Source organism: Hippichthys cyanospilos, chromosome 4 (genome assembly GCF_059441005.1).
Source record: "Hippichthys cyanospilos isolate Australia breed blue-spotted pipefish chromosome 4, RoL_Hcya_1.0, whole genome shotgun sequence".
Taxonomy (NCBI): Eukaryota; Metazoa; Chordata; class Actinopteri; order Syngnathiformes; family Syngnathidae; genus Hippichthys; species Hippichthys cyanospilos.
In genome coordinates, this window is record NC_142372.1 from 25,064,528 (window position 1) to 25,188,008 (window position 123,481).

At 40.3% G+C, this 123,481-nt stretch overlaps 3 protein-coding genes across 10 annotated transcripts in view; 1 reads left to right on the top strand and 2 right to left on the bottom strand.

The window, feature by feature from the left end:
• LOC148425141 (serine/threonine-protein kinase BRSK2-like) overlaps window positions 1–34,319 on the top strand; it is an 88,767-nt gene extending 54,448 nt beyond the window's left edge. Inside the window, exons 7-20 of one of the 7 annotated variants that reach the window (XM_088412727.1) lie at window positions 697–765; window positions 5,058–5,204; window positions 7,153–7,184; window positions 7,480–7,644; window positions 7,797–7,894; window positions 8,129–8,282; window positions 8,959–9,019; window positions 16,077–16,734; window positions 17,309–17,357; window positions 17,631–17,754; window positions 21,655–21,835; window positions 24,590–24,682; window positions 31,227–31,486; window positions 31,738–34,319. In XM_088412727.1, coding sequence (XP_088268853.1) covers window positions 697–765; window positions 5,058–5,204; window positions 7,153–7,184; window positions 7,480–7,644; window positions 7,797–7,894; window positions 8,129–8,282; window positions 8,959–9,019; window positions 16,077–16,734; window positions 17,309–17,357; window positions 17,631–17,754; window positions 21,655–21,835; window positions 24,590–24,682; window positions 31,227–31,450 — 2,055 coding nt within the window. In that variant the 3' untranslated portion in view covers window positions 31,451–31,486; window positions 31,738–34,319. Of the gene's footprint in view, window positions 1–696; window positions 766–5,057; window positions 5,205–7,152; window positions 7,185–7,479; window positions 7,645–7,796; window positions 7,895–8,128; window positions 8,283–8,958; window positions 9,020–16,076; window positions 16,735–17,308; window positions 17,358–17,630; window positions 17,755–21,654; window positions 21,836–24,589; window positions 24,683–31,226 lie in introns of all 7 variants that reach the window. The other 6 variants (XM_088412726.1, XM_088412731.1, XM_088412732.1 and 3 more) reach the window with 6 other exon arrangements.
• Window positions 34,320–38,424: 4,105 nt separating this feature from the next.
• On the bottom strand, window positions 38,425–71,595 carry LOC148425142 (USP6 N-terminal-like protein). Of its 2 annotated transcripts, XM_088413853.1 has the most exons (14): window positions 71,420–71,595; window positions 61,769–61,842; window positions 57,930–58,012; window positions 57,822–57,861; window positions 56,638–56,718; window positions 56,183–56,290; window positions 51,519–51,628; window positions 50,186–50,234; window positions 49,262–49,382; window positions 48,251–48,345; window positions 47,054–47,119; window positions 45,463–45,562; window positions 43,185–43,337; window positions 38,425–39,829 (listed from the first exon to the last, which is right to left on the bottom strand). In XM_088413853.1, exons 2-14 carry the CDS (start codon window positions 61,832–61,834, stop codon window positions 39,237–39,239), a joined length of 1,665 nt encoding a protein of 554 aa, XP_088269979.1. In that variant the 5' UTR covers window positions 61,835–61,842; window positions 71,420–71,595; the 3' UTR covers window positions 38,425–39,236. The 2 variants fall into 2 exon arrangements, with proteins under 2 accessions (XP_088269979.1, XP_088269980.1); XM_088413854.1 differs by lacking the exons at window positions 61,769–61,842; window positions 71,420–71,595 and adding an exon at window positions 56,892–56,944.
• Window positions 71,596–72,296: 701 nt separating this feature from the next.
• LOC148425143 (uncharacterized) lies at window positions 72,297–95,306 on the bottom strand. The gene is made up of 10 exons (XM_088413956.1): window positions 95,202–95,306; window positions 92,327–92,597; window positions 86,502–86,922; window positions 84,791–84,898; window positions 82,890–83,086; window positions 80,596–80,795; window positions 77,527–77,585; window positions 76,824–76,991; window positions 75,932–76,159; window positions 72,297–75,730 (listed from the first exon to the last, which is right to left on the bottom strand). Exons 2-10 carry the CDS (start codon window positions 92,588–92,590, stop codon window positions 75,588–75,590), a joined length of 1,788 nt encoding a protein of 595 aa, XP_088270082.1. The 5' UTR covers window positions 92,591–92,597; window positions 95,202–95,306; the 3' UTR covers window positions 72,297–75,587.
• Between the last annotated feature and the right edge of the window lie 28,175 nt (window positions 95,307–123,481).

A 123,481-nucleotide genomic window follows, 5' to 3' on the forward strand; every position in this document is an offset into this window, starting at 1 on the left:
GTTAAGGGTACGAGATTCATTTAAATTTTACATTCATGTTTAAGATATATACCAATAACGCTTTGAAAACTCTTGAAGTACATAGTAAAACCTGTGAGGGAAATTAAGGCTGATGCAAATAGTTACTTTTGACCAATTGCAAACATACTTCCAGAGTCATTAAAAGTAAAATACACAGCATCTGTCACGATTTTTTTCCCCATCCGTTGGTCCGCGGCCCAGTACCAGTCCGTGTATCCACTGGAATTCGGTCGCATGGGAAATAATGATCTTTTGGCACTGATTTAGTTTATCCTTTAACAGTTCGTTCAATTGTGCTTTGTTTGGCTTGATCTTTGTTTTTTTGACGCCGCCTCTGGCCGCTGTTGATATTACATTTTATAATGAGGACGGTGTGGCTTCACTTCAGAGCGATCACTGTCAGTGGCACACACGTCGCTCTGTCTCTCTGTGAAATCTAGCCCGTTGGTTTAATCAGTGTAATTTTTGTACATTTTGTTGCATAAAGAAATGGTCCACAGTCAAAATGTCAAGCGTTGACCGGTCTGTGGTAATTAAATGGTTGGGGACTCCTGCTTTACAGTATGTCAGCTTGTGTATGTTAGTGCCAAGATTTATAGTTTAGTGAACTGTCTCCAAATTTCGGCTACATTGTAATCCATTGCAATTTCTCCTTTCTCAATGTGCCTCTGCTAGGGCGAGAAGTATGATGGCCGAAAAGCAGATGCATGGAGCTGTGGAGTCATCCTGTTCGCACTTCTAGTGGTGAGTTTTTGTTTGTTTTTGTTTGTTTTTGTTTGTCCTACTGCTTTCGTACTGATTTTTTTGGAATCAAGTCTTCCATGCTCTGTTTGAAAAACAGTTTTACAAGAATATAAGACACAGCCGGATGCAGTATTGCAAAATGTTTTAACAATTACCGTATTTTTTGGACTATAAGCTGCAACTTTTTCCTGCGGCTAATAGTCCAGTGCCGCTTATCTGTGTTTTGTTTTGTTTTTTTTTTTTTGTTTTTTTTTTTGCTAGCCACCAGCAAGCAAATGTGTGTATCTATTTGAGGTTCATACTCTACTCTATCAAGTAGAACTGAAAAGATGTGAATCAATGGCTGTGTTTGAAACGAGTTTAAAATAGATATTATTAAAAAAAAAATATATATATATATATATATATATATATATATATATATATATATATATATAGATGTCTAAATTGATTAAAAGTGTATAAAATTCAGGTGGGAATCAGGTGGGAAAACCACTGCCATTTCACCTGGTAAATAATATATTAGGATGATATAATGTATCATGCAAACGTGCAAAACATTGCTCCCTGGTGGTTGGATGTATATATATGTTTATACACACACGCACACACCCACACATTCATATATATATATATATATATATATATATATATATATATATATATATATATATATATATATATAAATTGCACACAAATTCGCACTGTTATTAAGTTTATTGATATCCTTAGTGCTAGAAATTATTATTACAAACACGCAAATTACAGCCCTTCTTTAAAAGAATCCAGTGGGAGCCTGGCCGGCTGTAATTCTGGGATTTTAAAGGTCTAGTTGGAGTGCAATTTAATGAATCAAATAGCACGTCCACCATGAAAAGCAATCCTTGTGTTGTCATGGAAATTGTTAGTTAAATCCTTACAGATGGATCAGCTGAACTTTGAAAAAGAGGTTGCAGTGTGTAAGAGATGCTGTATATAGGTCATGAGTGGCAGTGATGATGAAGCAAGTATGTGACTCCAGCTGGGGAGATCACTTAGTGACGTCAATAAAACAAGCAGGACAGAAAGAGGCAGATGGCCACTAACACTAGTTGAATAATCAAAATGAAACGCATGAAGTTTGAGCCTTATGCAACATGCATCTCCCGCAGCTAAAATGTCATTTAAAGCAGTGGTCCCCAACCTTTGGATCACCACGGACCGGTCAACGCTTTTAGATTTATATTGCGGACGGGATCCACGGACAGTTGATCCACGGACCGGTACCAGTATGGACTGGTGGTTGTGGACCGCTGATTTAAAGCATTTGTGCAGCAATGTGAAAATAGCAAAATGCCGTAATTACCCTATCCTAAGCATATTGTTCGCTTTCAGCCGATGGTCTAAACAGACAAAAGGGGCGAAAGTGTCCTGAGCAGCAGTTGCTTGAATTCAAATGTACCCCCAAATTTCTCTAAAATCATGAAAATTCTTGCCTGTTTAGAACTTAAAAATAGAAAATGTATGCCTAATAAAGGCTGTTTTACCTGTTTTTTGCTAAAAGGGGCCGCTGTGCCCAGTAAAAGGTTAATGAAAATGTGAACAACAACAAATGACTCATTCGCTGTGTATAACCAGAATAAACTACTGTATTTTCCAAACTATAAGGCGTACTGGTATATAAGCTCCTGCAGCAAAATATGAGCAAAAAAATGTTTTTTTTGTCACGGATAAGCCGCACTAGACTATAAGCCGCAGGTAATAATATCAGATCTTTAAGCAAAAAGATGGTATATGAAGGTTATCATTTGTTTTAGTTGTTACATTTTTTTGTAATTGTCTGCCAACAGCAACATCCTCTCTTTAACAGACTGAACATGTCTGCATGTTTAGTCCCAAAATATTTATAGAAAATGGATGGATGGATGGATGGATGGATGGATGGATGGATGGATGGATGGATGGATGGATATCTGTTAGTTAAATAGCAGTTCAAAACTGAAATCTATATTTCAATTGCATTTTTTTGTCTCCCTTTGTTTGATAGTATATTTTAGTGAACACAACACATTCTACATAATTCATATACAATCATAAATACGTAAATAAAATCACATATACTGTGTACTGTAAATAAAATGTACACATCACAAATTTACCCAAAATTTTATACATTCTCTTAAAATTTAATTTAGACATATACATTTTTAATAATAAATTGTTTTAAATCTTTTTGAGCACAGCCATTGATCATATCTTTCCAGTTCTATTTGATAGTTGTTCCATAAATTGACACCTTGAACAGATACACACATTTGCTTGCTGGTGGCTAGCAAAAAAAAAATGAAATAAACCAAAAAAAAAAAAAAAAAAAAACAACTCGCAGATAACCGTACTGGACTATAAGGTACATGGCTCAAAACATGAGGAAAAAGTTGCTGCTTATAGTCCGAAAAATATGGTGTATATATATATATATATATATATATATATATATATATATATATATATATATATATACACAGTAATCTTTAAAATTTGTTACTAAAAGTTGAACCTCAAATAAATTTACTAAAAATTTGAGCTACATCTCAAAGAGAAAAAAAAAACATAAAAAATTACATCTATTTACATCCAAGTTATGTTATATAAATGGTCTTGGCATAGAGGATAAGATGAATCCATGCTGTGCTTCTTCTCGCTCTGTCTACTCATCTGGCAAATTGCGTAACCCATTGCTAGCATTTGAAAACTTTAGTTTTTCTTCACGCAATACTTTCCCTTTTAACTTAGTTATTATTACAACATTTTGTAGTCCTTGACCCTAACCAAGGTGGAGAGCATGCTCAGCTCACGATTTCTGAATTTGGCTGTTGAACTTTCTTTTACTGCTCCGCCAAGCATTGGGGAATCAAAATTTGGAGGACGACAGGCTCTACTATTCATTGCTGTCACAGCCTGGCTGCTCTGCCAGCTCATTCTCCCTCACCTACATGTCGAACTACAGTACATGCGATTAAAATACAGTCTAACCACCACAGTGCAATCATTAACCCACCCAGCATATAAGCCTCAAGCAGAATTGGGGCGAGGCCTCCTTGCCCAGAAGCAGGGTGGCACGACTGGCACAGATTACATTCAACTCAAGACTAGCAAGAAAACCTGCAAAATAGAGTGTAAATCCATATTTATCCTTAAATTATGGTGTGGTAGGTCTACAATAGTCGAAGTTATGATGATAAATGACAACCTGTGATGGAGTAAAGCTGAAATAACTGAATAACAACCTGTGATGGAGTAAAGCCGAAATAACCAACTAGTTATTAGTTAAGCGAATATAGAGCAGGATCACTGTCATTTCCTTGTTGGTGTTCGTTGAAAGTTATAGTAGTACATGGAATATGTGCAGGGGTGCACATCATTTTTTAGTGGGTTACTCACATGAGTAACAGGGCGTACTGTTTGGTCCTCACCTTTTCTGTCATTAATAAGTCACACAGTGACTTTGCATTATTCAAACCTGCATCCTCAAAAAAGTTCATAAGTCCAGTCAGTTGTGGTTTGCGCGGTTTGCTCAGGACCCCGTTTAATTAGCCCAAGGAATTCAGAGGTAACTTCTTCGTCACCATATAGTGACAACGTCAACGATCTCGTTCCCTCCCTCACGAGAATGTTATGATTGTTACGACAGCCTATCCAAGCCACTTCAGTAAACAACCAAATATTCTCAGAATAGGAAGTGTTGTGTGTATTGTGTGAATGGAGAGCGAGAGTTTGGTCGAGAAAGTGTGGAGGAGGCATGCATGTGCAGCGGAAGAGGAGATGTTGTGAGGAGGAAGAGAGACTAGTGAGTGCATGTAATAAAATGTCCACCCTGCCTCCCCGCCGTCCATTTTGTCGGCTGCGGACTCCAAGTCAAGACAACGTGTGAGAGCCGTCTACCCCGGAGGACAACCCCGACCCTAGAATTAGGACTTCCCCCGTTTCCCGTCTGCGGCCATGGGGACAGACGGAATGGGAATGGACAACGCTTGTGAAATAAAGAATGACTGAAAATGTTCAACCCTGTATCAAAATCACTGGTGTTGTCTGCTAGTTGAGGACATGAGCGGTAAATCTTGTACCACATTCAAGTGTGATTCAAGCCATGGCACATCTTGAAGCCACAAAAAAAAGTTCACATCGGGCTTGGTTCTCATTGGTGAAAGTTAGGGAGGGTACGCAAGTGATTTCTGTATGCATGCGTACCTGCGTACCACTTGTGTGCATGCCTGAATCAAGGTTAAGTCTAGTTTTCTGCTTTTGATCCTCAGGGCGCTTTGCCGTTTGATGATGATAACTTGAGAAATCTTTTGGAGAAGGTGAAACTGGGAGTTTTCCACATGCCTCACTTCATCCCTCCAGAATGCCAGAACCTTCTTCAAGGCATGATTGAAGTGGATGCTTCCAAGAGGCTGACAGTAAGCCATGCATGCAACTTCAACCTCCCATCTAACTGCTGGTCTGATGCAAATTAATAACGAACTTTCTAATCATAATAACAGACATTTTCATGCTTGACGTTTTTCAACCAACAGAAGGCCAAATTCAATAAAGGATTGTGCTGCTTTTGTGTCACGTAAACCGCTTAAAACTGAGTGAACAGATAGTGTTTAATTTACAAACCGGGTGCAGATGGTGTAATTTGATTCTTACCCAAGCAAAATGTGACTTGGTATAGAGCGGTGCTTCTCAAATAGTGGGGCGGTGATGCCGTGGGGGTGCGGATGATCCCAAGAAAAAGGCTTTGTTTTTTGTCATGTGGAATGTAATTGCAAAAAAAGTAATAATTTTCACTTGCTTCTTTTTTTCCATTTTAGACTAAGCTATAACCCCTATAAACACGATAAAAATAATTAACAGTTGAAAGTTGATTTATATTGTGATTTTCTGCTAATGTTAAAAAGGATACATGTGTAGGTATACTTAAACAATTTTTATCAATAATAGTCTTATTTATATTCAGTGCGTCGACTGGAGGGGCGCGAAAAGTTTTCTCTTTTCTAGGGGGGGCCTGGCAAAATATAGTTGAGAAACACTGGTACAGAGTAAGATCGCAGTCAAAAGACATATGCGTGCTTGACAATTTGTGTGATTTTGACTAAATTGTGTTGCGTTTGAATTGTTTTGGCATGAGTCCGACTCTAAATTGTATTGGAATTGGAAACTTGCGAGTGCAAGGTATTTAGAATTTAACTCTCGTTTGGACGACTTCAAGTCTTTGCATGGATCTTCAGTGCGTATCTTCGGTGCGGATGACCTGCAGATTGACTGACTTTGCCTGGTAGTTTGGCCGGACGTCATCTTAATTTGCATACCCAGATCCAAGAAAGCAAAGGATTACACCCACAAATCCAAAGGAGAGATTGATGAAAAGACGCGGTCGTGTTTCGCGAGGTCATAGTCGTGCAAATGAGAGTTGTATTCAAAATGCCTTGGACTCGCAAGTTTTCAATTCGTAAACCCAACACAAGTTAGAGTCGTACACATACGAAAGCAATTTAAACTCAACACAATTTGGAGTGGTACTCATACAAAAGCAATTTAAACTCAACACAATTTGGAGTTGTACTCATATGAATTGTTAAACACACATATGTCTTTTGACAGCGATCTTACTTCATATCTCGGAGGAACAGTGGTATATGTGTGAATGTAGATACATATATTTGGCGGAAAATTGTTGTTCTCTGTGCAAATGAGTCTCATTGATCAAGACCATATACATTGAAGAACAAATAAGTCTCATTGATGAAGAACATATCAGTCAGTAACACTTATGCAAAAGTAAGTTTTGGGGCAGTAAACAATATCACATTACGCGAGGGGACATTGTTAAACTGATTCATCGATTTTTTTTTTTTTTTTTGGCCGCTTATCCTCATTTGGTTTTCAGGCACGCTAGAGCCTATCCCAGTTGTCTCTGGGCAGTAGGTAGGGTACACCCTGAAGTGATTGCCAGCCGGTCATGTCACACAGAAAAAAAAAACCCAGCCATTCACACTTACAAACACATAAAAGGACAATTAGGAGCATCCAACACTGTATATTATATATTATATTTTGCTTTGTGCTCTGTTGATCCATACAAATAACATTAACTTGGACAAATAGCTTGTTCACACAGCTTCAGTTGTTGGGTCCAGTTATTAATTATAGTTTTGTCATCAGTGAAAAATATATTATTTAGTGACAAAGCTGCTGCATCATAGTAATGAGTAAGCACAAATATGAAAATACAATAATCATAAACACGTAGGTACAGTATTATTGCACTACATAAATACAAAAAAAAATGCAAAGTAATTCTAATAATTCAATTTCAGGGTTCATTTATTAATCCTTTTTGTTTGCTCTCTTGTGTTGCAGTTAGAGCAGATCCAGAAGCATACATGGTACCTGTAAGTAAACCAATCCTGCCAAAACCCAGTGAATGTATTGCTTTCTAATGTAGGTTCTACATCACGTTTAAGAACTTTTGATATTTTATATTACGTCGCTTACTGTTGTTATAAATGACCTAAAGCAGTTTCTCTACCCTACCACTGCATTTGAAAAAAAAATGTCGTTGCTCCCCAACATGTGCATCTTTATTAATAATGACAAGACAAGATGTTCCAGCCTAATGACTGAAACCAAAAGCACGTTTGGGTTGCACACAGTGAGTTGCGTTGTTTTGGGCGTGATGTGTTGTAGAGCTGGAAAAAACGAGCCTGAGCCCGAACAGCCCATCCCCAGGAAAGTGGCCATCAGAATGCTTGCTACAGTAGAAGATATCGACCCAGATGTCCTAGAGAGTATGCATTCTCTGGGCTGCTTCAGGGATAAGGACAAGCTGACCAAAGACCTACTTTCGGATGAGTAAGTGAGAAGTAGATGGACAACTTGCTTGGCATTGCAATATCTGATGCTGCAGACTTACAAATTCCTCTATTTTAATATACATAGTGTTTTTGGGAGCAACTGTCAAACCAGCATGTGCTTAGTACTTTGTCGTCTCTCTCCGTCTATAGTGACAATCAGGAAAAGATGATCTACTTCCTCCTCCTTGACCGCAAAGAGAGATATCCAAGCCATGAGGACCAGAACCTTCCTCCACGTAATGAGATCGGTAGGGTCATCCCGAAGCTGAAACACAATATTCATGGTCCAAGGACGTGCACTCATTCATTCAAAACGAAAGTAAATCAAACATCATCATCATCATTCAAAACATTATTATAAAACTACTTTATTTTCGGTTATTATACATTTTGAAGCTGTTAAACAATGTTTAGTAAAAGTTTGCTAACACATCACCAATAACTTACTTTCTCATTCACTTGTCGAACTGAATTCTGCTCAGCAGACCCTCCAAGGAAGCGTGTGGACTCTCCCATGCTGAGTCGTCACGGGAAGCGGAGACCGGAGAGGAAGTCGATGGAGGTGCTTAGTGTCACAGAGGGAGGATCACCCGTCCCAGTACGGCGAGCCATCGACATGGCAACTCATGGTCAAAGGTGGGAGCCTGAGCATTGAGTTAGGAGTTCTTTCTTAAAATTCACGCTTCACGTGAAAAGGAGACGCGCAGACTCTCACCGGCACACTACTTTATACTTGGAGCGGCTTTTCCCTGCGTCAGACGATATTTTCCCATATATTAGGTGGAAGTAAAAGGAGTCTACAGCATACCAACAACACTACTTTATAACAGTAACAGAGAATCCTAGTCGATTCAAAAAATCTCTCCCCAGCTTACATGCCCGCCAGGAGTTGTTTATGGTATTTAGGTCACGGTAGTGTTGTTTAGCTAAATCATAAAGGTGTTTGTACCGGTGAACTTCCATAAGCAATAGTTCGTCCATCACGTAAAGAATACGTGGTTGCCAAAATTACGTAATTTTGACGCTTAGAGCCCGCAGACGCCTCAAACATAAACCAACCTTCATGTGCCAGACTTTTTAAAATTAATTTTTATTTCACTTTTTGCAAAGGTAGTAGCTTGATAATGGTTAGAAAAAAAGGCATAGTGGGTAAATGCTGCTTGGTGCAATTGTACTATTTCTGGGTCTTAAAGGGTTAATCCTGATAATATTGTATATCTAATACATGTGTCATACTGTATATGCACTGTGTCTTAAATTTGTGAATGATTAATGACTGCAGACTTTTACTGTTTCATATGTATTTGTGCAGGTCACGATCAATCAGTGGAGCGTCCTCCGGACTGTCCATCAGTCCACTCAGCAGTCCAGGGGTAAGCGGCTGTCCGTTCATGCTACAGATTGGTTTCTTTCACTGCAGCCTCGTCGACTTGCTTCACTCCCATGGCATGGCGCGTACACACATGCATATATGCAGGCCACTTATCACAAGCTCATAAATGACACTTTCCTTCATCAACCCACTGTATGTGACAGGCCAGAATGAACCACCATAATTCTCCTTGTACAAGTTGAGTTAATTTTTTTTCTTCATTTTCAACTCCCATTTTAGGGGAGTCGACGTATACCTGCATAAATCAAAACCAGACCAATTTTCTCCACATATCTGTGGTTGGATATCATTAATTTAAATGTGAAATTAGTAATATCATGTCATTTACGAGGCTTCAATCATATATACCTCTAATTCGATATAGTATGCATCCGTTTTAGCCAGTTCGCACTTTCAAATGCATATTTGTCAAGCGCCGCCTAATTGCCTATTTGTTGTCAACAATGAGGCTGCGGCTGTGTAGATAATTGTTTCCGGTGGACTTTGACGCATTATTAAAAGGAAGAGATGGCTTTACTTGTCTCCTTCAGCCCTTGAACGTGTGCTTGAACAAGCCGGCATGGTTGTCGAGCGGTGGGGGGAGAAACAGCGAAGGGAAACCGGCCACACTCTGATCTCACAACTGTTGTCACTTAAGTAAAGAACGTCCCAAGTAAGATGATCAGCAAATCATCTCTGAAGACCTCCATTTCAAACAAATTGGACGGGTACAAAGATGACTACCCTTTAAAGAGTAACGAGGATGTTTGAACAAATGACAAGCAGGAATAATATAAATGGGAGGAGCTATTTGGCGTGTCAGTTAGTGACGATGATTTTTAGGGGCTTTCGACAAATTCATATTCATCTGTTTCAAAAAAGTAAAGCATTGAAATTTCAAATCGTTTCATTGTTACAACATTAGATTCAGCATTTGCGTCTACGTGAGTGCGCATATTGTCTTGCACTTGTCCCCGTTTCCGCCCCCTCCTTTCCCCCATAACCGCAACAGTATGTTATTCGACATACAATGAATAAATGTGTCTAAAAGTACAGTAATTCCGTCATTTTAATAACACACACGATGTGTTTGAATTGGACAGACATGATATTTGTAACCACTAAAGTCAGGGGTAGACTTATATTTGCATTTTTCTAAAATTCACCCAAATTGAAAAGGGGGGAGGGGGGGTCGTCTTCTGCAAGAAGTCAACTTGTTCACAGAGAAATATGGAACATGGAAGTCACTTCAGGTTTTTATGTCATTTGACAAAACACACATCATTGGTTAAGTAATGAAACAGTACTGTATAGCTTACCGCGTTCTGGGCCATGTTTTGTTCCATTTTTGATGCGCGGTTTGCACATAAAGACAGCATCTTTTTTCTCCCACAATTATCTTTTTATGCCTCTCTTTAGCATAATTGTTTTGTACTCAGTACTGTCTTTAACAACAGAGGTGGGCATTTTAATTTTCAATTGCTGGTCCATCATTTACAATTCCTCAGCACCATGGAGTCTCTCCCTTCTCCATCAGTACATCTTTATTTGAAGTTGATCCAAGTTCTAATCGTCGGTCTGTTGATATGTAAGCCAAATTTCCAGGCACTTCCGTCTTCACTTCTACCTGTGGTCTGGCTCTATGTAATCCAACTAGAATTTGCACCTTAAAAAATGCCTCAAGTAGCACTTTTAGTGAAGTGCGGGAAATCAGCAAGTGCACTTTGAATTACATTCAGTTCTTTGCATAGTGATGAGACGGTAAACTGCACGTAAAGGTGTTTGAACCAAACGTGCTCATGCAGGCATATGCAATAGTCAATAGTCACAACAGCCAAATCCACGTAAAAAGCAAGGTTTTCCTAAGTCTAATTTACTTGTTATTTCTGTTTTCTTTGCAATTCCTTGCAACTCATGCACTCGTTTGCATGTCCTGGCTAAGGGCCAAATAAGAGTGGTTGTCACCACTTTGCTTACAAAGATTGGTCTCATCTCATTTCTGAATTGTATTCAGTACTCATTTTACTTCTGGAAACTGTTGGGTCCCTGGGACTCGCAATACTAGAAAGCTATGGATCCCGGCAAAAACCTTTGCCGTCCGAAAAACTGTGCAGTAAAAAGAACAAAGTCTAAGGTTCATACTGCATTTAAGACATGAGCAAAAACCAACAGATATTAACAAATTTCACAGTAAAATTTCTTAAAATAATAGAATGAATTTACATGTAGCATCTGTTATCACCATCTTAATATTGCAACCACTGATATAACAATCCATTTTGGTCGAAAAATTGCGCTTCTTACTTTTACTTTTGTTCCTTTAGCTTCAACATGTCTGTTTTGTCCTTCATCTCAATCTTCCAAAGTGTTTAGTTTTCACTTTTTTTCTGGCTCATTGTTACCTTATTATGATGAAAATCCATAATATTTTGATATTAAAAAATTGATGCATCTGATAGATGCACATTAATTTGAAAGTATGCATCCCTGTCAAAAATGATGCGTCTTGGACGCTGGGATGCAGGCAGACGAGAGCACTGGTTTTTGTTCCTTGCTCCTGCGACCCAAAAGTTGATTTCTCGTCAAGAGCGGCACAGTTATTTAAAGCGTGCAGAGAGGTCCAAGGATTGAGCATTGAAAAGTTACCACCGGCTAACTTAAAGTGGAAATCTGTGGACGTCTTTGAGCTATTCGATGGTGACATAGTAAAACAATTTTGAGACGCCCACAGTCTATTTATGACAGTGACATGTGTCAAATAAAATGTAAAAAGTAAACTAACACAAAAAAATGAAGTCAAATTATGTCCATGTCATGAAAGCATGACTGTGGAATGCATAACAAACATTGAAGTCCTTGCCATGTTCAGCAAGCTTTAAGAATTGGAAGTATGTCATGTAAACATTGTACACTGCAATGCATTATTGACACTTTTTCTCTGAACACACCGTGCTGTGCAATAGCAAAGTGGATAACACTGCTGCACAATTATACTCACACTCATAGTGAAAAAAACTTCTTCATTCTTATTCTCGTACAGTATAGTCAATAATAAGATCTCTTGGGCCAAGTATGCTAAATTGCTACTGACAGTGTCTTATGCATCCATATGCATCCGTATTGACAAGAATAAGACAATTTCATCATTTGCCAGCGAAATTAGGGATTCGACAGGTGACAACTGATGATTACAACAATGGACGAAAATGATGGATGAAACACAACGCTCTGTTATTCTTATTCCATCGTTTCAAAAAGGTTTCTCTGCATTCAGCTGCCCACCTCTGCTAAACAATGGAACTCATTTCAAGCTTACCATTTTTTTCAGTTAACCATTATTTATTTTGAAAAAATAAACAGATTACTTTACTAATTGTATTTACTGTATGTGACAAGAAAGACTTGTAAAAAGAGTTCTCAACCGTCACCTTGCGAGCGGCTTCTTCCCTCATTGTTGTAAAGTCCAGACCCAAAGAAAAGTTGCTTTTTATCCCTAAAAATAACAATATTCTGAACTGCAAATGAGTAATTACAGATTTCTGTGTGTACTATTTTTGGATATAGTCTAAACACGTAAGAGGATGGTGTGTGAGGCAGAATTAGATGGACATGAACAAGAGTGTGAGTGTGATAGTACCATGTATTTATAGTCATTGGAGATCAGTGCAGTTTGATGACTCAGAGGAACAAATGTTTCCGTTACATGTTTTGTTTTGCCAATCAAAACTGACATGAGACATTTTACTTGTCATTCCAAGATTTGTGCCCCACCTTGATGACAAAGAAATAATGGGCCTATAGCAGCTTCACTTGGGTTTGACATTACTCTATTATGACTGTACAGCCTTTGTCTATAGGCTGAACAGCAGGGCAACTGGGTAAGGTTTTGTTTGGACGCGTGCGTCGATCAAATAATTTCAATAGTCTCTTGCGTTGCGTTGGATATGCCAATCCGTTTATTTTCGTCAACATTCCTTTCACAGCAGGGCAACTGGGTAAGGTTTTGTTTGGACGCGTGCGTCGATCAAATAATTTCAATAGTCTCTTGCGTTGCGTTGGATATGCCAATCCGTTTATTTTCGTCAACATTCCTTTCACAGCAGGGCAACTGGGTAAGGTTTTGTTTGGACGCGTGCGTCGATCAAATAATTTCAATAGTCTCTTGCGTTGCGTTGGATATGCCAATCCGTTTATTTTCGTCAACATTCCTTTCACAGCAGGGCAACTGGGTAAGGTTTTGTTTGGACGCGTGCGTCGATCAAATAATTTCAATAGTCTCTTGCGTTGCGTTGGATATGCCAATCCGTTTATTTTCGTCAACATTCCTTTCAATATCCTGATAAAACAATAATTCGAGTTACAAACCAAACTGAAAATCTACCTTAATGACCACGCATGGTCGAAAACTGTTTCCCTCTTGCCCTGTCGCACCTGAGTGCAATCACCAACCGACACGTATTTATGTAACCATGGCAACCATGGTTCCACCCACCATAATAGATTGGCATGTCTTCTGACAATTTGTTTAACTCTCTTAATATAAACAAATTCAAATACACAAAAAGCTTTTTGGCTCCAACAATGACCTTGGTTGTTTTTCTTTGTTCTTGTGTTTTTATCCAACTGACTCAGATATAGAAAGGTTTTCATGCTCATAATGAGATAGCAATCTAGCTTTACTATTTTCAGCATTTAATGATGAAATGTTTCTATTGAGGAGCATTATATATGTGAAAATGTTTTCAAAGATTCAAAAGGTAAAGAAACAATGTCATTGCCTTCACCATCTAAACACAATCCCCTATTCCAAAAAGCAACAGACATATTATGTGTTATTGAATATATTTGGAGGTTTTTTTGTTTTTGTTTTGTTTTGAGTTTTTTTTGTTTTTTGTTTTTTTTTACACTCACCCTTGTTTGCAACAAAGCTGCCATTGGCTTATTGGCGCACCAAATCACAAAATTTGTGCTTGTCAATTGAATGTGCTGATCTGTGTCTGTGACGCATGTGGACGTTACATTATTTAGGTCACCGATGCCGATTGGTTTATCCTACTTTCATTCACAGACATGAACATGTAGTCTGTGATACACCAATTGGTGGTAAAATGGTTGTCACACATTTAATCGAATGTTGCCACAAGAACAAACTGGATGCCATGTCAGAGTAGAACTGCTGCCGTTTGTTCAGCTGTGAATTTACACGATTTTGAGCAGGTGACCCATTCCACAGCCTTGTTTATCTTTATCACAAAAATGCATGTACTCTGCTATATTGGGTGAAGGATTAAGCTTTGTCAGCATTTAACTGGTTCTCTTGCTAGTAGTTTATGGATGCACCGATATATCTGGCTTGGATTTCTGTGTTGGACCTGAAGGGGGAACATTTTCAAACTTACCAATTGACTACCGTGTGAGGACCCCACAGATGAAATCTTAGAAACAAAACATAAAACAAAAATCGAATTAAGGCAATTTGCATGTCAGCTGTGTAAAAATGATAAAAGATTAAATTCCTGTTAAATTAGATTAGATTCCTGCCCCAAAAAAATGTGTTTAAAAAAAATATGAGGTTTAATTACTACTGTTGGGCAGTAATAATGCTCTATCGCGATATAAAGTGACACAATGCGCGTATTGCAATGCAACGTTCAGTTTCCAATATAGCGCGTATAGTTTTGAAACGCCTTATTTTCGTGATGTTTCGTTTTTTTGTTTTTGTTTTGTTTTTGTTTTTTTTAATCAGTCTGCTCCGGTGTGGCTTTTGTATCAGGATTTTTGTCATGAATTGTTCCAAGCGTTTCAAAAACACCACATTAAATGTTACAATCCATTACCTATCGAATGAGCCGATGTTCCAAAGCAAAAGTAGTGACTGAGGAAGAGGGTAAATAGCAGAAAAAGAAAACTTTATAATAAGAATATACTTTACCTTTAGTTTAGATTCTGTCGTAATCATATCTCGGGCTTCCCCACGGTGTTCAAGTCAGCTCCTGTGTGTGTTCTCGGAAAACACAATAATATCCACGCAGCCATATTAACAAGCTGTAGAATCCCAAATTGCATTTATTTCAAATGGGAATTTTGAGATTTCATGTTTTGTTATATTTCATTTTGTTGCTCTTATATGCTAAGTAATTTTCGTAATAAAAAAAAAAAAAAACCTGCACAGAAGCGACCATATCTTGAGTTCCACTGCGTTTGATAAATTATAACAATAGAATTCTCCTTGGTTTTGGTCGCTTTTTTATTCAGTGCAGTGACCTCAAAGATCTTTTTCCTTTACGGTTAAAGAGCACTGTCACCAGTATTTTATGCAGGCACGTGTGGCAAAGTCCTATCTCTGTATTCCTGCCACATCAGTGCCATCTGAAAGAGTATTCTCAAATGCCGGGGACATATTAACACAGTCAAGGGCATGCTCGAAATCAAAGAATGTTGACATGCGTTATTTAAAAACTAATGTTTCATGTGTGCTCATAGATGTCAATGATGTGTGGCTTCTGAAAAAGAAAAATAGAACTTGCCTATTCTCATCATTTCCTTCTGTTTTTTTTTCTGTCATTGTTAATATTTGTGCCGTAGATTTATTTGATCTTTTTACAAATATTGCTCAATATATCGCAATACGTATCGCAAATCGCCTTTGCTGTGTCGCAGTCTATCGCAATATACTTTTAAGATAAATACCCATCACTATTAATTAACTATAAATGTGTAACATTTTTAATTGTGCGTTTAAGGGACAGGAACTCAAGTCAGCTGTTTTGATCTCGGTGCATCTCTGCTATTAATGCATCATGAATGCGCCACTGCTGCCTCCTGGTTGGCTGATTCTCACTTTGCTAATCGCATGTTCTGTTTTTCTTTCTTTCTTGCACTCTACCACTTCCTGCCTGCTCCACTTCCAAACCCATCTGCCACACGCTTGTTTTTTGTTTTTTCCTGTGTTTAATTCGTGGGAATGAACTTTTATTGGGCCATGGCGATGCCTTGATTGCCACACTTTCTCTTGGCTGACTCTGTTGTCATATTTACCGACGCATGACAAATCACAGCCCAACCGGCGTTTTTTCATCCCACCCCAATCCCCAGACCTGTGTCAGTCCCCCAATTGCAGCCCCACCCGATCACTTGAAGCCCGCTTTAATGGGGTAGGGCCCCGCACGCCCAACTCCTTCCAGCCCAAGATGGGGTCTCCCCACATGCACCCTCGCACCCAGACCCTCCCCGCCAAGCCCAAAGTGTCTGCGAAACCTCTGCTGACGACCAGGTCCAACCCGCTCCCAAACACAGCCCAGACTACCTCCACCCTAAAGTCTGAGCCCTCCACACCCAGCCAACCTTTGACACCCTGCATCCCCAATAGCCCCCTTGTGAGGCGCCACTCCCCGCTTAGTGTCCCCCCAAAGCTCTCCATCCCACTTTCTCCCATGCCACCTATGTCACCCCTGCCCTACCACCACCTGCACCCTGACCACAATGGCAAATCTTTCCCCAACTCGCAGGTTACCCCCCATCCTTCCCCCAGAGGAAGCCCTCTCCCCACTCCCAAAGGCACCCCGGTGCACACACCAAAGGACAGCCCGACTGGCACACCTAGTCCAACACCTCCACCAAGCCCCTCGATCGGGGGCATGCCCTGGAGAACGCGCCTCAACTCTATCAAGAACAGCTTCCTGGGCTCACCTCGTTTCCATCGCAGGAAAATGCAAGGTAAAGTTGGAGATGTAGAGTGGATGGTTGGCATATTGAAGACTGGGTTACCATTTGTATCTGTGCGCCGTTAACACACCTTTCGTTGTCGTGCTCGTTCAGAGGTCATGAGTTTGAATCCAGGCTCTAGCCTTCCTGCGTTGAATCTGCACACACTTCTTGTTATTGCATGGAGTTTTTTGAGTAACCCACCCTCAGATTCCAAAACTTGCATTCTACAGTACAGTATAAGACGTCTAAATTGTCCTTAGGTGTGAATATAAATTGTTTATACACTGTATATGTTCCATGCCATTAGCAGGCGACCAGTTCAGGGTACATCACCCGTCAGCCGGGATGGTTTCCAACATACCTGCGGTCCGGATTAAATGAATATAGGCTTGTTGACAAAGGATAATTTCACTGATCTGTTGAGCATTTTAAACAATGCTACAGAACAATAGATGTTATCTCAAGGCACTTGGGTGAAAAACATTTAATTGTTTTATCAGAAAAAAAAAAAACTATTTAAGCATGAACACATACACACATGAAACTGATGAAGTGTGTACTGACAAAGTTCTTGCATGTGCAGTTCCCACACAGGAGGACATGTCCAGTCTCACACCGGACTCTTCTCCAGAGTGAGTAACATAGTAGAACACTATGATTCTCCAAAATGAACTCTAACTGTGGGTAGAGAGTGGGGTTTGTGGAGCTGATTACTTTAAATTAACTATTGGGTTGTCGGGTATTTGTTAAGTGACTTCTTTAGACAAGATGAAGCAAATCAAACTTACAGAATTGGTCACTGATTTTTTTTTTTCAAAATGTACTATTAATCACAGACGTGCACAGTTATTTATGACTCTGTTTTATGTTTAAGTTCTGATGTCATCTGTCTCATGTTTGTGCAGACTTGCAAAAAAGTCGTGGTTTGGTAACTTCATCAACCTGGAGAAGGAGGAACAGATCTTCATTGTGATCAAAGACAAACCTCTCAGCTCCATAAAGGCAGACATTGTCCATGCTTTCCTCTCTGTACGTTTATATGTCGTTTCTGTCTTGATACATACATTTTCTTGTAAAGTACGGGTATCAGAACTAGAGCAACATTTCACCTTTCATTAGCAGGAATCATAGTACATCTATCAAAGAGACATTTTAGAAGATGACACATTTAGTGTGAGAGGGCCCATATCAATAAAATCCTACTTTTTGGAGCGTTTAACCATGTTATTTATCACCCTAAACCAGGCATGTCCAAACCCGGTCCTCGAGGGCCACCTATCCTGCATCTTTTTGATGTTTCCGTTGTCCAATGCAGCTGATTCAAATGATCAGGTTTGTTGTCAGGCTTCCGCTGAGCTTGCTGATGAGATGATCATTTGAATCAGGTGTGGTAGGAGGACAGAAACATCCAAAACATAAGCCCTCGAGGACTGGGTTTGGACATGCCTGCCCTAAACAGACCCTAAAGTGTCATTTTCCTTCATTTGTTGCATTTCTAAGAATCCCTTGCTTATTCTGCGCTCTCAGCATTGTCCAACCAGATAAAAATGGCTTGTGAGAGGCAATTAGATGATAACAGGCCCCCGTACCACTGCTACGCCTCCGTACCACTGCTACACTGGCCTACCAGTGCAAGAGTAGATACGTATCTGAGAAGGCCTTTGTTTTCTATTAAGTTCAGGTACAGAGTTTTACTGTAGAAATTGTCCAAGTGGCGCAAATGTATCTTGTCAGCACACGGCCAAACAATCGATGTTGTCGTACTTTTACATAATTCACCTGCAGGCGGAATTGTTGTTATGAGTAGTGGGTTCTTGAGAAGACAGTTTTGATAGGAGGAACGGCTGTTACTCTGTGCCATCTCTTAACACATTTTTTGCTTTGTTGGCAATTCCAGTTTATTTCAACGTCAGTAATATGACTGTTTTTGGCTTCTTTATTCGGTCCGCCCCTGACTTATAATACTGATAGATACGATGTTAGCTTTGTTGTTGCTTCATCGTGGAGTACAGGTTTAGAATGGCACAACAGCCACGCAGTGAACAGGGCATCAGTCAAGAAACAATTCTCTTCCTGGTTAGAAATGTCGGTACCAAGCAAACTCATGTCATAAGAAATTAAATGATTGTCCCTTGCATAACATTTCATTTACATACATATATTTAACTGTGGAAAATTTAAAATCTCATGATATGGACCATTTAATCCACTACTCAGAGGTTGAACCAACATGGAATTCATTGTGCTGCCTATGAGCTGGCAAAAAAACAAGGCAATGCATAACTAAGTGGAACTTCCATACTTTCCACTTGATAAATCGCCCCAGAATAATAGTTGCACTAGAATTGAGTCACATTATTTTCGGGGAAATTTAATTTACAAAAATGTATTTCAAGTTGAATAGAGCTCGGATTTGAAGCCAAAATCTCTTTCAAGGCAGCAAACGAGTTCCTGGTGGATTTTTTTTTTTTCTGTTTGTAAATACAAAAAACCTTTTCTCTTATAACTTAAAAACTTTTAACTAGACTCTGAGTCCAAGCTTTAATTTTAATATTTACAAGTTGCACATGGTTTAAGTCACAGGAACAGCCAAACGGGGAAAAACAAAAGAAATGAAAAAATGTGGCCTATCGTTCAAAAAATACGGCATGTGGAATTCCCTAAAGATGAAAAAAAAAAACATTAATATAGGTACTAAGCTAACAATTGTCAGTGAGATCTGGACTCACATATTTGCAATAATTTTGCTAGTTTAGTCAACATTTCCCTGACACACTACCTGATTAAACCGTGTGCCATGGGCCGCTGGAGTGCACTCAATTAACCCCTTAACTGCCTCGGCGTTTTTGACAGCATTCAATTACTCTGTGTTGCATACATAGGATTACTACATAGGAGCTGAACTTACTGATGAATTTGTAGACATTTTTAATAGTACGTACTTGTACTGACATATTAAAGTTGGTGGCTCCTTTTAGATTCAAATGCTCCAAGCCAGTAATTAATTAGTATTAAGCAATATCTTAAGGACACTACTCACACTTTAAGATGTGTATGTAGACATGCTGAGATAAGATGGAAAAATATGAACATTATTAAATGGATATTATCTCCAAGTTTTTTTAGACATTCTTTTAAACGTAGTCTATTGGAGTATCAAAAAGCTGTTTCTCTACAACCTTGCGTCAGTTAATACCATAAACTTTCTTTTTAATACATTGAATACACTTTCAAATCCCTTAAACTATGTGAAGATTTTTCAAAGTTCTTTATTGACAAGAGCTTTGATGTTAGATCTACTCTATTGCCCTGCTTATCAGATTCTGCTGTCTCTATTATCTTTGTCTGTTATTTGAGTGTTTTGAGCAAGTGTCTCCTTCCTATCGTTCTTGTGACAGCATCCTTCAACTTTTGTAGGGACATTTTCCATATCATTGGGCTCTGTGTTTTAAATCTGTTAATGCATCTTTCATGAGTGGCTGGGTTCCAGCTGCATTTAAACATGCTGTGGCTCAGCCCTTCATCAAAAACCACAACCTTGACCCCACAGTCTTACCTAACTTTAGACCCATCTGATACTGCTCAACACCAGTAATATGTAAAACGGAGAGATCAAAAAGGTAATGTCAGAGGTGTGGTAATGGTAATGCCAGAAATTTGTGAGCTGTTTGTGACAGCATTTGTGACAACAAACGCATCCATCCAGAGGTTTGTACGAAAAGGACAACAGTCTTTTTTCTGAATAATTCATTAGCAAGTGTGCAGAACCTACACTGGATGATGTAAACCAATCTTTGAAAAGGAATGTAAAGGCCAGGCTGGAGTTTGCCTCCACAGAGTACAGAATAAAGCCTCAGCAACTCCGGGAGAACATTTTCCGGACTTACAAAGAACATTAAACAGGTTACCGAGCATTTAAATGTTGGGTATATACTTGGCGGACAGACTATGTAGATTATACTGTACATCTCTAATTTGTTACATTTGTTACGACGGGGCATGGCAAGTAGAGGTGAGGAAGGAGGGGAACCCAAAATTGCAGGAAACTGAGAGGAAATAGCTCAAAAAATGAAGGTTTAATAATTAAATAAGACAGGAACAACAAATAATCAAAACAAAAACTTTATGGAAATGCCTTTAGTTGGTACTTCAACGAGTAGATTTCGATTCTGGTTTCAAAAAAACGTGAGATACGTATGTTTCAGACCACTTAATCTCTTCGAGGTATATTGTCATGGGGGTGCGCGGCGGTTGTGGAGGCCGGGGTTGTTGCGGAGGAGGAGGACCCAAAAGCAGGAGGACGTTGAAATAGGGGCTTGATGCAATCCATATTTATTAAGGAACAGGAACAAAAGCGGGAGAAAACAGAACGGCAAAAACACGAACTAAGGGCGCAGGCAGGCTGGTTGAACAGAAAACAAAAACGACGGGCAGGCTAGCGGGAAAACACGGAGCAGATTTACGACGGGAGATGTGACCATGACATGACAAGACAGTATGACAATGATCCGACGCCGGCAGTAACGAAAAACCAGGTTTAAATACATACAACTCTAATCAGACAAACGCACGGCAGCTGGGCAAGGACAAACGGCAAAGGGAGCGGATTGGAGGACACGAGGGGCAGGTAACAGACAGGTGGACTAAATCAAAACCAACGCAGGGAGGCACGAGAGGAGCAGGAGCAGAAACATATATGAAAACATAACCCCTCAAAGTAAACCCACAACCCAAAATCCAACAAACCATGACATATATTTATAGTTCTAAAACACAATATGTGCCCTAGATTTTTACCACATATGTTCATGTCTTGCCATCAACATTGACACTGGACAACATCACTATGTCTTTCAATTTGACTTCTGTATCCGTTTTGTGCCATGCTTCTGCTTCACTAATGGAGAAATGGTCTGCTCACCTTCTCAGATACCCAGTCTGAGCCACAGTGTGATATCCCAGACCAGCTTTCGAGCTGAGTACAAGTCAACAGCTGGTCCAACAGTTTTTCAGAAGCCTGTGAAGTTCCAGGTAGACATCACCTACTCAGCGGGGACCTGTGCTACCAAGGAGAACTGCATCTACTCTGTCACCTTCACACTGCTCTCAGGTCAATTATGTGCGCACTGCGCCTCACTCTTTGGTTAGGCAGTGACTTTTCCTGACCGCATACCCAAAAACCTTTGCGCTCGTAAGAAGAAAAAATAATGAATGTTACTGAACATTATGGTTCAAAGTAGAGTGACCATGATATAAGTGTGCAATGAATATTAGCTTAGTTCAACATAAAGTGGCTCCACAATGTGACCCAGCACCGCCAACACGGGCCTATATAAAATGTACCGTATTTTCCGGACTATAAGACCCACTGGTATATAAGCCGCAGCAACAAAATATGAGCAAAAAAATGGATTTTTGTCATGGATAAGCCACACTGGACTATAAACCACAGATGCAAAAAGATAGTATATGAAGTTTATCATTTATTTTTGTTATTTAATTCTTTTGTAATTGTCTGCCAACAGCAACATCCTCTCTTTGACAGACTGAACATGCCCGCATGTTTAGTCCCAACATATTTATAGAAAATGGATGGCTGGATGGATATCTGTTAATTAAATAGCAGTTCAAAGTCAAAATCAATACTTCAATAGCATGTTTTTTGTCTCCCTTTGTTTGATAGTTTATTTTAGTGAACATAATAACACATTCTACTTAATTCATATACAATCATGAATACATCAATAAGATCACATATAGCCTACTGTGTACTGTATATAAAATTTACCCTGAATTTTATACATTCTCTTTTTAAATTTAGACATATACATTTTTTAATAATATATTGTTTTAAATCTTTTTGAGCACAGCCATTGATCATATCTTTCCAGTTCTATTTCACAGTTGTTCCATAAATTGACACCTTGAACACATTTGCTTGCTGGTGGCTAGCAAAAAAAAAAAAAAAAACGAACAAACCAAAAAAAAAAAAAACGATAAGCAGCACTGTACTATAAGCCGCTGGGCTCAAAACAAGTGTAAAAAGTCGCAGCCTATAGTCCAAAAAATACGGTTCATTTTCATGATGGCTTCATCAACATAGCATGACCCAACGAGTTACTCTCTAAATTGGGTAGCAAACTGATTTAACTCAGGGCCCACATGGGGGAAAATCTATTCTCGAGTGAGCCGAACTGTTAATATATGGTATATAACTTAAAACTCAAAAACAATTAGGCAATTATATGCATATCTTAGCCGGTCCCAATTCTAAGCAAATAGCTGCTTTCAACTTTAAATATATTGTGGTTTTTGCACGCATTTGCATACCTACCAATTTTCATCCCGAGATGTACCATGGTTTAAATGTGCAAGATTTACTGCTACTATCCCCAGCTAATTTTCAGTCATCCTTTATTTGACAAATATGAAAAGATCATGTGAATATAGCGCAAGATATTGCTAATGTAAGTGCTGGATTTAAAAGAGGTGTCCCGGGTGATGACGTGAGTGGTGGAGTAAGTGCTTGGCTGTTCCCCGTTGGTTTTTCCGCTCCCAAAGACAGTAAAGAGCTGGCTCATTTTGTGACATGGTTGCAGAAGTGTTTGGAACAGCTCATGCACGACACGCTACACTAACAAACAAGCTGCTCATACCTGTCAACCCCGAGGTGTACTGAAGCTTCTTACCAAAGTTGTAATTCACCCTTACAAATTTCTATATAATCTTACATAGAATTTGTAACGCGTGCGCAAAGTAAAAACAAAACAAAATATGGCATACAGAATGTTAGCAATTTATTCTTGTCAAGTACTGTTGCTCAAAAGTGCAGACCTCGTGCATATTAATGAACAAATATGACATAATTGGCAATCGATTCACCCCAATAGATCAGTATGTCTGGCCTCATACTTCGATTTTCCCACTGTAAGGTTCTTGATAGTGTACAATGGATAACATTATTGATTCCATACCATATTGCTACATTTAGTAACAACTTCTGTTATTTTTCTACTGATAACAGCAACAATCTCAAAGAATGAATTTCACTGTTCACTTACCATTCAGCGTTTATTAAAGCAATGTTGTGAATTGTGACTTACAGAGTTCACATTACAGGTTTACATTTCATAGCAATTTTTGTCTTGATGGGCTTTGCTTTCATTTTATTGTTAGTCTATTCATATAGAAGTCCATGCTCGATACTCATCCTCCTGTAAACATGAAAAACAATACCAATGTGTGTCCTGTACACACATAAAGTAAATCTGAACTCTGCATTTGACTCATCACTGCAAACACATTTTAAGTGGCATACAATGGAGCAGGAGGCTATTTACGTGCACAGGGAGCAGATCGCAGTCTGGTCCAGAATGACATCACACCTCTGTGTGTCCAAACAATGTTTGGGGTGATGAGCTTGAACAAAGGTCAGCACAAGTTATTTTGCTAGCAAGAGGAATGGTGCCTGTTAGGCTAAAGGCTTCCCATGTTTTGCAGGTCAGGTAAGTCAGAGAAAGGGATTTACATATCTACAAACTCCAGTCACTGTTCAATACAAATGATGTTGCACCATAAAAACGTTCTGTGTGTAGTTTTCCAGTGCCTATCAGAGTTTCCTCCCACAGTCCTTTCCAAAACCCCATATTTGATTTTAAAGTCTGTAATCAGCAGTCGGTAAAAAAGTTTAACGTGGTTGTCATGCGGATAGTGGTTTAAGAAATGTGTCCTTGCTTGAAAATAATAGAAGAAGATCACGTTCCAAATCTAGTCTGGTTAGATTCATCTCAAGGATGTCATGTTTCCCTCCCTGGGTGTCTCATTACATTTCAAGTGTTATAACAATATTTTGCTTGACCATCAGGTCCCAGTCGGCGTTTCAAGCGTGTGGTAGAGATCATTCAGGCACAGTTGCTCAGCTCCAATGACCAGTCAGGCATCCAACCCCAGATCTCTGGTAAGTTGTAAAACCTGACATCCATCCTAACTAACTTAAGCCCCAAAACCTTCCCTCAAAGCTCCCCCAGCCTCACTTCGGCATCTTGCCACTGATCACTGCCACACTCTGGTTTGACCCAGTCAGCTTGGCTCAGATTACCGCTTTTGCACACAACATCGCAACATGCATGTAGTCGCCACCATCCCTAACCTGGGCCACACACACTCACAAGACAGTCAGAAAATGAGTAAAAGTCAAAAATAACCACTATAATTATTCCTCAATGAGAGAAAAACACAATAGTTAAGCAAATTTGGATGACTGGCTCTAAATTTGTATTTTTTGAAGGGAAATCAAGAGTTTGCTTAACACTACGTTAAGGAATTATGGTATGAAATCATATGTTTTGAGAGGCCAATGTTTTGGGGGTAGTAGCCCTTCTACAGCCCAACGGCAGCTGGTATAGGCTCCAACACATCTGCGACCCACGGAGGAAAAGTGGTTAAGATAATGGCTGGCTGGATGGAAAAAAGTAAAAGTAACTGGAGGATTCCCCTTTCTGGGTTTATTGAGTTGATAATGGCCCTATCTAGTGGTCAGGCTAAATAACAGCACAGCCACATTTTGCAATCACACGTTCTGTGTGGTGTAGTGATGGGAATTCCGGCTCTTTTTAGAGAGCCGGTTCTGTTGGCTCGCTCGCTAAAAAGAGCCGCCTCTCGGCTCCCAAACGGCTCCTCAGTTTTTTTGTTGCTGAAATTTATTTACTACCAAAAATAATATAAAAATGTGTAAGACGAATTACTAATGTAAACAAATATACAGTATATCAAATATGTATTAATTATATGGCTTTATTTATATTCTTCTGAACAAACTCAACATGGAGCACAACGTGAAGTGATGCAAAAAAAAATATAAAGTACAAAAACAAAGACCCATTTCAAAACACGGTCAACAAAAAGTTGTGATCTCTTATTGTTTACACACACACAACACACACACACACACACACACACACACATATCCTGGGTCATCTCCAGGGCCTCCTCCTTGTGGGACATGCCCAGAACACTTCACCAGGGAGAGCTCTGGGAGGCGTCTTAAAAAGATGCCCAAACCACCTAAACTGGCTCCCCTCATCGCGGAAGAGCAGCGTTGAGTCCCTCCCAGATGGCCGAGCTTCTCTATCCTATCTCTAACTTAAGGGAGAGCTCAGACACTCAGCGAAGGAAACTCATTTTGGCCGCTTGTATCAGGGATCCCATTTTTTCAGTCACGACCCACTGCTCATGACCATAGGTGAAGTTAGGAACGTCGATCGACAGGTAACTTGAGAGCTTACACTTCCGGCTCACCTCTTTTTTTTTCCATGACAGACCGGTACAGCCGCTGCACCGATCCCCCTGTCGATCTCCCGTTCCATATTACCTTCACTCATAAACAAGACCCCAAGATACTTGAACTCCTCCACTTGGGGCAAGACATCATCCCCAGCCTCATTCGAAACCCAATATTTAAAATGACGGACAAACGCTTTATTGACACTAACCTCAGCTCTCAGATAGCGCTTGATGTCCAGTCCCTTCTTCAAGTAAATCTTTCAAGTGTGGTAAGTGTCTCAAATATCGTCGGAAAATACCTGAACACTGACTTAAACCCACACTGGCAGCTTGCTGGAGGCAGTCACAAGCACACCCAGAATGAGCTGCACAAATATTCGTGTGTTCACAACAGACTCACTTCTTAAAGTTTAGCGCAGCACATTGTTAGGCAAAGTACAAATAAACGCGTCTATTTTTATGTGTTTTCTGTCATAAGGGGCAAGATTATAGACTTGGGGCTATTATGCTAGCTTCAGAGTGAGTGTCATGTGTCTGTTTGCCTTTGAGTGGACAGACAGATAAACTACATTTCCCATGATTCTTATAACCCTGGTCCCAAAAATCTGTAACTCAAATTTGAATACTTTTGACGACAGGCTAGGTTATCTATGCTGGACGTCAAATTTTTGGTGGCTAACTGGCAGTAAACAGGAGAGGGACAATCTTATTTAGTTTGAGGCAGTTTGCTGGCCAAAGGAGAATCAGACTGAATCCACCGTAACTACCTAGCCAGCAACCACACAACTGAGACATTTTTCTCTAGTTAGACATTTTCTCTAGTAAGCATGACGATGATTACTACAAAGCATAGTCCTTGAAAACATAACTAGCAAGGAAACTGGAAAATGAATCAGATTAAAAGAACACTACTTCCCGTAATAACTGCAATACTTACGAACGCCTCTTGTTACCAAAAATTCAGCATCCGAAACGCATGGGCGGAAAAATATTGTCTCTAGTAACAAGAGAAAGTTCAATATACTAAAGGCGACATTGGCGACAAGAGACCAGCGCTCTCGCCAACATGACTGTAATGTAATCACAACTCGTGATGTCTACCGTATTTGTTACAGTTTGTGATGCATTTTTATAATTTAATAAGATGCCGGATTGCCCACAAACGAGACATTAGTTTTTTTTGCATTGATGTTTACTGTGGTCTTCTACTTTTCATCTGTACTCGTTTCATCCTCACATCCCACCAACGTTACGCCATCGACCTAACAAACATAAAATTGACATTAGCTATGGCTAACATTGTACATATTCACATAGAAACACAAATGTAACAAGCTACTTTGGGCTGTCACATCTGATGTTCGTTACCGCTTTGTGAGCACTTTAGCAATGACATCACACAGGAAGCACGTTGCATGACCCCAATAAATATTATTGCTCTTATGAACTTGTAAATGATTCCTGGATAACTCGAAATCTAAAATAAAAACATTCAAATGAAACATCCTAAAAAAAAGTGACTCTCTCTGCACTCATCACCAACACACCAGCACCATTTCCTGGCAAGCAAGGGAACTGCATTGTCAACTGCTACAATTAATATGACGTTACGAAATGATTTCAAAAACGAACTAATTGCGGAAGTAGAAGTACCCCTGTACATGTAAATTATACAGTAGACCCCTGTGTTACAGAGTCCCTGTCTTACGTTTATCTCATGTTGCGATGTGGAATACAGAGTTTTTTCGTCCCCTCTTTACGGTATTTCCTGGCTTTGTGACAAAAACAACTGTCATGACCCTAGGGGGTTGGCTGTATTTGTGTTGTTTTGCCTCCATCTGCTGGTGTTTTTAGGTAATTGCACTTATTTACTATTGCCGTCAAACTGCTTCCATGCAACGTGTCACTGCAACTCTGCTATTGGTCGGGGTCTCCTCACGGAGATGCTGGTCTACTCTTGGTCGGCCTCACTCGTTTCAAGATGGCGGAACTGTAAAGCTTTGTTCGATTGTGAGTGGTTACAAAACCGTATTTATAGTGCATTTTACTGCTTAATTTAAGTTGAATTGGTTAGCCATGGGTCTCAAGATTGCTAGTGATGTTAAATAGAGAAGTAAGAAGATGATTTATATGGAAACAATGCTGGAGATAATCAAGAAATACAAAGCTAGCCTAGCCTAGGCTACCCTTACGAGGGTATATGGGCATAAGAAGTGCCGCTCAAAGGTAAATAAATCCTTTCTATATTTTTTATTTAGGATGTTTTCTGATTGTGTACATATATAGATATATATATATATATATATATATATATATATATATATATATATATATATATATATATATATATATATATATATATATATATATATATATATATATATATATATACACACGTAGCACTTACTATACTATTTTGGTACCAATTTTTAATATGTATGTACAATTTTGAAGTTTTTACCTGGGGTTCTAAATGCATGAGCTATTTAACATAGGTTTGGATTGCCCGCCATACGGTGAATTCGTCTTACGAGCCCAACCGCATAATGGATTCATCTGGTAACACGGGGGCCCACTGTATTAAAAAATCAGAACAATTAATAAATAAAAGATAATGAAAAGACCATGCTTGTGTGTCTGCCCTACTATATGTGTACCTGTGCAAACCTTGCATGGTAATAAACTGTGTTGTACATTCCTAGTCATTAGCTTTCCATTTGAAGAATTTACCACAGTAAATGTTGATGTGTCCTGTATCATGGTCATTGTGTTTCTGGAGCTTAAGCATGGTAAGTTAATCACAACAGGGCGGCAAGATGGAGCGACATTTGTAGACTTACCTTAAGTAAATGTGCTTTATTTGTTGGTGCATGTATTGTCCTTTCTTGACTATCACTGCACTTACCAACAGCCTTTGTTGTAATGGATGGATGTTACTGTGATGGAAGTAAGATGGAGAGCTAAGGTGCCTTGGAAGGCTTCTACAGTGAAAGATAGATCTGTGACATGCTTGATAGAATGATACATCAAAGGCAGCTCAACATTATTTATATAGAGAGAACTTTAAGTCAAAGTCGTAGAGAATTATTGTCACATGTAAATAGATAGATAAATAGCCATGAATGCAACAAAGTGCTATACACAAGGGAACTTAAAACACATTATCAAAAGGCAAAATGTCCAGGAAATAGCATGGTTGCCGGATTGCTGAAAATGTAATCTTGCAATTACAATATATATGTGTATTTATATATATATATATATATATATATATATATATATATATATATATATATATATATATATATATAGAGAGAGAGAGAGAGAGAGAGAGAGAGAGAAATTTTTTGCAAGTTGGTGAGTAATTCGCACCCAGAAGCGTTTCTCTTTGTGCTCACTTCCTTTTACTTCATTAATTGTGCCTCTTAATGCTAATTCATACTGTCCAATTTGTAGGTACTTGTACAAATTTGAAAAAACAGCCATAATATATTTTACTTATAGGCAGTGTTGTTTGCCTCAGCGACTTTTTGGAAGCTTGCTGCGAAGAAATATTTTTCCCCGGGTCAGTTTCAAACAAATGATTTTACAGTACTTTTTATTTACTGAAAAGACAAACTTGAAGACAACAAGAGCCACAAACAAGCTGCAGTTAAAAGTGTGTCAATGAAGGCTTGGAAATTCACAAATGAGTGTCCATGGAATTCAGATGGGTCTATTTAGCCTTTTTGCTCAATGTCCAGAAATTTTGAAAATTTGAAGTAAGTGCATGACATTTCTGAACCTGGCATTTGCACCGGCTGAGTTGTGTGGTTCTTCTGTGTGCCACTGTCGTGTGTGGTCTTCCACGGTAGCAGTTAGCTCTCCATCTTAGCAGAAGAAAATGAGACTATCAATTTGACTCTTATGCATGCCTCTCCAGTGTTTTCACGTTCACATTTCACATCACACACAGCATATACTGCTCTATATTTTCCATTGTCTTCACTTCTTTTTTAGGGTACTGAACCTGATTCAACTGACTAACTAGTCAATCACTTTTTCTTCAAAAAAAAAACATTATGGTAACCACATGACACCAGTGAATGAAAAATGTCTTAGTTTTACCATATTTCTGGTACCAGTATACACAAATTGCACAAAATGCAAACAAATTACCTTGATTAAATCGATCATATAACTGAATTAGAAATGTCTTAATTTGAATATAAAACGTTATTTACCTGTCGATGCAAATGAGTATTTATCAATGCAAAACACTTGCATATGCTAACAAATATCGAAGGGAAAGGCTTGGCACAAACAAAAATGCTAACAAGCTAAACGCAAACAAGGCAGCACAATATAACATGCTGAAGATAGGAACTAGCATTAGCTACCTAGCATGTTATCCACAGTCACAAGTTGTTTGATGAACAAATAAACTAATTTTGGGCATATTATCATAAATGACAAAATTCTTCCCAAAAAATCGTGAGCCAGATTTCAGAGAGACGGAACAATGTGTGTGTCAACGACAGTAATTGTCGACAGCACCGTCCTTCCTCACTTCAAAGTGTAATATCGACAGCAGCCAGAGGTGGTGCTAAAAAAAGAAAAAGATCAAGGCAAACAAATTACAAATGGATAAACTAAACCAGTTCCAATTATTTCGGGTGTGGCCTAGAACCAATTGATCAATGGACCGTTAGCACGCGTGCACGCGAGTACAATTCTACTGCGCTCCAAAAGCAGCTTCTCCAAACCCTCTAATTACATGAAGGTTCCTGCCCTAGAAAGAAAAAAACATGGCCATAACCCAATGAACTTGTCCTTGTGTATGAGTAGTGCAGGGGTGGCAAAGCATTCTGTGTGTCAAGACATTCTGCAAGATATTTTGGAAATAACAAGTGACGTGATATCTGTGTGCGGTTAAGGTTGATCAGGCTGGCCAGGTCTGTCCTTCCCATAGCAAAACATTTCTTCATTGCAAGCAGTTGTATTGATTGTAGCAAATGTATAATCAAAATTTTGACAATTATTCTTTGTCGTATTCACAGTCTGTCAGCTCCAACAAAACCACACGTCCCTCCAAAACGTACAAGAGTCTCGTTTTCTCCAGCTCCAGTCTTCCTCTCATCCCTTCCCTGGTGTTAACCCCATTGCTCATATGTTTTTTGTTCTCTCTCTCTCGCTCTCTCTCTCTCTCTGTTTTTTCTTTTCTTTATCCATCTATTTAGGCAGCCCGTTGAGTAACTTCTTTGACGTAATTAAACAGCTTTTTTCAGACGACAAGATCACCCAAGCGTCCCACTCCCCCGGTGCCCCCGTGGAGCCTAGCTCCCCCAACAAGCATGTTACCGGCAGCGGGCCCCACCAGCCCCTACTCAAAGACTCTAAATGCCCCGCTGGTAAAGACAAAACAAAGACGGCCACCAACAACAGGACGCAAGAACAACCTTAAGGAGCAGTAGACGCTGTGCATGTCTCGATGAAAAAGGTGGTTAACGGGCCGCCAGACAAGATTCAAAGCTGCTTACGTTGCCCTTTAAAATGGGATACGCAGCTCAAGTACTTCTTTGCCAACGGATTTTATACAGCATATTGGGAATGGCTAGTTGAATTCATTTGTAGCAAATGCACTGTAGCTTTGTTGGCTCTGCCTTCTGTCACGATGTCTGTCCTGGGGGGTGTTCACTGGATTTGTGTTGTCCTCCCATGTGTGATAGCTTGACTTGTCTCTGCCGCCAGGGGTCATCCACAATAACTTTTAACCACGGCGCCTCCTTGAGAATGGCCTACAGCGGCCGACCTGCTTGCATCCCTCTGTCACCACGAGTGTCTGCAGAAAAGACTCAGCACCCTCCCTCACCTCGCTCCAAGTCCCTCTCTTCAAATCCTTTGTCGGTCCATTTTGTCCCCACCAGACCAGACTCTATTTGGAAGAGTTGTTAAAAGGAACAAAAATAGCCTTAAGACACTGATGTTTGTCAATTCACACACATCTTCTACTCTCATTTTAATTCAACATGTGGGATGTAATGATTTGCACATAAATGATGGAAAGGAGGAAGGAAGCAGATACAGGTGTGGAGATGGACAACTACTGTATACATATGGGCTGTGATTCTTGATCAATTCCTGTCTGTTTGTAGATGACAGGATTTTGAAGATTTGAGTCGTTTGTTTACGATCCGGCCCAAACACGTTTGAGGTTGAGGGTGTTGCACAATTGAAGGATCTTCTGTTGTACAGGAAAAAATGTTGTTTTGTAGATACATAAACTCTTGTTGTGACATGTTTTAGATTTATTTGGACACATTCTGTTCTCAGTAGTAAGGTCCTGGTCACATCAGCAACTCAAACTAATAACAATAAAACATTGGACTCCAAAATGAGAACCTTTCTGACATTTATCAAGACAAAGAATATATGTAAGGACCAAGAGAGTACAGTTTAAGCAAATGTTGAAGCAGTTAAACTTTTTACTACAACTTATCAGACGATTGATGCTGTAATCACCATATTTTTTGGACCATTGGGTGCACCGTATTCGGTGAAATATCAATGAACAGGATTTTTAAAAATATTCTGACACTTGAGGAACACTCGATTTATAAAACACATTACTTTTGTTACGCATCGTATGTTAAATAGTTTATGCTAAACCGTGTTTTTATTTGAAAGAATTCCGTGCGATTATGCTAGCTTTAGACCGGACCCAAAATATCGCACTGCGTCACTTGATTTTGGTTGCTTTCTTCGAAAAATGACTAGTTGTGTGTTGTCGGTATTGAAGTACTTTGACTCATGCTAAATGCTCTCTCGGCTGACATTTGGAAAGCTGTGAACGAGTCAATGCACTCACAAGTATTCGCCAACAATTTTCTTGCTTGACCCCAGCAGCTGTTGGAAGCTAAATGGAGCGTTTACCTCATGCTTCTCCCAGATTGTGAAATTAGTTAAGCGGCGTCAAAATTGCTTAGCTCAAACTCAGTCTGACCACAGCCATAGACTAGTGGGATTACACTTGCCATGATTCTTTGACACAGATGCAGGAAATGGTTCTAGTTCCGATATGATGAAAACATGGTAGCCTGCTAGCGACATCCATACATACAAAACAAAAAATCCGACATCCATACATACATAAGGCACTCCTGATTGCAGAGCTCACTGTTGATGAATTAAAGGATTTGAAGAGCACCCCATGGTCTGAAAAATATTGTATGTTGGTTTTGCTTCCCTACCAGTATTTTTTAATTGTTTTTTTTTTTTTTTTTTTTTAATCTGTATTTTAAAACAAAACAGGTCTATTCAACGCAATACTTTTTGGTATTCATCGATGTGTTTTGTAACACACAATTTTAGGAACGAGTCTGGAATTCTACTCTATTGTTTGGCTTGACTTGGTGTAACTGGGCCTTACTGGCAATACATCACATTTTCCTTTTGCACTAAGTAGACTAGAGAGAGATCATGTATTTTCATGTTGTTTTTGAATTATCTTCTGCAGGATTAAGACAAGATTGAACCACTGTCTATTTTTGTATTTTATTTTTATTAATTTATTTTCACTTATTTATATGAAATATGTAGAAACAAATTTTGTACCAAGTTATTTTCATGTTTATTTAAGTAATTTCGCGGCAAATCTCTTCTGTGGGAGTTTTTTTTTCTCTGTGAGTGGGTGAAAGAATCCTTGTAATATATATTTGAGGGAAATGATCGACGGTAATTTTGAGAATGTAGACGTAGCTCTTTGAAAGGAACAATCCCTTTGTTGCTAATTGCCAGTGTGTATGACGACTCAGACCTCACCAAACTCTCATCCTGTAGATAAGACTTACACGCTTGTTTAACCGATGAGGAGGATTCCTACTTAGCTTTGACCTCCCGAGGTTGTTTGCATGTTCGGCATTTGTCTTTTTGTTGCATGTAATCGTAGTCTCCCGTTCCCGTTCCTCTTTCAATTGAATTGTGTTGTAAATGTGCTTTTTTGTTATTTATTCCTAATTTTCACCCGACTTTAGATTTTTCTTTATTTATGTTGATATGCATATCATTCCCATGTAATTCTTCTTCATGACTTGTGCCTCTCCATGTGGGACCTCGCTGGCGACAAGGTCACACCCTCAGCTATGTGGCTGTTGGCTAATCAGAGAGGTTTTAAAGCAATATCTCTCATTGTTCGCTTTTCTACATTGGCAATCCAGAGGACACAAAATGGACTTGGCACATAACTGAGCAGGATCACCACCGACAATGCATTTCCTTGTGATGTTACTGTGAACAACTTCAGTGCTATCGGAAATAAATCTGCTGATTTTGGAGCTGAGTATGTGTTTCTTTTCTTGTAAGCGGTTGATTTTAGTGGATGCTAATATTCTGCACTTTTGAGGACATGTTTTAATGTTGATAATCAGTGTTTTATTTGACCTCTTACAGTTGGGCCAGGTGAAAGTAACCAAGCCACTTAACCCTTCCATTACCGATTTTTTTTCCCCAGAAAAAAATAAAATTTATGGCACACTGTATATTACTTGTTTCTAAATCTAGATTACTTGAAAAAAAAGTTTAAAAAAAATTTAAATCCAGCTTCCATAGATTAGTGTAGCGACTCATCTAGTGGCCTTTAGACCTGCTCAGGTGGGTGCGGATGGAAGATGGTTTTCTTATGCGCTGTGGTCAAATGAATAATGTTCTTGGAACCAGGATTATTGTTCGTGATCTTTCCAGTCTACTTACAACTTTCTGTAAGATTTCAGGCTGGAGTGAATACTGATGAGTAAATCACCGGCGTCACCAGACATATTAGACAAATTTTACTGGGGCACGTGCCCCAGTATAGATCTGCTGTGCCCCGGTAAAAAAAAATTAATCAATAGAAAAAAAAAAGAAATCTTTTTAGAACGCACATTCCACTTTCTATGATACTTACAGTAATTACTACTGTGTTGATGTGTCACGACGTTCCACGTAAGCACCGCACACATGCCTAATTAATTTGGTAATTGCTCAAGGACACTTTGACATGATCCTGATGGTCGGAGGATCGAAGCCACTGCCTCTCAGCTGGGAGACGACTACTCCACCACCCCTGTGGACGCCCCTGTATGGAATTATATGTGCCACTATCGAGCAATTAACGAGCAATGAATGAAAATTTTTGCACACAGAATAAGATTTTGCTCGTAACTGCTCACGATAACCCTCTCTCCCTGCTCGACATCTAGATATGCTTTCTGGGTGCTCTCCTTGGCAGAAAGTGGCAGCCAATCAACGCTAGCAAAAGTACATTGATTGACTGTTTTTGTCCAATTGGATTGCCTGTTACGTTCACCTGGAAATAGCAAACGGCTTCGCCTCACACGGACTTGTGCGAGAGAAGATTGATTTAATTGGACACCAGTAAAAATTCATCAATGGAAAAAAGAACTAAACTAATTGTCAGTGAGTGATCGATCAAGAGGGAGAGCAACAGAGAGAGAGATGAAGGGAAACGGGCAGATGAAGTCGGTAAGTTGAACCTTAAACAATTTTTAAAATATATTATTTTGGTTTTAATTTGGTTCAAATTGTAACTTCTAGATGGATATCAGAAAGATTTTTGCCCATGGCAGGGATAAAGAAGTGGGGATTGAAAGAAGTTAGTGAAGTTCTATCCAGCTAAGCAACATAAATCTATCTTCTCCAGGCAGGCGTTGCAAATTTGCAAAAATAAAATGAGAGTCCCCTAGGTATTACATATTAATATTGATTGAGGCATTTTTTACCTATTTTACCTTTTACCTAATATTTTTCTTTGTATCAAGAAAACCATGTTAATTTGCTTTACAGTTGTTGTCTTTGACTAAAACTATCCTGTTTCGTCACAGTAGTTACAGTGAAAGTATATAGGCTATGGTTTTGTTGCCATAAAATATAGTACAAATTCTGTAATTGTCACCAGAAACATGGCTAAACATGTCAGGTTTTGTTGCCGAGTGGTTAGCGCGTCCACCTCAGAGTCCCAGAGTTCAAAATCCGCTGGCTCTATTGTGAATAACCGCGGTACCCGAGCCAAACACATGAGGAAGTGGATAGTCAATAGTATTTCATTCACTGAAAGCGCACATCGGGCGTGGAAACAAAAACAGTCCCAAAAGGTGACGTATCAAATCACATAACGTATCAAGGCACAAAGTACAAACCCAAAGTGTCTCGACGAAGAAGAACGCTGGATGGGAAAACAAGAGACATTGTGAGGATGCTTGAAAGCGTGCCGAAGCAATGCTGCGCTGGGCGGTTATTAAGCCTTCGCGGTGGACTGTGAAGTCAGCCTAAAAGTCATCCGTTACGACAAGGGGACTGTGAACTCAGCCTAAACAAAAAGCACAACTGAAAAGCGGAAATCAGAACAAGCACGACATAAAAGCAGTAAACACAAGAGGCTCAGGTCTTCTTTTCTGGAGTTTGCATGGGCTCCTCGAGCCCGTGTGGCTCCTCTCCAGGCACTTCCTGCCACACTCCAAAAACATGCTTGGAAGGTGTATGATTTTGAGTCTAAATCATAGGTGTCGAACGAGGGCCAGTATCCTGCATGTTTTGGAACTCTCTCTCTCAAACACACCTAATTCAAGTGATTGGGATCATTTTCAAGCTCCTGTTAATGAACTAATCATTTGAATCAGGTGTGGTGGGGAGACAAAACCGGAAAACATGCAGGATACCGGCCCTCGGGGACTGGAGTTTGACACCTATGCTCTAAATTGTCCTTAGGTGTAATTGGGTGCGTGAGTGGTTGTTCGTCTTTCTGTGCCCTGCAATTGGCTGGCAAGCAGTCCAGGGGGTCCCCGCCTACTGACGTTGAAAGCTGGGATAGGCACCAGCAAGCCACAAGCCCACGACCCTTGTGAGGATAAGCGATTCCAGATAATGGGTGGAAAGATGGATGTGCTGAATGTATTTTTTTTGTTTGTTTGTTTTAGCGCACTCTGCACATGCTCATGATTCTTTTGTACCCCAATACAGTATTAGGTCTAGTGACGCCCATGGAGTAAATGTCTATAGTGGAACAGTGCAATATGAAGGGTATTACGTGTAGTATTGAGCGACTTGAGTAGCGATGAGCGATGCCGTTAAAGTGAGTGTTTCCGCTTGTGGTTGTGTGGCGTCTTTGTGTGGCATCTAGCAGTTGCGTTTACGTAAAAAAAAAAAAAAAAAAGTTTAACAGTTGCGTTGCGCCGTGCCGTAGCACGACCAAATGGCAATTCATCTTTTGACACAAAAACCTAAATCAAATTTCCAAAGCAGATCATTTGACCTTAAAAATCACACACACTGTAAAACAAGCACACTTTGGCAGACATTGCCTCAGGAATGAACTGTACTTCTAATGGGAAAGTTATTTTGGGGTTGAGGCCAAATTACCATTTTCACCCAATTTCATCCGTTAAAACAAATCTCCGTCAAAACTCCCTAGATTTCAAAGCACTCAAATGTCAGATGGTGTCCTTACCTGCAATTGGGGTTAACGTTCCAGCGGTCATTCAACACTTCCTGAAAGTTTTGGATCAATATATTTTTCCCTATACTGTATAGGCACTGGTTGCTATGGAATGATGTGTTTTTCTCAAAACTAGGGACTTGAACCCGCAACATGCTAATTGTGTAACTTTGTAGTTTGAGCTACCTCTATGTATTATATGTACATTTCGAGGGAATTAAATGTAATTCTCAGAGACTTAAGGCTGATTTTGTGCAAATACTGTTTACCGTAATTCCCCAAATATAAGACACAATTTTTTTCTTCCCCAAAATTTAAGGTCAAAATTATGGGGGCGTCCTATAAACGGTAACTTCAAAATTTTGATTTTTTTTTTTTTTTAATTCAACACCATTCAAGGAAGATTGATTCGCCAGCCACATAAGCAATGTTGGCTGTGTTTTTGCTTACAATAACTTAATTTATCGGCCCAAACTAGAGGGGCAATGTTAGTTGGCTGTTAGCAACAAGTGCCTGTTCAAGCTAAATTCAGATTGTTTTAGCTGAGGTTGTCACGGCATTATTTTCAATAAAAGAAGCGAGCAGACTGAGTCCTGCGTCTGAGTCCATCCTTGTTCACACACAGGAATATTATTAAAATTGTTATGATCATGTAAAAGTTATGATGTCGCCTGTTGATTTATTTAAGTGTGACAAGTTATTCCATTTGACTTGTTTAATAATTGCGCTCCTTTGGCATACACACACAATTACAAACTTAGTGAAACACTGATGCTGCGCAACTGTGAGTGTTTATGGGCAAAATGAACTCGAGCCCCTTCGCAAGGAAAAGGAAACCCAAATGGTGCTGCTTTCACTGACCGCTCACAAAGTGGGACATCTGAAACACACTGACATAACCCACAAAAATTATATAAGTTACGAATATGGACACAAGAAAATATGAAGAATTTAGGAAGATGAGATTTATTCTGTTTTGCTATAATTTTTTTTACATTGTCGCCAAAGTGTTGGTGCGTTTTATACAAGATAACACAGAAAATACAACAATTTGACCCCAAAATTAAGGGTGCATCCTATACACAGGTGCATCTTATTTTGGGGGAATTACGGTCTGTTTATTTGCCCAAACTGGAAGTTCATTCATCATTTGAGTAAAAGAATCGAAGCAATTTTACTCATCAACATATCATACTATTTGCCCTGCTCATCAATATAGCTATACTGTACACATATTTTGATGCACATATTCCTTCAGCGTGACTCAACTCTAGTGCTATCAATTGACATTTCACCACAGATCACAAAGCCGCTAACCTGATGCTGTAAAACTACCGGTAACCTGCAGCGTTTTGGGTGCAGGTGCAGAAATATTTTCTCAGCAACAAGTCAGTAGTTATTTGATGACATGTTTCATCATTACATACAGTATTGTTATGATGCTTCAGTGTCTGTAAGTATCTGCAAAACTGGTGTGACAAAAGGGCTGAGACTATAATCAGCTTGTGTATACCTTCTTCACAGTACAGAACTGAGATTGCATATGACAACAGGCTCACCTTGATAAAGAAAATTTAAATAAAACATAAAAAGTATTCATATTGTATTCTATAAGGAACAGCCCCGCAAAATGTGAGGAAAATGTAATCCATGCCAGCCATTTCAGAGACACAGCATGTGCACTAGGCACTCACAATTTAATGTTCAAAATGGAGAGAAGCAATGAGTCGGTAACACACAACAGGCGTTTTTCATCAAGTTTTCAGGACTGCTCCTGTGTGTGGGTCTTATTTGATGAGAGCGAATCTGAAAGCTGGTCGAGGGAACTACAATCAACTATTCCTGCCGTCGTCTCACTTTCTGATAAATCAAGAACAATGGGGGCCGATAGAGTCCTCAGGACCCTGCTGGAGCTTCCCTCAGCGCTTATGGTTGCAGGGGTGAGGTTATTTATCGAGTGTACATCTGGAAGCTCTGAGTTCTCTTGAACCTCAACGCTATGCTTATAAGAAGGCGAGAGTCGATCGGGACTTCTGGGTGCTTGGATCTCTGGGGGCTGGTAAGGTGGTGGCCCAGTCAGTGGGAAGTCATCTGAGGCATACAGAACCTGGTTGTGGATAATAATTGGGTCTGGGGAAGGAAGAGGAACTTGCACATCATGTTGATCATGAATGTCTTTGGAGGGGCTCTGCTCTGGGGATAATGAATTTGGCTGGTCGGATATGATATGGATGCAGAGTCTTGCTTTGGGACGATCACTGGCTGTGAAACGCTTCACTCTAGATGGCTCCAGCGGACTCAGCAGCACGGGCAGCTCCTGGCCCAAAGGCTTATGTGGCAACTCGTCGGGCTTCCCTGAGAAAACAAGAGGATAATACTGTTGAAGGGATTATATTGTTGGGGGGAGCACAGTGGGGTTGGCAAGTCCTCAAAACAAAAATGTTTTTGAGTATGTGATGCCTTGGGTCTGTCAGTGTGGAGCTTCTATCTTATTGCTGTGTTTGTGGAGTGTTTTGAAGTAAAACATAGTTTGGGGCTGTTTAATGTTCATAGACCTGTAATGTGTCAAATGTGAATGACCTCACAAAAAAAAAAGCAGATTTCACAAAATATGGGAATTGAGCATTAAGTCCTGCTGTATGAATGTAGCCTTGGAGTGTCCAATATATTTACCATGCATTTTATTGAATGAGCGAAGAAACCAGACTGCCAGGAGAAACCCCATGCAGGCACGGGAAAATCATGAAAACTCCATACAGGGAGGCCACATTTTAAATCATCATTGATTCTTTTGAAACATGTCCAAGCGGGAAACCGTTAGATAATGTGACAACACAGAAAGAAGCATACATTATTAGTCCTTGCAGTAGCACCTGGTGGATGGTTGCAAAAGACACTATTTTGAAAGAATCGACGAGAATGCAGGGAGTAAAGTATGCATTCAGTCACACCAGATAGTCTGACTGCAGGAAGACCCCAAATGTATTGTTTTATTGTTTTGAGTTTTGCCATGAAAACATGAGTTAAATTTCAAGTAAGAATACCTATTTGTTTTTGGAAACGATTATACAGTGAACCTTTGCTACTTCGCGATTCCACTATCGTGAATTCACCACATTGCAGACTTTTTTTTTCTTTATGCGGATTCACCACATCACGGACTTTTCTTTAAAGGAAAAGGGGAACAGTTATGTTATAAATTCTTCGTTGCCACTGGGTTAATGTGCATGAGGGTGGATTGCACCCGTGCAAGTGTAAGCGAGGGGGGGGGTTGTCCTTTGTATGCTCTGGTTGGAGCGGTCAGTCACAGGACAGCTAACGACGCTGAGCAGGGGGCTTGTGTGACGCTTTGCGACACCAGAAATAACGGGCCTGTATGGACCCAACAGACACCGAACACAAAGTAACAAATGAGGAGGAAGTTTATGAACCAAAGGAGCACGTAACACGCCACCGGGATTAGAGAATAAATAAAATCAAAACCCGACAGAACGAAAAGCGTTAATGACAAAAGGAGTCAGTGCGAGTCCAGTAAGTAAAAGGCAAACCACTGAAGGGGCGGAACCCGCAGGACGGCGACGTTGAAAGTCGTGCCAAAAACAAAACAAATAACAATGTAAGGCGCTCAAAAAAAGGGCTCACTAAATAGGTGATGGAATTGAGAACAGGTGCGCAGCCGGTGGTTCCACCCCTTACTCGGACAGGCCTGTCCTGCAATAAGATAAAGCTCCACGAGGGGGTGACGTGACAGGTCATGACAGCTTGTTTACATCGTATTGGCGGGTGACGTCGGTGTGACCATTAATAAAAATATGGTTCCGTTTATTGTTTTTGAGTTGCCACGTTCAATTGTGAAGTTGTAAGGAAAATAAAAGCCACGTTGTCGAGCCATTTGAGTCCGACCGATCTGAGCTGCTTTGTGGATGAGGTGCTCAAGTGCAGCCTGCGCAGTCTCTCTCTTTCTCTCGCTCGCTCTCGCTATATGTGACTTTAACGTGACTTTTAAAAACACACTTCTAATTAAGTGGCAAAACCAGGTGCCGTTTTTATGCTGGTCGGTATCAGCGAAATATGACTAAAGTAACCTCCAGTCAAACTTAGTTACTTTTGAAAGTAACTAATCATAGGTCGGTGGGACTGTGGCAGCAGGGAGCATGGACAAAGTGGTAGGGCACACCACAGTGCAGGATCAACTGGTCGAACATCCTCCAGGCAGACTTTAAAGCAAATACATGTTTGTTTGTTTTTTTATTTAATCCAATGTATCAATAAAATAGTGTGTTCATGGAACTGTGGTATTCTAATAAAGATTGAGACGACGTAATGTCAGGTTGAAACAGATATAGTCTTGGCCCAGGAGAAATCAAGACACGTCATCACCTCCAAAAGGTAGAGATGGCATCCCCCGACACAACATTCCACCAGGAACAAAAGGCCCGTTGTGGCCATCAAGAGAAGATATCAGTCAGGGTTTATGGTGCTCAGACTTCCTCCCTCTTCCAAAGAACAAAGACCTTTGGAGACACCATCCCTACGCACACACACACCTGCATTCCACAGTGGGACTACATGCCCCAAAAGGGTATAAGAACTGAATGTGGAAGGTGAAACGTTGCCATTTTCTGCTCCGACCCGCGGCAGGACTGGCCCGAGGCCTTGTGTACCTTCCCACTCTGTCTGGATTAAATAAATTGTTTCACTATGTTGTGGTATGAGCGATCTTTCAACAAAAACAAACATGCTAGGAACTAGTTTGATGCAAGAGGTTTATCTAGGTTCCTTCAACTTTCATCAGGTCCGTTTCCTTGTGCAAGAGGTCTCCAACACCCTGCCAAGCCCAGCGAACCTCCATGTCTGGGGAAAGAGCGAGACGCCCTCCTGTCTTCTTTGCTCTGGAAGAGGATCTTTAGAACATCTGCTCAGTTGCTGCCCAAAGGCCCTGGCTGATGGCTGCCATGACCAGGTGCTTAAGGCTATCACAGAGAGCTTAGCCTCAGCCATCAGCACTAGCAAACACCATCATGCGCCAAAGAAGGCAGTCCCCTTCATTAAAGCTGGAGCGAAACCTTGTGCATGCCAGCGTATAATAACAGGCCTCATCCACACGGCATCTGACTGGCAGCTGCAGGTGGACCTGGGAAAGCAGCTGAGATTCCCTCGACACATTGCAACAACATCTCTCCTTCCAGGTCATCACCTCCAAGGCTTTCAAACATCTGATCATTCTGGAACTAACGGTGCCCTGGGAAGAGCGAATTGAGGAAGCCAACGAAAAAAAGCCAGCAAAGTACCAGGAGCTGGTAGAGGAGTGTAGAGAGAGAGGCTGGATCTTCTATGAGCCTATTGAAGTTGGCTGCAGGGGTTTTGCAGGACGCTCACATTGTAAAGTCCTGAGTCACTTGGGAATTTATGAATGGCAAAGAGGAAGGCCATTAGAGCCGCAAGTGGGGCTGCAGAAAAGGCCACCCGGTGGCTGTGGAGAAAGAGTTTTTGTGAGACCCGAAACACCTAGTGACCCCAGGATACATCACTGATGATGCGTCCCGGCGCATCCTTGAGGTGTTTCTTGCATAATCAGTAAAGTGACAAAGTTGCTTTGTCCTGGTAATTGTGACGACACGGTAGGTTGACGTGCTTTAATGCTCAGTGCAATGCTTGTTGACACACTAAATAGGAAAAGCAGCGAGGATTGAGTTGAGCAGTTATGTACCTGGGGGAGGAAGATCCAGCTTCATCTTCCTCAGTTCACTCATACAGAGCTGTAGTTGTTCAATAACTATGTCGTCGCTGTAAAAAAAGGTCTGAGCAAGTCGCTCCAGCAGGAACTCTCGAAGCTCTTCCAATGACATCTTCAAGAGACGCTCTGCGCAAACACACATATGCAAGCCTTAAGAGAAGGTAAGATCATATGAATTGAGATAAAAACATTGCATGCTTATGGCACCTCAAACTGATCTGAAACTTCAGATACAGTCGACGAAACATTTGAGCATTTTGCAAGGATCGTCGTAATACACTAATCCTGAGGTCCCCGACCAGCGGTACGGACCGCTACCAGGCCGCATGGGCCGCACCGAAAAAATATGCATGTTTTGGAACTGATTGAGCATATATTTTACAGTTCATTCATTTGTGCTTTCTTTTGCTTGAGCTTTGTTTGTTTTTATGGGCGCCGCCTCTGCCCGCTGTTCATATTACATTTTGTAGTGAGGAAGGAACGTTGCTACAATTGACAGCAGTCACTGTCGGTGACGCACATGTTGCTCTGTCTCTCTGTGAAATCTGACCCACGAGTACCTGTAAGTTGTACTTTCTTTGTAAGAATGTTGTCTTTTACGATCATATGCCCAAAATGAGTTTGTTGATCCAACAATTTGTGACTGTAGATAACAGGCTAGCTAGTAATATCATGCTGCCTTGTATGTGTTTAGCTTGTTAACATTCGTGTGTGCCAGGTATTTTCATTGTTATGAGTTAGCATATGTAAAGGTTTTGCTCATTTGCATCTAATTAACGTTTTGTACTGAAATGAACAGCATATGTAAATCAATTATATGATTGACTTAATCAACATAATTAGTTTACATTTTGAGACGGTCCACGATAAAAATCTCAAGCATTGATCGGTTCTTGGAGAGAAAAAGGTTGGGGACCACCGAAAGTGACTAATTACACAAATTTTAAATTCATAAGTGTTCTGTGTGAATTTGTAACTGATGAGGAGACCATACTTTTTAGATACACACCACTTCTTGCGTGGAACTACAAGCACACCCACAAGTATACCCAAAGAGTTGGACAAAATATTGGACAAAATATTAGCTAGCACCCTCCCCCACACACAAACACATGCATAAACACACATAATTATACTGTAAATCCCACATTGTTTGTGGTTAATGGGGACCGGACCACCCCGCGATGAGTGAAAAGCTGCTAAGTAGTGTCCCCCCCTGTGACTACCTGAATTTTTTTAAATATGAAAAGTATTTATACTTCACGTATTTAAGACAAATATCATTGCACTGCACATATTTACTTAAATCCTAAATTATTAAACATTATATAGGAACTGTACTGTTACTTCTTCCCGTTCCCATTTCTTTGGCTGTAGTCTCACAGAGATATATTATCAGCGCCCGGAAGTCTAATTAGAGTGAAGCCTGTAGCTGACCAAACATGATAACATTCAAAGTTTACACTTGAAATTCCGATTTATTACAAAAGAAATCAAAGTAAGCGATTTACAATGCTCCACTATAGTGCTGCTCTGCCTTCGCGTCTACCTAAAAAGCGTGTGTGAGTTTCATAAGGTAGACGAGAACTCCTCCCTTGGGCTTCCTTCGCGTCTACCTAACAAGAGTTTCATGAGGGAGACGTGCACTCCTACAAGACACGTGATTGGCTACCGGCGCGACCATCGAACAATGAGCGCAGAAATTGTAATCTACGCCCACCCCACCTACAGAGACAGCAGCCAAAGGGATGGGAATGGGAAGGGACAACAGTGCAGTTACTCTATATAAGGTTTAATCAATTAAGACTTAAGTAAATATGTGTACTGCAGTAGTTGGATGTCTGAGGAGTGCCCGTGGCAAGTGCATTTACAGTTAAATTGTCTGTCTGGCATACAGGAAACCTTTGCAGTGCGTCTCTCCGCAATGGAGCATTTTTAATTAATTTTTTTAATTAAAAAAAAAATTCAGGACGCACTGAGGGCACGATAGGGTAGGCGCGAAGTAGCAAGGGATCACTGTATATCATTCAAATAATTCTAGTATTTGTTCAATTACTCCACAAATTGCACTTTTTAGTGGTATGTCCTCATCACGGTAAGGACGGAGGCACAGTACACAAATGAATGTCCTAGCAACCTCATATCTTCAAATACTGTAGCTAGAAAAATAAAGATACAAAGACAAAAGAATAAAACATCTGTTAAAGCAGGTGTTAAAATGCTGACAACAATAAGCTGTTTTACATCTTACTCTTGTGTATCTTCAAGATGGCGTAAGACATGGCGGTGAGGAGCCTCTCTCCCTCCAGCATAAAAACATCCCATAAGCGAAGGGTCAATGTAAATGGCGTCTGCAAAAATCACATCATCACAATGGGTTATTGCATTAGCAAGCTCGACTTCTCTCCCAAAGTAGGCCGCTTGCGTGGTTTTGATATAGAAGCCTGTAGACAGTCGGGACAACTCAGTGGGAAAGAGAAATGCTGACAGTAGCCCAATTGTGCTAAACCGCCACCACAGGATTGTGGACCTAAATGGGTTTGGGCTTCAAATTGCTTCTGATGCAATATTCCAGAGAAAGTAAAGCAAAAAATCTACTTTGACTACGGATGGCAAATTGAAGGAATTCTGTAATGGGCCAATGGGATGGTGTAGCCTTGGAGAGTGCCTGCTCGCAGCTAGCTCACTGCCTCTGTTGTTGTCCAGAATTATTAGATTCACCTGTTACAGTTCATTGAAAGGTGTTTGATGGTTTTGAGGTCAGAGTTATGTACATAAAAAAGACAGCCAAGCATATTGTTTCAGTCATGCTAGATCACAGAAGGCCGTGTAATGTATCCAACGGCAATGAGAGAAGACAGTGCGTGACTGGCTCAGTTTGCAGGGGGCTTGCAGCACTCATTATTGCTTCTCCTTTCACCGAAGCAAAGTCAAACAAAATGACCCAGGCAGGACAAACACATTTACCAGGCCGTAACTGATAGGGAATGAGAAGGTAAGCCAATGCATCAAAATAAACTCGACCATAATAAGTAAGGTATGACACGAACGGCCTTGGAGCGTTTTTATTTTGAAGCTTCTACCGGAAGCACGGTCACGGCAACAGTTTACTTCAGGCTTACTCTCCTAGTCTAGAGGACAGGTGTCAAACTCCAGAACCACAAGGGCCGCTGTCCTGCGTGTTTTCTAACCTTCTCTCTCAAACACACCTGATTCAATAGATTAGGTTCATTTTCAAGATCATGTATAGCTTGCTAAGGAGCTAATCATTTGAATCAAGTGTGTTGGAGACACACAATAAGAAAACATGCAGGACACCGATATCCTCGGCCCTCGATGACTGGAGTTCAACACCTATGCTTTAGAGCCACAATCAAACCTATTTTCAATGTTCCCTCTCAATCAACATACCTGATTCAAATGATCAGGGTTCGTTATCAGGCTTCTGCAAAGCTTGGCGAGGAGCTGATCATTTAGAGCAGGTGTGCCGGTTGAGGGGAATCATCAAAAACAGGCTGGATTGTGACTGTCGAGGACTGGACTTGGACTTCACTCAGCCAAAATATGTTCAATTGTCAATTCAGTGCGCTAAGAAAAAAATAAATAAAAATAAATCAAGCAATGACTCACAACAGACATTACACATTTTTTCAGCAGAGTGTTTTTCCCCCCATGTTGTGAATGCAATGTCATGCGGTCAAACAGCACTACTCGGCGATCAGCCACGGTCAACACCTTGAGCACCCCTGGCCTAGGCCGACTTTTGGTTGTGTGAGCATTGGGTTCATAAGTCTGTTTGACTGCTATGGTAAAGGTCGTGTATCTTTCGTCAACTTACTCACCCTTTCAATGAAACACTGTAAGAACCATTTAGTGCTGTAAATGCCCGCGGACATCTGTTCTTTGTCCTGCAGAGGAGCACATGAATGACAAACCAGTGATAAACCTTAATTAAAGTGAAAAAAAAAATACAGTCCTTGTGTATTACACGTGTATAGTTAGAGGATAAGTCAACCCCCAAATTTTATTTACAATAATATGATCTATGCAGCTCCATAAATCTGAACATGATTTTCTGATTTATACTGCTTTTATGGAATGTAAAATAAGCAGTAAAATCCACCTGTTTTTAATTTTTTTAAATCATCACACGGGGTGGGACATTTTACCGCTTGCTAAAAAGACATAAAATGACTCACATTGCTCGGAACTAAGGTAATGATCAATCAGGATTTATTTTGCAAACATCACAACCTAACGACCACGACCTAACCCAGAAAACTAGTCTACTGTGATTGGTTGCTACCTGGGCCCTGATGTCATGTTCAGGCAACAGCCACTATCAGTTCACCGTATTTCTCCGAGTACGACCTCACGTATAAGTCGACCCCTGTTTTTTCACTTCAATTTGGGTGAATTTAAAAAAAAAACCTGATTATAAGTCAACCCCTGACTTTAGTGGTTTCATAAGATTATGGCTGTCCAATTATAACACATGGTTTGTGTTATTAAAATGATGAAATTACGGTACTTTTAGACACATTTCTTCATTGTATTTCAAATAACATAGTTAAGGTTGTGGGTGAGAGGGGGTGGGGCTAAACGAGACAATCAGGCGTCCTCTCCTTCCTGCTCGTTATTTGAGCAAACATCCTCGTTGCTCTTGTTCGACATCTTCAGACCCGACCATTTTGCCAAAAATGGAGGTTTGCTGATCATCTTACACTCTAAATTGGATGCATACTGTGTCGAATTAAAGGTATATAATCATTTTAACACTTGTAAATGACATATTTCTTATGTCGAATTCAGGTTAAAATTCTTCAATATATGTAGAAGGAATTGGTCTGTTTTGATATGGGGTTGAAAATGAGGAAAAAGAACTCGACTTGTAGATGGAGAAATGTGATCATTCATATTCCACAAACACAGTAAAAACCAGAATGTTGTGTGGAGACAAATGACGGCATATAGAACATATTACTGTTAAGAAAACTTCCGGGTTGACTTCCACTTCAAGCAATACTCTCACGCCTTACCATATGCTTTTTTAGTTTCGGAATGAGTTTGGAAATGATCTGATCATGATGTGCCTGGAATCGCTGGAGTTTTGGAAACCCAGGAACAAAAAACCCTGAAAGAATGCAAAAAGAGAAGAGCCAGCATTAAAACTTTTAAGTGGCATTTAACTAGAGGTGCAACGACGACTTGACAACTAACCTATTGAAAATGATATTTATTCATTCTGATAAATCGCTAAACCATTCGGATATATTTGTTGATTTTTTTTTTAAAGTCAAAATCTGCAGAATTTCTGCTTCTAAGTAATAAATTCTGACCGATTTCTGGAGTCCATGAAGAAAAGCTGATTATCTTGGAGCTGAATAAAAAATAAATGTTTGCTTTTACTTTCAAAAACAATAATAAGGGTTTTTAGCCATTTATCAACTTAAGAGACCAAAATAAATAGGAGACTAAATATCTTATGTTTGTGCGTTGTATGAAAATGTTTTTTTTTTCTAAATGGCCGTGAATCAAAACATGTTGAATCAGATTCATCGATGGACAAAATGCTCAATAAAATGACTATTAAAATATCGATCATCAGTGGTTGCAGCCACATATCCATTCATCCATCTATAGCCGCTTATCTTCACAAGTGTCACAGGTTTGCTGGTGCCTATCCCAACTGGCTTCGCGCAGTAGGCTGGGGGCACCTTGAACTGGTTCCCAGCCAATTGCAGGACACACAGAGATAAACAACCACATACCAATCACACCTAAGGACAATTAAGTATGTACAGTCCACCTGCCATGCATGTTTTTTTGGAGTGTGGGAGGAAGCTGGAGTACCCCGTGGAAAGACCCCATGCGGGCCTGGGGGGAACATGCAAATTTGAAGCGAACATGGTGTGTGTATATATATATATATATATATATATATATATATATATATATATATATATATATATATATATATATATACACACACACACACACACATACACCTATGAGAACATCATCAAAAAAAAAAGCATGTTTATGCTCACCATGCATGGCATGTTTCTGGTTGGTCAGCAGCTGTGACAAAGCCCAGAAGGCATCTTCCTCATTCATGTACATGAGAAGCAGTGCGACAATCTGACTCATGCCCTGGCAATAACTCACTTCCTGCAGACCACAGGACAATATGAAAACAGTTACCTAGTTTCCACAGCTTTTCACTCATGACTTGCCTGATGGTGACATAAAGGTCAGGATGACTCAATTGTATCTCTTTTTTGTGGCCTTGTGTAAAGCAGTTAAGCAGCTGAACTGAATTTATTTCATTCACCTAGTTCAGGAGCTTGAAAATGATCCTAAACATTTGAATCGGATGTGAAAGCAGTTTCCATTCTGGAATGGGATCTGGATCCTCAAAGGCTGGATCCTGCTTGTTTTTGACCTCTCATTTTTAACACACCTGATTCAAACATCCAGGCTGGTTCTCACGTTCGCACAGAGCTTGCTGGTGAGCTGATGATTTGAATCAGGTGTGATTGGAGAAAGCGACATCAATAACAGGCAGGATGCGGCTAGTGTAGAAAAAAAGGGCCAAAAATAACCAATCAATACATCAATCAATCAAAATAAGCTTGCTTATATTTTGTAAAAAGGAAATGGCATTGATTTAAAATATTTTAAAAAAACATGCAAACTGACAGCTCTTACATTTTAAGAAATAAAATTAAAAAACAAAATGTTAATCATAATGAAATGTTAAATAAATTGTAAAACAGATGCTTTGCAGGAAAGCAACTTCAGTAGTCTTATGTGGTGATATACCATGGTTACATATCAAATCATTTTTGGGTTACAGACAAAGGTGTACCAATACATTTACCGTATATATATTTTATTTATCGTAATTCAAGTTGAATGGAGTTCAATTAGCACACGGGTGGTTTTTGTTATGAGACAAAACTGCCACTTACTGTGTTGTAAGCTGAATATGCCGACAGAACGTTGAAAAGCGACTGCTGTCTGCAAAATAGGAGGACAGATTCAAAGGAACAACATGAAGAACGCCAGAAAAGGATTCAATTAATTCAATGTTAATAAAGCTTGTATTTTTCTGTGCACGTTTGCACTCATGGCCTCGAAGCCTGTGTATCTAAATTCTGCTTTTTGGCTCAAACACAAAAACATCAGTATCATCAACAACAACACCATAATTTCCCTAATATAATACGCACTATTGTATGCGTTTCGGTATTGCTATGCGACAGCAAAGATAGGTCAAACTGTTGTCGTAAGCCTTGCAGTTTAGATGTAATATTTAGTGCATTCAACAAATGCTCTGTCCAAATTGTTCAACTGCATCCTTTCAAAGGCCAGGTCTGACGGAACTTGTAGCTCGCAGTGTCTTTGAACATCAGCAAATTCATGCCCCCTTTACATCGAGGGTTCAAATCCAGCCTTCGTTTTCATGGATAACTGAAAAAAGTGGATCGGGTAGAGTTGAGCTGGGTAGATTTCTCTGTGCTTTTGTCAAGTAGAGTAAAGCCGAGTAGGGTACTTACATTACGTCAGTGGAGATGACCCACAACCCTGATGCTAGATGGGATTTAAATTTCATGTAAATACTTTCTCATTTTTGCTCCGTTTGTCTGGAATAATCAGAAATGCCTCAACTTTGCAAGCCACTTTTCCTTCCTCGGCAGCTAGTGATTGTTTTGCACAACACATGCCATCTACAGTGCATCTGTAATACATTCTGAATAGTAAAACATGACATTAGGCTAACCCGCAGTAAAGGGAATGAGGCGATTAACTACAGCACAGGTGTCAAATTCCAGTCCTTGGGGGCCGGTATCCTGCATGATTTTGAACCCTCTCTCTCAAACACACCTGATTCAAGTGATTAGGATCATTTTGGAGCTCTCGCAGATCTTAATCATTTGAATCAGGTGTGTTGGGGAGAGAAAACCGGAAAACATGCAGGATGCCGGCTCCCGGCGGACTGGAGATCAACACTTGTGACTTACAGAGTGATTTACATTCCAGATTCCAGGTACTTTCGAGTGCCTCTTTTCCAGTGACTCTTTCAAGATAGATAGATAGATGTATGACATTTTCAGGTGTGGACTGTATATGAGCCACATAAGTTTAAAAAAAGTAACTTATAGGATGAGTCAGTCATGTTCAAATTCAAAACAAGCACGACCTATAGGATATAATATTTACTTTCATTGTGATGTGCTGTCTTATAAAGATGTTATTTGGTTGGTTTTTCCCTTTACGACTTCATGTGATTTGAATACTTACTTGACTCCAAAGCGATCCATGAACATTATATGATTGCGGAAGGTTCTGTTGATGTCAACGTCAATCTGTTTGATCTCAGATGAGTGCAATTTGGCTTGCTCCTTCATTTTCTGGGAAACCAAGCAGGTTAGATGTTTTGATTAGAGTAAGCTAAAATATTGAAATATTCAAACGAAAACCCAAATTTAACGAGAGGACTATAATTGCAAATGTTCTATACAAAAAATGTGATGGATGGAAAAGAAATGACTATCTTTCACAAAGTAACCAATAAAGTGTATGCCCGCCCCATAGTATATCATTTCATAATTTGTTCCATCCCAGCTTTGCATTAAAGACAATGGATATTGTCTGAACCATTACAAATTCATGCCTTAATTCAGGCCTTAAAAAGAACATTATAAATTCATTACATACACTGTATACGTCCACTGTTTTAAACGGGGCTTTCTCAACTCAACTTTATTTATTTGGCACTTTACAAGTCATTGCTGCGTGTGGTGAAATTGGTCATAACAAAACATGTACTGTGAAAACAGTAAATTTAAACGAACAAGATAGAAAACAATACATACGAAATAAATTCAGATCATTCTCATTAAGATTGCATTCGTGGAATATTAATGAAGCATCAAAAGGCACCTGCTTTGATATTTTTACTCACCATTTTTCATTACCACTGTAATTGATGTCACAGTGTTGCTCAGGCCTCAGGGTATGACCAATCACAATTCACCTTTCTAAGTTTCGTCATGTTGCATTCACGAGCTGAGCCGTGATTGTCCATTTATTGATGGATTTTGCTGCTTAATTAATTTTCCACAAACACAATATTCATCACAATACCGTGTTTGGACTAGTGAGGCGTTATGTACAAAAATTGTAAAAATGCGAAAATAGCAAAGGTAACTACACTGTATATTTATGAAATTGAAATAGGAATATTTATTATGCCATAATTAGAGACCTTTGCATTATTAGTCCAGGCTAAGCCAATCGTTCAAGTCATTGAAAGCCTTGCAAATGTCATAAGTTGGCCGCTAACACCACGCGGTGGTTTTGAGGTGTTGACACAAAAATTTTTATTGCGCCCCCTAAGTGAGTTTCCGCTGAAAGGATTAATGCTTGATAAAATATTGGGTTTTCAATATGTCAATATTTCAAATCTTGAATGGCAATAAATGAGCGTAACATGAGCTGAATTTGATACCAATAGGTGTACTTCTTGACCTCTTGTTTGCAAGCATTTAGAAGGGATGGGAGTGTGCTTTTGAGGTGTCCACGTAACTTTTTTTTACTGCGCCCCCTAAATGAATTGCTGCGGAAAAAATTAATACATGATTAAATATCGTGTTTTCAATATGTCAATATTTCCAATCTTGAATGGCAGTAAATGAGCCCTACATGAGCTAAACTTGATACCTATAGGTGTACCTCTTGACCTCCTGTTTGCAAACATTTAGAAGGGATGGGAGCGTGGCATATTGAAAATTGTCATGTGTTCACAATCCATGCAACATTTTAGCCTCCTAGTGTTTTTTTGTATGCTTTTCCTTTGATAGTACACATCTGTTTTCATCTGTTTCACACATGTTTTTCATCATAAAGCTCGACTTCAATCAAAATGTACCCTAAGGGTTAAACAATTATTTATCTTAGAAATCAATATGATTAAGTAAAAGCACACTGTATAAAAATTAGAGAGGATTCACACAGTGTTTATTTATTATGGGGCATGATCAACTTGTCCTTGAATAATCAAGCTGGAATGACAAAGATGTGAGCTACTCATGTCAGGTATTTGAGTCATATCACATGAAATCACAACATATGAGTATTTTTCATGACTAGATTGTCAGTGAATTTCAGAGTTTATAGCATATGTCTGATTCTGAAGTTACTCATTCATGTGGCCAGCATTGGCGCTTGGGATGTGTTCAAATGGGTATGGGCCAATAGGAGGGGACCACTCAGAGACAAAGCAAATTTTACAGGGGTGCGAGAAAAGGATGAAAAAACTTAAGAAGCTATGTTGAAGACAATGAAGAAGTATCTGTTAATTTTTCATGCTATTTTTGAGAAATTCACCATTTTGAAGCGTGAAATACAGAAAAAAAAATTCACGCATCCAGACCGCCAGAGGCAGTGCTCAGGACAAGAATGCATACCAAGAAAATGTCAATCATGATACCGGGAGATCATATATAGGCAGTGTCCCCCAGACGTCTGTCCCTCAAAACCTTCTCGCTCGGTTTGCATGCGTGTTTGCATGTTTGTGTTCCGCACTTGCGGTCTATTTTTTTTGTTGCTGGTTGTGATTGTGTGGGTTGGGGCTCCATTTTTTCTCTCCGCTGTCCAGTGGGCTGCAACGCTTGTGTTGGTTGGGTGAGTTCATTTGTGTTATTTCTACTATACCATTTCTGGTATTGTTTTGTTTTGTTTTGTTGCTTCCTTAGCGTTAATAACGGGTTTGGCCTTTGGTGGCGTAAACCTAACCCTTGTCCGGCGTGTGCATTTGCACCATAAATTTGACATTCGTCTTTGATTTGCCTGTGAAGCGACCAGGGTTGTTTTGTGTTGCAAGCTTGCTTCTGACCAGTATGGTTGGCGCCTACGCCGCCTACTATCGTGATCATTCGATCCTTGGATGCCTGCCAGCTTGCACTGTTTGTGTCAGCCCAAATGTGTGACCTATGGTTACGAGCTGTGGGCTGTGACTGAAAGAACGACATCCCGGATACAAGTGGCTGAAACGAGTTTCCTCCACAGGGTGTCCGGGCTCTTCCTTAGAGATAGGGTGAGAAGCTCATCAGGAGCATCGAGCCGCTGCTCCTCCGCATCTTGTTCGGATGCCTCCCGGACGGTTCCTTGGTGAGGTTGTCTGGACATGTCCCGCAGAGAGAAGACCCAGGACACGCTGGAGAGACTATGTCTCTAGGCTGGCCTGCGAACACCTGGGGATCCTCCCAGAGGGGCTGGAAGAAGTGGCCGGGGAGAGGGAAGTCTGGGGCTCCCTGACCCAATCCCGGAATACAGCGGTAGAAGATGGATGGATGGGTGGATGAATGGTGTTCCCTTGTCAATTTTGTCTGTTTCATTTAGAGAAGGGCCAAATGAAGCGCACCCTCGGATCCTATCTCAAGCAAAAGTAAGAGTATTGTCACTTCATAAGAACACTAAGAACACTAGTTTTAATGTATGCTTCGTCGGAGCACTTCATAAAATGTTATCATGGGTTGGATCCTCACAAGAGAATTCATAATTTTATACTCAATACTATGCTTTAATTCTTACTTAACTTAAGAACCTAATTCTTACTTAACTTGTGTATGCATTAGTTTTGTCTGTTAAGATTACAATATAATTTCATTCTGTATATTTTACTATTTGGTCATCTTGACCACTTGATGATACCTCTGGGCAACCCATTTGGATAGAAATATTAAGTGCTGGAAGAAGCTTCATTCTGCCATTACTTGTTTCATTTGTTTGACTGTACTTTTGGTACGGGCTCGCGCTTCAGCACAGACTTCATTCGTGGTTGTATGAAGCACTGACATTTCTTCTGCTAGGATGAATTCGAGAACACTCCGGAAATGAGCGTGACTGATTCTTTACCGCTCTGTCACGCTGTGTTGCAGTGCTGAAAAAAATGTTGTTTAGGTGACTGTGGTGCATTCAAGCAACAGCAGTGTGGCGCTGCACATTGCCATGCGCATAGGTGGCTGTCACACATAGATTACATTCTTGTCAATAGGATTTTCGACTTGGCCACCTCTTTGATATCCAAAAAGCCTGTTCTGGCTTGTGATGGTGCTCACACATAAGAACCACGCAAACGTTTACACCCACTATAGAATGTAAGTTTTGGGGGACCATACCATATTGACAAAATTAACGAAGATAGGTTCCGGGAATTGTGAACAGTGTTTCCACCTTAAAAGACTTTAGGTGACAATGTTTCACATATGTTTGCATGACAGAAGCCTCTGCTTTTCTCACTCTCCTAATAAACCGTGCTGTCAATTGAGACCCATTTTGAAAAATCCAATTGGCAAATAATTTGAACAAATTCAGATTGAAATAACCAAAAATTTCATTTTCACTGCTAAGTCCAAACTCACTTCGAGTGATTCTGGTACTTCTGTAGTTAAAAAAAAAAAAAAGGCTGTTTTAGGTGTTGTTACTGGCCTGTTGTGGGGTTCTTTTTTTTTCAAAGGTTTGCACTCAGCAAGTCCGTTTACTGTGTTGCTCTGTGTGCCAAGTTTTTGCCATGAATATTATTTACTTTATTTTGATTAGTTTTAAGTGTCAAGCCTTGAAGCTTTTTTGTATATACTGCTTGTTTAAAAAAGTGCAATAAATAGACATGTTTGACCAAACATGATGAATAAACATGATTAATAATTTTGATTTCAATATTGACCAAAATAATTGTGATTATTATTTTGGACATAATCGTTTGTTTATGTCTTTTATGTTGATGTTATTTGTTTATGTTAAAAAGGTAACATTTTCAAAGTTTTGCTTTCACTATTATTGTATTATTGTTGTTGCCAATAAGAAGGAGGTGGGGGGGTCTGAGAGAATAATATCAATAGGCATAACACTCACTGAACACACTTTTGCACATTCACATTGTTCTACATTGTTATTGTGTTTACCTCATATAGGCCCTCATTGACCTTTTTAGTGTTCTCCACATCCAACAGCAGAGACCAGACACAACCTCTAAGCTGCACAGGGATGCCTTTGTACACACGTTTCATCATCTGACAGCATCAGGTCATGGACAGTACAAATGTAAAAAAAAAAAGAAAAGGTTTTAGTTAGGTAAGACACACCTCATAATTAGACCTTTAATATTTTCACGTGGTTGACAGCAACCAAGTTAAGCAATCTTAAAAGATGCATGAAGGCATCAGAAGATGATCAGAAATTAGCGAATTGCTGATGAGAATCAGTCTACTGCAAATCACACAAAATATAAAAAAAATGTACTAACAATCAGCATTTTAGCACTAGTATGAAGTAATCAATCTACGATAGCCTGTCCATTTTAATTTTGAATAGACAGACTTTTTTCCCCATCATTCCTCTTTCATACGTTCGTACTCACTCTCTCACTGTTTTTGTATTTATCCCACTTCTTTACCATCTTCAACCATTTCTCTGCTCTCTCTACTTCCAATTGCTTTAGCTGTGGAAAAACAAACAATGAAATAAATAACTTGGTATATGAATTTTCTTGTTATGACTCATCTCTTTTACAACAGCTCCATGTAGATTTCTGAATCAGAGGAAGTGAAAAGATGGTGCTTTGTCAAATTTGCCTTTTATGCATGCAAAACTGGCAAGTGTGATTTTACACACCTGTTGCAGCATTGCACATTCAGGTAATGCATATGTGTGGACATCGGCGCCATCTATGAATACAAAGCAGTGAGTGGGTGTTAAACTTCACACATCACTTTAACACAGATACCGCTCTGCCTCTGTTAACTCTTTCAGCGCCAGGCGTTATCCGAAAAGGCGACCCCAAGAGTGCCAGCCGATCTCGAGCATTTCGACGGAGCTTTCAAGACCGACAGAATATTTTATTGTATGACTATGTAGACATTGGTGGTACCACATGAAAGATTGGATTACATTCTTTACTTTTTTGTTTTGCTTTGCTTTTTTTGTGAAAAGATGTGTTTTCCGCACAAGATATAATTTAATACATTAACAGAATACACTAATATTTTGTAGTAGCATCTTAAACATCTCAACAGTCCTTCCCTTCAACACAATATGAACAAAAACAATGAAAATATTTTTCAGTGTTCATCGATTGGCGTAAAATGAAGGTGTGCGCTGGCCATGAGTGTCATCTATCCATTATTTAAAAAAAAAAAAATAAATACATAGGTTGTGTGCCAAGAATTCTAATCACCTAAGTATTTTACAAATATTTTTGTCCATGGCACTGAAAGAGTTACCGGCCACTGAAATTATGTGCTGTATATTCATAGAAGGCACAAATGCACTCAAGTGTAAACATTAGCACAAAGCATCTTAATTCTAATGATGGTACAAGCCATAGTTTGCCTGTTTGGAATTTGGCAAATAGTTCCGCGCCATGAAGCTGGCCAACCATGGCTGTTTCCTCTTACTTGAAGAAAAGTTGACATAACTGCTGGAACCAGGTCTAACTATTGATGCTGCTATAGTAGTGTACATTTCATTGATTTGATCCGGGCACATTTTGCATATGTCGACTTCATATTGTGTTGGTAACTTGTAAACATGCAGAACATGTACCTTTTCTTCGTTTGCAGTTGGTGCAGGCAGCTCATCTTCACTGGAAAATGAATGAATCAATGAATGTATAAGATATTGCGTCAGCCAAGAGATCAAGAATTCACTTACTGCATAAAGCCATAGCGATCGATAACTTTATAGACGTTGTCAGCATCTTCCCAAGGGTCAATCTCGACCCCACCTTTTCTGCCCTGGAGACACAATCATGTAAACAAATATGTAAAAGTTATTATCAGAGACTGGCGCTTCATCCACACTGATGAACATAATTCGGTCAGTCCGTCGCCGACGGACGCCCGTTTTGCAGAAACCGACGAATGACAGGAATGCTAAAAAAATAAACCAACAACACACACAGAGAATTAAAAATGTTGGAATTGCAATTTTCATCCATCGTTGGAACTGTCGGGAAAGATGTGACGTCTGATGTCTGTCAAACGTCCGTCAGCCTGCCACACTAGTTAAAAGTAAGTAGTTTTGAATTAAGTTTTAACCAATTTTTTTTATTTTGCTTTTTAAATGTGTTTGACATGAAGAAATTGCTCGCTGATAAGAGCACTCTAGGGTGTGTTTCCACTGCAAGTAACCAATGGGTGCAGATCAATGTTGCATTCTTTCTCTGATTGTCTCTTGGCCAGGAAATGCAAGATAGAAGTTTTTCAATTCCTAAATTTAAATGAAAAGTTTTGAAAACCTTCATCAAGAAAAGTTAGCTGGGTAGTTACACATGAGGAGGTCAATTTTTGTTTTAGAAAATTCAAAAGATTGCTCATTTATAATGTGTGAAGCTGCTTTGATTGGCCGGGAAGGAAGATGGCAGTGTTCCTTCCAACAATGGGGCAAGCGCCTCTTTCTACCTGTGTCTGAAACAAAACAAACAAAAGAAAAGTTTCATCCATGTTTGACTCAGTTTGACTCTGCTTTGCTCTAGATCTCATTTTAGCCGGACCAATAAAATCATGGTATATGTTTATATAACTTTAAAACAACAATTTCAAATTTATTAGTATTTTTTTTATTACTGTTGAAAATTCTAAAAACACAACATCAATATGAATCATAAAACATTAACATTACTACTAATAATAAAAAATGTCAAGTTTTTCATTCATAAAAAAAAAGCCTGCTCGTTTTCTTATACTTTAGTCAATCCTTTTGTCGCCCGGATTAAACTCAGTCATGGGACAGAACCGACCCTCAAGCCGTATGTTTCACACCTGACAACCCTTTAAAAAATAAAGGCTGTAAAAAAATAGATAAATAATTGTCAATGAAAAATAGGATACAGTTTTAGGTATACATACTTAAACAATTTTTGTTGATAGTTATCTTACTTATGTTTGACATAGCAAGTGAGCAAGCGAAATGTTTTCTCTTTCCTGGGGGGGGGGGTTGCAAAATGTAATTAAGAATCACTGGTTTAGACAAACACTTAGCATGCTTCTGGCACTATTTAATTCCATTTGTGCTCCAACTGGAAACCTACATTCCAATATACTGTATAAATCGCTCTCATTGGGATTTCAGTCAGAACTCTTTGAACGGCAATCAGCGCAAAGTGAGTCATAGCTGTTGGCACTGCATGACTAAACAGACCAGACCTCTCCAAAACCTAAATTTAACCTCATTCTCCAGCAAGCTTCTATAAACCTACACTAGAAGGAAGCCTGGCCTGATGATATACAGTGGACCCCTCGTGTTTCAGTGTCCCTGGCTTATGTTTTTTTCATGTTACGACGTGGAATACTGAGTTTTTTCGTCCCCTCTTAACTATTGGTCAGCGTGATGGGTCACGAAGATGCTAGCCTGCGAATGGGATCAAAAAGATGGCTGTCTATAGACTTGATCTCATGTGAGAGTGCTTTCAATATTGTATTTATGATGCATTTTAGAGCTTAATTCAAACTTGAATTGGTTATCCACGAGTCCCAAGAGTGCTAGTGATGTTAAAAAGAGAAGTAAGAAGATGATTGATATGGAAATGAAGCTGGAGATAATCAAGAAATACGAAGAAAGCTAAGCTTGCCTAACCTACCCTTACTAGGGAATTAGGCCTTATAACAAGCATCACTCAAACGAATATAAATCCTTTATATGTTTTTTTATTTATGATGTTATTTAATTGTATGCATATATATTATATATAAGTAGCACTTACTATACTATTTTGATACCAATTTTTAATGTGTATATAAAATGTTTATGTTTTTACATGGGGTTGTACACGCATTAGCTAATTAACATAGGTTGCCGCCATACTGCGAATTCGCGTTACGATCCCTACCACGGAACGAATTAATCTCGTAAACCAGGGGCCCACTGTACATACATACAAACATACATACATACATACATACATACATACATACATACACACACACACACACACACATATATATATATATATATATATATATATATATATATATATATATATATATATATATATATATATATATATATATATATATAGGGACTTTTTCATACTGTTTGTCATTTTGTCATTTTAACTAATACACATTTTCATTCCCCTATCAGATGATTAGGATATACTGTGAATGCATTTTGGCAACACAAATGGATCCACTTGCGCACGACTACACTAGTTTGCGCTATTCTTATCCTAGAGTTATAGACAGCAAAAATAGGAGGAAATTCATATTTTCATGCTTCTCAATATCCCTACTTTTATTCTAGAGGTTGTTCGAAGATACAGTGAACAAAAACAAGAGATTTTAATTTAACTGATTAAGAGGAAATTGTTTAACTCTTTCATTTCTGTTGGAACCAATTGCCCCCCTGCACTTTTCAAAAAAATGGCAGTGGGTATAGCAATAAAATGAAATGACATCCCAGCGGTTCAATACATACCTATTTCCAGATTCTAGTGGCTACTAGCAGCTTTTCCATAAACAACAAGCCAGTGCTGGGCCCACTGTCAACAAGATAGGTTGCATTGCACAATTTCTCCTCAATTAACAATCTAGAACTGCTGAAATATGTTGATAATATGTGCTATACAGTATATGTCAGTTACTACAGATTACAGTGATTACCATGTATTGTAGGCCTATGGTGATCATTTTTACTTCTCTGGCACATTTATATAACTGTATTACACAAAAATTCCCAGGGCCTGTAACTGAATCTATGGAAGTGGAAACTTTTTAACTAATTTTCCAAGTGTCCTTGACTTATAAACAAGTACAGTAGAATATGCCATAAGTTTGAATAAATAAATAAATAAACGTAGTGAAAGGGTTAAAACCCTCTCCAGGCAGGCGTTACAAATTTTCAACAATAATATGAGAGGCCCCTAGGTATTCCACATTGATATTGCTGAAGTTGAATTTACTAAAAAGCATCTTTAATTAGGGAATTTAAAAACTTCTATCTTGCATTTTGTGGCCAAGGGCAGATCAGAGAAAGAATGGGAGAGAATGGGAAAGAAAGGGAGCAGCTACAAATACATATCCAGTACAGACAGCTGTGTTATTGCTGTGAATGCAATGAATTGAACCAACCCAGTTTATTAACTCAACTGAACATATTTCTCCACTGATTGCTGGTGACTGCAGGCTGACTGCAGTTTGTACTATAAAGATGCAGGAATATAGCAGATAAACATCCAAGTTAGTTGAATTATAGCATTTCCGTAAGCAAAAAGGGACGTGGTGGGCTGATGGACATCTGACGTAATGTCTATCCCGACGATTACAACAATAGATGAAAAATGCAATTCCGACATTTTTTAATTCGCTATTATTTTGAGCATTCACGTCATTCGTGGGCAAAGCAGCCGTCCATCTGCGACAGACTGTCCGCCAGTGCTGACGAAGTGACCACCTCTGGTTACCAGGTAGGTATGAATGAATGCCTGCTACCACTGATGAAAAAAACGTTAGTGAAAACACGGGCTGATATTATGCTTTAAGGCACAGACTCACCGTGGCATATTTCAAAATGATGTCAGCTCTTTCCGCGGCTATTAGTGTATCAATGTCTTTCTTCATTTCAGTATCTGCAGAAAAGATTGCAAAGAAGTAAGAGACAGAAAAAAAAGATCAAAAACAGGATTCCATACAAACTTTTTTTTTTCCTGAGCACAGTAACACTGTAAATGGACTTGCAAAGTAGATATTCATATTTACAGTGAACCCTCATTTATTGCTGTACCCCATTTTTCACATGAAAAAAAATAAACAAAACATTTTTTGAATTTTTTTTAAACGTGAAAAGTCTTCATGCTATACATATTGTTTAAGATAAATATTACTGCAGTACACATTTTTAGTTAAATCTTAAATTATTCAACCTTATACACTGTACAGTAGTGAACTGTTCCCGTTTTCCTTTGAAGTCTTGCACAGCTGCGGTTATATTAGCAGTGGCCCGGACGTTGAATTAAAGTCCAATCTGTACATGATTAAAGATGATTAAAATGGATAGTTGAAATACCGTTTTACTATGAAAGAAATCTAGGTAAGAGATTTCCAATGGTCTGGTGAACGTCTGCTCCTTAGGCTGCGTTCAGATGGAGTGCATCGTTTACGCTCTACGCGAGGCGTTTTGTCGCGAGGTCAAGATGAAGTTCACTTTTCACGCAACAGTATGATGCGAGGGGAGGGGAGTGAGCTAGCTGTGCATTTTACACTGGATCCGGAAAGGAGCATTGCTGAGAAAGTTCACTTTTCCGGGATATGGCAGAGCCAATACTTTCTCTGACAGCACCTTTATTCTTCTTTTTTTTAAACTGCGTGTCCCTCGCTTTCACGGGAATACTCATCTGCCAAAAAAAAAAAAAAAGATTCAATGCCACAATCAAGTGGCCAATACCGTGCGAAATACTGTACCGTCAGTGCTGCACTATCGTTAGGTTAGCACAGTAACTACGGTTCAACAGCTGTTAAAATAAGGAAGCAAATGCTGCACATACCAGTTGTCCCAAGTACTCCCTTCTGCCTTTCTACAAGCCAGGTGAGTACTCTTGCTTGGCTCCGCTTTGCATTGAAAGCTCAGCTGGCCGTGTTGGATCGCTCCCGGTGATCGCAAAGCAGCTGCCATGATTCGTTCCTGCCCCCTACTTGAGACGTTGAACGTGCCCGAAGCTGATTGGCTGACGCGACAAAAGTTCAATTTTTTTAACTTCTCGCGTCACGCACAATTACACGCCGCACGTCGCTCCATCGCATCGCTCGACGTGTCATCACGCCCGTCGCGCGAACTCCATTGACTACAATACAAAACCGTACGCTCTTCGCGCTCCGTCTGAACGCGGCATTAGTGTGTCTCTCTGTGCCTCGAAAATGTGTGTGCCTTTGCTCTTGGGTATGCTTGATGACTGACGCGAACATGCCTGTGGGCGGGAGTTGGGGCAAGAGTAGCTTAAAACTCCGCAGGCACGGGCCGTATAACTCGTGAAGCGCACCCCGCCGCTGCTGATGTCAACAGCCAGGAGGAAGAGACACTCGACAGTAAAGAGTAGACGGTCCACCAGACCGTTGGAACTCTCTTACCTAGATTTCTTTTATAATACAATGGTGTTTCAAGTGTGAACTCAACTCTGTTTGATCATGTACAGATTTTAGACTTTAATTCAATGTCCGAGCCGCTACTAATATGACCGCAGCTGGGCCAGACTTCAAAAGAAAGGGTTTCACTATGTTCTTCGTCCAGATTGCTAAAGCAGCTTTGATACGGACGATTGTTTTATTACAAGCTGTAACAAGTGGCTTTGTTGAATTGCCAAAGGTGATGGCAGCTGTCTTCTCAAGTTCGCCTTGTCCTTAATGTAGCGAATGGTGGATTCATTCACTCCCAAATGGCGGGCCACACCCGCATAACTTCTCCCTTGGAGAAGTATCACCTTTTCAGCAATTGTCATCATTTTTTGTTGGCGTTTAGGCTGAGTACAAGCCATTGCGGGTGCAGCTATTGCAAAAGTTCAATATGTAGTGAGAAAAAAAAATCATTGAAGTGGTGAATGCGCGTAACGGGATAAAAATCCGCGATGTAGCAAATCTGCAATAGTGGAACCGCAGGGTTCACTGAGGGTTCACTGTACCTCAATTTTTTAAGAAACTAATTTATGAACTCCGTTTTTATTGTACAACATTGTACATTGAACCCTGAAGATTTATTAGTATTTACATTATATTATGTTACATTTAGTACATGCTTTGCATAAAGCTACTTACAACCAAGAACATAATAAAAGAATACAATAAACCAGTGAAACAGTCTGGAAAACATATTGCCTTTTGGGTGTCTTTCTACTTGAAGCTTCAAATGGACACAGGCCTAGCGTGACAGTCTGGTTTCTGAGAAAGTGCGGAAAGAGTACTTCTGTGATGACTGATTTGTCTTTCAAAGTCATCCCAATTGAGCTTGACAAAGAATCTTCGAATACTGGACAAGTAAAGGGTTCTTTGTTTGAGAGCAGGTGGTCACAAAAGATGTTTTCTTGATATTTCCTGGATATTTATTTCATTTATTACAACATTTATGTTTACAATGCAGTGACTCGTTAGACAATATAAGCTTAATTGTAATGTTGTTTGATCTAACATGTGTTTTTGTAGGTGTGCTGCCTATGCTAGTTTGCTGAGGTTGAACTGTTCAGCAGAAGCAAGGGAGGAAACAGCTCAACACTGTTGACACTGTTTGAAGACATCTTGCCATGCAACAGAACAACAACAGAGTACCAAGACCAGTGTTGGGAGTAATTAATTACAAAACTAGTGTAATTACTGTAATGCATTACTTTTTGCTGTAACACAGTAGTGTAATATATTACACAAAAAATAGTAATATTTTACTTGTTACAAATCAGAGTAACGCAATACATTACAATGCATTTTAAGGCAAATACCCCATCTGGGGAACAAAAGAAACCTTCAGAAGGGACCGCAGGTGGGAGGAGCCCCCTTTCAGGCTCAAGTGTATTTTATGAAACCGTTTCTGTTATTGGCTTTTCAAATAATAACTCCAAAGGTGGAAATAATCACTTCAACCAATGACAACAGTGTTTCATTTACCCAAATTTCTGGATGAAAAAATACATTATATTACAACTTTATAAACTGTATTTGATTTTCATGGCTACAGTGTATTTTACTTTCATTCATTTCCTTAGCCACTTATCCTCACTAGGGTTTTGGGGCATGCTGGAGCCTGTACCAGCTGTCTTCTGCCATATGATGTGACTTAAAAGACACTTGGAAAGAAAGTGTTTTTTCAACAGCTACATTCATTTTGATTTTACTTCCATGAACACGGCAGTGCCAACAATTTTATCAATGTGTCTAACACAAATTCACCGCAAGGACATTTTGCAAGGCCTTTGCAGATTTAGCAAGTCCAGGACCATACTTGTCATACTTTAAAAAAAAAACAAAAAACAGCTGAACTTAGTACAGTGTACACTGACGTAACTTCAAATGGTCCAATCTTCAACCAGTTTTAAAATTATAGCTTTCTTTTGAAGCATACACTAGAACCATCTGCATGTGGTCAGAGCTCTAAATCAGAACAGAACTCTGGGAGTATTTCCACGATGAAGGGTGGGGGCCCACTTTAGGACAGAGCATGAGACATCATCTCAAGACTTATAGATTTCACTGGTTTCCCTGATTTACCACGGACAAGATAAATAAAACACCATAAATAATCAGTTAATAGTTGGAAGGTTCTCCGAATAAACCTTGAGAAAAGATCTAAAGGATCTGATGTCTAAAGTCTTCAATCACTTTTTTGCTGGTGTCATTTTAGTATTTGACGTTTCCTTGTCATGTTTGTGTTTCCTTGCCTCCTGTTTCTTTTTATTCATTTTATTTAGGCATTTTTTGGAAGTGCTGGTGGCCAGAGCTTCCTGGCCATACCTGCTGGCTTGAGGAGGCACAGACGGAGTTATCAAGATATGGACCCACCAGTCCTCCAGTGGCTGACTTGACAGCAGAGTGTGGCAGAGTTTAAGTATAAAAAGAAGTCAAGATACTGGCTTTTAAATCGAAATCTAATCTAATTTTAATGACCTGCGGACAATCAGGCTTACAAGAGCTTCTTGGAAGACCTTGTTTTTGCGTATCTTAGTGGAAAAACAAAAACAAAAACAAAAAAACAATTGTCATAACAAAATTGTACCTGCTTGCTTATACTGTATGTTCTCATGAATGTACTATAGAATGGTGAATTTTTGTGGTATTTTGAATGAATAGGTATGAATTTGGTAGTAACAAAGCAGTCCACAATTTTGGGACTAATTAATCTCCAGTTTTTCACATTATTAGGGATACATGTACAATGGTTTTGAATTGTTTTTTTTTCCCTTGGTTCCTTCCCACACATAAAGGGGAAAAAAGAGAGGGGAGTTACCATATTGCTAATATAAAGGGCGTGTTCTGGAAGTTGTTAATTAATGACTGATTTTTCCAAGACAAATCGCTGAAAATTAAAGTGTAAACTAATATTATTCTTGATCAAAAAGTAAATACAGTGAACTTGTTAGTAAAAAATTGACCAGCCTGGGTTTAATTGTCCTGCTAGGTCAAAAGTCAAATAAACTTGTCTATAAACAGTAAGCCATTTTGTCTTTTACAAGTTGAGAAATATTACTTTCATTTTTTTTTCTTCAAAACAGGTATTTCTTTAGTAATGAACAATCTTTCATTATTTTATTCCTATTGTGTCATATTTATAAATATTTTTAAGTGCACTTTCTCCTCTCAGTTTTGTTCTTTGTCCATTGTTCAAGCTTTTCAGATGCTTTGTTTATTGTTCTATTATCTCATTCCCTTGCATTGTTCTCTGAAATTTGCTTCAGCTTGTTTTGTTAGTTTGTGCACACACTTGCATGCAGTGTTTTTGCATTTTATTTATGTTATCTCTTCCCTTGCACATAAATATTCATAATATTTTGCATGAATGCCACTAATCATCTTCCTAATCTGTGGGTTTGCTCAATTCAGGATGTTATTTTAATGTGACGACATTATATTTTAGAATTATAAGACTTATAATTTTGTGCATGTCAAACTCCTTTACATATTCCCCAAAAATGTAAAATAACTTTCTGGGTTGGTCAAGTAGGAAAAGAATCCCTAATTTCATTCAGGCATCATCAGCATTTAACATGTTTTCTTGATAGAGTATGGGGAAAATGGACAATTAAAGGGCCAACCTTTTTGAAATCGAGAGGTACTTCTTTGGTTCTGTGTAATAGCAAGGGCTACCAGTTTGATACACCCTTCTGAAATGACAAATTTGTCCAATTTGTACCTGTCATAATGTTATTATTAGAGGTAAATTAATGTTACAGGTATATCTTTTTATGTGACGACATCCATCATGTTATTGATTTCTCACAATAATTAAGAAACAGCTGCCATAATATGTAAATCAAGTATATCATGTATAATTGTGAGTAAAAGTCCTACAAAATCACATGCTTTATCATTTGTAAGCTACATATTTATTTTATCATGTCATCCTTGGGGGCTAAATGATGCCCGCGGGCACAGCGTTGTTAATCGCTGGCCCAGATCATGGTATCGTTTTCATTTTTCAAACTTAGGGTATAGATTACATTTGACACATTGGTGATTTATTCTATTAACATTGAGTTTTACGGCATTTTATGGCATTTCAAACCAAAAACTGAGAACCTTAAAGACGCATTGTGGAGAATTTAGAGTTACTGTTTACTGGTGTTACGTGAATGCATCACGCGTATTACCATGTCACAGAGAGACCATACTTTGGAAGCATATGCCAAGCAAGTGAGAGAGCGAGTTATGCAACTACAAATTGCCATTGGTTTCATTGCATAATTGCGTGGAATCTAGAAAAACAGGACAAATATGGCAACACCAGTTAGCAACCCCCGGCTTTCCACGAACATAAAGAAAAGGAAGAAAAGAAAAACACCACACATTCAGAGTCACCCACGATAAAACGATTCCGCAGGCTAAATTAAATTCTTGCTGTATTACGATATCTTCGCAGTCATTTTCTTTTGTGTTTGGTGGGTGAACTCAAATGTGTAAAATAACTAGTCATCCTCCCAAACTGATCGGCTTGCATCATCATCAAACTTGCGGTGCGTCAAGCAGACGCCCCTCTTCTCTTCCCTTTCATTTTATTCATATTTGGCAAACAAACCACCAATTTCTGTTACGTTCGTTATGACGGGGCATGGCGAGTGGAGGTGTGGAAGGAGGGAGACCCAAAAATGGAGGAAACTGAGAGGAATGTGGCTAAAACAAAGAATGTTTGATTAACACTGAGGCAGAAATCAACAGGAACAAAACTATCCAAAGTAGCATCAAAAAAGCGCAAGAAAGTCTGCAAGGCAGCATGATAATAGATAATGACCTGATAACAAACTGCAGAAACATTGGAGCTTAGATAGACTACACACAATTAGGAGAACACGAAACAGCTGGACATACACAAGGAAGGGAAATCTAATAGGTGGAAACACGAAGGGCGAGCAAACACAAACAGGTGGACAAAATCATACTAACGAGGACAAAGACAAGGAAGGCAGACCCGAGGGGGGGAAATAATATATATATATATATATATATATATATATATATATATATATATATATATATATATATATATATATATATATATATATATATATCGTGTTGACAAAAATAATGTTGGCATTAAACATACAGGCACGTTCAGTCTGTTAATGAGAGGATGTTGCAGTTGGTAGACAATTAAAAGGATATATTAAAAGAAAATTTCATATACCATCTTTTTGCACAAATATCTGATGCTATGACCTGCGGCTTATAGTCCAGTGTGGCTTATCCGTGGCAAAAGATGTTGTTTTGCTCAATTTTTGCTGCTGCGGATTATATATCGGCGCCGCTTACAGCATAGTAGGTTGATATATGTGCCAGAGGCCTCAATGACGCATCACTAGGTTACAGTGACAACAAGGCGGCAGGCAACAACAATGATCTGTCAAGAACTGAAAAGAAAGTGTTGCAAGGAGCTGATTGGTAGGTCCAGAGAAACAAGTTAACGAGCACTGTTGGACACAACTAAGTAAACAAGACGCTGAGACAAAGAAGAATAAATCAACACCAAACTAGAATTAAAACAAAATACAAACCAACTCAGACACTGAATATGACAAGAAATGTCCCTCTTCCCGGGGCACTTCATTCAGCTGCTACTGGGTCGTCCCTTGGGCCTCCTCCCGGTGGGACATGCCCGGAACACCTCACCAGGGAGGCGTCCTAACCATCCAGCATAAGCAGAAGCCCGACCCACCTCAACTGGCTCCTCTCAATGTGAGTTCCTCCAGGATGAGTCTGGACACCCTCCGGAGGAAACACATTTAGGCATCTTATATCCGGGATCTCATTCTTTCTCTCGCTACCCATAGCTCGTGACCATACAGGTAGGTGAGGGCAGGAACATAGACCGACCAGCAAATAGAGCTCTGCCTTTCGGCTCAGCTTCCTTCACCACGACAGAGCGGTATAGCGTCCGCATCACAGTGGACCCTGAACCAATCTGGCTGTCGATCTCCCGTTCCATCCAACCGTCACTCGTGAACAAGACCCCCAAGATACTTGAACTCCTCCACTTGGGGCAGGATGTCATCCCCGACCCGGAGAAGGCATTTTTATTATAGATTGGTACACATTCGATTTCAGTTTAAAAGTGATAGCTTGACTTACTTTTTTCTGCCAAGTCCACCTCCATGTTGTACGTTTCCTACCGAAGTACGAAAATGAGTCTCCCAAGTGGGTCACGCTAGGCCAGGGGTGGGCAACTCCAGCCTGTTTCCTGCATGTTTTCCAGTTTTCTCTCTCTAACGCACCTGATTTAAACCATTAGCTCATCAACAAGCTCTGCTGGAGCTTGAAAATAATCCTAATCATTTGAAGCAGGTGGGATTGAGAGAGAAAACGGGAAAACATGCAGGACACCGGCCCCCGAGGTCTGGAATTGGCCACCCCTGCGCTAGGCTATTAAGTCGCCCCTATTGATGGCAGTAGAGTGGTCCATATTTTTTTAAGCCTATGCATCCATCTGAATATAAGTCTGTGATCCTCAACATGGTTGTGTGTGGGTGGGTGTGCTGGGTTTTTAAGACCGCCGGACATGGCCTCACTCATACAGTCACTTAACACCACACATCTGCCTCTACTATCAGCTCAGCTGAATGATGACTGCCTGCGCTGTGTATCCCGTCATTAACTAGGCAAATTAGTTCTACTGAGTAGGACTGAGAAAAAATGTGACCAAGTCGGGTAGTTGGCATGAACAAAGCTCCAATGGAACCACGAGCCGCACACAGTATAGCAATGGTGGGTCCACACAAACACACACACACACACACACACACACACACACACATACACACGTTTGTACGGCTATACTTGTGAGGAAAATTCATTGACATTGTGCAGTTCTCTGTCCTTGTCTGTGTGAAGGCCATTGGGTGTTCAATTTAGAGAAGGCAGTCAAGCATGAAAAGTGCCTAGTCTGCTCAAGAAGTAGCAGCAGCAGAAGAAGATAGACAAGAAGTTATTGATCTTGGTGTGGCTAACCTTGGGTAGCTGTGCTAGCTTGCAGGAGATAGCATACACACTGGCTGGCTATAGCAACAACTTAAACATCCCCAAATCTCCACCAAATCACCACCAAAATTCACATGCACATTCCTACCCTTGTCTCATTGGCAGTGTAAAAATATAATCACGGTCACCACAATATTTCATGTTTTATCCCGGTTATGGTTTTCTTTCATCTGAGCTCACATTTGCAAAAAATAAAAAATAAAAACAAAAAAAAAAACCCTAACCCAAAAAATAATAATAATAAATAATTTTAAAAAAAAAATCCAATTATTGCACCAGTTATTTTTATGTTGGTTACAGCTGGGTTGAAATGGACAAGTTGGAATATGCAAATGATTTTTGGTGGCAACTGCTCACCATTTTAGATGACAAATTGAACAAACCAAGCCAGAAATCATTATGACGTTTGTAGTCTCGCTTCATTGAGGCTGTCTGGAATCACGCTGACTCCTACCAATTTGGGGGCATCTCTGATTTCGTCAAAAAAAACATTTTAATCGCTAATGACATTTTATTGAACGGCAATTTTCGTGTAAAATCATGCGCGCCTGCATTTCTGGCCTATACTGAATTATTCAATCACTATTTTTATTATATACATACATGCACGCGCGCGCACGCACACACTTTAACTCATCCTTTCTGACAAAAAAAAAAAATTGAAGAAACGGGAGATCTTTTAAGATTGCACTGGAAATACTGAAACAGTTGACCACATTGTTCGATATTGCAATATCAGCAGTTGGCCCAGGAGCAGCGTCATTGTTTTTTGTAGGACATATCGTACGTAAAATGCCAGTTGGCCAGTTTTGCTTCCTAATAGCTTAAAAAAGACGCGAAGGTTCTAGGAGCGAAGGCAAGCTTTCTGATGGTAAACAAACCCACATCATCCGATGCCAACCCAGTGATGGAAATGCATCCTTTCATCTTATCGAGAGTAGGTTTATAACGTTTGCTCATACACAAGGGAAGATAAAGCGTAAATACCGTCTGTTTGTTACAAAATTCTGCGCTATCCTTGCAGCAACACAATTCCGGATTTTCTGTTCATTCTTTGTTGACGGGAGCTCCTGCGGCATGAAGCACCTGGACGAGTGACAACAATAGCCCGTCGTCACCAGAGGTGTTAAGATAGAAGGCAGTTGTCTCTCCCTCACAAGGAAAACAGCAGTGCTGGCGCAGGAGCTGAGAACAGCGCTGCTGCGTGGCGACATTTAGTATCGCGTGTGAAACGTTCAAATACATTTTGTAAGTTTGTGCTGACATGCACGGCTACTTTTGAATTCTTTTACCATACCATACCTGGAAGAATTCAACGGTGCCGTCATTTTAACAGTTCTGGGGACTGAGTTAGCAATGGGAAAGTCTAAAATGCTTGTTGTCAAATAGCTCGATGATGGTTAATGTCACATTTTAAATGTAACCAATCGTTAGGATTATTCACAAGCACGTCTCTACTCATGCCTACTTCAAATTCTGAAGCTATCAAAACTGTCTTCTCGTTTTGGACTTTATGGACATTAATATTGTCTTACTCTCCATAGGTGCTCACAGCAGCTTAATTTCACCAAATGAGGAAACGTCTTGTCAATGGCAAGAATACAGTTCTACACATGAGTTATAGCTATATTATTTCCATCTTTTGAAATCTTTCATCTTTGTGAAAAATGGCTACGGCTACAGCGGCTTACTAGGGAGTTGAAACGTTCTATGTACTGTATATCTGTATGATACTGCCCCTCGGTGTCCAAGGTACTGTATGTCCCCACAAAAGATTAGCAACAAATGACCTATATATTTGTGTACTGTGTACAATTAAATCTGTGACTATGAAACCATGAAAAAAAAAAAAAAAACAGGCACATATTCGGGTATTGTTTAATTTGGTAATAACAGTGCTATAACACACTTCACTCTGTTGTTTAAGCAAATAGCAGTACGTGTGCAACAGTCTCCATCAACAGCAAAGTGCAAATATCCATAACCAATAAACAAAGTTAAGAATGAGTGCAAATAACAGTGTGTTTTCTAGTGGTATTTTAGAAGATTTATTTTAATTTCCTGCAGGGCTGCAACCAAAAATTATTTTAATAATCGATTAAACTTTCCAATTATTTTGTCCATGAAGTGGATTTTAAAAATCATGTTATGATTTCAGTCCCTTTTTGAAGACATATTTCAAATATCCAGTGCAGAAAATGCACGAAAAAACACTGATATAGTTACTTTTTTGAGCCATAACATTTTAGAAAATTAGTTTAGTTAAACAAAAGTCTGATTTTCATGTGTGACATCAGAAACTGGAGAACATTCCAAAGATTTGGACATGCTTGATTAAATATAGTTTCTACACTATTATTAAAAAAATATATATGAATCTGATAATCAACTAGTTGTTGATTAACAGATTAAACGCTGCACCTTTAATTTCTCGCATGTGAACATAGTTAGGTCTTGGTAGCATTTGGTGGTGTCCACAGCATGTTCCACATACGTCAAAGCTTATTTACTCCACACATGGAATTATACAATTAAAAAATGTAACGTTTGGTGAAAAAGTGCTGAGTCCACCAATAAAAATATAATTAAATTATTTTCATCCGAAAATTCCCCATTTATCCCCAAAGAGGATTAGCTGTCCCCAAGTGTGTTTAGCTTGGCACATTTAACTTTACACATTTACATTGTTTCTATTCTAAAATTTAATCGTTCAGCTCTTTAAATTCACTATGGGGATGACTTTTAACTTGCCAAAACTTTGCATTGACAAGAATGCAACATTTTCATGATCTAACCAATAACTTCATATTTATTCATGTGACTTTTAACTAAACTGATTCATATTGTGTCCATTTTAATGTTTTCATTCAATTTTTCAGCCTTCACACACATATTTTCTAGAAATCTGGTCTAGTTGAATTTAGTGTTTTATCATTAATATTAAATGAATTGATCCACGATAGCCTTTTTTGTGGAACAAACAAAACTAATACATTAGAACTGATTGACATTAATGAAGATCAAATCTTTTTTTCTTCTTCTTAGTGTAGATGCTGACTTTTTGGGGAATTAGGTTTTTTTAGTCTCAGGGATTAACTACAAGATAACCCATTGCTTCATTCCGAGTCGAAGAAAGCCATACTTGCAATTGGTTCGGCAAGATGTGTGGTGAAAAGATGCTCATTTACATGTGACTACACTTTCAAATGTAACTGTTGTGCTTGTTGTTAAGTGTGATTGAATTCGTTATCCTCTTGATCCAATTTTCCCTGATTTTTACATGAACTCTAAGCCTTCATTCAAAGCTATTAGTATGAAACATCAAACTGATATAAAAACTCCTCACATTTCTTCAATACAGACTTGGTATATCAGAGAATACAAGGTTAAAGTCAGAGTCCCCAAAACTCTATCAGCAATCGCCAAATCCTTGGAAGCATGTCTACAAGAACGATACATCGCAGTAAATGTAAAGGGAAAAATGCAAGTGTTTGGTAAAAAAAAGTCATACATAAATGTGGCTCAGTGGTCTGATGATAATGATAAACACAAAAGTTGTTTGCAGAAGTATGGACATTCATCTTAAACATAATCAACCCCCCCAAAGTGTATCGGCTCATAGAAGAAAATGCAGCACAGCAAAATATTGGCACCAGTGGGTTTTGATCTGCAGCAAGGTGGTCAAGGGTGCTCATTTCCACTACTAGTTATTCTATGGCGTGCACACACACACACACACACACACACAGCTACCCCCCCCCACTCACCACACACACACACAAGTTCTCTCAAATATGTTTTTGTCTAAATCTGTGATGCCCTTCTCCTTTGCCGAGATAACCCATCCCACCTCAACATGGTGTGCAACATCAAGATGCAGATTAGACAACATGAATCGTACATAGGTGTGCCTTAATGACCACAAGAAAAGGCCTTTTTGTGCATGCTCAATGGGTGAAATGTCGGGTGTGGTTTCTTCCCATTGTGGGAAGAAAAACAAAACACCTGCGAGACGGTTCGAATCATAAATCAATATCATCCCGGGGGCCATACAAAACATTCTTGCCCAGATGAGGCTGACCCTTTAAGAACAGTTGCAATGCACGCCCTAGACTGAGGCTGACTCTTTAAAAACAGTTACAATGCATGTGGGAATGGGCAAGGGCGTTGTAGCGTTCAGTGCTGCGGCAAGAGTTGAGAGTTAGTGAGCGGCAGTCATCACTCACTGATGCGCTGCTATGAGTTGAAAAAGAAAAAGGAAGTTTGTGGAAAAAAAAAAGAGACTGTTTTACTTCCATACTACAGTTCGGAGATCACTGGGCAAAGGCGAGAAAGGAAGGGAGGGTTTTACTAAACACATTTCATAGACTTTATTTATGTACATTTAATGTCCTAGGGGTGGGAGGATCCTACTTCATGGAATTCACTTTTCGCAGTGGTTTCCCGGTCCTCCATTAACTGCGAAAGATGAGGGAACGTCGTAATGACAAATTCTCTGAAACGCATTTGGACATGACATACAGAGTAATGAACATTCAGTCCACCAGCAACAGCTCTGGTGGACATCTTTGCCGTGAGCATGCCAATTTCATGTTACCTCAAAACAAAATCTGTGGCATTGCTCTGTATGATAAAACTGAACATTTTAGAGCGGCCTTTTATCGTGGTCAGTCTGAGGCACAAATCATACTGCCTTATCTGTATCTTCATGTGCCGCACCTGTGCGATCGATCGATCTATCTATCTATCTATCTATCTATCTATCTATCTATCTATCTATCTATCTATCTATCTATCTATCTATCTATCTATCTATCTATCTATCTATCTATCTATCTATCTATCTATCTACCTATCTATCTATCTAACACACACTCACACATACATCGTATATTTACCACCTTCCTATTTTCTTGTTTTTTTTTTTGTTTCTTTTATTTTTTTTGCAACATCTGCCAGATAGCCCAGGGGTTGCGGCCACTGACACTGGATATTACCGTTCACCACAAAGGGGCGGTACCCCAGTGCAGTGTGTCCAGAGTCAGCTGTCTTAACCCCTAAAATATAAATCCCTCCATGGCAAATTTCAAGCATGGCAAGTCTAAAGAAAGATCAACAACTTTTCAAAAACACATCAGTGAATTCCAACGTATGATCAGTTTATCCATGCATAGGCAAACAAGCCGTTTTCCTTCCACAACTGACAGCGTGTAGCCGAGTATTCGTTGACAACTGAAAGTTTGTTGGACAGGAGGGCAGTGGCTTCTGGGTAAGATGACCACCCATCACTCATCTTACCTGTAAGAGAGAATCATTTTAAAGTGACCAGTCTTCAATAATTGAGAAACACACAGATAATGGACAGTCAATTTCCATTAAAGGTTTTACTTATTCTCATGTACTTTGTCATGAGTGTTGACAGTGGTCTACTCTACACAATGAGTTTAGCGATTCAGGGTTGATGACACATGACTGACAGAAATACAAAAATATTGTTACCTGTTTTAGCAAAGTTCACAAGGTGATGTTTTACAAGATCCTGGAAAGTCTTGTCCTGATCAGAGAGTGGTTTCCCGAGAACTAACTCCAATCCCCCGAAGAAAGCAATGATATCCAAGCAGTGGAAAGAGAAGCGGCTGGGAAATGACATCAGAGGAATAGTTGTGTTGACTGCTCCAGAAGGGGTATGTGTTACCACATAGCGATAGACGGGACTCTGGAGGGCCGCTGCAGAAACAAAAGTTGATGAAATTGAGGCAGAAATCCTACACCAAAACTACTCTAGATTTTTATGATTATAGTTTTTTTTTTTCAGTGAGTAATCCATTCCAGTGTTTTTCCACCATATTCAATGCTCAAAAAAAGAATTTTTGCATCGTATGTTGTTTAAATTTTGGACTGTGAAACATGGTTTTTGAACAACAGTTCATTTGTGTTAGAGAGCCAGGATTCCTGAGACAGTCAAAGATCCGCAGAACAATTGCCATGGTTCAGGCTGCGCATGGTTGATGGAGTACTTGGTAGTAAAAAAAAAAAAAATATGTAATGTAATATCAATGTGTTTCCAACTTCTAAATAAATTGACACCAAAAGTATTAATACATCAACAATGATTACATTATCAATGATTTAGCTATCAAGCATTCATGATTCTTATGATACTGGACTTCGATCGAAGAAAGAAAATAAAATGTTGTCTTAATTTGGCAATTTAGAAAAGAAACTGAATAAAAGTTGTTGTGCTCCTCTTAAAACGCACGAGAGCATGTACAGTACATGGCTATTCAAAATGAAGTCAATATCTGAATGATCAAATCTTTTTTAGGTATCTATCAGGACAAAGAAGAAACACCAATTTATTTACAACTTAATAATTTAGAAGACAATTTACCTGCAGCTCTCCGGGCTAAATCATTGTTGGGACATGTCTCTCTGATGTCAGAAACCATGGTTGTGTATGCTCTCTCAGGGCAGCGGACTGTGGTGGGGCAGGGGTCAGAGGGGGCATAAAGCTCTAATGCAGCTTTGGGAAGATTCTCGCTAAAAGACTTGAGTTTTTCTAAAAGAAGACAGATAATGAAGGACACATACGTGATCAAATGAATATACTGAATTTGAACACACATATGAATGTTTGCCTCTGATTGTTAGGAAAGACTCTACTCTGCAGGTCTTCAAAGCATGCTTTAAGTCAGGGATCCCCAACCTTTTCTAACCACGGACCGTGGGGGGGGCGACAAACAGGTCCTAGGTGAGGGAGCAGTCTAAGCACGGCTCATGGACCCCTTATGATGAGCAAAGTCGGTGGATCTTGTTTTCCCCTGCCAGCGTTTTCCCTTGCACGCGGGTACGGAGAAAACATGCAAACTCTACACAGGAAGGCCAGGGCAACCAGGAATTGAATGGGACCTCTGAATTGTGAGGCAGACGTGCTAACCAGTCTGCCACCTTGCCACGCATTTTTAGCTAATACATTTTTTGAAATTGTCATTTTTGTGAAACTTTATCTGTGTACACGCAGCCCTTTTGCCAGAGCGGGTCACAATTACTGACAGCATGAAAGAGCAATTTAGCTGCTCTGTGGGTTTACTTACCTGTCACAAACCACTTGTAGTCATCCCATGTCCAAATGGAAATATTTTCAGCTGCTGGACTGCAGAGGGAAGAGGAGAACTTTGATCACAGACTGTTTACATGCCGTCAATAACTCCTTTAAAACCCTAACAATGACAAGATTCTGGTAGTTTAAATGATGTAAAAGATGCATATGCGATTATAAAAATCATCTTGCTCAGAAAAAGAAAGAGCTCAACAACTACTCATAACAATGTGCGGGTTCAAGACGAAGAGGCATAGCTGGGACTGTGAAATACGTAAGCGAGCGACAATGTTCTGTTCCAACTTTGTATTACTATATTAAAATGATTGTTTTAAACAAATTTTGGGCTTTAAAACAGGTTTTGATTTTGGTTTTATTCAATAGTTTAGTATAGCATTGTAAAATAATAAAAAAAAAATAAAGCTGGCTACTTCACGGATTTCACTTTGCACGTGTTATTTTTGGAACGTAACCCCCGCGATAGATGAGGGATTACTATAACCACCTTCGCCAAAGCATGTAAATGGAGATATTCTGAATACAGTCGGCCCCCGGCTTACGAGCACCCTGATTTACGAACAATTCGCCTTACGAGCGTGGATCAGGGAGATTTTTGTCCTCCGCTTACGAACAAACCTCTCGCCTTACGAGCAATTCGACATGCCGGCCATTGAGTATGGAGAAATGTTCTCGATTAATTGCATCAGTAAAATCAACGGCTGTGACATCATTAATCACCAGTTGATACTTGTGGCAGTAACGTGAACGCTATTGCTCTTACAACGTCACACTGACTGTCTCACTCACGGTGTCTAAATATATTACCATTTAAGTGTAGTGTTTGTACAGCTAAAGGGAAAAACAGCTGACATGAAATTAAATGTGCCGATTGCAGGACAAAGAATTGTCATTGGTTTAAATGTGTGTGTTTTTTTAAATTAATTGTCAATACATTCCAACCGTTTAAAAAAAAAGTGCGAATAATTATCAGTCAGTCACGGAGATGCGAATATGCTATTGGTCGATTAAGGTCACCCGGTCTCACTCACGGAGATGCTATTGGCCGGCGTAACACGTCAATCAAAGAAATGCCGATATGCTATTGGCCGAACGCCTTTATCTAGCTTGATGGGACAGGATGGAAGGAAGGGGAGAAAATTAGTGAAAAACGGAATGTTGTGAAGACTTTGCAAACTTTATCTGTTAGACATAGCTTCTAAAATTACTAGCAGCGGTAAAGAAAGAAATAAGAGGATGATGTTTTAGTATCTGTGTGATTTGCACCCTGACTGAAAGAGTTACTGTAACACTGTAAGACCAATAGCATATCTATCGCCGTGTTAACTTGACGCGTTAGACTCTGCCCCCCTCTGCTTACACCCAGCTCAAGTCTCGTCGTTTCAAAGGTAAAAGCTAATTATCCATTGTATTTATCATATAATGCAAGTGTACAGCAGATTATGTCACTCAATTTTAATATATGTATACAGTGTGTCGTTTTTACCTAAGGCTTCGGCGCGCGTTGCACGCATTCACGAATTAACATGGGTTTGGATTGCCCGCTATACGAGCAACTCGAGATACGAGCGTAGCCGCTGAACGGATTAAGTTCGTAACCCGGGGGCCCACTGTATTTCAAAAACTAGAATTTTGGAATTAACATCACCTAAATACGAATCTGACTGCACATACTCAAAGCCACAATTACAATGAAGTCCTAAATCTGTGGTTCTCGAAGTGTAGTCTGCAGATCCTCTGGGATCCGTGTCCTGACTGCGGGGATTCGTGAAATAATTTGGGTGTTTTGGAACTGATTTTAGTTTAGCTTTTAATAGGTACAGATGTGTGCCTTTTAGGCTTAGTTTTTGTTTTCTGGCGCCGCCTCTGCCCGCTATTGATTTTGTGGTCGGGAAGGACCGTGTGGAGAAGTTGCCGTCCGTGCACACGCGATGTTCCTTCTTTTGGTGAGATCTGGCCCACGAGTGTCAGTGAGTTGTGTTTTCTTTGTTGGAATGTTGTCGTTTATGCTAATATGGCCAAAATTAGTCATTTGTTGGTCCAACTTGTGATGGTAGATAACATGCTAGCTAATGGTCGTTTTTATCTTCAGCATGTTATATAGCGTTTTGAGTACTCAAGGTAGAAAAGTGCTACAGTATATAAGTGAAAGTCCATTCGCCATTTATAGTGTTGCCTTGTATTTGTTTAGCTCATTAGCATTTTCAAATGTGCAATATATTTCCTTCGGTATATGTTAGCATATGCAAATGTTTGCATTGACAATCATACTTGTTTGCTCCTAATTAAAATTTTGTATTGAAAGGAATATCATTTGTAATTTGTAAGTTATATGACTGATTTAATCTATGCAATTTGTGTACATTTAGTAAGATATATAATTTTTGGATATAGGACTAACCTGAGTTATGTACTATATAAATGAGTGAGAGCTGTACTGCTGACACAACTAAATTAAAGAAGAGTTATACTCATTTGCCGTCTGTCTACCTAGAGAGAAGCCAGTTACATCTAGGAAAGACAGATCATTGAGTTATTATAAAAAATATATATATTTGCGTTCATTTCATTTTATATTAAATTATGAATGTATTAATGACTTATTAATAAGACAATCAATTCAACCAATTTAATTGAATTTTAAAAATGTAATAATTTTTTTAGTTTGTCAAAATGTGTTTCATGTCAATTGCTTGGTAATGAGGCGATGAAGCCAGCAAAGCTAAACCGGCACTAAATAATTGGCAGCAACATTTTGGGGGGAAATGGACCCAGTTTGTTTTAAGGAGGTGTGCAATTTGCAGGTTTTATTTTCTAAACTTCAGCATAGCTAAAAAGTAACAAATATACTTGTTGTCAAATTGAATATGTTGCTGAATACAAAGGGAACTTATGTTTGACTTAAATTATTTTTTGTTTGTTTGCTTCCGCAAACATTTGCAATGGGGGTCCTTGGAAAATGTGCTTCCAGAAAGGGGGTCCTTGATTCCAAAATGTTTGAGAACACCTGCTAAAAATGATAAACCTGAACTACATCAAACATCACCTGAAGTCCACTTCCTGCTCTGTTGTCCCAATGACAAAGGGAACGTCATTGTAGGCTCCTTTTTTTTCCCAAATATCAAAGGGTGACGCTTCGAGGACGTAGCCATCTACCACTGCAACAGGGCCACAGAAGTGCCCTTTGGTCGGAAGCTCGGTCAGCTCATCTGCAGCCCAGGAAGGGTATTGCTGCCATGGAATAGCCTGTCAAAGCCGTAGGAAATAAATGTGTGATTTTTTTTTTTAGTATGTTGAGAGATATATAAATGCCTCTGGTAATCTGCGTCAGGATTTAAATTGATTTTTACATTTTCAGCTTTGTGCGAAAAATGTCACTTAAACAGACACTTTACATATAATCAATACTGTTGATGCACGAAAATGAAAATGTTTGGCCGAAAAATGGAACCGAAAAAGAGAATGCTTGGACGAAAACACACACACAAAACCTACACACAATGCCTTGTGTCAAACAATCACCTTCAGAAACGCACTGACGCCACAGGCAGCGTTTGGTACGGGTCTGTAAATGACTGATGAAAATGAAATAGAATTCCAAAATATGGCTTAGAACATAATTCTTGTTTGCTGTTTTAACAACTATTTAAATAGGACTAATTTTAATGTGCTCCTGTTTTTTGTGGTAAGTGTTATATATTTATATACAGTATTATTTGGATTAATTGACAGACCAACCACTAGAATAGAAAACAGAAGCCTAGTTATTCGACCAGGTATGGCAAACATAAGTGATCAGATGGACCACTTCACCCCTATCATTCTTCTTGATATACAAGTACAGTGCCTCCACTTACGAACAGTAAGAAGAGGCAGAGAACAGTAACAAAAAATTCAAGTTATAAAACGCCTCTTTGGATAAATATTGTCTATTGCTACGGAAGAAAATTCAAGATACGAAAGGGGAAAATTGTTGGCGTATAGTAAGAGACACGAGATACCAATGCTCACTTGAACAAGACCGAAATGTAAGACATCAACACAACCCGCAATGATTATTTTCGATGCATTTCTATCATTTAATAATATGCGGGCTTGTCCACAAATTAGACACTAGTTCTTTGCATCAATGTTCACTGCAGTCTTTCACTTTTCATCTTAACACGCCTAATCCACACTTTACGAGTTTTCTCTTGAAATACCATATTATTATAAAAGAAATCAAGGTAAGACATTTTCAACGGTATGGCAAAGTTCTGTTCCTCTCTGCTCGGACAATGTGTGTGCGTGTGTGCCTTTTGCTGTGGGTGCGCTTCATGACTGACACAAACGTGCCTGTAGGGCAGGAGTAAATTAAAACTCCACAGACACATGCCATATACCTCATGAAGCGCACCCCTGGGCTGTTGTTGTCAACACACATCCAGGAGCACAGGAGGCAGAGACAGAGGAGCAAAGATGACATTCACCAGACCGTTGGAAACCTCTTCCCTAGATTTACTGTATTTTATAATAAAATGGTTGTTCAAGTGTAAACTCTCCATTGGAATCATCTTTCATCTTGTACAGATTAGATTTAAATTCAACACGCAGGCCGCTACTAATATGGCTGCAGCTGCGCGAGACTTCAAAAGAAAGGGCTTCTTCCATTGGCAGTTGGCAATCCAGATTGCTAAAGCGGCTTCCGTACGGACGATCGTTTTATTACGAGCCGTAACAAGTGGCTTCGTTGAATTGCAAAAGGTGATGGCAGCCATCTTCTAATGTTCGCCCCATCCTTAATGTAGCGACGGTGGATTCGTTCACTCCCAAATGGTGGGCCACGGCCACCTTACTTCTCCCTTTGAGAAGTTTCACCTTCTCAACAATTGACATTTTTTTATGGCGTTTAGACTCAGTACAAGGCTTCTCGCTTGCAAAAGTTCAATATGTAATGAAAAAAAAAATCCTTGAAGTTGTGAAACTGTGTAATGGAAAAAAAATCTGCAATATGTTGACGCCGCATAACGGAAAAAAAATCTGCTTTGTGGAGAATCCATGAAAGTGGAACCGCGAAGTAGCAAGGGTTCACTGTAAACGATGTAATGTCAATTACAAGGCTATTATATACCTGTAATTTGATAATGTATGCATCCGTTTTAGAATGTTTGAGTGTTTGCAATTAATTTTCATCTTTAATCAATAATTGCTTAATATTGATCTTATTTTCTGTCTTCAAATATAAAAAAATAATCTGAAATTGTATTAATATCAATAAGAAAGCAAGGCTACTTTTAAATAAGATAAAAAAAGTATTATGATATTTTCAATAGGTAAATTTAAGAAAATAAAAAGTTGTACCCGTAGTATCTGTTTTACGGAGAGACTTCTAAGGCATGAAATGTCTTTGCAGCCTGTGTTATTCAGAAAGAGCAGATTGTCCGACTCAGCCTGTTCCAAAGAGGCATTGTATACGTAGGAGCCACTCATATCCACTGCAGCATGAAAGAGATCCTTTGCGAGAGGCGACATCATCAGGGTCCATACAGAAGTTCCGCCTTCGAGAAAGAAAAAACAGAACAGGAAGCTTTAACTGAGAGGTCTGTTTTCAAGAGGGTAAACAGAACCTTCTCATTCTTAATTGTCAGTACTTGGAGTACTCAAAATTGTCAATCCAGCACATCACCACACACATAATGATATATTAACTGACAATTGTGACTCTCCTGGTCCATGCCAGAAATCTATGAATCTAAACACAACATAGCTTTATTCTAATAATAATTGCGAAAGAACACAAAGATAGAAACGTACTTTTTATCTGCTAAAAGTCTAATGCTTCTTGCGGTGGCATGTTTGTATAGTAATAGAAAACAAGGAAATTAAAAATGGCTGGGAGGAGGTCTCTAGCGAAAATGGCTGGGAGTGAATGAGTTAAGGAGGTTGTTTTTGTATGAATCCAAAATGGACAATCCTGAAGAAAATTCCGATTTTTGTCGAACACATAAATCTACCGTATTTTTCAGAGTACAAGTCGAGTTTTTTTCCTCAATTTCAACCCCCAGAACATTAGGAGGGTCGACTTATAATCACATAATACAAATCCGGACCAGTTTTGAGTAACATTAATTTGAATGTGAAATAAGTACAAGGCTTGAAATGAATGAATCCGTTTGAGATTGTTTGCAAAGAACATAGGAGGCGGCATGGCTCGGCGGTAGATTGGTCGTCTCCCAGCTGAGAGGCTGTGGGTTCGATCCCCTGTCCATAAAGACCATCTCAAAGTGTCCTCGAGCAAGACACTGAACCCCCAATTGCTCCTGATGATGCATCATCAGTAGGTAAATGACTAGTTAGTGTAAAGCGCTTTGAGTACCCAAGGTAGAAAAGCGCTATATGAGTGAAAGTCCATTTACCAACATTGCAAAAATGCACTTTAATCAAGCGCCGTCTTATTGCCTCTTTGTTGTCAACAATGAAGCTGTGTGGCTCATTTTTCTCTGCAGACTATAACGCATTATGAAAAGGAAAAGACGGCTTGACTTGTCTTTTAAAGACAAAAATGGGAGAGCAGTGGTCGGCAGGTGGAGGGGGGGAAAACAGCGAAGGGCAACTTTCCACGCTTTTCCACAGTTGTCAGCTGGGTAAAGAAAGCGGCAGCATAGCATTTTTGGAGACCTCTATTTCAAACAAATTGGACGGTCCGAAGATGACTACCCATAGAAAAGTAACGAGGATGTTTGAACTATTGACGAGGAGAAAGGAGAGGACGTCCTACATTTAAATGGTAGGATTTGGATGTTAGCTTGTGATCAGGACGTTTAGATAAATTAATATTCAGCAGTGTCAGAAAATAAAACATTGAAACTTCAAATCATTTTAGTGTTGCGACATCACTTAAGGCGTTTGCGTCTGCGTGCATGTGTAGTTTACCTTGCAGGCTTGCCTCGTTTCCGCCCAGCCCAATGACCGCAACAATATGTTACTTGTAATTAGATATAGACATGCATCTAAGAGTAGAGTAATTTCAGCATTTTAACATACACCATGTGTTGTAATTAGACAGCCATGATCTATGTAACCACTTAAATCAGGGGTAGACTTATAATCGAGACTTATAATTCTCCAGAATTGCAGTGAAAAAGAGGGTCGACTTCAAAGCGGGGTCGACTTGCACCCAGAGAATTACAGTAATATCTCCGACATAAGCCTGGTGCATCAAAACATGTCAGAAATAAATAAATAAAACAATAATGTCATACCTGAACTCTGCCCAAAGATAGTAACTTTCCCAGGATCGCCTCCAAAAGCATGGATATTTCTTTGAACCCATTTCAATGCGTAAATCTGGTCCATGAAGCCATAATTTCCTAGAAAGGAAGAAGTACAGTAAGTACACCCACCTACGGAGCTCAATTAAATGGAAAAGACATTGACGCAATACATTTTCTACAACCACATCAATCCCTTGTAACAGAACTTCCGCTACCGGGAACCAAGAAGCCATACAAAAAGCCGTAGTAGCGCAAACCGCAGGAAGTTCTTGCTCAATACTGTGGAATAACCGTGTCGGCTCCTCCTTTTTCAGTCCTCTATCATTCGGTCCAAAAGGGTGACATGTAAGTTGTTGTGAGTTTGGCTGTAATTACGAATTATTTTAATGTTATTCATTTACGCCCTGTAGATCATGGCGTCCATAGAAAATTGACAGATGAAGATGATATACTCAGTTCAACTCCTGATCAAAAGCTACTGTCCAGCAAGGAAGCAATGGAGATGGCATTAAAAATCCTTCAGTATGCACAAGAATCACCAGACATCGGTGACGATCAACGGGACAGTTACTTGCAATTAGCAACGCAACTGTATGACACGCAGGCAAACTTTTTCATAAAACAAAATATGTAGCCAAAACAACATCTCAAAATAGACAAATTTTTTCCCAAGACCGATAAAACTCAACATTAAAAATACAGTACAGTATACATTACTGTTGTTAAGTATTGTATAGTAGAGTACAGAACACTACGGAAGAGTAAAGTACCGTACTGTACTGTATTGGCGTTTTATTTTAGATGATTTCACATTATTTCTGAATAATGCAGTTTTCATATACCATATTTTCCGCACTATAAGGCGCACCGGATTATGAGGCGCACCCCCAATGACATATTTTAAAACATTTTCCATATATAAGACGCACCGGGTTATAAGGCGCACCCTCAATAAATTACATATTTTCAAACTTTTTCAATCACGATATAGTAATACTCAAAGTAATAACAATAATAACTCAAATAAAAACGCTAAACTCTCAATAGCATAATAACTCAATGTCAATATGACCAACCTTGTTCAACACCCAAAAGAAACAGATAAAGCATACTTTATCAGTTCATTCCCCATCTACGGATCCCAATCTCAATATTGATCCATATATAAGGCACACCTGATTATAGGGCGCACCATCAGCTTTTTAAAAAAAATTAAGGCTTTTAGTTGTGCCTTATAGTGCGGAGAATACGGTAATAAACCTGTTTCGGACGATATATTTTGGCATTCTATTGCTTGATGTGTCTCACATACTGAATTTTGTTAACGGACTTAAACATGTACCAGTGTTTCCCATATTAGGAAATTTAGTTATAAGGAAAGATTGGACGCAAAATGATTCCTTACTAGATAATACTTATTGTATTCTTTTCAGTGTCCCATTTTTCAAGTCAGAAAAAAAATCATCTTGAACTAAACCAGACCTTCTCAAAGAGTGAAGCGGCCCCCTTTTGGGGGTTGATCCCAGTTAGAGCACAAACGAACCCAAGGACCAGGACCTTCAAGCCAACACAATGGAAAGTAGTAATTTGACAAACATAAGCGATTGACAGTTTTTTTTGACAAGACATACAAGGCCAACTTGTGATCTGAGTCACAAAACAATACAATAAAAAAAAAAATAAATTGAATAAAACTAACCTGAAGTGTTTTTATGAGAACCGTCCCTGAGTATCTCCAACGCCATAAAGCCAAATGCATTAAGTCTGTAGTTGAAGCTAACATACACAATTCCGGTTTCTGCAGCAAGCTTCTCTGTGGGTGAGTAGCCTTGCTCACCACCACTGAACATGTGTAGGTAGCCTCCATGTATCCAGACCATGACAGGCAGCTTTGAATCTGCCTTGACCGATGGTGTCCACACATTTATGAAGAGACAGTCCTCTTGGCCCAACACTTTGCCTGTACTTGACAGCGGCTGCACTTGAGGACACATGCTGCGGAAGCGGCTTGCATCGGTGACGCCATGCCTACAAACAGGGTCTGCAGGAGGTGCCCAACGCAGTTTACCAACTGGTGGAGCAGCATATGGCATGCCTTTAAAGGAGTAGGCCCCATTTTTCTGCAAAATAAGGATTACATTATTATATGTTATTGTGAATTCCTGGAGCCAAAAGAGTCTCCCGAGCATATTCCGGTAGAGCAAGAATGACCCTTTGCGTTTATGCTGTTCATTCACTATTTATTACTATTTTAATGTAAAATCATTTGAATTTAATACAGTAATGAGGGCCCTATTTTAGTGCCCAGTCCAAGTTTTGCGCAAAGCGTGGTATTTTCTTTCTTTCCGGATTTTCGCAAATGCGTGCAGTAAGAAAAAGTTTGCACACTGTGTGCATGAACACAACTAACTTGCTTCCTGGCTAAGGAAAGCAGCTCCTTGTCGTTTCCTTTATATTTATTGCAGGAGAGGAAAACGGTCTACAGTATATGCCAGCAGCTGAAAATTTAGGAGATCAATGTATAAAGTACATTTATAAAGAACTGCAAGATTTCCACTTGCGGATGAGCTAACCTTGGCCAGTTTAACATTGTAAATATTCACATAAAAACACATACATACGTCTTTGGGCTGCTGTAAACAAACCGCCGATCCTCATGAATCACTAGTTAACTAGCGTGCTGTTGCGTCTGACCTTAGTGTCGTTAGCATGTCATTAATATGTTCGTGATAAGGCTGAACAACATAACACGCAGGAAGTACGTTGCATGCCCTTAAACTAAATTTAAGTAAACATACATGCACTAAATACATATATTATTTCTCCTGTGGACTTGCAAATGTACATCTGGTCGATGTTTAGATTGCTGAAAATGTGAAATAAAAATGTACAAACATTTGGAAACATTATCATTTCAAGGCAAACAACTGAAATGCATCCATACTATAAAATGCTATAATTAATATTATTTATTTTAAAAAGGTTTAGGATTAGCATTTTTGGGGTGCTTGGAACGAATTACGCTATTTTCATGTAAAAAGCGCCTCTATGTACAGATGATTCATATTACAAATTGACTTCTGGAAGGAACTTACTTTGTATGTAGAAGTACTATTGTAGTTTACAATACAATTTGTGTATTTAAAGAGGATGGATGGTCCTTGCTTTCTGTGGTCCATGTAAGGTATCCTTTACATTGCTCCTAAATAGGGCAGCATGATTCATCGAATTTTAATCGCGATTCCGATATTGGCTGCCACGATTAATGAAGATGAAGATCGGTGATATTAACATTTAAAAAGCTGCCTACCAGGTCATGTCAAATCAAGCACTTTCAGTCATACTACTACCAAGGGGGCAAACGCAAGGACGAACTATTGCTTATTGATGTTCGCCAAGTACACAGAGGCGAGGAGTCTGATTTTAAAAAAAAAAACAAAAAACAAAATAAAAAGCTTGGAAGAATTTCAATCATTTGAATCTACCCACTGTGGCGAGATTCCACGCATCTTCTTTCACGCATTAAGGGTGAGACACGATGACAACGCTGAAGTTGGTTTCACTGCTGAAGTTGGTTTCACTGGCTCGCTATATAGATATCAGGTTTCAGTTCCACTTTGAAAGCCTTTAGATGACAAAGTTTCCCACGTCTTTGCCAGCAAAAAGTCTCTGCTTTTCTCCGCCCCTAGTATACCATACCATCTGTCAATTGAGGCCCATTTTGTAAAATCCAATTGGCAAAAATTTGAATATATTGGGTTTGAAATGACCAAAAATGACATTTTGACGGCTAAGTCCATACTCACTTCGAGTGATTCTGTTACTTTTGTGTTTTATTTATTTATTTATTTGAATTGCAAAAAAACTTTAAGGCTGTTGTAGCATGTGCTTGGTTCTAAGTAGGCCCTTTTTTTCAATGGACTGCACTCAACAAGCCATAATCATTATTTTCTTGATTTATTTTAGTTTATTATTGTTATTTTTAAGTATCAAGCCTTATTCACCGACCGTTAAAGATGAATAAAATAAATGGATTTAAGTTTCCCTCGCCCAGACGCAGGTCACCAGACCCCCCCTCTGGAGCCAGGCTTGGAGGTGGGGCTCGCTGGCAAGCGCCCGGTGGCCGGGCCCACTCCATGGGGCTCGGCCGGGCTCAACCCGAAGAGGCTACACAGGTACCCCTTCCCATGGGCTCACCACCTGTGGGAGGGGCCATAAGGGTCGGGTGCAGTGTGAGCTGGGTGGCTGCCGGAGGCGGGAGCCTAGGCGCTCCGATCCCCGGTTACAGACGCTAGCTCTTGGGACATGGAATAACACCTCTCTGGCAGGAAAGGAGCCTGAGCTGGTGTATGAGGCCAAGAAGTTCCGACTAGATATAGTTGGGCTCACACACACAGCTTGGGCTCTGGTACCAGTCCTCTCGGGAGGGGTTGGACTCTTTTCCACTCTGGCGTTGCCCGCGGTGAGAGCCACAGAGCAGGGGTAGGCATACTTATTGCCCCCCAGCTCAGCGCCTGTACATTGGAGTTTACCCCAGTGGACGAGAGGGTAGCCTCCCTCCGCCTTCGGGTAGGGGGACAGGTCCTGACCGTTGTTTGTGCTTGTGCACCAAACAACAGTTCAGAGTACTCACCATTTTTGGAGTCCTTGTAGGGTGTGCTGGAAAGCGCTGCCTCTGGGGACTCCCTCGTTCTACTGGGGGACTTCAATGATCATGTGGGCAATGACAGCGAGACCTGGAGGGGTGTGATTCGGAGGAATGGCCCTCCCGATCTGAACCCGAGTGGTGTTTTGTTATTGGACTTCTGTGCTCATCACGGATTGTCCATAACGAACACCATGTTCAAACATAGGGGTATCCATATGTGCGCTTGGCACCAGGACACCCCAGGCTGCAGTTCGATGATTGACCTTGTGATCGTATCACCGGACTTGCGGGCGCATGTTCTGGACACTCGGGTGAAGAGAGGGGCAGAGCTGTCAAGTGATCACCACCTGGTGGTGTGTTGGCTTCGATGGTGGTGGAGGATGCCGGCCAGACCTGGCAGGCCCAAATGTATCATGAGGGTCTGCTGGGAACGTCTGGCAGAGTCCCCTGTCAGAAGGAGATTCAACACCCACCTCCGGCAGAATTTTTCCCACATCCTGGGGGATATTGAGTCAGAGTGGACTATGTTTCACGCCGACATTGTCTAGGCGTCTGATTGGAGTTGCGTCCGTAAGGTGGTCCAAGCCTGTTGTGACGGCAATCCCCGAACCCGCTGGTGGACACCAGCGGTAAGGGATGCCGTCAAGCTGAAGAAGGAGTTAGCTAACCCTAACCCTTTCATAATGAAGAGAGAGCTGAGCCGAAGGGCTAAGCTCTCTATATACCGGTTGATCTATGTTCCTGCCTTCACCTATGATCATGGATTGTGCATCGTGACCGAAAGAACGAGATCCTGTATACAAGTGGCCGAAATGAGTTTCCTCCGCAGGGTGTTCGGGCTCTCCCTTAGAGATAGGGTTAGGAGCTCGGTCATCCGGGAAGGACTCTGTGTCAAGCCGCTGCTCCTCCGCTTTGAGAGGAGCCAGTTGAGGTGGTTCGGGCATCTGGTTAGGATGCCTCGCGGACGTCTCCCTGGTGAGGTGTTTCGGGCGAGACGCCACCTTCGCAGATACTTGCCAAAGTTGGCCTCACAGTGGGATAGAGGCGTTAGATGTCAATAATTACAGACCTACCTCAATTATTATTATAGGGAAGATTTGAGAAAAGTCTAATCACCAGAAAAAAAAGGTTTATTAGTTATTTTGATGCCAATAAACTAGAAAAAGTGGATGAATTTAAACATTTAGGTCTTTGGCTCTGTTGAATGTTTTAACAAACAAACATGGAAGAGAAGTGTGACACAATTGTTGTTGCCTAGACCAATGGTTTTCAAAGTGGTGTCCGTGGTCTGACTGCAGGACGCCCATGAAAGAATTTAGCTTAAATAATATTTTTTTTATATTAAAATGTGAAAATATTCATGACTCTTCAATAATTCAATCTACAATAAAACAATTAATTCAACCAGTTTAACTAATTCAATGCTAGGGATGTATTTTCAATGTTTTTTTTTTTTTTTTAAGAGTCCAAACATTCAATCCCAGATTCAGTGGGCCGCCGGTTTACGAAATTAATCCGTTCCCCGGTTGGGATCGAAACGCGAATTCGCCGTATGGCAGGCCAACCAAACCTATGTTAATTAGCCAATGCATGTAAAACCCCAGGTTAAAGCATCAAAATTGTATATACATATTAAAAAACATCATAAATAAAAAATATAGTAAGGATTTATTTCACTTTATGTGACGAGTTTGTTATGGCCATGAGGCTAGCCAAGGCTAGGCTACCTTAGCCTTTGTATTTCTTGATTATCTCCAGTTTCGTTTCATATAAATCATCTTACTTTTCTCTTTAACATCACTAGCAATCTTGGGACCCATGACTCACCCATTCAAGTTTGAATTAAGCAGTAAAAAGCGCAATAAATAGTTATTTTTAGCCCTCTGATGCGATCCAGTCTGCATGCCACCATTTTGACAGTGACGCCGACCAATAGCAGACCAGTATCTTAGGGCGTTGTGACGCAGACTAATAGCAGACCAGCCTCTGAGTGACGTGTCACAGCACAGGCAGTTTGATGGGACCAGAAAATAAGAGCAATTACCTAAAAATGCCTGAAGTTGGAGACAAAACAACACAAATACAGCCAACCCCAAGGGTCATGACGTTTTTGTCATAAAGCGGGAAAAATACCGTGAACAAGGGATGAAAAAACATCGCAGATCGCGTCATGAAAAAAACGTAAGACAGGGATGTCGTAGAACGGGGGTCCATTGTACTTACGTATCAATTTAATATTTAAGTATCTAAAAATTAATGTTGTTAATGTACTTAAGTATGGATTTAATAAGTATCTGGAATTTAATGTCCCAGGTACTCTTAAAAACTGCTACTCTAAAAAAAACTCTTAAAATAACCTGAAAATAAGTCCCTGGCATTGAACAGGTCAATATATTTTTAAAAATGTAATAATTTAGAAATTTGTCAAAATGCATTTGGTGTCTACGATTGCTTACTGACGAGATGATGAAGCCATCAAAATTAAAGCGGCATTTTATTTGAAAATGCTGTTTTTGACTAAATAATTGGCAGCAAGCTGTTTGAGGGAAATTGACCTAGTTTGTTATATGGAGGCATGCTATTTGCAATTTTCCTTTTCTAAAAATCAGTATAGCTGAATAGTGACAAACACACTGGTCAAATTTAATCTGTTGGTGAATAAAAGGGCACTTAATACATGATTATATTTATAACTGACAAATTTAATGTTTTTTTTGTTTGTTTTTGTTATATTTTGTAATACATGCAGACTACCCTGGCCCTCGACTATGCTGATATTATAAGTAGTAACACATCACAGAACAAACTTTTTCTTCTCTGCACTATATAAAGTATTGTGTAGGTTTTCTCATCATTGTCAAAAATGAGAAACTCACATGTCTTCCTCTGTATTCGCCACAGTCAGTGGTCACTTGGACCAGTCCAGCAGGGAGTGTCTGGGCTACATAGCCCAGGTAGGTGGCCAGAACAAGAAGAGCGAGCACCCCAAGGCAGATGAGCAGAATGCAGCGTCTGGAAAGCACCAGGAAGGGGCTGATGTAGTGTCTGTGTCGAACATACTGCACCTCCTCTTCGTCCTCTTCCTGCACCAGGTAGCGGTACTCTGTCCTTTCCGGGACCTCAAATGCGTCCTCATTCATTTTTCATCTGGGCCAAAACACAGAAACACAACTGTCCAATATGATGCATTCCAGATGACATGTTTCTCATGATGATAGCAGACAATAACTTGATTGAGGTCAAAGGAGTTGGGTTTGTGCAATTACCTACATTTGGTAGTATATGATACACTCTCAGAAAGATTTGCCATTACAAAATCATTGCACGTTTTAGAGAAAAACCAAGCAGTTGGACTACATTGCAGAAAATCTATTGTAGTCTCACTATGTACTATCATTTTAGACAAATTATTTTATACAAATAAATTAAATGTTATCAATAAAATAACAATGTTGATAATTCAATACAGTGCAAATATAGTATATCAAAATGTATTATTCATAACAATTCCGTTATTTTCAAACAAATCATTTTTGACTCTGAGTCAAAAATTGAGATATGAATCAAATCTCAACTTCCGTGTATTGTTTTTGGAAAGCAGAGCTTCTTTGCTTTCAGAATCCAGTGAAATGACGGATTAGGAGTTATAGCCATTTGGAAAACGTGTCATTTTCTGTCGGTGACAACAGGGTTACTATTGTCAGCGGTGTACTTTTTTTTTTTTACGTGGTTTACTCAGATGAGTACAATGACATATGATTTGGTACACACCCTTTCTTCCTCAATTTCCTTCTCAGTGTCGCTCCCACATTCGCACCGGCTGTGAGTGCACACAGGCACCCAGGGTTCTCAAAGTTTTGTATCTCTGTAATATATTATTTAGTATGTACCACCATGTTTTCATTTATTTGCATTTGTTTTCTGTTCTAAATGGATGAGTTGTTGTCATACTTAATGACGTGCGTGCAGGAGAGAGGTGTGGGAGAGTGAAAGTCGTGGGGTGAAGTTACATAAATGAAAAAGACTTTACCACTCACTTTACCTGTCGTATTTGTGCTATTTAGAAGGAAAACCGCAGAATTGTAGATTCATGACTTCAAAATGAATGGGACAGTCGCCTTAGGAGACCCGAGAGGCGTGTCAAACAGGACAGCCCTTCAACATCCAGACCCTTTTGGAATTTTGGGCTGAGCTCATCCACTCCCGGTAGAATCGAGGTGGTCTTCAAAGTATTCTGCTAACCAGCTCACGACATCTCGAGTTGAGGTCAGCAGCAGACCATCTCTACATACACTGTGTCAATGGTGCACTGCTTTCCCCTCGTGGGATACCGGATGGTGGTCATGAATTTCCTCAAAGCTGTCCAGAGGTCATTTTCCATGGCCTCACCAAACTCCTCCCATACCCAAATTTTTGTGTCTGTGACTGCCGAAGCTGCGCTGCGCTTGGAAGCTAAAAAGGCCTGATAGAACTCCTTCTTCAGCTTGACGTCATCCCTTTATGCCGCCGAGCACAGCTCCAATCAGTCGCCTCAACAATGGAGGTGCGGAACGTGGTTCACTCTGACTCAATGTATGCTTCCCCCGGGACGTGGGAGAAATTTGGCCAGAGGTGGGAGTTGAAATTCCTTTGAGAGGGGATTCTGCCTGATCTTGGCTATGTCTGTTTTACTTCCTCTTTTATCCTTACTCTGTTCTATATTGATTTTATTACTGTTTTGTTATTATATTTGTGCTTGATAACTTGTTAGTGTCAGCCCTTGTTTTTAAATGTGCATTACAAATAAACTTTGACTTAACTTGACAGTCAGCTCACCTGTGCTAATAAGATTTAAAGTAAGTGGATGAATGACACTTGGCAGCAGTTTTGAAATGATTATTATTCATATTACTATTATTGTTTTTTTTTTATTCTTTTTTAAATGGATATTAGTTTCACCAGTTCATATTAACAAAATTTGAATAGAGAAATGTTCTGTTTAGTTATTGGATAGTTGAATATTTGAATGAAAATAGAAATCCCAACAAATAAACAACAGAATACATTAACAATACGAGACAAAATGCTTGACTAAAGAGAGATCACTTAAGCTGCATTTAAGGCACAATGTCACATTGTTCCCCGGCAATTAAGTACACCTCTTACTCAATAAAGCAGCAGTCTTGTAAAGTAGTTCGTGTATCCTAGGCTTGTGCATTGTGCAGGAACTCGGCTTGTGAACGTATACATAATGCCGTGAAAAGAAGAAAACTGTATGGTGTGGTTACCTGGGCACCATTATTGGCAGGATTATTACTTTAAAAGTGTAATTGACCGATAAGAAAACTACACAGTCGTGTAACTGCACAAGTCGAGATGTGTTTACTTTCTGAAAAGGTACAATGGTTGTATGTGACGAGTTAACTTTGCCGGAAACTGGGCGAACACGATACAACAGTTGCTGTTACGCATTTCATATTTTACACGCAATTGCGCTTGCCAAAAGGACCGTACAATCCAACCCCAAAAAAGCAGTTTCAATTGTCGTTCACATACAAAGTACTGCACGCGATTAACAAGTAAATATAAAAAACGAACCCTTTCTTGCAGATATTGCAGTGTATGTTGATTTCCGAGTCACAGATAAACTCTCGTACTCGTGTTTACCAAATCACGGATTCATTTCCTAAATATAAATTTTCTCTGCAATTGTGACATCAAACTACTGACAATCAGAAAAATTACGGTCTAATCTGAATTCACTTTTCTTACCATGTGTTGAAAAGGAGAACAAAATAAAATAATCTCCTACACTTGAAAAAAACAAGTCAACTTTGCAGACAGAAGCCTCCCTCAACTTGGTTGTGTTGATAATGCATTACGGTAAAGCGATGTCAACACGCCGCTGTAGAAGATTTCAAAATAAAAGAAAGAAAAAAAAAAAAAATATATATATATATATATATATATATATATATATATATATATATATATATATATATATATATATATATATATATATATATATATATAAAAATTTCCGCTTCTTGTGTGTGTGTGTGTGTGTGTGTGTGTGTGTGTGTGTGTGTGTGTGTGTGTTGGGGGGGGGGGGGGGGGGGGGGGGGGGTAAAATTGGTGTTGATATTCGCCTCGAAATATTTCATCCACAATTTTACATTCACGTGGCTCTGAACTCTAGATACTGTTAATGCAGGTTCCTCCAATGGCTTGAAGTCTTGCATTAACTGGATTTTGGCAACAAGTAACCAGTGCTTATCTGAGGAAATCTCTGCATAAATACAGCTAGACTGTTACTCAAACAGGTTGAGTGAACAGGTTCAATAAATACTATGCTACTTCGTATAGTCCATAGCGGCAAGGTTCTGGATTGATGGTGAATGGACAGCATGTCCCAATAAGGCTGTAACACCAGAAAACCCAATTAGTGGATAGTGGTAAATAAATAAGAAATAAATAATCTTCCTCGAGCATTATGATTATCTAAAAAAAAAAAAAAAGGCTAGTATACTGGTGTTGATCAACAGTGGCACCATCGTTTCCTAGCGTGTAGTACGTCCTGTCTTGCATTTCAAACGTATCAAACGTCTCATTTTTTTCCTTGAGATCTCCAGTCCGCAATGACACTAGAAGTACAGCAGGTAGCAGTGTTCAGTCACTTGTCAAATTCGACCTGCAATGACTTGAAGAGATTGTAGAGAGTGTAGAGAATTATTGATATTGCATATTTGCTTTTATCACAAGCTTCTGTTTTACACTGATGGACACACTCTGAAATTATGTTTTCTGCTCAGACTCACATTTAAAAAAATGTTACCTTTTGTCTGGGCAAACTGCATCACAAACTTTAAGCATAATGTTTTGGATAAAATCTTCCTCTGTAAATGGCCAGACTGAGGGTTGATTTCACGAGCTCTTCTGCCCATATAAAACTGTTCTTGACAGCAGCCTCGCTTTGACATATGTTGACTCAAAATGTCCATCCATTTTCTCAGTCTCTTGTGCTCACAGATCAGTTTATTGCATTTTCCATGTCTTTTTAAAACATCATCATAGTTTTACCAAGGTAATCATTGAAATCTAATTATTATTATTATTATTATTATTATTATTATTACAATGCACCAATCCGATCAGTGCTCCAAATTTTGATGTCTACGTATGCATTTTTGGAGTAATGCATGACAGAAGTAATGCAATTACTGTAATCAATTACTTCTTGCTGTAACATGGAAGTCTAATATATTATACACAAAAACATAATATTTTACTTGGTACAAATGAGAGCAACGCAATGCATTACAATGCATTTTTGCCTGTAAGTGGTGTTATTACATTAGATGTGTAATGAACGTAATGAGCTACATTTGGAAAGGCAAATCCATATATAGTTATGTTGGTAAGAGCAATATATAAGTAATGCAATAGCAGTGTAATGCATTACATTTCATATACAGTAATATTGTAAAGTAACTATTTACTTTGAAACGACAATAAGTAATAAGTTATGCATTACAGTTTTGAAGTAACTTGCCCAACTCTGTACCTGTGTACATGACAATAAAGACATTCTATTCTATTGGTAACTGGTAAATGGACTTTCACTTATATAGCGCTTTTCTACCTTGGGTACTCAAAGCGCTTCACACTAACTAGTCATTTACCTACTGATGACGCAGCATCAGGAGCAATTGGGGGTTCAGTGTTTTGCTCAAGGACACTTTGACATGGTCTTTATGGACAGGGGATCGAACCTACAGCCTCTCAGCTGGGAGACGGCCACTCTACCACCGAGCCATGCCGCCCCTCAATTATCTTTTCTATTCTATTCTATTCTATTCTATTCTATTTGTACTTTAAAAGAAGGTGACATTCTTGTGTGTCTCATGCACTTAAAAAATATTTAACCATACACACATCATTTCAATTTTTTTATGAAAACCGAAATTAAATGAATTTGATTTAATGCAGAACCTTTCCATTTTCAAAACCAACTGTTTCTCATTTTATATTTCTTGCTCCGCATGACACTTGACCCCGTAATCAGAGGGATGCTTCCAATTCGGTGTGTTTTGTGCTTCTGAGGTTAGGCTTCATTTCATCATATCATTGTGTCATTTGATGTTTCACCTTTACGTGGCGCTAAACTTACAACAGTTTCTGATATATACAAAAAACAACTTAAAAGTATTTAGGAGAATGCACCGTATGCCTATATTTAAAGGTTACTCTATCGAGAGTACAAAGTACAAAGTAAAGGCTCAATATCTGTCTCTTGAAAGTAGAAGAAATAAAAATGAGAATATTAAAGAGAGACCATTGAGATAGCCCATTAATGCTCACTGATGTTCAGAAGACCTCACTGTGTTTACAGCAGGGCCTCTTCCAGTCTAAGCAAATGTTTTCTGTTACACAATGATAAAGAACTTCCTGCTTACATTACCCTTTATTTATCCAGAATTCTGCAGGAGTTGGCAATGATGTCAGTTAAGGGGTCAGTAAAAGGGTCAGTAAAGGGGGAGAAAAATCTGTGTGACCTCACAATGGAATATTTTTTTCAATGATAAGAAAAATCAGCCCATTCTGGTTACTGAAGCACTGTTTGCACTTTCATTTAATGTACTGTATCTCTCCAAGTCCAAGTCGAGTTTTTTTCAACCCCCTTATTAGGGGGGGTCAACTTATAACAGTGTATCTCAAAACAGACCAATTTTTTTCCACATCGCTGTGTTTGAATACAAATGTGAAATAAGTAATATCATGCCATTTATGAGGTTTATAATGATTATATATACTGTACCCCTAAATCGAGATACATTAGTATGCATCCGTTTTAGAGCGTTTGCACAGAACGTCAAAAAATGCACTTTTGTCAAGTGCCGCCTTATTCCATCCTTGCTGTCAACATCGAGGCCTCGTGGATCATTTTTCCTCCAGGTTTTGACGCTTTATGAAAAGGAAAAGATGGCTTGACTTGTCTCCTTCAGCCCTTGAACTTGTGCTTGAACAAGCTGGCATGGATGTCGGCAGGTGGGGGAGAAACAGCGAAGGGCGACTTTCCACGCTCTGATCTCAAACAGTCGTCACTTGGGTAACGAACATCCCAAGAAAGAGGATCAGCCATTCATGTCCGAAGACCTCCATTTCAAACAAGAAATACGGTACTTCAACTTAAGGGACTCATGCAAATCAGTTTCTTCTTTGAACATGTCAAAGACTGTCAGTGCTCTAATGCCATGCCACATTTCAGAGAAATGAGAGTACCCACTTGATTGGACAGGAATGAATTTGCCTAAAATCAAACTAACAGCAGCACAGACATCCCTCATTTAGTTGTGCGGATGATGGTTCACGGGATCACCAACACGCCGTCCAACTCGAATTTGTGCAATTAATTGACATATTCTTAAAGCCTTTAGTGTTTTGATTGCCAGCATGAATAAGCCATGGTGCTAAAATCATGTTTTCAGTGAGTGCCCTACCTATGTTACACAGTAAATTTCATTGAGTACATTTTACTCCAAAATCTATCTGACCTCAGTCTAAATAGAGTAAAATTTACAATTGGAAAAGAGTCAACTACTCAGAGTAGCTTTTATTGTGACTGTAAACAAAAGTAGGAAGGTGCATACATTTTGGAACCCCACAATAAAAATGACATTAATATTTAGTAGCGCCTCCTTTTGCAGCTGTCACGGGGGTGCACGGCGGGTGTGAACGCCGGCGTGGTTGCGGAGGACCCAAAAGCAGGGGAGCGTCGGGACAGGGGGTTGATGAAATCCATGTTTATTAATACAACGAACGGGAACAAAAAGCGGGAAAAACAGGACGGCAAAAACTAAGGGCGCAGGCAAGCTGGAAAAACGGAAAACAAACACTACGGGCAGGCTGGCAGGAATACACGAAACTGATGGGCGAGACGAGACGGGACTACAAGACGACAATGACCTGACACGACAGAGACAATGATCCGACACGGGCTGTAACAGACACTAGGCTTAAATACATTCACAAACTAATCAAACTAACACATGGCAGCTGGGCAGGGACAACAGGCAAAGGGAGCAGATTGGAGGACACGAGGCGCAGGTAACAGACAGGTGGACTAAATCAAAACTAACGCAGGCAGACGCGACAGGGGCAGAAACCGGAACTATAAACGTAAACAGAAACAGAACCCCTCAAAATAAACCCACAACCCAACAAACCATGACAGAACCCCCCTCTCAAGGGACGGATCCCAGACGTCCCAAAACAAACAGACAAGCAACCAAAACCGAGGCAGGGCGGGCGGAAGGGGGACCGGAGGAGGGCACAGAAAAAAAAAAAAAAAAAAAAAACAGTCCAAAAGCACCCCATGTGCCATACGGGGTACACCTGAGGCTGAAAGTCCGGAGGGCGACCCAGTCGCCAGTGCAGATGAGGCCCGCAGGGAGAGTCAGGCGGGCGACCCGGTCTCCAGAGCAGATGAGCCCGGCAGGGCGAGTCAGGCGGACGGGCCGGTCGCCAAACAAGAGGTGCCCTGCGGGGCGAGTCAGGGGGGCGACCCGGTCGCCAGACGAGAGGTGCCCGGCGAGGCGAATCAGGCGGGCGGCCAGGACGCCAGAGCAGATGTGCCCGGCGGGCCGAGTCAGGCGGGCGACCTGGGCGCCCGATGGCGAACAGCAAGCCACCCCAGGTAGGCTTGTATCCCGGTTGCCCCTGGAGATCGGCAGGCGGGAGCGTCGGCAGGGCGGCGTCAGGCGAGAGCGGGGGCGTCGGCTGGACACCGTCAGGCGGGAGCAGAGGCGTCGGCCGGACGCCGTCAGGCGGGAGCGCAAGCGTCGGCCGGACGCCGTCAGGCGGGAGCGCAAGCGTCGGCCGGACGCCGTCAAGCGGGAGCGGGAGCGTCGGGTGGACGCCGTCAGGCCGGTGCGGAGGCGTCGACTGAACACCGTCAGGCAGGTGCGGAGGCGTCGTCGGTGTGCCATCAGGGAACAGCCACTGGGTGCAGGCCACAGACACGAGTGAGAGCACAAGACTGACCTGGGACAGGGGCGACCACAGGGAACCGTCTGGCATCTCTGTCGTCTGCGGCAATGGTGGCATGGCTGACAGCTCAGGCGACTGCGGCTGCCGCGCCGAGGCTGGCGGCTCAGGAGGTTGTGGCAGCGGCGCAGAGGCTGGCGGCTCAGGAGGCTGAGGCGCCGTGGCTGGTGGCTCAACAGGCTGAGGCTGCGGCGCCGTGGCTGGTGGCTCAGGAGGCTGAGGCAGCGGCGCAGAGGCTGGCGGCTCAGGAGGCTGAGGCGCCGTGGCTGGTGGCTCAACAGGCTGAGGCTGCGGCACCGTGGCTGGCAGCACTGGGAACGGCAGGCTGGACAGAGACAGCCACTGGGGGCCAATCAGAAACGGCGGGGATGCCAGGAGACTGACTTGGGATGACTGAGGCAGACGGGCGACTGGCTTTGGAGTCAGACGGGCGACTGGCTTTGGAGTCAGACGGGCGACTGGCTTTGGAGTCAGACGGGCGACTGGCTTTGGAGTCAGACGGGCGACTGGCTTTGGAGTCAGACGGGCGACTGGCTTTGGAGTCAGACGGGCGACTGGCTTTGGAGTCAGACGGGCGACTGGCTTGGGAGTCAGACGGGCGACTGGCTTGGGAGTCAGACGGGCGACTGGCTTGGGAGTCAGACGGGCGACTGGCTTGGGAGTCAGACGGGCGACTGGCTTGGGAGTCAGACGGGCGACTGGCTTGGGAGTCAGACGGGCGACTGGCTTGGGAGGCAGACGGGCGACTGGCTTGGGAGGCAGACGGGCGACTGGCTTGGGAGGCAGACGGGCGACTGGCTTGGGAGGCAGACGGGCGACTGGCTTGGGAGGCAGACGGGCGACTGGCTTGGGAGGCAGACGGGCGACTGGCTTGGGAGGCAGACGGGCGACTGGCTTGGGAGGCAGACGGGCGACTGGCTTGGGAGGCAGACGGGCGACTGGCTTGGGAGGCAGACGGGCGACTGGCTTGGGAGGCAGACGGGCGACTGGCTTGGGAGGCAGACGGGCAGGGTTCACAGAGCCTGGGGTCCGGCTCGCAGGGTGCACAGAGGCCGGGGTCCGGCTCGCAGGGTGCACAGAGGCCGGGGTCCGGCTCGCAGGGTGCACAGAGGCCGGGGTCCGGCTCGCAGGGTGCACAGAGGCCGGGGTCCGGCTCGCAGGGTGCACAGAGGCCAGGCGCTGGCTCGCAGGGGTCACAGAGGCCGGGGTCCGGCTCGCAGGGGTCACAGAGGCCGGGGACCGGCTCGCAGGGGTCACAGAGGCCGGGGACCGGCTCGCAGGGGTCACAGAGGCCGGGGACCGGCTCGCAGGGGTCACAGAGGCCGGGGACCGGCTCGCAGGGTTCACAGAGGCCGGGGGCCGGCTCGCAGGGGTCACAGAGGCCGGGCGCCGGCTCGCAGGGGTCACAGAGGCCGGGCGCCGGCTCGCAGGGGTCACAGAGGCCGGGCGCCGGCTCGCAGGGGTCACAGAGGCCGGGCGCCGGCTCGCAGGGGTCACAGAGGCCGGGCGCCGGCTCGCAGGGTTCACAGAGGCCGGGGACCGGCTCGCAGGGTTCGCAGAGGCCGGGGACCGGCTCGCAGGGTTCGCAGAGACCGGGGACCGGCTCGCAGGGTTCGCAGAGGCCGGGCGCCGGCTCGCTGGGACAGGGGCGGTCTGCCGCCTTGGCGCTGGGACAGGGGCGGTCTGCCGCCTTGGCGCTGGGACAGGGGCGGTCTGCCGCCTTGGCGCAGGGACAGGGGCGGGTAGCCGCCTTGGCGCAGGGACAGGTAGCCGCCTTGGCGCAGGGACAGGTAGCCGCCTTGGCGCAGGGACAGGTACGGGTAGCCGCCTTGGCGCTGGGACAGGGGCGGGTAGCCGCCTTGGCGCTGGGACAGGGGCGGGTGCCGCTTCAGCCCGCCGGCAGGAAGTTTGGGGAACAGAGACCGGTGGTACAGACGCGACAGGAGCTTGGGACAGGGTGCAAGAAGAGGGTGGTACAGGACAGGAGGAAGTAGGCAGGGCGCGGCAAGAGGGGGACACAGAGACAGGAGGGAACGGATCGGAAGGCTGAACAGATGGGTTCTGGTGGTCACTGGGGCGGTGGCGGGTAGCCGCCTTGGCGCTGGGACAGGGGCGGGTGCCGCTTCAGCCCGCCGGCAGGAAGTTTGGGGAACAGAGACCGGTGGTACAGACGCGACAGGAGCTTGGGACAGGGTGCAAGAAGAGGGTGGTACAGGACAGGAGGAAGTAGGCAGGGCGCGGCAAGAGGGGGACACAGAGACAGGAGGGAACGGATCGGAAGGCTGAACAGATGGGTTCTGGTGGTCACTGGGGCGGTGGCCTTTTCGCGGGCCCCTCCACCGGCGGCCACGAAATGCCAACCGGGAGCCCACGAAAAGGTCACGGTCAAATAGGGGCTCTGAATCGGAGTCTTCGGACGAACTGTAAAAGGACTGGCCGGACTGATAGTCAAAATCTGAATCAAAATCATAATCAGAGGTGCACGGGCTCGAATACGGAATATGATAAAAAGTGTTGACGGAAGAGGGACGCGGGTAAACAAAATCAGGACCGGTACTGGAACGAAACGTGACGAAGGGAGGGCAATCCTCGATGTCGGAAAAATTAGACTAACGTGTAGTGAGGAGCGCGAGCAGGAGAGGAAGAGTGATCAGGTGGACGGACGGAAGGTGAACTACGCAAATCAGCGAAATCGGAACTACAAAAAACGTGCGGGGACAGAATCGTGTCGTAAGGGAGGTCGGAGGAACACGAGGGAAACGCGGAAGTGACGGACGCGGGGGACAGATCAGAAGCGGGGACAGGCGCGGACTCCGAGGGGAAAAACACGGAAGAAAAAACAAGAGGTCTTACACTGGGGGAACGGGGCTGGCCGGCGGGCTGAGAGCGGATGCGGACGGGGCGGCGGCGTCGTGTCCGCCGCCGCGGGCTTCCCGCTGGGTCCTGCGTTGGTCGGATCATTCTGTCACGGGGGTGCACGGCGGGTGTGAACGCCGGCGTGGTTGCGGAGGACCCAAAAGCAGGGGAGCGTCGGGACAGGGGGTTGATGAAATCCATGTTTATTAATACAACGAACGGGAACAAAAAGCGGGAAAAACAGGACGGCAAAAACTAAGGGCGCAGGCAAGCTGGAAAAACGGAAAACAAACACTACGGGCAGGCTGGCAGGAATACACGAAACTGATGGGCGAGACGAGACGGGACTACAAGACGACAATGACCTGACACGACAGAGACAATGATCCGACACGGGCTGTAACAGACACTAGGCTTAAATACATTCACAAACTAATCAAACTAACACATGGCAGCTGGGCAGGGACAACAGGCAAAGGGAGCAGATTGGAGGACACGAGGCGCAGGTAACAGACAGGTGGACTAAATCAAAACTAACGCAGGCAGACGCGACAGGGGCAGAAACCGGAACTATAAACGTAAACAGAAACAGAACCCCTCAAAATAAACCCACAACCCAACAAACCATGACAGCAGCAATAACAGCCTCTAAACGCTTCCCATGGCTTCCAATGAGGATTCTGGCTGAAGGTATTTTCTTCTTTACAAAACATCTCCAGTTCAGTCAGGTTTGTTGGTTTCCGAGCATGGACTGCCTGGTTTAAATCACACCACAGATTTTCAGTCATATTCAGGTCTGGGGACTGAGATGGCCATTCCAGAACGTTGTACTTGTTCCTCTGCATGAATGCCTTGGTAGAATTTGACGGAACCGCCACCAAATTTTACTGTGGGCAGCAAGTGTTTGCCTTGGAAGGCTATCTTCCTTTTCCGCCATGCACACAGCCCTTTATGTCCAAATACTATAACTCAATTTTAGTTTCATCATTCCTCACTCATCTTATTCCAAAATGAATCTGGCTTGTCCAAATGTGCTTTTGCTTACCTCAAGCAACTCTTGTTTAGGGCATGTGCGGAGAAATGGCTTCTGACGCATTAATCTCTCATACAGCATCTCCTTGCGCAAAATGCACTGAATAGTTGAATGATGCAGTGACACCTTCTGAAGCAAAATCATGTTGTAGTTCCTTGGAGCTGGTCTGTGGGTTGATTGACTGTTCTCACCATTTTTCACCTCTGCTTATCTGAGATTTTTTTTGGCCTGCCACTTCAGGCCTTAGTTAACTCGAACTGTCCCCCCCAGGGGGCCCACCCCACTATTTGAGAAGCAATGATGTACTCTACTACTACTACGACTACTCTACTACTACTATGGCTCACTGAGCTTGCCAAATAATTTTCCTCCACCATTATTAGCGCTAAAGCTATTCAAATCAATAAAACAACAAGGGTGCCCAAATTTATGCACCTGCCTACTTTTGTTTAAGCAATTATTGCACACTTTCTGTAAATCCTATGAACTTCATTTCACTTCTCAAACATCAGTGTTTATCTGCTATATAATTTACTGAAATTGCTGATCCAAACCACCAATGATTTAAAAAGGAAAATCATGAAAATTATCAGGGGTGCCCAAACTTTTTTATACCACTGTAGCAAATTGCCCCCTTGTTAGGTGGGCAAAAAAAAACAAACAGTGAGGAACAACGGGAAGCACAGTTTAATATTGTTCTCCTTGCCTTTGATAAAGCAAAGCATACACCTCCCATGTCTTCCTTTTCGAAGGATATTCCATTACTGAAGCGACTTGGAATGGCCATCTTGGCCGCGGATCATTCACTTGAAAGTGGCAGACGGATAATTCAGACCATTGCGCACACCGTTACCAGGTAGTTGAGAGGCAAACTGCAGTCTACTTACTGTAATTTTGTGGGATGCTTTTTGATGGATCAAAGGAAATTGCAAAAATGTGGAGATCATTTATTGTACGTCCATTGTGTCAGTGTCCAACGACGGAGAATATGACTTTGACTTCTGTGGACTAATTGAACTGATGGTGAAAGCAGGCTTGGCTAACTGGTCTGCAAAGCTCATTGGCATGTGCACACATGGTGCTGCTGAGAACGTGGGTGTGTACAATGGCATTGTGCCCAATCTTCGATGACTCGCTACAAATAGAGGCTCCCCGGAGCACATTTTTTGTACCTCACGCAGACTGGAGAACTATGCAAGGTCAGCTGATCGCAATGTCCTTTATTGTGAGACACTTAATGTGATCAAGTTGCTGTAATTTAATTTGAAGAAATATAGTGTAAAAAACATTGATACACCAAAGAAAATGGGATCCCTTTCGTAAACTCGGTAAGTTTCATAATGTAAGATGGTCTGCATGCAGGCATGAAACACTGTTAAAAATATCAAATTTATTGCTTGCCATTTAAATCCAAATGGCTACAAGTGACAACAGTAATTTGCATCATACTGAAAATGCACAGAGCATTTTCATTAATTTATGGTCAACACGCTTGATAATGGTAACACTTAAAAGGTTCCAGAATGAAAAATTGACCATTGGAGAATGTAAAGATGAAATAATAGTGGCCATTGGCTAGTTCACACGTTTGCTTGTGTCCTGTGGTGACCTTTTTCCTGTTTCCAATGCTGATGCTCACAAAGATAAGATAGACCTACTCAGAGGGTTAATTGAAGAATTTGAAATTAGAAACGATGCCCTCCATCATGTGATCACTTTTCAGTGTTTGAGCCCTCAAATTGGCCTCAGGAAATTCAAGCCCTCCAGTCTTGGTAACACAACAGTTAACAGTATTCTCCAGAAACATGAGGTCATCCTGCACCTTGACGGTGACCTAACTGTGAGAGAATGGATGCATTTAAAGCAGGCAGGAAAATGCTCGGGAGCCTCCTTTGTGAGTGACTTGGTTCGAACAGTGAGTATCAGTAACCTGAATATGTACCCAAACATCAGCAACATGATTCAACTATTTCTTACACTGCCTTTAAGCAATGCAGTTTGTGAGAAGGGTTTCTCACATCTCAACATGATAAAATCCAATTAAAGACCTTGTCTGTCACATGCCCATCCATCTGTCAGCCATGATGTGCATTCACCTGTCAAAAAAGACTACCGAGACAATTGCCCAAAAGCTTGCTGTTAAGTTATGGATGGAGACAGCTAATCAGAGACTCAAACAAAACAGAGATTAAACTACTGCAAACTCACCATCCACCATACCAAAAACTGAAGCAGACAACAGTGGGAATGGAAGTGAGACTGAGGAGGAGGAGAAGGAAGACGACCTTTAATAAAATCACATTGAATAACAAACACTATCTCCAGGTGCTCATTTGAGTAAGCCACGGAAAAAAAGAAATGCGCAGCCCTGATTATAGGTGAGGGTCTCATTAAAATTTGTCACATTCGTCTCAACTTCATCTCTTACGAACACTACAAGTAAAAAGCAAGGTTCTGATAAGCTTGAATTAACTAAATAATGCCTTCTATTAGGGAATTTAAAAACCTCTGTCTTGCATTTCCCGGCTAAGAGCCTGCCACTTTGGGTTTGGCCCATTGGTCAATGGAATCATATTGCCTCTTTGTCCACAGAAAGTCTTTCCAGAATGATTTGCTCAAATATTGGCAAGAAATGTCTTTATGTAAAAAAACATTTAAAAAGCAGAATAACACACACACAAAGATAAATAACACTTAATTCTAAACATTACTTTTTACTTTGGGTCTATAAAATATTCCTGCTGAGCAAGATTGTGTACAGCATGCATTTTGGGTCATGAAACCATGACTCAGAAATGCAGCACCAACAACATCCCCAGCAACATGCAGCAAATGCTGTGAATGACAAGCAATGAGTTGAACCAAGATATTGTATTTAATTTTCCACATTTTGCTGGCAGATTAAAGCCATTAAAACCTTATTGACAATTAAAAAAAAAACCTCCCAAAGTATAATTGATTGGTATAAGCAATATATGAATAAGTTGGCTTGTACTTCTGTCTGTGAAGGGTGACATTGGACTGATGGACGTCTGACCTGATCTATCCCTAAGATTACAACAACGGACGAAAAACACACTTCTGACAATCTTATTCCATCATTTTTTTTCTTTAGCATTCCTGTCATTTGTTGGTTGGTCTGTATTTAAAAAGGTCCATGGGCCAATCGCTAAATCAAAAATAAGGGGGTAAGGGGTCAAAAGCAACAAGAACTAGTCTCAGACCACTAAGCATTAGTCCAATGTGCATGCCCAGCCCTGCACGCTTGTATGAAACTGTCTAAAAAAGCACTTCTGCTACATCAGAAAGGTTAAAGAGAGTATGCATGTGTGTATGTGTGTGTGTTGCATGTGTGTGTGCATGCGTGCTTGTGCGTGTGTGTCTATGTGCGTGTGTGGGTGGCTGTTTGTGTGTTCTATTTAGCACAGTATCTGGGGCACAAATCAGGTTATAAAAACTATACATTGTTTCTTCTGTCAGAACTGCTTATCTTTTACAGCGGACTTCCAACATTCTGCAAATGTTCTTGCAGTCTTTCACCACCAAACTCAGAATGAGGAGTTGCACTGATGGGGTAGGGTGGTGAATTTGGGGGGTAGGTATAATGACTTCCAGCTGCCTTTAACTGTGGGGGTGTTTTCTACACACCACTTTCCACGTGAAGTTTCATTGTATTAATCATATTTTTTAAATCTTTCAGTTGTCTTATACTTGATCTTGTTCCCGTGAGAGGGATAATCATGGATTAAATTTGTTTATGTGCATCAGTAATGTAAAATGCACACTACTTTAGCAGTGGTTCTCAAAGTGAGGTCCCCTGGGGGTCCACGGCCTGACTGCGGGGGGTCCGTGAAATAATTTGGGTTATTAATAAAAAGTATGTATTTGGGGTAATTTAATTTGAGTTTATATTAACCCCTGAGGGAAATTTTTACCCAACTTCGGCTTTTTGATGTTTTTGATGTGTGATATCAAAGGAAAAGCATACGTAAAAAAAACATCAGGAGTTTAGGATATTGCAGAGACTGTCAAAACATGATGACTTTCAACATGCCATGCTGGCATCCCTTCTAAATACTTGCAAATGGGAGGTTGAGAGGTACACCCTATAGTTGTCAATTTTATGTTTTTTTCATATTGAAAACCCAATGTTTTATAATGCAATTACCTCGATTCCGCCGCAATAGAAACTTTTGTGTTGACACCCCTAAACCACCAGGTGGTGATAGTGGACAACTTTTCACCATTTCGATGACTTGGCCGACATTTCCAAGCCTTTCACTGACTTTGATGATTGGTTTAGCCTGGACACCCAGAATGGAAAAGTGTTAAAAAGTCATAATACTTTAAGTATAACATAATAAATATTCATATTTCATTGTCATAAATATATAGCAAAATTACTTTAGCTATTATCGCATTATTACAAATTAATACCCTGTAAACCTTTCTACATATGTATGGATAGGGCTGATGCAACTGAACATTTTGAGGGGTTGAATGTACATATATATATACAGTCGGCCCCCGGTTTACGAACACCCTCTTTTACGAACATTTCGACTTACGAGCGTGGTCCGCAGAGTTTTTTGTCCCCCACTTACGCACAGACCGTTCGCCTTACGAGCAATCTGACATGCCGGCCATTGTATTTGTTCATATATTTTCACCTTGCCACGTCATCAAACAGTAGTTAAAGCTTGTCACGGCAACGAAGACCGATATTGCTCTTACAATGTCACAGTCACTGTCTCAGTCACGGTGTCAGTCACGGTCTCACTCACGGAGATGCTATTGGCCGGCGTCACGTCAATCACAGAAATGCCGATATGCTATTGGCCGAACGCCTTTATCTAGCTTGATGGCACAGCTGGTCGGGACGAAAGGAAGGCGAGAAAATGAGTCAAAAACAGAAGGAAGGAATGTTACGACTTTGCAAACTTTATCTGTTAGACACGGCTTCTAAAATTGCTAGTGGCGGTAAAGGAAGAAGTAAGAGGATGATGACAATAGAAAACAAGCAGGAGATAATAAAAAAAAAATACGAAGGAGGCGCACGCATGGTTCGTGAGTATGGCCGTAATCGCTCTGCAATCTTCTAAGGGCAAGACTTTCCTTGCCGGGGGACAGACCTCGATCGACAACAAAATTGAGAGGCTTCTTCTATTATGGATTAAAGAGAAGGAAATCGCCGGTGATATATTCTAGTTTTGAGAAAAGTTCCCGTTAAGAAAATAAATCAATAAATTCTGCGGGTTGGTCTCTGCTCCCCTCCGCCTCCACCCAGCTCAAGTCACGTCGCCCCAAAGGTAAATGTAATTTTTCCTTTGTATATTTATGTTATTTAATTTAACTGTACAGTAGGTTATGTTACTCATTTTTAATATGTGTATAAAGTCGTGATGTTTTTACCTAAGGTTTTTGCACGCGTTGCACGCATTCACGAATTAACATAGGTTTGGCTTGCCCGTCATACGAGCAGTTCGAGTTACGAGCGTAGCCGCTGAACGGATTAAGTTCGTAACACGGGGGCCCACTGTATATATATATATATATATATATATATATATATATATATATATATATATATATATATATATATATATATATATATATATATATATATATATATATATATATTTATTAGGTGTCCTTAATTCAATTGGATAGCTGACTGTGACTGTACAAAACATGGCACTTTTTGGGTGGCTTAACTCAGTGCCAAGCGTTTTTGGAAAAGGCAATCCACTGATCACATCTTTCGTGGCTACTAAAAGTAACATTCCCATCAAATGGTCACACTTAATTACTACAGTGCTCAATAAGCTTAAAATTAAAAGGAGCGCTGGCCACGACTGTCATCGCTCTATTCATAAAATTAAAAAAATAACAATCACTGGCAGACCACAAGTATTTTACATGAGGATACTTCTTGTAGCTGACAAGGAAAGAGCGAAGGTGGATTATTTAATATTAAATTCAACTTTCTAAACTTTTTAGTCACCTTTTGTCATTTCAGCTGACTAAAAGGTTTTGTGGATCCCAGCAAGTGTCTTGTTTCATTCTGTTTTCTGTGGGTGACAGTTAAAATGAGTAATACAGTTGAGCCAACCCCTTGTCAAACCCCAAAATACGAAAATACAAGGTTTGAACATGACAGCTAAGATTTGATAAGAACCCAGTGTTCTGAAAATACAGAATGTGACTCCCAGGAGAATCTGACATTTTGGCAAGAGTGCATGAGTTGCTTTGTGGATTTAATAAAGGCCCTGGTCTAATGCCACGTGGAATACGGTGGCTCGAATACATTACCTGGAGAACCCTAGGGGCTAGAGGACACCAAGCAAGCCTAGAGACCCATGGTTCTTGGCCAACCCCACACAACCACAAATGCAGGCCCCCAGGGCTGAGACCACCCAAAGGATATCATTACCCAAAATCTATTATTACATCGTTGGAACAATACACTGGGGTGTAGCAGTAAAAATCCTCTGACAGTAGAAGATGAGACCTTCTGCATGTAATAAAAACTGCTAATCTACCATTAAGTAGAGGACTGTCTCTCACCATCAGGTGTCTACTATTGCTTTGAGCAGAGGACAAAAACTGCTTCCATTCTTAGTAAGTAAATGTGAGGCACTTTTGAACGGAGAGAGACGTGGAATTAGCCACACACAAACCTGGTTTTATGCAAATATGTGTTTTATTAACCCCTGGGTGCCCAGGGACTTTTCACTAACCTGGCTTTATTATCACCCAACTTGGGCAGACTTTGTAAAGGTCATAACATTGAAAAATATAAATATATTTTTATTTCCAACACCTCAAAATGTTCAGTGGCATCAGTCCTACCCATACATATGTATATTTACAAACATATATTCCTAGGCCGTTTTGTTTCGAATAATTTTAATTTTGTGAGAAAAAAAGAAAGCTCAACATCTATTCAGTGCTGCAGATTTCACAGACGGGATATGTGTCCTGGTGAGTATGCATAGATGGGTTGCACTTTATTTAGGCACACTAGCTGTTTCCCAGATTATTTTTACTGAAACAGATGAGATTATTGACGAAAGATATGGTGATAGAAAACATGCACACTAAAATATTCTACAGGTTATCATTTCTGAATTCATTCTGATGTATGTAAATTGCGAATTAAAGCCAAGTAGATAATTTTGCCATTAAACATCACTGATTTCAAAATAAAGTTAATGCTTTGATGACATTATGAGTTTTGTGGAAAAGGTTTACCAGGGATAAGAGGATTTTAAAATACCAAGTCAGCTAGATTGGGCAATTACCAATCACGAATCACCTTGCAAATGTCACATTACCAAACTCATAAAACAAGTGAGCCAGGATTTGCTGCTCAAACTTCACATGAACCCTCTACGCATCTCGTTCTTTCTTGCACAAAGCACTAAATTCAACCATTTTTAAATTGCATTTTAAAACAACTATTTCAGCATACAAAGTGGTGTACATAGGGTAAAACCCTAGGTTAACACAAACCAATAAACAAAGAAAGCAATAGGTAATTATTACAGATACTATAAAGTAAAAATTAGGGGGGAAAAAGACAATAGAAAAGTGACAAGTCTCATTAGGAGTCAAAAGCCTACGAAGAAAGGTTTTAAAGACGGATGTAAAGAGAACTTGCATGACATTCAACAGAAGGTCGTTTGATAGGGAAAGGCTGGCCACAGAAAAGGCTCGGTCCCTTTTGAGACTACGCTTCGTCTTCAGCACCTCCAATGGCATCTGGTCAGCAGACTTGAGGTCACAAACAGGTGTGTGGGGGTGGAGAAGCTCACCGAGGTAAGGTGGGGCAAGACCATTTAACCATTTGAAAACAAATAGGAGTATCTTAAAATGAACTTAAATGTACAGGGAGCTGAAGGAAGGCCAAAATTGGAGTTATGTGCTCCCTCTTCCAAGTACCAAATTGGAGGCGAGCAGCAGCATTTGTCATGGGTTGTTATGCTCATTTTGTTTCCATGACACCTCTTATTGTGAAGTTAGGGTTAGAACAATACAAATCATTGAATCTGTATTGTATTGTAAACCTTTAAAGGATCGCAGAAATGAACAACATACGTGAAAAATCAAACAAAACTTACGGAGCAAAACAGCGTGAAAAAGGGAACTCTTGGGACTCGAGACCCTAAGAGGCAGCGACTTTGACATGGGTATAGGACAATGACCCGACACAGACTAACACCAAATTGAGGCTTAAATACACATAGCCTAATTAGGGGAACGCACAACAGGTGGATGGGGAATGAGGCAGAATAAACCGATGGGTTCAAGCACACCGGGGCGGGAACACGCGGACGATAGGTGGAACAAATTACTCTAACTTGACTAACAGGGAAAACAGAACACTAACGAATAACACATAGCCACAAACTCATAACAAAACCCAGCTTTTTAGAAAAAACTGTTAGTGGATTCCAAAATTTAAATGTTAATATTCAAATTCAAGTTCAGTTGGCTAGGTTAGGAACAAACGTTTAAAAAATAGATCGTTTCTGAGGGGCTAATGTTGGGAGCTAGCCTACATTATCGTTATTGTGTTTGACATACTGTTTAACATGCGTTTTTGTATGTTTCATCTTGATACACATTGACCACAACTAGAGAGTAAATTTAATAGCAATTGTACTGTAAAAATTAGTGTTCGCTTACCTTTTCATTATTGTTATTTGCGATCTCGCTGACAAGGTTTCGAAATGCAGGCGAATCCACTGTGGAAAGCGGCAGCATATCTTCTATGTACGACAAACTCCGTTACTTGTCTCCTAACCTCTTGAGGGCAATATGACATCCCTAAAGCGAGCGAGAGAACGATCATTTTGCCTGCTCTCTGAAAACACCGGTCAAAGTGGAATTTGCCTAATTTTCCGGATCCGCCTTAGCATGTAGCAGTCATAAACAGAGTTTTACATCAGTCACGCACACATACTGTACCTCAAGCAAGCAGCTCTGCCCTTCTTGCTTACCTGCTCTGTGTTTGATACAAAATCACACAGCTCCAGGTTGGATGAGATTGCAGTAATTGCAGGGAAGAATGAAATACATTCCTGCTTCCATTATTCTAGGCTTCTTCTTTTTTTTTTAAATGGTCTCACTTGTGTCGTTACCTTTGCTGATTCTTTTTTTTTTTCAATAAAGTTGTGAAAAAAAATCTTCTCTACTCCCTCCCAGTGACTTGGCATGCTTGTGAATAAATTCGAAAAATACATTCATGTGCTTGTGTGTTGAGGCAATTTGTTTACATGAACGAAGCAATGTGGAGGGAGATGTTTTGCAAACCAAGAGAGAGGATCATGCAGGTTTAGATCAATACAGACAAGGCCCAACAGGTGTATCATGCCATTTGCCTGTCTTTTCGAGCTGTTGTCTGTAACAAGTAGGTTAAATTGTTTCACAATCCTCCTTCCTGGATTTTCCTTTCTTGGTTTACATGGAATTATACTTGAAAAAATATGGGTTTGGATTATTTTAGGCAATGCATTTTTGTTCAGACAGCAAATCTTTCAGTTTTGAGTTGTTTAGTCTATGTTTTTTTTTTTTTTTTAACTCTGATTCTTGCATCTAGCACAGGGTTGTCAAACTCATTTTTGTCATGGGTCCTTTTGTCGATTCATCATCCCTCATTGGGCCACTATGATGAGGAAACCAAATCAATCTCAAATAGTCTCATAGTATTATTACAATACACAACAAATTTATGGCTTAGTAGTTTTGAAATCAGAAGTAAAATATTTAGTATTTGCATTTAATAGAGTAAAAAGGGTTTGTTGGATTATAGTTGAAATTACTGTCACAAAACAATCTGACAAATTTTGCACATTTTCCACTTTCTGAATTAATATACATGACAAGTTAAAATTTTGCAACTTGGTTTAACAAGAGTCATGAAATTTGACAGGATTTGCTTTTGCGGGGTGCATAAAATGATGTGGCGGGCCAGATTTGGCCCTCAGGCCTTGAGGTTGCCACCTGTGATCTAGCATATGCTATTCTGAATTGAACCACATGCGTGCAGCGAGCTGGAAAAAGGAGGCCTGTGGTCAAAGAATGACCTGCATGATAGGCTTGAACCAGTTTTAAAACAAATGTGAACAGATGTTCCCTACTAAACATTGATTTTGCTGAATGTAATTACACATCTAAATATTTAGCAGATACTCTTACATGTGTATTTTTCATGATTATTATATCGTTATCTAGATATTTTGTCAGTTATACTGGAGTGAATCTATTTGCCCACCAATGCAAAATAAATATAATTTCTGGTCATCTTCATGAATGAGTTGCATTTTTGCAAAATGTTCTCTGCTCTGACAAAATGAGGTCTCCTGTTTCACTGTCACATGGTTTCACTGTTTCTACTCCCTGCTATTTTTCCCTACACTCTAATCTCAGGAGCCTCCACAGCTCCTTTTTTGGAGGGAGTAAAATAAACGAGCATGTATTAGTGTGAGTGCACGTGTGTGTAATGGCGTTACAAGGGTTAACATGGGGCCCCAGGTATGTTCACGCTCTCCACTAAAGACAGTACAAGGAGTTAAGGTTTACAAAAGACAGAATGAATATGAGAATGTGTCTGTTCAACAATGAACAATGCCAACTCCTTCAAGTGAAATAGATGAGCACTGTTGGATACCTCATTGGTGAAAGACATCTTTTTAAGGGCTTGACAGTAACACATTTGTTAATAATTCTCTCTGTAGTTTTAGAGTAATTACTGTAAACACAGCAAAACAGGCGAACCCAACTGAACTGCTGCGTAGAATGTAAAATTCTAACAATAGTTATATGAGTGGTCAACCAATGGCTGACAGCTATTTTGATCAGAAACGTGAAACGCCAGTGATCTGTGTCACAATATCAACAGTTTTAATTGCGGTCATTATTGCTGTCCTTCCGTGAGCTCTCTCAACCCAAATTTTTTTCAAGTATGACGCAAGAGTCAGCCATTGCTCACCATCCCTAAGCGTATAAAAGCATCAGCAATTTACTTCAAAACTGTAATGCTATATGTATTACTTATTACTGTCAAAGTAATTAGTTACGTTACAATATTACTGTATTTGAAACGTAAGGCATTACACTACTGTTGCATTACTTTCATACAGTGGTGTTCCGTGGGTTTCACACTTAGGCCTTCAGTGATTCGGCCCCCTTAGAAGCACATGTACGCATTACTGGGCTATTTTCCGGAGCATTTAAACATCAATAAAGCCGCATAAGCAATTCAAATTTATCATTATACGTGATACTGCCAGAACTTAAAATAATTAATAATAATTTTAAATTATTTGTCCACAAAGTTTTATGAAGTCCACCAAGTGTCATGTCGGTGTGGCATGTTGTCTACAGATCTGCGAAGGTGGATCAAAAATGCAATCCATAAAACGATTTATTACTCGCAGAAGCTGGGCGAAACACGAAACACTAGAGCTGGAACACGCTCATGACAGGTGACACAAATGACACTAGTGACAGACTCCAGGGGAAAAAAAACACAAACCCTAAAGCAAAATAAATCAAACTCCTCAAAATAAAGCCACAACAGGAAAAACCCAGACAGAACGTGACACCAAAAGCAGGCAGGATTTCACAAGATTGTATGCTAAATTACAAATCGCACTTTAACATAAGAACACCATTTTATTTCTTTACCATAAATTGAATGTGAACAAGATAACTTATGAAAACATGTTAAAAATGAAAAAAATAAATCAATAGCTCGGACCCACCAAAACACGTAAAAAAAATAAATGCTCGACTGACCAAACGCGTCTCCTACTTCTATACAAAATCCATTCTTTCTCTCCGCAGAAAGACTTCAATGACTTTCTTGTAGAGTTTCTGCGTTTCATTTCCAATAATAATTCCTCTTTCCGTTTTCCGTTTTGTTCTTATTCAGCCATTGTGGGTTAACAAAAAAAGCGAGTAGATTAGAATTTTCTGCTTAATGTCTGTGGGTCTGGCTTTGATGTACGGCGCTATACCTCATGGTTGCCATTAGCGTACGGTTGAGCAACATGTTTTTTTTTTGTTTTTGCTATCAATAACTTTATTTAACTACTTCCAACATTAAACATGATGATGGATCAATGTAGCAACACCTTTGTGCAGTGAGCATCCAGTCACGTCACGTTCAATTTGAGGCCTCTAGATGGCGAACTAATGCTCAATTGACTATTACAGCTGTCTATTAAGCATTAGGGCCACTGACATATCCATCTGCGCTTGCACAGAAGCCTGTGCCATGTTGATGCGAATACCCTGGCTTCTGGTGAAGGCAGATTTCACACAGCATAGCGACATAAGTTAGCTGAATTCTTTTTGGCTAAAAACTCCAACATAGAACTACAGCACTGCCAGGAGCATAAGCAAATGGATATAAAATGACAGGAAAAGAACAGAATATGGGGAATAATTTTATATACAAAATATATATATACCGTATTTTCCGCACTATGAGGCGCACCGGATTATTAGGCGCACCCTCAATCAATGACATATTTTTAAACTTTTTCCATATACAGTATAAGGCACACGGGATTATAAGGCGCACCCTCAATTAATGACATATTTTTTTGAAACTTTTTCAATCACAATATAGTAATGCTCAAAGTAAAAACAATATTAACTCAAATAATAATTCTAAACTCTCAATAGCATAATAACTCAATGTTAATATGACCAACCTTGTTCAACTGTAAACACACAAAAGAAACAGGTAAAGCTTACTTTATCAGTTCATTCCCCACCTACCAATCCCAATCTCAATATTGATCCATATATAAGGTGCACCTGATTATAAGGCGCACCATCAGCTTTTGAAAAAAAATGACGGCTTTTAGGTGCGCCCCTTATAGTGCGTAAAATACGGTATTTAGATATATGAATGTAAAATGAAATTGATTCTTATTATAGTTATTATAATTGTTATAGTTTATTATAGTTATGATAACATCCATTTTTTTTAGGCTAGCAGAGAAATCTTGCTGGCCCTGACAGCCCACCACTGCTTTTATATTAGTCTCACCAACATGGACATATGAATTTGCCAGTCGAAGCGTGAGAGATTGTGAGAGACAAATTGAATGCTGTCATGCGAACCTGCGCTGATCGACCAATGCGGGTTTTAGATGGACCACCTCCTCTGCAGCACTTTTGTTAGGATGGACCCACTGAAAGATCCACGGACTCTGAGGAGGATCTTACCTGATGGCCTCACCTGCTGTCAAGGCATCTTTGCACTGAACACTTCTTGCTTAATATTGTAATTTTTTTTAGCACTCGGCATCTAGTGGTAAGCTCCTCCCACCAGCTGTCCCTTCTGAAGGTTTCTTATTTTCCCCCTTTTTTTTGTTGTTTTTTCTTTTACCCTTCTGGGTGCTTTGTTCAGGGAATGCAGTTGTTTATTTATGATGTTCTGTAATGACTTATTTCTCACCTGTGAAGCCCTTTGAGACTGTGGTGATTCAGGGCTATACAAATAAACTTGACTTGACTGTAGGTGTCACGCACAGAGTTCACTTAACTATTATGTGCTTGTTGTCTTTAACTGTGAAGAACTGAAAGTAATGGGCGTATACCGTATGCCCATCGTTTACGGATTGTCTATATTCAACTTGCTGCCACCGCACTCATCCAGGAAGTAAACGTTTTGCTCCGGACATTTATGCTCCGATTTTGCGGTGTTTAAAATGCATTACGTCAGATTTAAAATGCATTGCGTTACTGTCATTTGTACCAAGTAAAATATTACTATTTTTTTGTGTTTAATGCAATACATTACTGTGTTACAGCAAAATTAATGCATTACAGCAATTACATAGCTTTTGCATTACTCCTAACACCAAAAAGCATGTTCATAGTGTCCAGAATATGTATTGCGTTTTGCAACAATAGTTGACAATATATTTCGCTTTTGTTTTTTATTATATAGACAGTGGCCACGGCAAACTGCTTCTGTGACAATCTGGCCATGCCATTTGCAATCTGAAATACTACAACACTGTGCATGTGGAGCCTCATGACAGTTTTTCTCCAAAACACTAGGGCTCACTTTTTTTAGCTGCGGTGAATTGATCCTTCTGTGTAAGGCTGAAATGTCCCATGTGGAGTGGAGAATCCCTGAGTATATTTTTTACATTTGTCCTGCTCTGTTGCATTCAACCATGCTGTTTTGTGTACATTCACCTTTAGATAAATATCTCGGATATAATCATTGGATGTTGAATTGATGAATTGGGAACAATTGATTGATAAGAGAACTTATGATAACATCACTAACCTATGGAATAGGTCCATTTATCTGTTTAATTGATGTTACCATCATCAACCCATCATAGCGGATATAATCATTGGATGTTGAATGGATGAATTGGGAACAATTAATTGATAAGAGAACTTATAATAACATCGCTAACCTATGGGATAGGTCCATTTATCAGTTTCATTGATATTACCATCATCAACCCATCATATGGCTTGAAGAGTTCCCCCTCCTGCTTGGGAAATCTCTCATTTCTGGTAAGGCAACACAACCTTGGAATTTTTGACCCACTTTCCACTGCTGCATATTCACCAGCATACCACAAAATTTTGATTGATATCAGTTAGAGTTTGATCTGAACCAGAGGAGTCTATGTAAGTTTTATGATAATACAACAGACCAAAGGTATTAATTGAATCAACACAGCTGCTTTTGTTCATGCAGTTCTTACATGTAACGTTTTTCTTTCTTTATTTAATAATTCAATTTCATTAATTTCAGGTGATGGTCAGCATAAAAAAGACAACCATATACAGTACATAATTTTAAGTGAAAACTAATATAATACCTGACTGATAGTCTCATCTCATTGTCACAAATATTTTTAACCTGAAGAACTTCTGCAAATACTTCCTGCAAATTAGTTAATCTTCCCGACAAGTACAAAAGAAACGTCTTAAACACAAATACAACCACATAAACAAAACTGCTTGGACATCAAATGAAGCATGCAAGCTGAAAACCAAGTGAAACTAAAGAAAGAATGAGAGAAAACAGAGAGCGCTATTAGAACACGAGGGATCTCGAAAATCTTTAAAGCCATGCTCTACAATCAAGAACTCAAACTAGACTAAAGACTTTCATCGAGAACTACTTTTGTATCACTTGATTCATGTTTTTGTGTTTTTACATGTAGAATAAATGTTTATAAAGGTCAGTAAATGGCAATATGTTAATTGATGATTTAATCATTTAAAAGGAGTGCGAAAAAATAGGTGGAAAAAAATGTATTCTGTAAAATCTGTTGCATTGTGGTTGAGGTTAAAACATTTACCCTCTGAATGGATGCAGTTTCAATACAGCGTTATAGTACAAAGTGCACAACAACAGTGAATGCAAAAGTCAAACCAAAAATGACAGCATTTTGTCAATCTGGTTAAAGATAAATAAAAAAAACATTACGGTAAATGGACTAAAACTCATTTTTTGCTTTTTTTTTCCTCTCTCTCTCTCCTGCTGGTGTCCTTTCACCCACATGCTGAAGGTCATGTGAAAAAAAAACTTCAAAAGGAAGACCCTTTAGGCAATTTCTGGTCTGGATTTACAATCACACTTAAGCAAATTAGAGGCAACTGTATTGATCCCTATCTCTTTAGGAATTTTGCTACTTCACAGATTATATCAGGAAATAAAGAAAGACTACTAAATTAAGTAAACCAATCCAAAAATACAAACTTCAGGCATTTTGAACACCTCAGTTCTACTGTATTATTGGTTTATTTATTTGATTGGGAGCAGCGCAGCAGCAGACTAGTTAGCATGTCCGACTCAAAAGCAGAGGTTTTGCTTCTGGTTCTGGCTTTCATTGTGGTGTTTGCATGTTCTCCCTGTGCCTGCACACGTTATCAGGGTACTCTGGTTTCCTCCTACATTCCAATAACATGCAAGGTAGTTGGACACTCTGAATTGTGCCCTGCAATTTGCAGTTCAGGGTGTACCCCACATACTGCCTCAAGACAGCTGGCTTAGGCTCCAGCACGCCCGTGAATGTATGTATGTATGTATGGGTGGATGTATGTATGCAAGGATATATGGATGGATGGATTGAGGAAATTTCCAACATGCAAGAATGTTTTTTGATCCTCTGTCTGTCAAAATGGAAAAACATGTTCCTATGATGATTTTCTTTACATCTGAAAAACGATGGCCATGTGATAGTTGCAAGTCAGACATCTGATGAAGAGGGCATGGTTTTGATCTAAGGTTGAGCACATTTTTCTGAGAAATCCAAAACACTACAATGCTGAACCTTTGCAAAGTCTTTATTTCTTTTGTTTGTGAATGCTTATACGTGCAAATGCAATTCAAAGAGAACATTATGATTTGTAAATATGTATAAAGACATTTACATAATTTGTTGTAGTAATTTCGTGAAAATATCTGTGATTAAGTCATCCAATGCCAAATCACTCGGGGATTTGAATCCAGACGATTTTGATTTTAATTCATGATATTTATGATGCAACACTTAATCTAAAGACTGAGGCTAATAAGCACAAGCATTTGGAAGTTACGGCCTGCCTAATTTTGACTGTTTTGGCAAAAAGGAGCTTTCCTTTGGACCCTTGTTTATCTCAGGAACCACTGGATCAATCGTCACAAAACATTTATCATTGAAAAATAAATTCAACAAGGATTACAAATCTGCAATCATATCATTTAGAACAGTGCTTATCAAACATTTTGGAGCCGTTTTCAAAAGCAAAAATCATTTAAGCCGACATAAGCGCCCTTTATATTGACCAAAAGATTCCATTTGACAACAAGTATATTTGTTACTTTTCAGCCATTCTGAAGGACACAAAATACCAAAACTGGGTACATTTCCCCCAAACAGGTTGCTGCCAATTATTTAATCAAAAAATACCTAAGCATTATAAAATAAAATGCCACATTGGCTTTGCCGGCTGGTTAGCAAGCAACTGTAGACACAAAATTCCATCCATCTATTTTCTATTCTAGGCCTATCCCAGCTGGCTTCAGGCACTGGAGGACACTCTGAACTGGTTGCCGGCCAATTGCAGGGCACACAGAGATGAACAACCATTCACGGGAGGTCGAGAGGTCTACCCTACAGTTATCAATTTACCTTAAGTCGGGCTCATTTACTGCCATTCAAAATTCTCATTATTGAATTAAAGACTGAGGTTTCAGAGCATTCTTGTAAATCTTCAAAATTATCACAGATGATTCAGGATGAAGTCTAAACTAGCTCTATGTGTGGAACGTTTCAATCTTTTCCTAAAAATATATCTTTCTGACCAGAACTTGGTGATCATCCCCTAGGACAGGAGCCAGATGTCTGAAAGCTCCTCCTACCATTCTGTGTTTGGAGTATCTGTTAACCAAAAATAGGACTAACATCCAGGAGTGCAGTGTTCTAGTGGGGCTACATGGTAATAAAAACAAATTCATAGACCAGGCAGTCAGCTTAGGTAACTGACACCCCGTGTAGTTTAGTGTCACTCTGTAACAAAGTGAATACAATAGAAAAATTTCACCAACAATAATATAAACTAATCAAAGACGATTAGATTTCAAACTACATAGTATTGCTTCAAGGTGGTTAAGGGTAGTGATTAGTCGAATGCAATGTTTTCTCTGGCTGGAAATTTGATTAAAATAAAGCCTTCATTTGAAAATAGTCACATGAAAGCACATTCACTCGGTGGTGGAAAAATGCTGCCTGGGTGGGCAGGAAAGCTATCTGATTCATGGGTTCAGATAAAGACTATTTTCATACAGATTTGTTTTGCTGCTGCCGTTTCTGTTGTTTTTATTAGGAGGATGGCAAAACATGATATTTGAGCTATGGTGTTGACTTCTAGGTTCACTCCTTATTGGCCTAAGTCTTTAAATTGATTTATTTGTTTGGTTAGGGAATTGTATCATCCAAACTACAGTACCTATGGAAAATTATTACTCATGAGTGAAATCAAGTTTTAATTTTCTATCAAGAAAACTGTACAGAACACCAGACTACTCTTGAAATGACAATATTTTTTGTCAAATAATGCTTGTCATTAAACTCAACTTGTCAGCTACAAATATACAACTTCAGCTTTCAAATGACCCACCCAGCATGTTAATTCATTTATTTATTTCCATCCATTCATCCATCCATTATCTGTAGCCAATTATTCTTTCTAGGTTTTGCTGGCTACCTACAAAACTTGCGCCGCATGAAAAAAAAGAAAAACGTAGTATTGCTCTCAAATGATTGGCCAGGCAATCTGTCAATTAGCTCAAGGGACACTTTGATTTATGTAAATGTATGAGCGGGGAGCCAATCACGTGTCCTGCACCTTGTAGGAGTGCCCCTTGAGTTTTTTGACACATTGCTGGCCAGTCAGGGGAAAACAGTACTTTTTTTTTCCTTCTTTCATTGCAGAGGAAGTTCTCTGAGTCACTCACACACGATCGGTTGAAAGAGATCGCAGAGAGAAAAGATAGCTTTGTTGGTGTGTACACAACGTGAGACTCGGTCTCTTCAGTTTGCAAGCTAGCAGTGATAGTTCTGCTCATTTCAGGTTTGTTTGTGCAAAACAGCTCAGCTTTTATAACATACAGCCGTCAGGATATTTTGGACTGCCCTGCAAAATTAACAATCATTACTGCAGGCAAAGTGGGCCTTCGGGTGGGAGTACGAGTCCTGACTGGTCTTTGGGCCTATGCATAGTATGCGAAAATGAAGGCTCATGAACCACTTGATTTTTTTTTTTGCTCTTTTAAATGGTGCTCTTGGTTTAAGGAAAGGACAGGAAAATCGAAATGTATGAAATTTCCACTGCATCAACAAAAAAAGACTGCAATCTAGAGGAGCAAAAAACATCAGAAGTGGATCAAGAGTCTTCATGTTCCCATAACTACCTACTGTATGCATCAGACAGCAGATCGGAGTAGCCATCCTTTTTGGAGTCTTTGAAGGCTGTGCAGGACAGCCTATAGGTAAATCATTGAAAGTGGATGTTTATACACATTTATTAAATTTTTCATGATTAAAAAGTTCTCAAATGTTGTCTTGTCCAGATT

Bases quoted from the DNA above. Each gene is read 5' to 3' on its own strand.
- LOC148425142 (XM_088413853.1), bottom strand. From the start codon at position 61,834: ATGAAGAAAGACATTGATACACTAATAGCCGCGGAAAGAGCTGACATC. The intron at 58,013-61,768 runs GTGAGTCTGTGC...TTGTGTCTCCAG, and splicing joins TCATTTTGAAATATGCCACG to GGCAGAAAAGGTGGGGTCGA. The intron at 47,120-48,250 runs GTAAGGCGTGAG...GCTCCTCTGCAG, and splicing joins CGAAACTAAAAAAGCATATG to GACAAAGAACAGATGTCCGC.
- LOC148425143 (XM_088413956.1), bottom strand. From the start codon at position 92,590: ATGAATGAGGACGCATTTGAGGTCCCGGAAAGGACAGAGTACCGCTAC. The intron at 86,923-92,326 runs GTGAGTTTCTCA...CTTATTTTGCAG, and splicing joins GCGAATACAGAGGAAGACAT to AAAAATGGGGCCTACTCCTT. The intron at 77,586-80,595 runs GTGATGTTTGAT...TTCCCTCTGCAG, and splicing joins GAGCAGGAAGTGGACTTCAG to TCCAGCAGCTGAAAATATTT.